General features: G+C 36.6%; 9 protein-coding genes, 2 long non-coding RNA genes and 1 other non-coding gene across 15 annotated transcripts in view; 8 read left to right on the top strand and 4 right to left on the bottom strand.

Moving 5' to 3' along the window:
- Positions 1 to 3,353, top strand: part of LOC140671787 (uncharacterized) — a 51,656-nt gene extending 48,303 nt beyond the window's left edge. The window contains exon 3 of the mRNA XM_072903395.1: positions 2,556 to 3,353. Coding sequence (XP_072759496.1) covers positions 2,556 to 2,631 — 76 coding nt within the window. The 3' untranslated portion in view covers positions 2,632 to 3,353. The remainder of the gene's footprint in view (positions 1 to 2,555) is intronic.
- Positions 3,354 to 17,109: 13,756 nt separating this feature from the next.
- Positions 17,110 to 91,632, top strand: Chi (LIM domain-binding protein 2 Chi). Of its 3 annotated transcripts, none has more exons than XM_072903392.1 (9): positions 17,110 to 21,071; positions 69,065 to 69,164; positions 86,691 to 86,793; positions 87,736 to 87,908; positions 88,573 to 88,776; positions 89,705 to 89,828; positions 90,713 to 90,837; positions 90,946 to 91,188; positions 91,341 to 91,632. In XM_072903392.1, the coding sequence occupies exons 1-9, from the start codon at positions 20,191 to 20,193 to the stop codon at positions 91,440 to 91,442; spliced, it is 2,055 nt and encodes a 684-aa protein (XP_072759493.1). In that variant the 5' UTR covers positions 17,110 to 20,190; the 3' UTR covers positions 91,443 to 91,632. The 3 variants fall into 3 exon arrangements, with proteins under 3 accessions (XP_072759493.1, XP_072759492.1, XP_072759494.1); XM_072903391.1 differs by having other exon boundaries at positions 89,705 to 89,837; XM_072903393.1 differs by having other exon boundaries at positions 17,111 to 21,071; positions 69,083 to 69,164; positions 89,705 to 89,837.
- LOC140671789 (uncharacterized) lies at positions 37,570 to 40,866 on the top strand. The gene is made up of 2 exons (XR_012047790.1): positions 37,570 to 38,164; positions 38,265 to 40,866. It is a non-coding gene; the product is annotated as an uncharacterized lncRNA (long non-coding RNA).
- A 22-nt stretch (positions 91,633 to 91,654) lies between the features above and the next one.
- Positions 91,655 to 97,055, top strand: LOC140671788 (uncharacterized). Its single transcript, XM_072903396.1, has one exon. The coding sequence runs from the start codon at positions 91,722 to 91,724 to the stop codon at positions 92,004 to 92,006; it is 285 nt and encodes a 94-aa protein (XP_072759497.1). The 5' UTR covers positions 91,655 to 91,721; the 3' UTR covers positions 92,007 to 97,055.
- A 3,550-nt stretch (positions 97,056 to 100,605) lies between these two features.
- On the top strand, positions 100,606 to 103,590 carry LOC140671786 (stAR-related lipid transfer protein 7, mitochondrial). The gene is made up of 6 exons (XM_072903394.1): positions 100,606 to 101,421; positions 101,511 to 101,665; positions 101,762 to 102,030; positions 102,107 to 102,234; positions 102,438 to 102,577; positions 102,672 to 103,590. Exons 1-6 carry the CDS (start codon positions 100,931 to 100,933, stop codon positions 103,046 to 103,048), a joined length of 1,560 nt encoding a protein of 519 aa, XP_072759495.1. The 5' UTR covers positions 100,606 to 100,930; the 3' UTR covers positions 103,049 to 103,590.
- A 611-nt stretch (positions 103,591 to 104,201) lies between these two features.
- On the bottom strand, positions 104,202 to 106,223 carry LOC140671664 (DNA-directed primase/polymerase protein). The gene is made up of 3 exons (XM_072903162.1): positions 105,772 to 106,223; positions 104,629 to 105,416; positions 104,202 to 104,524 (listed from the first exon to the last, which is right to left on the bottom strand). The coding sequence occupies exons 1-3, from the start codon at positions 106,120 to 106,122 to the stop codon at positions 104,311 to 104,313; spliced, it is 1,353 nt and encodes a 450-aa protein (XP_072759263.1). The 5' UTR covers positions 106,123 to 106,223; the 3' UTR covers positions 104,202 to 104,310.
- Positions 105,180 to 111,028, top strand: LOC140671667 (uncharacterized). Its single transcript, XR_012047781.1, has 5 exons — positions 105,180 to 105,288; positions 107,028 to 107,103; positions 107,538 to 107,621; positions 109,964 to 110,295; positions 110,743 to 111,028. It is a non-coding gene; the product is annotated as an uncharacterized lncRNA (long non-coding RNA).
- On the bottom strand, positions 108,145 to 110,065 carry LOC140671665 (uncharacterized). Its single transcript, XM_072903163.1, has 2 exons — positions 109,937 to 110,065; positions 108,145 to 109,469 (listed from the first exon to the last, which is right to left on the bottom strand). Exons 1-2 carry the CDS (start codon positions 109,946 to 109,948, stop codon positions 108,654 to 108,656), a joined length of 828 nt encoding a protein of 275 aa, XP_072759264.1. The 5' UTR covers positions 109,949 to 110,065; the 3' UTR covers positions 108,145 to 108,653.
- A 1,141-nt stretch (positions 111,029 to 112,169) lies between the features above and the next one.
- On the bottom strand, positions 112,170 to 112,251 carry Trnas-gcu (transfer RNA serine (anticodon GCU)). The gene has a single exon. It is a non-coding gene; the product is annotated as a tRNA-Ser (tRNA).
- A 1,092-nt stretch (positions 112,252 to 113,343) lies between these two features.
- Mal (molybdenum cofactor sulfurase) lies at positions 113,344 to 116,909 on the top strand. The gene is made up of 7 exons (XM_072903161.1): positions 113,344 to 113,482; positions 113,982 to 114,138; positions 114,202 to 114,861; positions 114,930 to 115,900; positions 115,995 to 116,189; positions 116,253 to 116,470; positions 116,530 to 116,909. Exons 1-7 carry the CDS (start codon positions 113,401 to 113,403, stop codon positions 116,713 to 116,715), a joined length of 2,469 nt encoding a protein of 822 aa, XP_072759262.1. The 5' UTR covers positions 113,344 to 113,400; the 3' UTR covers positions 116,716 to 116,909.
- Positions 114,735 to 117,708, bottom strand: LOC140671666 (migration and invasion enhancer 1-like). Of its 2 annotated transcripts, XM_072903165.1 has the most exons (4): positions 117,556 to 117,708; positions 117,183 to 117,280; positions 117,005 to 117,120; positions 114,735 to 114,821 (listed from the first exon to the last, which is right to left on the bottom strand). In XM_072903165.1, the coding sequence occupies exons 1-4, from the start codon at positions 117,594 to 117,596 to the stop codon at positions 114,816 to 114,818; spliced, it is 261 nt and encodes an 86-aa protein (XP_072759266.1). In that variant the 5' UTR covers positions 117,597 to 117,708; the 3' UTR covers positions 114,735 to 114,815. The 2 variants fall into 2 exon arrangements, with proteins under 2 accessions (XP_072759266.1, XP_072759265.1); XM_072903164.1 differs by lacking the exon at positions 114,735 to 114,821 and having other exon boundaries at positions 116,957 to 117,120.
- Positions 117,709 to 118,525: 817 nt separating this feature from the next.
- Rab27 (RAS oncogene family member Rab27) lies at positions 118,526 to 121,301 on the top strand. Its single transcript, XM_072903414.1, has 5 exons — positions 118,526 to 118,704; positions 118,961 to 119,031; positions 119,477 to 119,591; positions 120,595 to 120,707; positions 120,855 to 121,301. Exons 1-5 carry the CDS (start codon positions 118,561 to 118,563, stop codon positions 121,039 to 121,041), a joined length of 630 nt encoding a protein of 209 aa, XP_072759515.1. The 5' UTR covers positions 118,526 to 118,560; the 3' UTR covers positions 121,042 to 121,301.
- The last annotated feature ends 239 nt before the right edge of the window (positions 121,302 to 121,540 follow it).

The raw sequence follows: 121,540 nt of genomic DNA, 5'->3' as shown, positions 1-121,540 counted from the left end.
AATTTAATTGTCGCTAATTTCTAATTCCTTGCAAATCAAAATATCCGATATGCAAGACCTTGATGTCTACTTTATATAAATATTAATTTCAATCTTTATGAGGATCAGATTTTTTCGTTTTTCTATTTTTATTCTTTTACAATATTACCAGTTTAAAGCATATATTATCAGTTGGGAAATTTATGAAAAATTACGACAAAATTATATTGGGAAGTTTCGAGGATCGTTTCTCACTTGCTAATGTTCGGACGCTTACGCTCGACACCGGTAGCAGATTACAGGCTAACGACGGGGGCAGCGCGCTTCATTAGTTTCGAAGATGATAATAAACGGCATTATCACTTGGCACACAGGGTCACGCGGAAACTGCCTAGCGCGCAGCGTGTCGATAGTGCAAATACGTGCGTTAGACAACAAAAACCATATCGTTGGTCAGTAATTAACATCGCCGCTCGCGCCGCTGCTGCCGCTCATTGAAATGCTAATACTTAGCACACATTGTTTATACTTGATTTATGCCTCCGAATGAGTAGGCCGCGGCCTGTGCACGCGTTTACACGCGTTGCTGCGCACTCGCGTGGCAGTAAAACGGTAAAACGCGAACCACACGCAACACTTCCTTTCTCCTCACGCGGCGCAAAAGAAAAAAAAAAAAAAAATGCAGAGCAGGGCAGAGCGATTTGTATCGGGAAGCGTTCGAGTCCAAACACGAGGACTCCTTATTCCTATATCTCGAGCGAGATCTGTCCCCGCCGATTCCATCCGTCGCGATTGTCCGCGGTTTCGGAACAGACAGAGAACGACGACGACGACGACGACGACGACGGTGTCTGACAACGCTGTAAATATGTTCACGCGCGTACATTTTTCCCGGCTTAGCATAACATTCGTGTTTTTCATCCGTCCGTTTCTCTAGGGCGGAAAATTCTGTTTGCCTCGTGTAGCATATTTTTGCTGCGCGATAAAAGTGCCCCGCGGCTCGCGCGAACGACAGCGAGGCGCAGCGCGGCGAGGCGAGGCGAGGCGAGGCGAGGCGAGACGCGGCGCGGCGCGGAGATTGTTTTTAAATCCGCGAACGAAAAAAAAAAAAGAAAGAAAGAAAAACGTCCACCCTACGGCTTTGCGGTTTTAATAGTAAGTCGAACCGATCGTATTTTAGGTAAATATTGCAGAGGATTTATGCGACATGAATAGATTGGTCGCGTTATTAGTAATCTATTCATGATGATATTTCCTTTTTTCTCATATTCTTATGATTTTGCACTTGCTTAGGTCGGTATTCATAGTCCGAACTTATATTTAAGATTCCGTTCAACCAATGAAGTAGCCGCATGTCATCATTTTAGCTCGGTTGAACGAGATCTTAAATATAAGATCGGACTATGAATACCGGCCTTAAAATTGGGGAAAAAATTTATATATTCATGTATTGAATATAATTATGATTAACATTGTTATATTAAACAGATCCAGGGTATCGTAAAATATATTTAAACTTTTGCGACTATTGCAAATATTTCTTTTAAAGTAATCCCTTTACAATCGAAGAATCCGGGAAAGTATTAAATTAATAGCTCTCGACGTAACGCGCAAAACGTGTACAGAGTTCGAGAAAACCACATCGGGGGTCGCGCTCGGTTTCGCTGCTTGCCTCAATTGGGATCTCAAAGAAGCTACGATGTAGTGATCCTTCGGGCCAGAACCAGTATCGTCCCTAGGGATCCCTTTCATTCCTCGCAACCCTGCGCAGCTTACAACTAAATTAGCGCCTAATAGCGAACTGTCGAGCCGTCGACCCGACACGCATAACCGATTATTTTCAGATGCCGGGCTTCATCTCATGTTATTTCAGACTATTATTGCAATCTCGGTGAGCGCAATTTTCGACATTATACGCGCGGAAAAATCTAGCTTACGTTAAGTCTAGCGTTTTTCCTATTCGCATAATATGAAAAAAAAATTTCATTTTTGCGCGATTATTGCATTGTAATTCTAGTTTCAAACTAAAACTATTGAAATCATATGATATGGAAATTCTTTTTTTTATGCGCTTTTTTAATTCATATTAACTTTAATTTTTTCCAGAAAAATATGTGAAACAATCAGTTTAGCAAAAACCAGAACAAACTCTATTTCTTTTAACGCATCGATTTAGATGTAAGAGGCGGATCGTATAGTTCTCTCTCTGGCGAGGTAATAATGTGCCTCGACGCGTACTGTTCTTAGTTTTTCTTCTTTTTTTTTTTTTTTTTTTTTCGCTACAACGGCAAAGGATTCGTTCACGATCGGTGTTGCAAAATGCTCCCCGGGGGGGACGTTGTCCTTGTACGGTTGTACGAGGAGGTCTCGCGGGAAAACGTGAGATCGGAATGCGGAGGAAAAGGGGGTTTTCGGTGCACACACGTACGTCCAAGTTACGTACGGCACCCACTACCGTCTCTGTTTCTCTCTCTCTCTCTCTCTCTCTCTCTCTCTCTCTCTCTCTCTCTCTCTCTCTCTCACTCACTCACTCACTCACTCACTCACTCTTTCTCTTCTCCGTTTACCCCTTTCAGGTCGGTGGTGCGGCAAATCAGTCGTTCTTACAGGAACACGATGGTCGACGACGTTGAAAGCGGTGGTAGCTGTTAAAGAGGAGGGTTGTACGTTAGAGGGAAAGAGGCGGTGGATAGGGTGCACGGAGGGAGGAGGGGGTGGTTTGATCGTATGGTACCACGATGTATTTAATCTGCAGGCCGCTATATGGTCTTGGTTATTCATGGTGGTCGGGTGATGGGGTTCTGGTGGGGGCATGGTGTACCGCTACGAAGGGTAGTGGTATGGTGGTGTGGGGTGGGGGCGAGATATTGATCAAAACCTACCCTGGCACCAACCCCTGCCGCCTCTCCCTCTCACCCCCTCGCTTCATCCAACCCCACGGCACCCCCTCTCTTCTCTGCACCTCCCTTGCCTCCTCCCTCGACTGAGCCGAGCGCAGCCAGTGACTCTCATGCAAGAATATTTCGACCGATATTTTGTTTATTATAAATTACATTAGCTACATAAAATTTTGTATATTTCACAAAATAGTCGCTCCGATACAATGCTCTTGAAAAATCATACCTATGTATTAAGGTGTTTATCTAAATCTTAAAGATGTAAATTGTATAGCGGGAAGATTAGTTTTTATGAAAAATTTGTGTGAAATATTAATATTAAAATATTAATATTAATACTAACTTTTACAATAATAATAAAATCAATATAAATAACAAAATATTAAAATATGCAGGTATAAAATAGTTGCATATGTATAAGCTACACACAACACAAACGTAAATCAATTTATATCGATATATTGACGTGATGCTGGGAGGACAGACACATTATATACATATATATATATATATATATATATATATATATATATATATATGTGTGTATATATATAAATTAAACGCTAAGATATTAATTTGTTTATTAATTTTTTGAAAATGTCGACTTTTATTTAGCAGAATCGACACTAGCATAGTAAATTGTTATTAATTTGTGAAAACCCGGCTATATCCCGAGAACGCAGTTTGATTTCGCTTGAATTTTTCATAACTATTTTACGTTCTATAACGACTGCGTTAATTTACCATTAACGCGTTCGAACACGGTTTTAGGTGATGTTAGTGTGTGAATCCGCGAACTACATTTACATTGGTTTCGTTGCGGCCTTCGAGAGGGTGCTCATATTTACATAAGTTTAACTTTAATTACGTCTACGAGTTCTAATAACTTTCATCCAAATGCTATAAAAGAGAGAGTTACGTACTTTCCTAGTATCATAATCATATCATTTATGTACAATATTTTAGACAGAAAAAAAAAATTATAAAAGATTTTTTAACGGCAAAATGCAGTAGTGCTTTTACTCAAAATTTTCAACTTTTTATTAACATTTTTACATATAATTACAAATATGCATTATATTCTGTGTAATTACATGCACATATAATACAGTTGAATAAGAAATTTAGACCTTTTAGTCTTTCAAAAATAATTTAAAAAATTGTTTTATACACACACACACACACACACACACACACACACACACACACTTATGCTTCTCTCAAGACAAGCTAATTCTTTCAACCAAAAAATACGAAAATATATTGCCACGTAATTCGTGCGTTATATCGAGCGTCGAAACTTTTCGAAATAACGAACATAAGAATTCGAGACATTGATCTCCGGCCGACAAATTTTAACTCGGTTCGCAGTTGCTCGCGCAAAACCTCGAAATTACAGGCGAGTTCACGTATCGTGTACACTTGTGTGTGTGTGGGCGGATATTCGAGTGGATTTACCGGCGCAATGGCGGGATTTTTTTCATCCGCGGAACGATTTTTAAAGGCTGAGCAAAAAGAGATACGAAGTGCGGAGCGAAAAGAGGGAGAGATGTGCGGCGTGCGGGGTAGAACGGACGAAATAAAAGAGATAGGCGTGATTTCGGCGTGATATCCCGGCCGACGCGACGTGCTGGTTTTAATCCGACCTTATTCGCTCCGCTACGAAGATGTATCCGTTGACTATAAAATTTCATGTACGTTCCAACTTCTCTCTCTATCTAGTACCGTCTATCCGACGTCTTGGGAATTCCGACGATATGATCGTGATCTAGAATTCAACGGCAAAATGTGTCAGTACATTGAAAAATTTCAATCCTTTAGTTAAAAATGTCGCACAAGTAAATTCAATGCTTGGTTTTCTGATTCAAAAAAATGATCTGAATGTCATTGAGAGAAAAAAAAAAGAAAATTGCCATTTTTCTACTTAATATATTTAAAAATAATGTCTTATTTTTTTTTTTCAATTTTTAGGAAATCAACTTTTAGCTTTAGTTAATCAAATATCTCTCTGTGATATAAAATTAGTCGTATTTAATGCTAATACGAATATAGATCTTATTGTTAGAGTTTTTGTAGACTGTCATTTTATGTTTCCGAAAAAGATGTGGAGTTGAATTAGCATTTCGCGAAATCGAAATATATACAGTAATCTATCTCTGTCCTTGAGGCGATGCGGTGTTACAAAGCGCGCAAACGTTACCTTTGTCGCTCGTCGGCGACAATTGATCGTGCCGATGGACATCGGCCGCGCGCTAATGGCCGGGAATGTTAATTACGATTCCGGGACGCGCGTATTTGATTTCGCGGTTCGAGATTCGCGCGATTCCGGAAACGCTTTCGTGAGGGTGAGCGAAGCGTCGCCGTTACGTGTGAAGACCATACGTGACCTAGCATCCCCAAGGAGATGAAGGGTGGGTGGGCAATCGCGACCCCAAATCTTCCAAAAGAGACGTCTTCGTGTCGTTCGTCGTGTTTGCGTCAAAGTAATCTATGTCGTTTAGGGAATTCGTCCCGTGGAAAATTAAAATAAATGTATTGCTTCTCTGTAAAACTTGCTGTCGTTCCTGCGTATCGTTTTTTTTTCCTGATTCCTAGATTATCGCGATGTAATACGCAAAATTATCGTGAGATTTTTTTATTGCTTTATGGAGACGGCAATAAACAAGTTATAAAAAAATTCCATGCTCTATATAATTGCTCTCACTAAGAAAGATAATTTCTTTTAAAGCCGTTCGCAGTTTTTTATCTCATAAAAATTCTTTGATTTTTTCACTTGTGAACCCTTCGTCATATATTTCATTGACGTGCAGCGTTTAAAATTTTTTTGCGTTTGTGTTTCTTATTGTAGTTTTGACATTGTAGACAGATTGATACTTCAAGGAATTTTATCGCAATATAAAAATGACATCATTTTATATTATATATATATTAATTCTTCCAATTACATATAATTTTCGTATAGAATACATCTTTCTAGTTGAAAAAGTTTGTAAATTAAGATTAGAGATTCAAGCTTTTAAGATGATTAATTTGCAATAATGCACGCCGAGAGTATCTATCTAGTTTAAATTGTATCGCTTTGAATATCATTCGCATCTGGCAAAGATGAAGAAGAATGAAGAAAAAGGTATCTGTTGCGGAAAAGGACAATTCACGGGACGGTGCTATAAGATTACCGAGAAGATGATATAATTCTCGTTGAGAGACATCGTTTATGGTATAGCTGATGGTTAGACGCTAATAAATTCACGTGGCAAGTGCCGTGAAATTTCTTCGTATGATCTGTGCCAACGATTCTCGTTTCTGTTAGCCTTGCCAGACCGTAATGTTCTTCTACACATTTAGTAAATTTATTTTAGTACATGTTTCTTGAATAGGAAGGTTCACACATTATTTATCTTTTGCACATGTAGAGAAAAAATTTATGAAGAATTTTAATATTTATAGAGTAATATAACTGTCGAACATTTATGTCATTAAAAGATATTTGTCGGTTGTCAAAATCATTGTAAATATCGAAAAATGGTAATTAATCGCGTCGATTGAAAGAATTAGCTTTAAAGTATGTACGCGTGCTAATCACAATTGTAAAGAGAATTTCAAGCTAATTTTAATAAAAAGATGAACGGTTACAATGTAGGAATATTCATATTGCTCTGTGCGAAGAGCTCGCAACGAAGCCCCAATTACGCTCACTATGCATTCCGAAAGGAACGTGTGCATGCATTTTCAGTTGGTCAGTTATTGCCAGAAATTCTTGGTGCATCTATACACACACATTCCACGTGTAACAGTTTCTCATAGAAAACATCTTGATTAAGTATGCAAAGTAGAAAAACAAATATAGAAAAATAGAAAAAAAGAAATAAAATTATAAGTATGTTGTTGCAGATAACATTATTACAAATTTATTATATTTTACAATCAAGAATTTATATTACATATCATGCATTAAGTTTATTATACTATATTACACAAATACTTGATGTATTTTTTTTTTTCTATAAAAAGTAATATATATTTAAAAAAATATATATCTAAACTACTTGTAAATATAATATAAATTAATATCGGATATATATGATAAAAAGAAAGAGTGTTAGTTGATTCCAAATATGAATAAAAATCTATCGATATATGCGCGCGCGTATATCTTGTTTTCTTGTAATTTTAGCAAATATTTATTTTGTATTCGTATTTACAATTAGATACATAAAAGTTTCAATGCAGAACATTCTTGTTAATATAAACATAATTCTTGTCTGGTAAAGTCTATAAAATTGTTCTGCGGGACCGAGAACAAAGTTGGCAGGCATAGTTCTGGGTCTGTCGGCCGCGAGCGAATTGCGTCCTTGTAGCAGCCGGTGAGTAGAACGGCGTGGTAAATAAGATTCATAACGCCAGTCGCATCTATTATTTCCGGAATTTCCGGCGAGAAGCAGAAGCAGAAGCGGAGGCGCGTGTTGTATAGGAAGTTGGTCGGAGGGAAGTTTTTCATCCGTTTCTCGCCACGCCGTTGACTGTGACTAATTGGACCACGCCGTGCGGATAAGGATGAGACCTATTCCGCGCGAGCGTGCGCGCACGTGTGTACGCGTATTGTGTGTGTGTGTGTGCGCGCGCGCGCGTATCGACATTGGCTTAACGGTGCGCGATTTTGGTTCGATGCTGATGATGATATTTGCGCCAAAATTATGCGGCGTACCGAAGAGATTCGACGCATGTGATTACGCGTTTAGCAATTTTGGAGTGCATTTCCCTGGTACGCACTGCATGCGCGCGTTGCACGCACGTCCCGAATGCGTGTTTCGAATTCAGAACTCTTGAAGTCTGGAGCGATGAGAGTTTTGCAGTAACAGTTGTCCGTATGTATCCGTTTGCGTGAGTGATTGGCGGTATATATCTTTGAAATTATTACGTAACGTTTTTGCATTCATTTTTCGTTCGAAATAAGGTGGAAATCAAATATTTTATACGCGTTGCACAATTATAGTACTTTTTTTTTTTTTTAATGTACATGTATTATTATTATTTATAAAGAGCAAACAAAAAAATTAAGAAATGAGAGAAATCAAAGGTACTTGTAAAAATGTTTACGTAATTTTCTTGGTAAAATGGAATTCTTATTATTATTTTCATTAACTTATTGTAATTGGAAATTTTTATCGTAACATTTGCCTGATATTTTTAACGTTTAAATATTTTTAAATACCTAATATCCGAATATTTGCGGATTCTCACATTTTTTTTTCCCCTTGCAAGATTTAAATTCTACTACGGATTAGTGTCACAAATTCTTTGAAGTACCCGGTCAAGTGACTTCTTCCCCCTGTGCCACTCTGCGGGTTTTAATTACGCGCCAATTAATTAACACTGCTCTCTCTCGTTCTCTCTCTCTTTTTTTTTTACATACCCACCCACTGGGCACTCGGACCATGCGGAGCCATTAGAGACTCTAACGCAACCGCGGCACGACGTTCCCCTCCCTTCCCTTCTTTTCCCTTCTTTTAGTTTAGCGACGTTATTTCGTTAAAAAATTAACCGCGAATTAACGCCGTTTCACCGCATAATTAGATGACTTGTAAAGATTACGAGGTTTTAAGTTAATTTCTTGATAGCTTGTGTTGCCTTCGGTCATAAGATTACTCTTTATCACTTTATTGCCTATGTTATTGGCTTGTCAATTTTTTTTCTTATACTTTAATAGCTGAAATAAGAATGTAATGTCTCGAGTTTCTTAAAAGTGTTCAAATTATAGAGAAATTCGATATGGTAGATGTATATAATAATGCTAATATAATATATAGAGCATATATATATATATATATATTATATATATAAATTATTATCGTAGTGTTCTTTTTTCGATAGTTTAAACGAGAAATAAGATTGATAATATTGCCGTTATTTAAATGTTATACGTTGCGACGGTATGATCAAGTTGAAATGAGTCAAGGTAACGGGATATCTCCAGGAGTCTCACTCGTCAAAGTAACCTAATGGATTAAGTAGCTTCCACCGTCGACAGATGTCCGCAATTAATTTATGTGGAAAGAAACGTCATCGCGGGATACTAATCGCGGACAGAGGATAAGCGCGAATTTTTCATTCTGTCAGATATTCATTTTAATCCTTTGATACTCTTTAAAACTTTTATTTCTGATATTACGTGCATTTTACTCTAAGGATAGATGCGAGCTTAAAGTAGATGAAAGATAAAATGTAAAAAATAGTCAAATGTTTTGTACTATCGAATCCTTTTTATTGCATGTAACGTAATGTAAATATTCGTTTGTAATGCAAATTTCGCGTATTAAGTATTATACACATATATTACATATATAAACATATATTACTATTATTCGAATTTACAAAAGTCAAAGTGGATAGGTGCTAATCAGTCTGCCGGAAACAAGCCGAATCGTCGATTAGAAGATATCTATTACAGATCCGATGAATGAACAAAACACGCGCGCCTGGAATTCGATCACATTTAACGAAATTTAATCCGACCTACAGATCGATCAGCTAATTGGCATTTGTTGTTATAGAAATCCGGGTCGAGATACTATCGCGTAACTATCATCGATAATATCATTGTGTCGCTGACTGTAGATGTGCAATTTCATTCATCGATGTCGGTGCGTGTCAATTTTGCGTTGCACGGATCCGTTTGCGATCGAAGATGTGCGTGTGAGCGATCTGTCGCCTGAAACACAGTTGTCAGGTGAGAACAAAGGTAGTGGTCGAGATCACGTGTCGCGATAATCCGATCGCTTGGCGATCGGTCGTGCACGTTAACGTGACTCTGATCAATTATTTCATCGGGTTCATTAATTGGGATCCCGGTAAGACTACGAGATACGATTCCGCGTTCCACAGTCGAATTGTGCGTTTAATAAATAATTCGAGAGTCGAAAGAGAGAGTGCGGGTGCAGATGATAAAGGAAATCGAAATGAGACATTCTGGGCCATTTAAATGAGCAACGTTATATAAATTAATTAGCAAAGCGCTTGATATACTTCTACAAGAGAGCGCGCGTATCTTTGGTCAGGCGCGCACGGAATGCTCTATTAGTTAGTAACGTTTATTCGCTCGCGAGAACGAAGATGAAGTTGTTTATCCTTTGATAGTAGTGAGCAAAATGGCTCGTATAATGTTGGAACATCTATATTGTGTATAAAAAGCTATCAGCTTTCCGCAAATTATTTTTTTATTTCAGCTAGTTTTTATTATATAGAATCTTTTTAATCTTTGATTTAAAGACGATATTTCCTTGGCGTAAAATTTATATTTTATATATATATATATATTAATATCTTTAATTATGTTTATAAACATATTTAATTACATAATTAATTAATGTGTACTTAAATATTTTGATTTTTAATTCTTTGAGTATCCTATTAAAGATGTAATCAGTTATATTTCCATTTGTAAAGTTTTACTCTGATATTAAATGACTATTAATAATCGCATGTGGCTTTAAAAAAATTTTTGCACAAATTCAAGTTGAATTGAAAATTTACAAATACTATATAAAACAATATAAAAATAAATAATATAAAAAAATAACGTATACGATATACATCTTTCATTTAATGAAAAATATAACGCGATGTGTCACTTACTCTTTGCGTCTCGATATGCGGTTTTAAAGTCGTTGCGATATGAAAAACCAACCGCTCGTTCGTTTCTCGCAAAGAAGCAAGTTGGAATCTGTAATGAGATCACTTTCAGCACCGCGACCATGAACTCAAAGTTCGGTTGTATCCTTCATGGATACACCCGACGCACCGCGTACGACAGTGTCACCAAGGAGTTAGTAGATAGTTGCGGGTTAGATTGAGGGTGATTGGGTAACCGCTAAGTATATCGAACTTAGAGTACTTCTCGGTCCTTTGGACAAGGACGATGGCACTTGTTTGCTCAATGACAATGCGCCACAGAAATGTGGAATTTACTATTGAGATAGACGAGAATGCTTTCCAATTGTGTATGTAAGTTAAATTATTTTACAAATTATAACTTAAATATAAGATGTTGAAATGTGTGAAATAATTATAAAATTATTGCTTATAAAAAATGAATTTCAAACGAATACGCGATTGATTAAAAAGAGTATGTAGGATTTTTTTTCACACTTCAAACTACGGTGTTTATTGGAATATACACACACACATATATATATATATATATATATATATATATATATATATATATATATATATAAGATCCGTTTAAAAGTGAAAAGTTGACAATAACTCAAAGTATATTGTACATTGTTGTTTTGTAACTTTTACACTCGGTCTTGTCGGTATTTGAACAATTTTCTCGCGAGTTTGGTGCGTGGAAACATGATGCACGAAAAGCGATATTTTTTGTTTTATTTAACTCGAATCGACTGTCAAGTTTTGTTATACGTCACACATCATTGTAAATTAATATCAATAAAGGTGTGTACCTTGTCAAAAGTGTACAGTTTTAGTTTGATTTGTCCGGTCATGTAGATGCAAACGATAAAAACATAATTTTGCATTTTAGCAAAGAAACAGCGCTTATGTTAATAAAAGGATGATTACACTTAAACGATATTTAAAAGATTTACGTCCGTATTTTTAATATCGCGTTTTCTTTGCGAGAGTAACCGATCTCGCAGCGAGCACGCAAAGACCTTCTGAAGGTAAACGGAGCGAACCGCGATGTCTTGATAAAGGAAATATCGCCTTTTCGTACGTTGACTCGGCATCGATGCGTGTAATCGTTCGGTAATGCCGCAAGCCGCGTACCGGTCTGCTTCTTATGACGATGCCATGTTGCGGTCTCGCATTCTTCTTCGCTGCTTCATCAATGATGATGCAATGCAATTTTCTAATGCGCAATTTATACAATATCTGGTAAAAATTATCAATTTATTAGAAAGAAATTCTATCGCGCACATTATCGTATTTATGTAGGATTTTCATATTGACGTTATTATTATTTCTTGTTTTGATAATTTATTATTAAATAATGATTATAAGGTATACGAGTATATTAGAAAAAATTACTAATAATTCCCTCGTGTTTTGAAAAAGATTGATTTACAAGTAAGTAAGCTGTCAACTGTTACATTGTTGTGGTATTGATTCTTTTCAACGTGCTACAAGGCTGTAACCTATTTACGAAAATGATTGTCGCCATACGTTATTCTAGTTCTCGTAAAGGAATATTACTATCAGCGACACGATAGCTGTGCAATCTTGCTAAGTATGCGGCCCATTTTCCGAGAGGATGCTCTTTCAGCTTAAATTTCATTTGCTCCGTGATTCCCGCGTAATTCGTCTTCGCGTAAATAATCTTGGCCATCCGTGGTATATTATTTTTCAACGTCGCGTCGGCGCGATGCGGCCAGAGCGACCGCTTTTCCGGCATCGGCAACAAAGTTTCTCCGGCTGTTCACGGGTGTACATCATCGAACACGGAGAATGAGTCTCTCTCTCGCTCTCTCGCTCTCTCGCTCTCTCGCTCTCTCGCTCTCTCGCTCTCTCGCTCTTTCTTTCCTTACCTGCGTATACACAGAGGCCTGTGTATGCCGGTTGCTGCTCCGTCTCTCGAAGAGTGAGTTTTCAGCCTCTTGCACGTATCTCTGTCTCGCTTATGCCGTACTCTTTCTTTCTCGCGATATTTCCTTCTCTCTCTTTCCCGTTGGCTCGCTGTCTCTTCGTCTTTCTCCTTGAATGTGTCTACGCTCCGTCTTCTTTCCTCGGTCTGTCTCTCCGGTGATGGCAACGAGCGAGTTCGAATCGAGGCGAGTCGAAGGGCTCTCTCACATCAGTCGGGAGAAGGAAGGAACGAACGCTGAGTAAATGCTATCCTCTCTCGGTTCCTCCGTGCCTCTTTCCCGCCTCTCTTTCTCTCTTGTTTCGTCTCTTTTCCGCCTGCTTCTCCTCGGATCTCTCTCTGTTCCTCCTGTCGAGCGGAGGTCAACGTACAGGCGCACGGCGTGACCGAAATCACACACACGCTCATTGCGAATCCACTCGACTGTGACTCTCCTCGTCTTTATTTGGCCTCTAATTGTTCCTTCTTCTTTAGCGACGCCCGTTGGTCTACTTGATGGCCCCGATACTCTCGTGTGTGTGCGTGTGTGTGTGCGTGTGCGCGCGCGCTGTCCCGAACAACGAACTTTCGCGTAAGGATTCATTTCAACGAATCCTTCGATGGCTCCGATGAAATTTGGCGCGTGGCATTTTGATGGATTCAAGGCGAAATAGAGGCGTATAGTCCCCGCTGGAGATCCATTCTTTTAAAACCAACTTGTAAAGTAACTGATCTTTTCGATTTTGCATTTACAGATGCTGTAAATAACTTTGAAAATTGCATTTAAATTTTGCAACATATTAAATGTATACTTATCTATCACTTTTTTTTTTTTTAGTTTTTTCCAATTAAAAAAAAATGATAAAAAAAGAATTTTTACTTCAGATGCACTGTTGTGTAAATTTGTTATATAAATAATAAATATATAAATATATGTTAAATATTGTAAGAAATAAAACGAATAAAATAAATAGAATTTTGTCAATCCGTTAGCCATCAGTTGACGTTACTATTTGAGCCATCATCATCATCATCATGTTATTATTATTATTCTTTATTAATGAGAGCGATTAATTATTTCAAAATTTAAATAATTTTACATGTTGAAATTGTGCATTATTATTTTTTAATATAATACAATACAATTCTTTCGCATGTATCAATTAACGAGGGTGATTTTCTTCCAAAGTTTTTTCTAATCATGTCGTGGAATTTTTTTTCAAGCGCGTATACATTCGCGCAGCTGACGAAGAAGCCGTCAGGCATTAACTCGCTGCGAAGCGCAAAGGTAAATACACGCCGTACGTCATGTATAGACGTGATACGTGAGCGGTTCGCTCCTCGAAGGGAGAGATAATCGACTCCCACCGCTTGCTCGGCCAACCTGCGTGCGGGGTGCAAACCACAAATCAGCGTGAAAGAGGCACAAAGTACCACATCGCTCTTACGCAGGCGCTCGCCCGCTGTCCGCGATCAATTATGCCGGGATATAGATCCACCGACTTCGATCCGTCCTAGAGGAAAAAGTAGTCTCTCTCGTTCGAGATGTAACCCGTTTTTGTTGCGTCTAATGAAACAGGTGGATCCACCGGAAATCAATACGATCGACGACACGTATGTTTTCTCTTGTCGCAATTTGTCATCATTTTCGTTGGCATTTCCTTCGTTTTTGCTTCTCGAACGAAGCGATGAGTGAATAATAATAATGCTTGACCACTGGCTTGGTCGAATCAAAGCTGCTTAGTCTATTACATCTGGTTCTTTGGACAATGCTTCGGTTTTCTCGGATCAAGTTGGGCCTGAGTAGGTAGGTAGGCAGATATGCCTACCTGCATCGAATACGCCTAGGACCGTGAGCGGGGGTGCGAGGGATCTCGAAAGGACAAAAGGGAAAGTGGAGGGAGAGGGGACCTCGGTTGTCACACGAAACAGATTAATGGTCCCGGAGAATTCCTGGTAGTCCATCCCCAGACCAGACCAGCTCTTTCTTCCAGCCTCGAGCTAGAGGATGGCAGAAGGCTGTACGTGAGGTGTAGACCAGAAACACCACCCACGTTCAGAAAATTTCATTCGGATCCCGCGAGCGTCGCCACGCTCACTCGCGCGCGCGAGACTCTCAAAATGGTAGGGCGGGGCAAAAAAGGCATCTGGGATCGAAATTGAAGAGTTAAAGGCCGCGTGGAGATTTTTTTATTTATTGCCGAAACGATGGCAACCGTTAATTGCCGTTGGAGATCGCGTAGCAATTTGTAACAAACGAAAGGAAGTCAGCGGGAGAACGCAAGAGTTCGATGAACTCGAGATCAAGAGAAGTAGAATGTTATTATGGTAACAGGTTCTCTACTAGGCTGGCACGATTCCGATTCTGAAAAACGTCCGTGATGATCGCGTTTTATGCCCGAGTGTGTCGAGTCATTCTATTTTCGACTCTGGTACGTTTGGCGAAGTTATGAGTTAAATATACGTTAAATATGTCGGAGACATTGCTCTTTCTCTCTCTCTCTCTCTCTCTCTCTCTCTCTCTCTCTCTCTCTCTCTCTCTCTCTCTCTCTCTCTCTCTCTCTCTCTCTCTCTCTCTCTCTCTCTCTCTCTCTCTCTCTTTCTTGCTTTTTTTTATTCGGCAAACATATGAACAAACTTTTCGTACCACGAGTCAGAAAGGTAAAATTCAGAAAGAACAAACGGCAAAAGATACCTAGAAATTCTCTAGCGCTTTGTAAACGATCGACTTGCAACTTATTCTTTGCACGCGGACAATGATATCTCTTGTCTCAAACTGCATCTACATAGTTAGGCATTGAGTTACCTGAGTTTTGTTTTATAATAGGATTGCCTTTGGTTACGTTTGGTTGAAGTTTCGTGTTAACTTTATATCGTTTCGAATTTATTTTCTCTTTAGTTTCGATATAGGCTATATATTATCTTGCAGAATCTTGAGGCTTGCACATCTCGAGAGATGTTTATTAGATATATTTTTAAAAGTGAGAACACTATTATAATTATTTTAATTATTTTAATTATAGCGACCACTTGTTGATTGATAATTTTTTTCTCATCAAATATGCCAATTGATGATAAATACTAATCGTGCGGTTTTGGCTAATAATATAAACGTAACGAATAAATGAAATTGAATAAATCTGATAGCGAATTTGAATTTTCACGAATTTTTATATTTTTCGTCTTTCCTAGCTTTTTCATTTTTATATCTTAATTTGCTATTTGCCCGATGATTCGCAAACTATTTGCGCTTAATCGAACTTGCAATGGACGCGAGTCAATTACGTTTTAATCCGCATTTATTTCGATGATAATCTGGTTAGTTAATAAACTACAAGAAAAAATGGCGTACAGAAGTTATATCACGAGTAAGACTTTACACATCGAAATTGCCCGAACTCGCTGAACTTTGAATCCACTGATATGTTTTTTTGCGACTATTAATTAATTTTTATCAATTCTGAATCTGTGCGTATATACGATGTACCGCAAAATGGACTGCGCAAACTTCGAATATCGTCGATTGTAACACACAATATTGCATATCTTGTGATTTTGTTATCCGTCCGCGATGATTTTTTTATGCTGTATAATTTCAATTTCTTTTCATTTAATAATACCTCAGCTTTTGCACAAGAATATTTTTGAATAATTAAATGCATAATTTTCTAATAAAAATTTGTAGAAAACTTAAAAAAATATTTTGAAAAATTTAAGTTGCGTGCGTGTGTGTGTGTGTGTGTGTGTGTGTGTGTGTGTGTTTGCATTGTCGAAAGAGAAAATTTAAAATTGCTGCAAAAATTACATAAAAGAAAAACATTAAATTTTTTTCCTTCGTCTATATATAATTAACAAAAATTATAACATGTACATTTCTCTTATAACTTATAAAAATAAATTTTTTATTATTTATCATTATTAATACTATGAATATATATATATATATATATGAAACTACTGCTATACTATACGCACAATATGTATACTAAATTAACGTTTTATTTTGGTTAAAATATCATTGTGATTATAGGCTGAGATAAATATATAGATGTGTCAATAACTTTTGTGCTACAAGTATTGAAAATTATTTAGTTTAGCAACTACATTGCGTGTACAGATTAGTAACTTTGATATTTGTAAACTTTACCCCGTCGTAACTGCGGGAAAAAATCGAGATTATACACAAAAATTAACTCGAGAAAACGATCTTCTCGCTTAGAGATAATATGGCAATAGCTACGAGAATTTTCATTATTTAGAGAGAAATATCCGGTTACTGTTCTAAAATAAGATTTTTCTAATTAGCAGATTAGTATCGATATTTCCGCATGAAATTTTTATTTCATGCATCAAATGCAGAACGGTATGTATTTTATAAGATTAACTTTGATTCAGTGTGTTTCTCTTATCTTTATTTTTCCAAAATTAATTTACAAATATTTGTGCGACTTTTATTCTAAACTAAAGGATAAATTGATTATTATTTAAACAATTAAGTAAAAATGTAGATTTAATTATGAATATACTTTACATAATTATTTTATATATGAATTGAGGAAAAATATGTGAGATATAGATACATAGAAATGTAAGTAGATTTGAGAAAAATTAATTATATACTTAAAATTTTTTATAACTTTATTTTTTCTTTGTATTTTAATATCAACAAAATAATATCGCGTTGTGACGAATTGCTGGAGATATGTACAGTTGCGTGCGTGTTTGCGTTTGCGGATCGATTGGTCAATACGACACGTCGATGCACGTCAAGCGACGAAGGATCATTCTTCTTCCTCACGTCGTACAAATACGTTCAACTTGACCCCGATTACGATGAATCGGATTTCCAGAGTACGGTGATCCTAGCGGACACTCTCGAATCAATCCTTACCGTGGAGGTAGAAAGCAGGGGAAGGTGGTCGAGTGATTCGAATCGCACGGAAAGTGAAACTTCGTATCCTCACCGACTTTAGCCATATAGATACGGAGCTCTTCCTCCTTCACGAGCAGTAATTTACCAAACTGAATCGGACACCAGTGTTTCCGGATCTAGTTACTCGGGTACATCCCGTGTGTACGTTCGAATTTCCTAAACACGACCGCCTTAAATCGCCACTCGTAACGTGCTTTGGAAAACGCTTGATATGCTTTTGCAACGATTTCTATATCCATCCAAAACAGTTTGAAGAAGAGAAAAAAAAAAAAAAAGATTACACCTGTCAAATATTTGTTGACATACATCAGTGAAAGAAATCAGAACACGATACGCGGAAAGATCGATTAGACGTGTTGAGACATACGCCATATATATCGGATTAAATAACAGTCCAGCTACAAGCGAAAAGGAGAAAAATTGCACGATTTTTCCTTGTAGATAACAAAAACGCCATGCAATTTCAACTAAATTCATCAGCCGTCTTTAGATTAATTCCGAACACGAACTCATATAGGGCACGATATTTCCCAGATATTCTCTACTTGGAAATTTCATATCTGCGTTATCACACTCTATACTCGCGTTCTCGAAATCCTGGCGGGGGGGGGGGGGGGGGGAAGGAAGGGGTAACTCGAAAAGGTTCGTCGGGAGAACGACATGTGAGGTTAGGACCGTGTCCATTGCGTGGACGTCGCGCGCTCACGTGGCACCCCTCCGCCCTCCGCCCTCCGTCCTCCGCCTCTTTCATTCTCGCGAGTATCGTGTATGAGGTTTTCTCGTCGCCCGGCATCCCTCCCCTCTTCCCTCGCCTCCCCACCGACGATCTCACGATCTTCTCCCCCCTCCACTCGTTTGCTCGACGCTGCCGCGCGTCGCTTCCCTCTCTTCTCTCTTCGCCTCCCTAGCCCCCAGCCGCCAGCCGCCAGCCGCCAGTCGCCAGTCTTCGCCGCGCAGCGTCCTCGACAGGAGAGGCGATTACAGCGCCGTCGTACTTGCCGTTTCCTCAGTAACGCGAGCGCTATCGTGGAGTTTGGTACTCGGATTCTTGTCGCTCGTGTCGCGTGTTCGTCGCTCTGTGTGACACGCAGCGCGGCGGCAACGCGCGTATATTATACGTCGTGTGAATACGTTTCAGTGCTGCGTCGCAAGTGTTTTAAACGTTTCCGCGTCCTCTGTGAAGTAAACATCGAGACGGAGTGTGTCGAGTGATTTCGAAAGCCTCAGTACTACACGCGACGCCGTTTACATCGCAACGTCCTTGTGAATCGCGCGTACAGTGCCGGTAAACAAAAAGTCTCGAACGAATCGAATTCTCAGCATTTCGGAGTGCGTTGTGACCCAAGTTTCGACAAAGCGCGCGAAGAGAATGCCGAGACGCGTAACATCGTCGGTCGAGCAGCAGGAGCAGGAGCAGCAGCAGCAACAGCAGCAGCAGCAGCGGCGTGCTCGTGCCGGCTTGGTTTTCGGGTCGCCGAGTGGCGACTGAGGGGGGGGCTGGGCGGGAGAAGGGATGCGAGAGATCCCGCGGGAGCAGCAGCCGGCGCGGAGTGTAGGTAGCGGCGTGTCGTGTAGGTGTTAGAGGAAGTGAGTAGTAGGAGGAGGAGGAGAAGGGTGATTTCGGTGGCGCGAGGATGGCCGGCTGGCGACGAGTAGCGCTGATCCGCGACGTAGGTGCTGCTGCGCGTCGCGACGTCGACCGACACGACGTGACGGCCACGTGCCGCAGCGGACGCGTCGTTGTTGGCCAGTGGCATTAACTCTCTCCCCCTCTTCGTGTGCCGGGTGATTGCGTGCCGAGTATGTCGTAACCGCAGCGTCGTGGAACACGCGATCGGTGTGTATACTGGCCGTCTATATTTCAAATTTTTTTTTTTTTTCATGTATAAACATAACGGAGACACGCGCGTACGCACGTAGATTAGAAACGAGAGCCGAATCTACGAGGAAAGTGAATATATTATATACGTATACTTTGCGCGCTGTGACGAATCGTTGTTGATGAATCGAGTCGATCGTATGCGATTGCGATAGAGGGCACTCGTGAAAGAAGAGAGAGGATTCGTCAAGTTTTCCACAGTTTATCGCGGAAAGACGCGAACAGGTGGCCGTCATTTCTTTACACGTAGGCTAACACGCGAAAGATTTTTTCGCGCGACTGAAAAGGGATCTGTGCGATCGAAGGGATCGTTCGCGAGTTTGATGCGAAGCGAATACTTGGATAATAAAGGTGATTACGCGATAAAAAAAAAAAAAAAAAAAAAAAAAAAAAAAAATCCGAAACGTCCGCCAAGATACCTTCCGTCCGATATGTAACGCGGGAAAAACACGTGCTTCGTTTCCCTCGTTCGTGTCGAAATATAACTTGTTCCTCTAATGTGCAGTGATACGTAACGTCCCTTCGCAGTGATCACTTGTGACAGGAGAATCAAGCAACGTTGTCGGTTTGACAGTGAAAATTTGAAAAGTGCGATCAGTTCTTCAACGCTATCTCAAAACTCAAGAATTTGATAGATGTTTCGAAGAATTGCGGGATAGCGACTGTAGCACGCGGTACGGTTGACAAAGATCACGATTCAAACTTTGTCGTTGAAAGTTGAAAAGGAGAAGGATATATTATATGACTATACCAAAAGCGAGGCAGAAAGAAAGGAGAAAGAGAAAGCAAAATAGAAGGAAGAAGGGCGAAGAGGAAGGAAGACGAAGACGAAGACGAAGACGCTCTTGGCAGTCTGATCTAAATCCCAGCGGAAGTTGGCGGCGAGGGTGAAGAGCGTTGAGCCGTGGAGGGGGGAGTGATGCCGGCGGTGAGCGTGGCACAGCGCCCTCCAGGTGGAATCCCACTCCACGCCGGCGTGCCGGTAGCACCCAGCAGCGTAACCGCCCCCGGTCCGTCGGGCCGGTGCCTCGGGGGCCCGGCAGCGCCCCCCGCCGGCTCGCCACCGCTGCCACCGTCCCTGCAATCCCTCGGTGGCGGCGTCGCCGTTAACAGCAACGTCAACCCCAACAATCTCAACCACGCTAACAGCAACAATAACACGCCGCTCGGTGCCGGCAATCCCAATAATACTGTCAACAGTAACCATCATCTCGGCAACAACGCCTTAGGCATCAACACGGCGAGCGGCGCCACGAATCCTCTTCAGGCGATGGCGTCGGCGGCGGCATCGCTCACGCAACTCAACAACATGGCGAACGGCCCGTTGCCGCCGCTCGCGGGCACAGGCCCAGGGGGCCCGCCGAGTCTGCCGCCGCCGCAGCCAGCGACTACGCCGACACACGGCGGCCCGCCGACCCCTCATGGCGGTGTAAACGCCGCACCCCATCTCAACGGCGCTTCGCCGAGTCCCCATCCGATGCCCCCTCATGGCATGATGAGCGGCTCACCCCATACTCCTCACCCCCATATGGGGGGCGGTGGACCCTCGCCCCATCCCCATCACCCGGGACCGCACATGGTCAGTTCGCCGCATCATCCAGCGGCGCCCCATCCCATGGGCCCGGCTGGTATGATGGGTCCGGTCGGTATGCAGCCTCAAGGCGCGCCCGGTATGTGCGGCCCGGGGCCTAGCGGTCCGATGGGACCGCACGCGCATCCTCAGGGACCAGGGGTACCTGGACAGCCACACATGCACAACGACCCGTTCTTCTGTTCGCCCTTTGGATCGCATTACTTCAGGTAAATTCATTCAACTACACGTTTCGTACGTTTATCTCTCGGAGAGAAAAACGTACGGGCGGGGGGGGGGGGGGCTAGAGCGACAATTATTGACGAATAATTTTATTGATTTTTACTGACCATCAGCTCGCAGAGTTTTGAGAGGCAATGAAAATTGTTGTAAATATAATCACGATTTGTCATAATTTTTATTTGTTTGTTACAAATATGCTTATTGTATCTTTAAATTTAAAATTAATATAAAAAGAGATTCTTTATTTGTTTTTTCTTCCTTCGAGTGACTTTTTTTGCTCTTAAAATTTTTGATATTTATATATTTGACATAATCAAGAACGTTATATCGAATTGCAACACTTTATTCATTTTCTCTCTTGGACGAAAACTTGACAAGTGCTAGTGGACACATATTTTGAAACGTAACTACATTTAACGTGATGAAAAAATGTTCTCTGTTACGTGCAGAGATTTTGATGGTTTGAAATTTGGAGTCATTGGACAATGATTATTTCATGATTCATACACATCATTCGGAGTACATAAGATTTTATGACGCCTGATTTGGTAAAATGGTCCAATAGTTAATTTTATATTTATACATTACAATCTTTTCTTGTAATGTTTTATTAGCAAATATTATATACATATATCTATATATACGCATACATGAAAATTTTCTGTTACGTTGGATAGGACCGATTTTTATATAAGATCAATACTGGTTAAGTGCTTCCTTGTCGTGCGTAATGAACATACCATAAGATAAAAATTACTATAAGAAGAATAATTTACAAACATACATATATTTGATTATACATGAAAATAAGTACATACATTGTTGATATCTCGCTCAGTATATCGAGAAAGCTGCGTGTGTCTCCGTTTATTTTTAAAGAAAGCATCTTTGCACATTTGAAAGCAATTCCACAAATTACAGCAGAAGATGATGGAATTATATAGGCTAGGCTTTAAAATTGCATTTTTTTCACGAATTTGTGCCCTCTTTTTTCTTTAGGGAATTAATAAAAATTATTACTTAACAATATTATATTTTTCCAGATATTTTTAATTTTTTATATTAAATATTTAAATATTCTTTAAATTAAGATTTTGTTAAAGGAAATATTTAAATACTACAAACACAAAACTTTATTATTTTTATTTCTATAAATTAGAATTGATTCACAGGATCGCTTTAAAAAAAATATATTTGTCGTCGAGAAACTTTCCATATAAATTCTATATAATTTCTTAAAAATATTGATTCTCTTTTTCTTTCTTTTATGTTGACGAACAGTGCAAAATTTCTGAGATACTCTGCATGGTGATATAAATGAGTAATTTGTCGTTATAGCAGTCATAATAATTCGCCGTCACGCGAAAGAACACTCGCACGTGCATCTCACGAATCGGGGTGGAACTTTGTGTGAAGGCGTATGTAAACTTTTTTTCTCGGATCTGCGCGTGGAAGGGTAGCTGGAGGAGAAAAAGGGAGAAGGATTCTTGCAGTCACGCGAGGTTTTACGAAAAACTGTATCGCGTGGCCGAAGGAATCTCTCGCGACGCTCGCCTCTTGCCGCCATTTAAACTTTACTGTACTATTTATGCTTCGTGTCGCTGATAATCGCGATATATCCCGCTATTTGTACAAAATGCTTTTCTAATCAAAATTCTAAATCCTCACGTTTCATTCGTGTGACGTTTTTTGTCCTCAATCTTTTGCAATATGCGCCTGACGTATGATTATTAATCGAGAACGGTGTCGCGTATTAATTGACCATTCACTTTTTTTTACCTTTTTCTCGATCAATTCAGAATCTGTAATTTTATGTGAAATTACAAGACAAGGAACGGACAAATTACAGGATCATTTGCGCAAGATTATTATTGACAATGGGAATTATTTATCAATGATAAAATTGATAGTTAAACTTGATGCTTTTATATAATATCGATTGTTGAATGAAATTTTATGCATACATATTTCGTGATTCCATAATGTCTATTAATTTCTTCGCGTTGTAAAAGATTCTGATCAAGAGTATTGTCTTCGACTTGGTTCGGGATTATTCCATGACTGGATCCACGGACTGACGAGCTTTTTTTTCCGCCGCGGATATTTTTAGACAATTGTTTTACGGTTCGATACTTCGTTCCGTGCCAATCGTCCGGTAGTCGCTCACTAGTACGTTCTCTCAGGCGTAGTAACAGTATACTTCGAGAATCCGTTATCGTGCCTCACAACCAGGATCTTCCTGGTCACCGTTGCACAGTTGGCTTCGTCAATGCGTAGAATAGTATAATGTAGATAGGTTTTCCAAAAATGTACAAAATTGCCTGAATAATTTAATTACTAATCGCCAATTTCAATGCGTGTTTGCCGATACTAGATTTATAGTAGCGGTTAAAAAAATAGAGCGATTCAAATTGATTGTTTAATGTGCCAAAAATTCCGTAATTTATACAAGCACAATGAGACGTATAATAAAACAATTTCGTCGTTGTAAAAATCGCATTAGCCTTGATTCGAGAGGAATAATTATCGGTCGCACCGGATAGATAGACGCTATCTGTCTGTCAGGTGCGTCGAAAGTCATCGTCTTGGCGGTATCTTCAGATGCAGATATAGAGGTGCTCGTGTCCTTGGTATACAGATATGCGTGCGTTTGTTCGCGATTTCCTTCTTTGCCAGAGCTCACCTCTCGAGGAAAGCAGTCAGGGGTTAAGAACGTCGATAGTCGGTATGTGCCATGACGACGATTATCCGGTACTTCTCCTCTTTGGCCTTCTTCGTATCCGGTCTGGATGTCTCTATCGCTACGGCATCATCTCCACGCTCGCTGTCCTTGTCTGATAATCGTGTGGGCTCATTAACATAAGCGTTCCACCCTGCTACATATGTCCGAATGACGATGCTACTTTGCTCGCCTACAATTGGCATCGTGTGGCAAAAGCTTTCTTTTTTAACGTACTCGACAATTTCATTTAACGTTTGCAGAACATTTGACTCGATTGTTGTTTTTCATTTTTGATTAACTGTCACGTCAACAAGAATGTCAACGGAAGTCTTGTCATGTATACCTAGGAAATGTTAAATATTAAAAGATTACGACGTGTTATGATTAAAATATTTTTCGACTGCTCCAAGATATATCTCCTATGTAAACGTTTTGAGCTAATTTGTTTTTAGATGAACTACGCTTCGGCTAATATCATCTCGCAAGATTACAGACGCGATATGTTACGCAGATAAGAAAACCCGCGTTTACGTATCGTCGCTGAATTGTTTTGACTAGTTTGCACTTGACTAAGCTTCTCCGAATATATATATATATATTTATTAATATTATAACTCTTGAGAAAATCTAGTACACATCATCACAATAAAGAATATTGCTTTTCAATATCGTAGAATCCTCTTTGATTATTTTTTTATTTTTTTTTTTTTTAAATGAGTTTTAACTTGTCGATTTTTTTGTCGTAATTCTGCCTTTGAAAATTTTCTAGAACTAAAATTGTTATATTACATTTACGATATGATTACGGTTGAAAAACAATATGTGATGGTTTCTAAAATAGAATATAGTTACACAAGTATGCAGGCGTCATTGTTATATAAACTCTTGTATATATATATATATATATATATATATATATATATACATATATATATATGTGTGTGTATGTGTGTGTGTGTGTGTGTGAATAACGCTACATTATTTCCTGCATAAAGATAAGTTTTCGTTTGTCGTTCGTTAGAGAGCGAGAAGAGAGAACAGCTTCGATAATCTCCGTAAAATGTAACCTTGACGTTCTTTTTCTAAAATCCACCGTCACAACGTATATGTTACATCATTCAAATATTTGTACCGGCTACATACTGAGATTACGCATACATGCACGTGAAAGATGTTTCAAATTCTCTCGGAAAAAAAAGAACACGACGTTATCGCGAGACGAGCAATGACGAATCAGATAGTCTAACTGCGTTCTGTAAATTTATAATCATTACAGAACGTTTCGAGCACGTGTATAAACGTATTCTAGGATGGCGAAGGTGATAATCAGCGTGAGTTGTCGTGACAATTTCGTGCGTCATGTGCGCGATCGCGCCATTAATACCGCCATAAAATATTTTATCGCGTTGAATTGACAGACGATGCGTATATGACAATTAGAGAAAAAAAGAAAATAAAGAAAAATAAAAAAGTACGAGAATATAATCATACAAATCGCCATGCAAAATAAGTAAAATTAATTACCCGGTCACAAATATAAGAAAATACCGAAGCGGGCGAAGCGTTTAAAGCACGATCGGAAGTACGAGCACCGTCAGTGGCCTTATCTTATCGCGGGCCTCTCGGTAGGATAAGAAGGACCTTGATCGCTTCGCCACAAAGCGAATCGGCACCTTGCCTCGCTTCGAGAAACATCGATTTTCTTCATACTATACGATTTTTCGAAGTGCATGAAATGTTTGTATATCTCTTGTCAAACTGTAAATCTTTCCTTTGTAGAAATTTAAATCAAATCTTGATTACGCAACAATTTAACGTTATAGATTAAATAAGTCTTGTTTCTTTTATTTTTAAATTTATTTGAAAAATTTTAATTAGAAAAAATTATAAATTTTTGTATTTATTTAATTTTACAAAATTTTAAGTGAGAAAAATGGTGTTTAATCGAATTTTCATACACAGAGAGAGAGAGAGAGAGAGAGAGAGAGAGAGAGAGAGAGAGAGAGAGAGAGAGAGAGAGAGAAAAGAGATTATCTTCAACTTTATCGAAACATCTATTTTTCCAATTTTATTCAAATTTTACAATATAGTTGTAACATTTGGAATCGTGTTATAAATATAATTGAATATAGAATTCATTATAGATACGCACAAAATTGTTATTCGACATGTTCTTAACAATGACATAATTCTAGTGATTAAAATATGCTTTGTATAATTAAGCGGGTACAATAATACATAACATCTCTATTCTTCGATGCAAGGTGATTCATCTTTTGTTTTTGCGATACAATCATTTCACGCGAGACATCGTTGACTGTCGTCTTTCCATCAGCAGCTAGCATAATTAGAATGGGATTAACGTGCGGCACGTACTATATTTCTAGTTAGTTACAGGGTGTTGTAAAGTAAATGTTAGTGCGATGTAACTGGCGCACGTATAAATCAGGGACTATCCGAGAAGTCTCTAAAATCATAATTTACTTTTGCAAAGCGTCGAATAACTATTATTTGGAGCGTGAATTTTTATCATTATTGAAAGAATTATGCTATATCATGTTTCTCAATATAACTATATGATATTAAATATTAAAACTACCTTTGAACTAGTCTATTAAAAAGAAATTATTAACCGAATATGTCTGTGCTGTACTTTCTAAATCTTTTATTTTGTGTCTTACTGCATATAACAATTACGAATGAATTTTCAATCTCTGTCTAGACAATAGGATATTTTCGTTGAACCTTCTACATTCTAGTGGTCGGTTTAACTACCGCAGTCAGCTAAAAGGTTAAAACACAGGAAGCATCGATATGCATATCTTCACTTATTGCTTTCCGAAGAATAAGGATTCTTCTTTTTTTTTTGTATTTCACTTTCTTGTACACGAAACGCACGTGTGCGTGAGAATTTCTCAAATTATATAATATTTATTATTGTAAAATCAAACATTAAATACGTTTTTACAAATGCGATTTTTTCACGATATAACACGATACATTTGATTTTCCGAACAAAAACTCCATTATCGCGTCGGTTAGGTTCTGCAAGGTGAGAAGAAAAATTGAGTAACTTTTTTTTAGCGGTCGATTCGGATCGCGGGCATCAGGGACGGGATAAGAATTGTGGGAAAAAAAAAGAAAAAAAAAGAAAAAAAAAGTTTGTTCCGCCAGAGAAATGCATCGGTCGTGTCGTAGTTGTGCATAGAGTCATGCGCAGAGAGCGTATCAGGCCATATCGTCGGTCGGTTCCAGTTTCACGTGAAACTTCTTCGCGCGGCCCGACAGGTTCAAGGCGAGCATTCGCGGGCATCTCCGCCGTCTGACGAGGGGAGCGTGCATGCACATGCACGTGCATGATGCATATGGATCGCGCGCCGGAAGTTGCCGGAGCGGCGAAAGAGTTATCGAGTCCGGTGAAATGATTTTGTTCCTACGTTACATCGCGTACAATGTTTCTTCTCCCTTGGGCGAAACTGATTTCCATGCAATCAACAATTCGTATCAGTTACATTGATGTTAATTTTTTTTAATAAACAGTCCGTCACACAGGAGGCACGTTCGATCTCTGTGTAATTGGACAGCCAATTATGGATGAGAAACATGTACAAAAACTTGTATGAAAGGCGTATGTAAATTCTTGAATCGCGTGTTATATTATGATGGAAAAAGGTTGCAATTTTAGGCTAAATTCTGGCTTGAAAGTCTGCTATAAAAAGTTATGTATTTTATATTTTTTTTCGTCTTTCTCACCGCATGTGACACGAATGTATTATAGATAGACAATATGCATAAATAACATCTTTTTTTATTACACAATAATAGCAACATTGATACAATGTTAATACAACAAAATTTTCTGGGGATATTATTCGAGATGACGGTCTTTTCCGAAGAAATAAATTTCATATTTATAAATTCGAAATCTCATTGGACACTCAGTGACGAACAGTATGATTAGCGCAGAGAATTATCGAAAGAGGGAAAGGTGACAGGAAAAAGTGCAGATACGGCAATCGCGTCGTATAATAAAGAGGAGAAAGGCCTCTCTGAGTCACGGTTTACCTAGAAACATCGATGCAGGTGTCTCTTGGGACAGGTGTAATTTGGCAAACGTCTCCCCCGATTGTCAAGCTTTCCTTCTCACAGGGCCGCATTCGTCCTAACGCTACGCGTTGAACTTAGCAAACGAAGCTATGTTTATTTTAATTAGAAACCTCGGTGTAATAGCACACCAAATGTAAATTACTAGGGTTTGCTGGGTAATTAGTTTTAATTTAATTAACATAGCCGTATTCAAAATTTCTGCCAGCGTTATGAATTTCTTAAATGTATCAAAAATTAAAAAGCTACGTTAATTAAACGAAATGTTTTATAATCTATTTTTGTGTGAATATTGATCGTTTCATAATTCATTTTATATCATCTTCATTTTCTACGATTTTCTAAAAAATTAATAGAGTAATTTTGGCAAAAGTTTTAGTATAAATACTTTGGACAAAATTAATAGGCATAGCTATTCAGGCGGCTATAAAATTTGCGATCGCAATGCACAGTCTTTTACGAATCGATACTTGCCGAGCGATCATAATTTCAACGTGCATAATCACTTGGTGTGAAAGGACGAATAGGCTGCTCTCACGTGCGCGCCGAGATCAATGGCGTTACGAGAGAGATTCCTTTGATTTACTCGACCCGCTAATTTACTCCCTTATCTGGCTCGATACTCGATAGTCAATCTATACGCACGTATATCGGGCCCGTTAAGTTTTATGGGTCAGGTTGCCTTGAGAGGTTCCTCGATTACACCCACTTAAAGAAGATCTCTCACGAATCACTGCAGCGGCGGCGCGTGTTTACACGTAGGCTGGATTTCTCGGAAGTCAGTGTAAACATCCCTTATCTCCAAGCGTTCAGGGATCTGCTATCGGATGTCGTCGCGGCAAAGGAACCTTTCCCTCGAGCTGTACGATCGGCATGGCTGTAAAGTCTGCTAGAATCTCGTGCACGTGCTGGATGACGCATACTTACTGATATTTGATATTATTTGCTGGAATATTTTTGAAATTATTTTTCGACCTGTATCCTGTATTATAATTATTATATTATAATTATATATATTGTGTCATCTTCTTTCCATCATTTTAATTATTCCAATTAATTCGAAAAAGAATACAATATTTTTATTAATTTAATGTTAATCGTAACGCCTCTATATATCTATAGAAGTAAACACGTTGGTCATTTGTCTTCTTTCAGTGAAATTTAGTTACAAAGTGTAGGCCTTAGATAAAACAGCCAAAGAATATATTCCCGCGTCGAGAAATACTTTTGGACGAGTTTGACACAGTTTGTACGGGATGGCGATGTTGCGAAAATGTTGGCATCTCTTTGACACGCGGGAGTTTGACAATTGGGCCAGAAACTAAACATTGATTAACTCGGCGTGACAGCTTCTCTTTTGTCTCGCTCTTAACGGCAGCGGTCGCGCTTATTTATAAAATGCCGCGCGGCGTTGACGGCGCGTGCGCGCGTCATGAGCAGCTTCGTTAGCTCGCACACGAAACGTTACGACAAAGCGCCGTTTATTCATTCGCTCGTTCATTCAGCGTTTCGGCAACAGCGTTTATCCCGGTCGCGCGAATGCGCCTAACGACCTGTCTCCGGCTCCGGCTCCGGCTCCGGCTCGCGCGCGATTAATATCGTCACCTCGTCGTCGCGGTGCGATGGTACGAAAGAAACGACAAACAAGCTCGTGACTGTTTAACGACGGACACTGTCACGACAATTTGAACGGCTTATTTTTATACACATCGCTATTTCGAGCTCCCCATAAGTAAGGAAGTACTTGTACTCGCTTTCATCTCCTCAGCATATATGTATATATATATATTTTGAACATATCCGCTATTCTCACATTACGAATACAGAAAGAAGTTTTTTTTTTTTTTTTTTTTTATTTAATGAATAGAAAGAAAACATTCCTCGCCAGAGAAAAAGTTGCACAGTCAACTTTGAAGTATAAATAAATGCAGCTATTACTCTCTTGTGAGTCCTCTCGTTCTTCTCATGTCAGAGTCGGAGATTACTCAAGTATCTTACGTTATATCGATCAGCGCAACATTTGAAATAATTATATCAAAACTTTCAAAACATATTGTCGAGCTTTCTTTGCTTCAAAATGCATTTTGAAGATGATGTAAATTTTGACGATTATGAATCGAGATTGGAGGCGCCTCGTCAGGCGTCAAGTTACGTGGGTGTAGTTGATGTCGTCGCGCGGAAATAACGGACGATCGGCAAATCAAACAGCGAGCTATAAATAATGAGATTAGCGCTGCCTATCCAAATGCAGCGCACGCGACCTCGCGAACCTTGCCAAGCGTCTGTATATTCCGTAGAGAGCTGTGGGTTCAAGCGACCTACCTGCGTCGAGAAGCGCGCGCTCTGTTACGTTCCAGAGGTTCTCATCGTGAAAATACAGAGTCGATGCACGACGCACAGTCGAACGCAGAGGCATCTTTTTTGTGACAGAGAGAGAGAGAGAGAGAGAGAGAGAGAGAGAGAGAGAGAGAGAGAGAGAGAGAGAGAGAGAGAGAGAGAGAAAAGAACCAACAGTCTTAATTATAGTTTTGTTAACTCTTTATTTTTTTCTTATAATTCTATAATTATATGAAGAGACAAAAGAGATGTGAATTAAGATAGCGTTGAATTTAATCGACGTTGGCAAAATGAGCGTTAAATCTGTCTGATATAATTTGTAACCTATCGCATACCACACGCCTGCCTGTTGGCTGTCCGACAAATTTGCTATATAATGCAAGAGATATCAGTCTAAATCGTCGTCGTTTCTCGCGCATTCAACAAGATGCACATCGACTTGCATCGAGGCGCGTTTGCCTTGTCGTCATTCTTGCATCATCGTGATTGCATAACGTGTCCCGCGCTTTACATCGATGTACGTGAGATTTTAAAATGTCAGGAATCTGCTGGGGCACGTCCAGATCGACGGAGTATCCAAGCGTATCGTCCGTCACATCTGATTCGATCCCATCCCTTCGTGGTACTCGCAGGGGGAAAGAGATACGCCAAACATCGCGGGACGCCCTGTAGATCTCGAAACGGCATGACTCGATGATTTCGGCGATGACTCCTCGGATTTCTCCGTTTCGTTCCCATCTCGCAGCTCAATTTCGAAAAGAATCGTGACGCGAGATTGAGAACCGCGAATGATTTGCCAGTGAAGCAGTTCGTTCGCGTTGAAGTTGGCTCGGCTGGTCTCTCCCATCTCTGATTCTCTCTCTCTCTCTCTCTCTCTCTCTCTCTCTCTCTCTCTCTCTCTCTCTCTCTCTCTGTTTCTTTCTCTGTCTTCCCTTCTTCTCCCTCTCGCACTTTGCCTCCGCATTGGTCTCTCCGTGGTCCGTGTTCTCAAGGCCGCCTCCTCAGATGTTCCTCTCTCGCCTCTCGTCTTCTCTTCACGTTCTCGTCTTCTCCTCCTCGTCCTCCACACCTCCAACTCGGCTTCTTCCTCCTCCGCTCTCTCGTCGCTTCCATCTCACCTCAACTTACCTCCATCCTTCGACGTTGCCGTCTCTCTCGCTCTCGCTCTCTCTCTCTCTCTCTCTCTCTCTCTTTTCTTCAGGAGCATCTTCTCTCTCGACTTCTGTGAGACAACTTAGCTACGCGCGCTACACGGCGCATCGAAGTTTCGAGCGAACTCAAAGTCAATCGTAGTTTGAGTTTACCGCCGAAGCATCGGCGGGATGCATCTTCTCCGGTAGAAATTGCAGGCACCTTGCAACGTGGAAAATGTCGTTTGACCAGTTCGCGCTCTACGACCGGGTTGCTCGCGTTGGATCTGGTCCGGTTGCGAATCTCTTCCGAACGGCTTCGAAAGTTGCTTCGATCGTTTTTTTTTTTTTTTTTTTTTTTTTTTTTTTTGTTTTCTTTACTTTTATTTTCTCCCTCATTTTTCCTTTTGAGCACGACGCTGGAGATAATCGTTTTGATATTTACGATCCACTCGCACCTTTTCGCGGACTTTGTAATTAATTTCGAGCTGGGCAAATGTGTCATGGATAATCGTGGAAATTATTTATTCTCTTCTTTTCAATAGTTTATGAAGTAATTTTAAAATCTTTTAAAATATATATATATATATATATACATGTCGTACCACACACACATAGATACACACACACGCACACACACAGAATCATTGAATTTATTATTATATTCCAAATGAAATTTACGATATAACGATTATTAACCATTTAATTAGAAGGTTGTAATTATATTTTCAAATATATATAGTACAGTTTGTATAATTAGGAAACGAGATATAAGTGAAGGAAGTTAGTTAAATAATTGTTTTCATTTCATAGAGAGACGCACATAACACGCACATGTATTTGTATATGCGTCTCTTATTGTTCTTCGCTTTTACGTGTAACAACGAAACGGAGGCAGGTATCTCCCCTTCTTCCTGTCTACACACATATCATTTTAACATATCACAATTCACAATTGCTGCACCGTGAAAGACTTGGCGGCAGGTTCTCGAAGAACTTTTTCTTTTTACCGGACGGGCGATCTCGACCGTCGAGATAACAGCTGTCGCATTAACAATGCAATCAGAACGTTAAATCGCATTGCGCGGCGTTGTATTTCAGCCGAAATTAAATCAGGAATTAAGTGTAAAATTATGAAATCTGAAATGATGTGAGCCATAACTATCGAAGTGAAAATTAACAGTAGTATCGTCGTGTGAAATCAATTTTTCTCTGTTCTCCGTTTATCGAGAGATGGCTTTTTTTCAGTAGCATACGTAGTCGTAAAAAATTATTTATCGCACGATGCAAAAATCTCTACACTTTGCGCGATGATAAAAACTTTGTACGCGTCGACGTTCGGGCTACATGAAGCACACAGACGGGAAGAGAGTGAGAGACCTCCGCCGGTCCATTCGTCGATGTTTTTTTTCGGAAGACGAATCCCGCTCACCTTGAAAGGTACGTCGCGTGGCTCGTCGTTCAGGCCGTTCGTCGGATAAGCCCTTCGAGCGACGCGCGTAGGGAACTTTGAAAAGTCAGCCTCGGGTTTCGTGTTTGGATGCACTTTTCCTCGGAGCGAGACGAGGACGCGCGCATGCATTTTCAAGGCGATCGTGAGCGGCCGTCGCCATCACTGTTTGTATGCATCTTTGCGCATAAATTTCAGAGACACTGACTCCGGTATAAATTATGTGAACCCACAATTATTTTTGCAAAAGATTGGCGGGCATGAGAAAGAGTGTTTTTCGATGCGTTACCGCTTCCCTTGAACTTGGATCGAATACTGTTTTCAATTGTAAGCAGCACGTTATATTCGATCGTAATTTTCCTCGGGTCCTGTTTTTTTCCGTTCCAGACTATTAATGGCGATACCGTTATTCGGTAGGCGAGCGTATTTGATCTGAAACTTTGCGCGGTTATTAACCGAGATCTGTTTTTTTTTTTTTATACTACTGGTTCATATATCACGACCAGGAAAAAGTCACTCGATTGAAATTTCTATAAAAAGAAGCGATTCGATTGGAAAAATGATCCAGTCATTGCTGAATATAAAAGTACAGTCGTATCGTGTTTCACTCACAAGTCATCATTATACAATCATAATTTGAAGACAAAGATTTTTAATAAACAAAATTTGTAAAATAAATATGTTATATATATATATGTTTTTGTCACGCTATTGCGAGTTCAGGGGCCGTGAAGTAATCGATATTCCGTTACAACAACGCGGGGTCCGGTAACGTCGTTTCCGCTCTATAAGCCGGATTTATTCGGCGTGTCTTATTCGCGAAATTATGGCGGGCGATGGACATACGAGTCACGTACCGATTCGGCGGCTAGGCCTAAGACGGAGGGACCTCTTTCTTGGCGCGCGAGAACGACCGTCGCGTCATCGCGAGACGGTCCTCGTCGCTACGTTGTGTGGGTCGAGCCGGGATCATTTCGGAAACCAGTTTCCGAGCGGGTCGAAGCGCCTCGTTGTTGGGTCCGGGGTCCGGGGTCCCGTGTCCCGCGTGCCGTGTGTGCGATCATCCAGCGAGGATTAATCCTTCCAGCGTGCTCGGGGTCACGGCGGAGCGATTCACGAGGCTCTACATCTTCATTCTGCTTTTTCGCCTCCGATCGTCGACAAGAGCGCGAAGCTTTCCGCTTTGGAATCCGCTCGACTTGCGAAATATTATTATGAAAAGCCGCTTTCTCGCCGGCGAGAATAATATCATCTCGCAGTCGAGGGCTTATGACTGTTTTTTTTTTTTTGAAAAATAGAATATTATAAGCTAGATATATTTGAAAATGATTGTTACTCGCATCGACAAATGATTTTTAATTTGCCAATATGACAGCCAAATTTCTCGTTTAATGATATTTTATGATTACCGAAAAGTCTTATTTTATAATAGCGATTTAAAATAAAAAAGAAGAAATTAAAGATACAGGAGAATATTTGTAAAATATATATTTTATGAGATAAATACAATATATAATAATAGTAAATTAATTATATCTTTATTAGAGAATCTATTTTATTGTAAATAAAAAAAAAAAAAAAGTCTACTGTATTTACATTTGTAATATGCCTCTCTTTTTCATTGTGAATAATCACGAGTAAGGGAATGCAGCATAATTGAAAATACTCTCTGGAAATTAATATAGGCAGCGCGGACGCGGAAAGTTTATAAACTTCATGACAGCCGAGTCTATCCTATTGTACCAATTAGAACGTATTTCCATTGGAAGCGTGTAACGTGATTGGCTCACCGATGGAATAAACCTATCGAGAGATGGAGCGACCCGATTCTAGTCATGCAAATTTATTCCAATAATTACGTTTGTAGCTAACTCGCGGAATACCGCGGTACACAATTTTGATATTATTGACAGGTCGATGAGCGTCAGTCGTTTCTATTAAATATGCGCGGATCGACGATACGTCTACGCGAAAATGCAAGACGAACGGGCGGGAGTTAATTGGCGTCCGTTAAATGCCGACGGATTCTCTCCTCATTACGAAGTAATCGAGAATCTCGGGTCAATTGCGTTCATTCCGCTTACGTTCTTGACAAATGGCGGAACTTGGGCGATCATTTGTCTTTCCCTGACCAGTTTTGCTTGCGCTCACGCCTACAACTTCAGGAATTGCATTGAAATTAGCTTATTAGCAATTATAAACGCACTGGATAATGTCTTGTTCGTATAATCATATGGACACGGCGGCACATAATGGCATAATATATCGTATGACATGCATGTCGATGAAGCTCGTTTGATATGGATTCAACGCCGCTGCTTAAGCGGTCACAATCGTGCATATATATCTCGATTCTCGATTATATACTTATAATTTGGTTTTGCAATCTCTAGAGAAAAATTGGCAGAGGAAACAGATTTTACGAGTATTTTTTTTAATTTTTTTTAATTTTTTTTTTTTTTTTTTTTTTTTTTTTTAGTATGCTACATTTGCTCAAAGTATGCTCAGTTTTTTGAAGCACTTTGTATATTGTATGTTTATTATACTTTAGCACGTATAATAAACAGGGCTTTGTTAATGCTCTGTAATATTTGTTTATTTTCACGTTATTTACTGTGTATTTTTGTTTATATATAATATGCATTTTGTTTAAATATTCTTTATCAAAGAACGCAAGGCTGTTTTTCTCTCCAGTTTTGCAACAACTTCAATGAAATATCTCGAAATTATTTTTTTTTATCCTTGTCTCTCGCACGAATGTTCGTTACAAGATCATTTATCTCAAGTATTAAACTAAACTAAACTTGTTGAGATAATTCTCGCGCGCGCACCACGATTACTGTATAACAATAAGATTTTAACTGAGCGCTTATGCTAGCCGCATTTTTCTTCCGGCGCGTTGCGTCTCGATGTAGAACACGCTAAGAGCACAGGATCGTTTCAAGTGCTCCACGAGTTCCGCACGTGTACTAAAGTCTTTCCTCCATCTCCTACGTTATAAGGGATTAAAGCTTCTAGCGTGGAGGAGGTGGAGGCCACATGGAAGAACTAGCGCGCGGAATAGTTGTCTAAGTGCGGCCAGCTTTTCAAACTTTCATATCCTTGAAGCTCCAGTCATTTCGCTCTCGGAATATTTTCTGGAAAAGGCGAATCGTATAAATTATGCGCGTGGCCGTTTGTGTCACGTTAACATTGATCATTCTCGTTATCGCAAGTGGAAAAAAATATAGTAAGCAGTATTAGATCGCTCACAAATTCAATTATCATCATAAATTATAATTTCTTATTTCTCGTAATAATTTACGTTATCGATGGATAAAAAATATTATATAATATTAAAAGGAAACAGAATACAACTTGCAATTAGGCACAATGTTACTTTTGCTCAATTTTTAATGCGAATGATTTTATAATATTTTATAATATTGTTCTCCGTAGATTAACTTCTTGCCAATTTTGTAGTTATTAAATCCCAAAAATTCCCATTTTTTCCAAATCGATATTTTTATTTTGATTTTTTTTTCTGTACCATTGAAAACACAGCACATTGTGCGCCCTATTATTCTTTTTATTCTTACTTTGATACTGTCGGACATGTTTCAAAAAGTCCCATGTAAAAGTCCAAACTGCCTCTCTGGCGTAAGCTAGTTTTCCAACTAAAGTCCGGAGTTATCGCGAGCGATCAATGCTGGCAGAGGCATAACAATTTTTCGCATTTTTGTGTAAAACCGACGTTCTCGTTGACGAATTAAGAAAAACAAGAAAGGATTTATCGATACGTTTTCGGAACATGTGGAACACTCATTCTTTTTTCTTCGCCAACACTATTCTACATGAAATTTTACACGTGAGCAATCGGTCTGATAAGACAATTCTTACATGTAATGGGACAATATTTAGGAACCCCGAAAGAATTCGTTGCCGATTGAAAATTCCAGAGACGTTATTAGAATTGCGAGCAACCGATCAAAGAAGTCTCCGTAGGGAAGGCGATATTTTTCACGTTAGCTCGTAAAACGGGCGGCCCCGTGCGGCACAGTGAAAAAAAAAAACCGTTTGGGATTTATCGAAGCCTCCGCGGACGTGTCTATCGCTTCTCTGCAACCTACTTACACTGTTTCAAGCGATTGCAAAGCTTGTTTTTTATGCAACAGCAATAACAACAAGCTGCCGCGTAAGGTTTATTCTGAATTTAGAAGGTTTGTACCTGTTTGGAATCGGCCACCAGATATCTTCGATCGAGCGACAGTGACACTGACTCACGGATTTGTTTGCATCGTTTTTTTTAATTCAAAAGAAACAATATATATATATATATATCGACCGTGAGAGAAAAAAAAAAATATTTTAAATCGGAATTTTTTTAGAATTTAAAATATAAATCTCTTAAAATAGTTGTATAGTCTTTTAAAAAAAGAATGTTACGATTGAGTAGAAAACGGTCTCATATAATCAATATGTGAATCATTATTGTCACGATAAAGAATTCAGATTGTCAGCTATTGTACATATGCATATTTTATATCCTTATATTAATCTTTAGATAAATATTTTAATACGCGGTATTGTGTTTATCTTGAAAAAGGTATTTAATATTTAAATATAATTCACAAATATATATGAGAAAATAATAATATAATCATGTATAAAGCCATTTTTTGTAATATATTGATAATGAAATACACTATTCATTATTAATATATATATATATATATATATATATATATATATATATATATATATATATATATATATATATATATATATATTTATTTATTTATTTATTTATTTTTCATTATTAATACATTATTTTCTATAGTATATTAATTATGAATATGTAAAATATAAATACATAGCATTACACATTATTTTGAAAAAGCAATTTTACCGACAAATTTTGCTGCAATTAAAATCCTGCGACAAAGTTTAATTCCCGTGGCATAAAACGATCGATGGAGAATTCACGATCGAAGGACGACGATTTCCGCATAGCATCCCAAAACGGCGTCCCCAGGGCAGCGTAGGAGGAAAAACACGGAAGACGGGATTTATCGGAAAGACCGCTCGCACCGCAGTCGGGAGGGATCGCTTTTGTGTAGCTCTCTCTCTCTCTCTCTCTCTCTCTCTCTCTCTCTTTCTCTCTTTTTCTCTCTTTCTCTTTCGCTTGCGCAGGGGTATGGATTCCCACGGGACGTTGCACACATACCACGCAACGCCGACACGTATGCACGCGCGCGCACACGGGTTGATACGTACAAAGGAACAGAGGAGGCTCCTCTCCCTCGGGTTCCCACGTGTTTCCGACCGCAAGCCGCAGTTATAACGGCGCAGTCGCGAGTCGTCGACCAGCAGGACGACGAGCGACGGCGGCGATGCAACGCGCTCGACGGTGCAACGCCAACCCGCCAGCCAGCTTGCCATTGCTGTCGCTCCGGAGTTCGTCGTCCTGTGCCAGCGAGGCAGTCTTCTCTTGCTATGCGCCGTGCCTTCCACCGTGCGCTGCACTCCCGGAAGCGACGTGGAACGTCGGCCACGACCTCGAGGTCGACAAAGTGAAGAGATGCCGATAGTTCTCTTCTTATTCTTCTTCTTCTTTATTCTTTTCTCTCTCTTTAACGTTTCGTCTCGCTTTCGTTTTTCCTCAATTCAGTCTTTTCCTCTTTTTTTCTAAAGAGAATCCTTAATTGTCATTAGAACGCGCGATGTACATTTTCTTTTATCTATATTTATTTTTAAAAATAATTTTTTTTTTAGTTTGAAAATATAACGGGGAGAATAATATCGAAAAATTAAGAAATTTCTATTTGTTTCTCACTGTTTTGTCACTTTATAAAAATCTTTCAATTGAATTAAGCTTGTAAATATATAATCAGAATATTGAAGTCTTCTTAAAGACTGTTATGTATGAAAAAAAAGGGAAGAGAGTTAAAATGTAATTTCTTAGATTTACACACGCCGTTTAATATGATTAATTGATGTTTAATTTGATCCTTGTAATCTCGCAATATACTTTGCATGTTTGACAAATGGTTTTCTAACTCATTAATTAAATGCGCACACATAAATATCTTACATTTTTTGTTTTTCATATACTTTCGAATCTATGCAAAATGCGCCTGTTCATCGGGGAATATTTCCAGGACAAATTACTTTCTTTCTCTTCGCACACTTTTGCGCATACCAGCGCACATACATTATCCACTCTCTTATTCTCAACGAAGTGGCTTGAAATGACTCACCCTGCCTCACATGGGTGAGTTCGCATGTACCGCGTGCCGAGCAAGGCCGCGTTTTTACTCTCTTTCGCGAAAGCGCGCGCGCGAGAGAGAGAGAGAGAGAGAGAGAGAGAGAGAGAGAGAGAGAGAGAGAGAGAGAGAGAGAGAGAGAGAGAGAGAGAGGATTGGTAACATAGCGGCTTACACTTAGGGCACTTTTGCACGGGCATTCTATTTTTATTGTCGCGTCCGTGTGTGCCGTGCGCGGAACATCTCGATTTTCGTGTCGACCACGCGGTACGAGAGGGATGCGAGTTTGCGTGAAATAAACGTCATGCCGTTGCTCGCTCAGTCCCGAATTTATGACAATCGAGCGATTCTCTCTGTGTTCAATCGTGTTTGAAACATTCCCTCGCTAGCTAGATTAATCCTAAAAACAGCTAACCGTAGCAAAAACTGTTTGCGCTTTGGAAAAAAAATAATCTCAAAAAATGTGTATACTCGATAAATTTGGATACTACCGCGTGTGATCGCTAAATATATATTCCTTACGCAAATAGTAGTTTAAGTGTAATAAACAAAAATCAGATTTAAAATAGCAGCTTGTTAAAAATAGATAAGAGCTTAATATAATCCAGTTCCGTATTCAGCGCGTTCTTACGCATCGTGCGTGCGATCAATTTGCTGCAATATACTTAATGGAACGAGTCTTGCGAGGCGATCTTATCAGCGTGTTACACGGCTGCCGATATCGCGTGGTAATATCACGACGAAGGAAATATCACACGGGACACTTTGACTCGCGAAGTAACGGAACATCCGGTCCGATCGGGCCGTCAGATTGAAAGCGAGTAGTCCGCCTTTCCGATCTTGACATTATTACGGTCGCTTGTCTGGAAATCAGGCATGACGAATAAGTTGTCTCTCGTGACAGCCAGCAGAACCGATGTCATACCGAATTATCGTGGCGTAGGTATTTTAACATTTTAACACGCGAGGGATGACACACTTCCTTTCTCTCATCCTTACCCTTCGGTCTTATTTCTTTTCCCTTTTTTTTTTCTTCTTCTTTCTTTTTTTAGAGACTACTCGTTATCTTTGGTTGTTGAACGACCGGAAACGCTGTGATAGGTCACTGAAATCACACAGGGACCGCGATAACGGAGCATTGATTACGGCTTGGACGACACACTTTAGCATCTCATGCGTATATCGATGACCCCCTACGTTGTAATAATATCGTTTTACTCTGTAATTTCTTCTTCGTCTAAATCATTGTCGGACGATCCCTCACGAGTCGCTGCGAGCGATGGCAATTAGACGTCCGTAATTATCCTCATCCTCTGACACTGAATGTTATCGACGAATATAAAAGGAGACACGTTGTTCGAGTGCTATTAATGAGGTGAAAAATGTCAATGTAAAATGTTGATGTTATATTATTACGACGCGCTTTATTTTTTGCGTATATCATACGTCGAGTGTTGTTGAAATTTGATAAAAGATTTCAAGATTGATGTCATCTACGACACATGCAAATACAATCGCAAATAATTTTTTTTCTCTTTATTTATTCGATGAATGTAAAATAAGATCAATGGAAAGAGATTTGTTTCAATCCACGCCTCAAAACTTTGTGCATCTAATCCAAAATTAAAGTGTCGAGACGGTCGGGCATGCAGACAAGGTTGAGGCAGATGAAACGTCGCGAAGAATTCGAAGAACGTAACCATCCTGGTTGCAGCGATGATTCGTTGTAGTTTTACGTTATACTCCACAAAAACAAATGTCAATGTTATTCTTATTATATTATATTAATACTAAAATTATAAAATAAAAATTACAAAAAAAGAGATAAAAAATTTTTTAAATTGCAAGTTTCTTTTATATTTAACATAAATTATATAAACATATTTTATCATTTACTGTAATTATGGGAAGCTGTCAATATATGATATAAGATCGAACTGTTATACTTTATTAAACAATTTTATCGACGATAGTGATAGAAACGTGTAATTAATGTGTTTGCGTTTAGATGTGGGGAGAAGAGGGAGGGAGGGCAAAGGTGAAATCACATACATATATTACATCATAAATACATAGGAGTGATAAATAATGCGCGATGAATAAATGAATGGCGATATCTCTCGACGTAGAATACTACGATCTCTCGTCGTACTGAACAGAGTATGTAGCACAGTACAGTATTGCTATTCGAGCAACACCTGGCCACCCACCAGGCTGCTAGATATTTCCTAGAAGGTCGCATTCCCGGTTTCCTCGAGACCATAGATTTTGCCTCGACATAAACCTTCAATATCTTGATTACTTGTAGGAGGAATTTTTGATAACAAAAAGTGAATGAATATTATATACACGAGCCGTGTTCATATTGGAATATTAAAAGAAGGATTAATATTTTTATTTCAAGATTATTACTGGATGTACGATATAATCTGAAATTTATTGTTTTGAATTATATACTCTTATAGATTATTTGTGTAAAAATATATCAACGAGTAAATATTAAAATTTGTTTTATTTGTAATATATACGCTGCATAATTTAACTAAATTAAACAATTTATAAAATGATCTTATTTACAAATGAAAATAAAATGTTATTAAAAAATATATTGGCGAATTATTAAATTGGAATAATTTAGAATTTATTTTTAAAGATTATTATTTAACAAATTTAATATATAATTTTGTGCAATTCTTTTTGCAAAATATGAAATGAGAATTCCTACAGTCGTATTTTAGCGTTACACGCGTGTAGCGATATTCAGAAAGCAATATGTGGTGCCAAAGCGAGTATGAATGTCGGTGCGTTGTAGAGAAAGAGGGAACACGTTGGTAGAACACAGGAGTTTTTACACGAATCTGTGTCGACCAGTGACGGTGGTGGAGAGCTTTACTCCGCACTGTGTGCGCGCCTGCCGGGTGATTCGCCCTCGAATCGAATTCAAATTACATTCCCTCCATCTCCCTCTGCGGAAGCTCTTTGCGGTCATGGGACACCGCCCTATGGTAGTACGATTATATTGTACGGTCCGCTAAAAGCGGCTAGAACCTTTCGTCCGAAAAATCTGGCCGCGTTATCGCCACAATACAAACGATTGGTGTAAACAACGGCTAGCGCTATCAACAAAGCACGATGCAGTAATAGTCGGTACATCAGAATCCGATCGAAACGGTTTATTTAAGCTTATACACTTTAATATGTGCTTCTAATATTGTACAATACACCACTACAAACATATTCTACATTTTTCAAACGTTCACGAAATGTCATCTGATCCGTAGTGAATTATGTCACTACGGATTCATGCCGTTTGAATTTCATCGTACAAAACAAATTTGTTGTAATCTCAATGATTTATTACATTTATTTCAATTTGGACGCGAGAAGTTTTGTGATATTTTTTTCGGATACTCATTTAAAGATACAATAATTGCTGTATCCATTTCTCAATAAAGATCGCGTAAACTCGTTTTATCGATACATGCCTTTCGCGTCAATTTCTCATGATAAATACGAAGGTCTCGAGAATGATTTAAACGTTATTAAAAGCTTACGTTTTGCAATTGAGACACCTAACCACGACTGCCTCGAAGAATCAATGGTACGTAAATACCATTGATCACAACTACCGCGATAACGCGACCCCGTGAGAGTCTCGTTTATACGGTATTAATCAAGAGTTCTCGCCCACCTCTTTTTCCGCGTAAGTTCCTTTGCGGTCGCGGGACACCCCAGGGTACCTGGAGAGGAGTCTGTCAGTTACGCAGTGCGGCCCGTTAACGAGTAGTTACGCCCCGAACCCTCTCTCTCTCTCTCTCTCTCTCTCTCTCTCTCGTGGATCTTCTCGGCACACCGGAGCAGCGGCGCTGGTATGGCGTTCCGTATAGGAGGTTTACCTATATTTAGCCCGATAAAAATACCATCGCGCCTCCCGCATGACGGCCTCCCGGCCCGCCATTCCCGATTTAAACTTATACCGACGACTGCGAGATCGCGAGAGAAAGAGAGAACCGAGTTTCAGCTCCTTGGCTCGTGCCTCGTCGACCGTAAATCCACGAAACAAATCGGTGCAGCCGTGACAAAAGGCCTAAACGTCCGTGGCGACTGGTCGATGGGTGTTTAAACCTTTCCCGGGGCAGGTTCGCCAGCAGGCTAAAAAATTTATGTTTGCCGGAAGAAGCTTTGCGATCGAGTTGTAATTGCGATAGAAAATTGTCTAATTTTTCTACATACCTTTAGTCTCTCGAATTTTATTCTTTCAATTATTTATGTGTAATTGTATGAATTATTATATAATTCTAACTTGAGAGAAATAATTAATTAGTGCAAATATTTTTTCTTGTACATTAAAACTTTTGATTTTTATGAAAAATATATTTTATATATAATTTTTACGTGCAAGCAGAAGCAGAGATAAAAATTTATTTATTTCTATCCATTTATTTCGACGTGAGTCACAGGGCAATAAACTGGCTTTTAGATGGACTTGGTTGCCACGCCGGAAAAGATATATAAGACGCCATTATATTCAGGAATATTATGACAGATTATTATTTATCGTTTTTTTATTTACATAATTGGATATAATATCGATTTAGATTGCACGCTCAAATTGACTTGTGCATCGACATTATAAATTTTGCAAAGAAAGATATTTAACATAATTATTGTAATAGAAAAACCGAAAAGATCGTGACGTCTAACAAATATGATTAATCTTTCGTACAAAATCAAAAACGTTGTATTCTCACGGCAGAAAATTATCAAGTATTATCAATCTTACATTCACTTTTCCGTTCGTGTCTAAACGTTGAATCACAGTTTTGCTATATCGATAATTTTAACAGCGTGAGGAATAAATGTAACTCGTGGTTGAGTGACGTTTCTGTCAGAAACAATCACTACGTGTCAGTTATGCGTTTCGCGCTATTGATCGGTGTATTCTGAAATTAGACGTTGACTTCGGACATTGATCGTCCTAGACTTCTCTCTGAGACAACTCTAAATCCGTAAAACAAATCGGCGTGAGATTAACTCCATCTTCTATCTAATCCGATGAAACGGCGTGATTTTGTCAATTTGTCGCGCGACATCTTTGTAAATATTTATTTGCAAATGTGTATATTTTCTACACGTATTTTATTAGTTGTCGGCGGGAAGATTGATGGTTACTTATTAAATCTGTACAAATCGGTCGCCATTTCGTTAGTTTGAATTTAAGCAAGACGCTTGCGGAATAAGCTGTGCTTCTTGGCACGTGCTGCGTCCACCGTAAATCCACAAAATAAATCGGTGTTTCTACAACAGACTTAGAGATCTGCGCGACACATGATAGTAAGTGAATGATTTCCGGTTTTTCATCAGGAAAAAAAGCATAATATATGACAGAAATAATTTATTTCTTGTTGTAAGGATATACAAATTCTTTCAATACACATAAAAACAGATAAGAGATAACGAAGAATCTATATTGATAAGAAAAAATTTAATTATTAAATAAATATAATTAAGTAAATAAATTATTAGTTACACACACACACACACACACACACACACACACACATAATGAATCAATGTTTTCATAAGCGCTAAAGAAAAAGGGAGAAAGAGAGAAAAAGAAAGAAAAGAGAGACTTTAATTGGCGAACGTCGATCTGTGGTTTGATCGCAGCTACGAAATGATAATGTATTTTATGTCATTATCTAGAAATAATTACACGTCGGTAACTTCTATTAGCGAAATTAATGGAACAATTGGCGTATTCTGCGGCCACTATCGCATCAGAAATCGATTATACTAAAGTATTTCGTATCAATTATAATTAAAACGAAGCTATTTATGGCTCCCACCTCGTAGCTTGAATAAATGAGAGCATTACTATCTACTGAACGTTGCTCATGTAGAAATATGTGATTTTTTTCAATTTATATGTATGTGTGTATTATAACGTAAAAGTATTTTCATATTTTTTAGTTATTTTATAATAGATGCATTCTTATCAGTTGGAATAATTTGTCGAGTTTTTATTATTATATTGAAAAAGATCCCTTTTATATTATATATTAATATTATATTTGCTGTTATTTTTTTCAAACGCAACTTTTTGCTTAATTAATTAACGCAAAAGCTGGTTTTTCGACAAAGTTACGCGAACTGGTCTTACTCGCGTTGAGATTGACGCGCCGTTGTGACGATTACGCGCGAATGCGTCCTCGGTGGTCTCAGTTGCGCAATGATAAGGATGACAAAGGCTCTAGCGGGAGACAACAGCACGATAATAACGACGGTAACGAGCGCTGTTTTTTTGTGGAACAAACTAAGATTGCATAGTCCCGTCTTTGACGTTTAGGCTTTATTACTCGAGTGATCTTTCACTTGTATTGATTCAACGTGAATTTTTCATCATTTTCAATTTAATCGAATAAATATCAATCTGTCATTTCGTATTTATTCCATCATATTTGTGTTGGAATTTTGTGCATGCAATTTTTTTTGCCCGTCTCTCGAAAGCCTCTTCCGCGACGCTACATGGGAAAAGAGAAATTTCTCACGTACACGCAACAACGTCGCGTGTAACGCGTTGCGCGCCGCTACTCCGATCTGCGCTGTCGTGCATTGCGTAAACGAGTGATTGACGTGCCGCTGTTTACGCCGTCCGCACCTATGCTACCATATGACAGACGTAATGAGCCGCTGTGCTCGCAACCGAGAACCGATCACGGAACACGATCGAGATTTGTAGCAATCACACGGGCCGAATCTTCTGTCCTTCACGATGTAACATATCGTAAGAAAAATACACACGGTATAAATTCGAAAAATTTCTCTTTTTTTTCCGTCAACTATTTGTATCCGACACGTTTTTTTATATCTCATATTAAAGGTCAAATCAATACTATACCAAATAAATATTAAAAAAAACTTTTGAAATATTGCGAGGAAAATTATAATGGTCCATAATGATTTTCATATCGCATAACTAGCGCGTTTATATTTACGCTCGCAGCCATACATGCAGAATACATGCGAGAGCGAAGCGTGTGTGCGTAGCCGACACGTTCGAATATACAACGGAGCTCGAGATTTCTGGTCGAAGATTGCGTAAACGATTGACTGACGTTCTAAGAACGGTGTTTTCTAAAGCTGTCGGACCACGGAGAACGTCTGCTCGTATATAGCTTCGTACATAACTTTACTCGCGCGCGCTCATACTTACATATGTGAGCGTGTGTGTACATGTGCTATTCACGCACTTGTATATACCGACGCGTCATCAGTACCCCGATAAGCGTAACGTTCGAAACTTTATCTATTTTTCAACGCGGCGCGCGCGCTTTGGAGCTGGATTCACTTGGTTCGATTCGTTTAAGTATGATTTTATCGTGCGAGTTCCGTCAAGCGTATATTCTCATGTCGGCCGAATCAGCTGGAATTGAATTAATTCATAACTTCTAACCGTCTGTGATTCGATTACATACATCTCTTGGTTGCGTCACATTTTGATTTGTCGAGATCATATGTCATCGAGTACAAGACGCAGTACAGGACACAGATAATATGTAGTTTACAAAATTTAAGCATTTGTAAAAATATATTGAAAATAAGAATGTTTTGCTTTTCAAATATTAAAATAAATATTAAATATTAGGTTTTTCATGGAATTTTTAATAGAGACTAATGTCTGAATCTCTTTGCTATTATTTAGAATTATTATATTTTTAAAGAAACTTTATATTGATTTTCTACACATTTTTATAATATATATAATTTTTTAATAATTTGCGTCAATTAAAATTATATAAAAAATTTTTAATAAATCTGAAAATTTGTTATTGAAAGACTTTCAAGACCTTTTCTGGGAGACTTTACCGAAAATTATTTTCACGCTCAATTTGAAATTGATTCCAAAGCATTCGCATGACTTTACTATGGCCGCGTGAGGAAAATCTGCTGCTCAATAACGATTACGTATAACTCTCGCGACTCTCGGGATTCAATCGAGGGAAGAAATCCGTGACGTTTGGGAATGTGAAAGTATCATTTACACAAACGATTGCGAGCAAATTATTAATCGACTACTGCCGAAATAAAATTTTTCAAGCATTTGTCATAATTGATCCATTTCATGGCACAAATTACGGAGAAATGGAGCTTCGAGGAAAGAGAGAGAAAGAGAGAGAGAGAGAGAGAACATACAAAGCTTATCTTAGCATCGTACGCACCAGCGTCTCATACATATATCAAAGATTATGCGTGTATGAGTGGAGTAGCAGCGAAACGCAACCGCGTATATAGGGATTATTTTTAGATCCACCCCGGCCCAGCCGACGATTATTCTTCGCTAAATCATAACTTTCGTGGCGCGATCTCGTATAAGCTCGCGCGAGCTGGTCCAAATAAATCGCTCCGCAAACTCGGCTCTTGAAGGCGCTTCCAGGGGCAGTGTCCCCTTCGCTTCGGCTGTTAATTGGCGGCTGTTAAACAAGCAAAAGTAAATAGCAGTTCCTTAAGTAAAAACTAATTTATCTGCTTTATATGAAAAATTTTAATTAAGCATCTTACAAATTGGAGATTTAATTAAAAAATATCAGGGTGTTAATATATACATATAAGTTGTCGAATAAAAATTAATTTTTAATTAAAGATCCAATTTCATTTAATGCAGTGATTGGCGAACAAATCATCGACAGAATCTGTCAACTCGATAGTATGTAACGCTGAAAATTATTTACCTGCATGTTATTTATCTTATCGAATCTTTCTCAATTTGTCTCGTGGATATCTGACCTTGCGCTTTTTATCGAACATGATAACGTACTTGAACCGCGAATGAAATGTACGTCGCGAGTCTTTTTTTTTTCCGCGCATTTCCTGAGTCACGACATCATTTCCGCATACGTACCACGACGGGATAACCGAAAGAGAAAAAGAGAGAGAAGCCGAGGTGTCACACCTGCTGTATGTACACGTGTACGTGAAAGGCACGTGCCTCTTGGCGCGACGTCTCGGCCGCGTCTCATGTTCCAATGGTGTCAGGTGAAGCGGCGTTCTTGTTCACTTTATCATTCGGATCTCGATGGAATTAATCGCAAGACATGATTATTCGATCACAATCATACACGATCATAAATTATATTAGTTTACGTTGCAATATCGTGTGTATACATTTTCAAAATGTTTAATTTCAATTAACAATAAGATGATATATATTTTGTTGTACTTATAAAGCAAATTTAATAATTGATTTCAAACTAAAAGGTATGCCTAAATAACAAGGAAGGACATGAATAAAAAAAATTAAATAAATTTTTGAAAACGATAGATTTAGTCAGGCGGGGAGATATTTTTTATTAATATTTAAAAGTATCTGTAGAGTGTGTTTTTTTTTTGCATATTAAACAATTTAATTATAATGAAACAAATATGAATAAAATTAACACAGTGAGAACATTTTTTTAAAATTATACGAATAATTCTTTTAAAAAGAAAAATTTTTATATTTTATATCGTTAATAAGTACGTGCTGGTGTGTGATTGAGCAGGTGAAAAAGGAAGGCGTGGCAGCTATCGAGAAAAAAATTATATCCTTTCGTTATATTACATTAGATAAATCTTTAAAATTTAATTTAAGTGAAATACATTTATATTTGTGTATTCGCAATAACATATCAACCGTAAAATTTTACATGTGCCGTAGTTAATCGCGCAACATGTAGTAAATTATCGTTGATATGCATCGCATCATGCGAATGTCCCATTAAAAAAGTTATTAAATCCCTCGGTACAAAATCCCTACATGACATGGTCGGATCGAATCATATTTCACAGATTCTCGCATCTTTCATCGGCGTTCGTTTCTGGCTAATTCTAGCGATCATGAGCCGCGATCGATAAATTAACCACGACGACATTTATAAGTCCAGCGTGAAATCTCTCCGCTATTGATATCTCGCCTGCATTCCCACGCCGCGCACGTGGCACGCGCCGTAGCCACGTGGCACGCGTACACGATGCACTCGTGCGCGCATGATATCGCGACGCGTTCGTCTCGTCTTTCTAGAAGACGACACTCTGTCTTTCGCCTTAACGGCGCGGATCGCGCTTCTTCACGCCTGTCAGGTCGTGCTACGGCATGGATAATGTAAAGCAGCCACCTTCGGTCGGATGATGGTACGTTTTTCAGGCTCCGATCACGCTCGCGATCGTTAAGAAATGGTGTGGCGGCGAGACACCGACTCTCTTTCTTCTTTTCTCCCTTATTTGTGAGTGCCGCCTCCGGCTAGATTCCGCTCTCATCCTTCGTTCTTTTTCTCGCGCGTCTTCTTGCCTTGCCTCGCCTCGCGGCCGTTCCTACTACCTGAAGACACGTGTCGACCGATCTTCTGGACGGCATGGCGACGCGCATGGAATAAGGAAGGCTTTCTTGCGAAACCGAGAAGATAATGAGGCGCGACGAGCCCTCAATCGGCCGACGTGAGTTTGCCCGAGGTATGTGTGTGTATATGCGATGATTGTGAAATCACCTTGAATCCGTGTGTTTTCATTGTACGTTTATCATTGAATATGAAAACTGTTTTTGACGTCATGTCAACATGTAAAACATAATTTTAATATTACGTGCGAACAAAATTTGGGAATTATAGACAATCGTAATCGGTAAACGTGTGATACTTCCGCTTTTATCGCGTATTATTATTCGTTTTATTCTTTTCGACAATTTTAAGGAATATTTATTTGAAATTATTAGAAATCTCTAAAAAAATATATTTCGCGTTTAAGTGAAAAAAAGTTTCATACATTCAGATCGTAAGAGAATTACGTTCTGTAAAACATTGTAAATACAAAGAGAAATATATTAAGAGAAAGATTAAAACTTAAGTCAAAAAATATTGTATAACGAGATGCAAAAAGAAATGTATTTTAATTTTTTCTTCTGTTTAATATTTGTTGCGATCCAATGCAATCAAGACGATCTCTCTGCAAAGATATATAATCTTTCTAAAAAGTAATATGGAGGGGAGATACAATGGAGATCAGGTAGAAGCAGCGACGTTGTATTCTGAATTTTAGGCCGACTCTACTAATACCCTTTGTATTGTATCCCAGAAGGGACAGATATCTATAAAAGGAAAGGAAGAATTTTGGAGCCCTTGCAACGTCGCAGTCTGGGGAGAAAGATACTAATATCTAACATTTAACACGGCGGCGCCAAAAATCGAGATGGTCAAAGTTTAGAATGAAAAACTGTTAAAAGTTATTTTTCCGTCTCTAATCGTTATTTTAATATTTAATCAATTTTTTGCGAATAAGCAAATTTTAGGCGCGCGCGAACTTATGTGAAAAATAATTAAAAATACTAACAATAAGCCATAATCCATAAATATATAGAATGAATAGAATTCTGCTGTACGAGAAAATGTAGATTATATTGAACTTTTTTATGAATACATTTGTATTTCTTAAGAAATTTTTCAGCACATTAGGTGATTGTTATGCAAAGTAGTAGGAAGTTCTTCCTTTGTATTTTTCAGCAAGTCGTATATGTCGTAACTGTCGCTGTGTTATATTTAACGTTCAGATACAACAGTATACGCTTTCGATGAATAATAAATGTAAGATACATGTAAGATATGTACCTAAAAAATTCTTGTTTATTAGAATTAAATATAAGATTCTTCTTAGAATTTATCTCGATATAGATTTATCTCGCAAGTAATCGCATTTTTCAAAGACCTTCAATAATCGCGTTTTAAAAGTACAATTTTCTAGATACTTTTTTGTTGAAATGTCTATAAAATTGTTTTAAATAAATCCTCCCTTATATTTATTTATTCTATTGTATACAATATATACAGTATTCATCGAAATTGAAATTAAAAGTTTGCACATTGTAGATTACTCGAATTATGGTTTTCATCGCGATAAAGCGAGATATTAAATAAAAACTAAATGATATAGGTATCATCCTCTCGTTTCAGGATTAAGAACTGTAATAAATTTCTTTAGACAACTCTTTTAAACTCGCAATCTTTTTTTTACAACGGAAATTCCCAATAATTGCACGTCAAAGCGATGCTATATAGAATTGTTAGAATTAATGGAGCGCACCCCACGCGGAGAAACGGAATCGGTAACAGCTGCGACGGAAATTATTCTCTCTCTTTCTCTCCCCCCTGTTCCCTCTTAACCTTTTTTTTTTTTTGTTTATCTACACCCCCGATTTTCACCCTCGAAGTTTCCGGCAGACGATTGATAGAGACATCGGTCTTAGGCCGCGCGAGACAAAACGTCGTTTCTAAAATTGGCCGCATGCGCGCCATGCACGACCTATGTTTACACGCATCATCAGGAGAGGAGGGGGGATAGCAGAGGCAGGGTTAGAGGGAATATATGAGGAAAACGGCGACTTTCACAGCCTGGAAGCGGTTCGGGAAACCGGCGAAAAAGGAAAGAGTGGAATGAAGAGGAGCGAGATGGGGAAGGGGAGGGGGGGGGGAGAGGGTGTCGGCTAATTTCATCCTCGCACGTGCAAGGCGACGCCAGTAGCGGAGCCAGCGAGCAAAAGCATCTTACGCAATGCGCACGCACGCGCACGGGTGATCCCAAAATTCACGCGCGGCGACACGCGTTTGATATGCATTTTGCCCGGTGGAAAGCGCGATGTTTAACCGATCATCATTAATAATAGAACTAACCCAAGTCATATTCGCATTGCAGCACGTCGTGTTTCAAGTTTTTCTAGCCTCCGCAAACGTGTTTACCTTCGTGATCGATCGGTGCAGTTGCAGAATTGATCTCATTGAATCGAGACGTTACTTTGCACAATTATGATATCTGAGAAATATCTTTCTTTTTGAAAATTTAATCTTGTCTAAATTAATTTTTATAGGTGGATCTACATTGAATGTTCTTTTTTTTCATAACAATTACCTTCCATTATTTCGAATATTTTATTTATATTAAAATAATTTAATTATTATATGAATTATTAAGTAATTATTAAATAATGAAATTTATAGTGCATAAATATTATTGCATAGCTATATATAATAATTATTATCAACTTATTTTAACTTTATCTGAATAATAAGTTAAGTTAAAATGTCACTCCCATTTTCATTGTGTTAGTATGTCTTATCAATTGAGAGACATTACGTTTGTCATTATTTACGAATAATGTAAAAATCAAGTACAATAACGTAAATCTCACATTTTCTGTGCTGATCGAAAGAAATATATTACGTATGTCTCGTTTTGTCTGTTTTGTAATCTAAGATGATACACGAGATTATCATCATGGTCGAGATGAGCACCTCATTAATTTTGCATTGATCTTCGCGATAACGAGTGGGCGAATATATATATATATATATATATATATATATATATATATATATATATATATATATATTTATGTATATAAAATATATAGAAAGCAAAGATGTGAAGATAGAAATGGAAAGATCTCGGCAGATCGGTTAATGGCATTGCCGTTGTTATTGGCAAAGAGGGCGGCTCTTGTTTGAGACGAAGACAGAAGTACCTCTTGACAATACATCGAACATGAGAGTGAATGAAGAAGGTCCGTCGGATGCGGAGGAAGCTGCACTTATGAAACGCATATACGTGGACGGAATGATGCGCGGGGCAAAGAGAACGAACGTGTAAGAACGAAGTTATAGAAGCACCCGGAGGCGTATTGCGCGGGAATAGACGAAGGGCTGGTGACACGTAACAGAGAAAGAAGAGAGAAGTGCCGTCCTCTCTCTCTCTCTCTCTCTCTCTCTCTCTCTCTATATATATATATATATATATATATATATATATATATATATATATATATATCTTTCTCGTAATGCATGCGGGAAAATCTCGTGTCGTGAGCATTGAATTGTCGACGACGTCGTGTCGTGTAACGAAACCCTCGAATGATAATCGGTTCTTGGCATTGATGATCCTCCATCGAACGAATGGATCTATTCTGGCATAAATTAAAGATCATTAAATGAAAAATTATTGAAATTCAATCTAAGACCTATAATTATTGAAATATAATTTTCTCATTTGTTTAATCATTTTTAGTCAAGTCATTTTTTGAGCTATTGTAAAATTTAATGAATTAAATTAAATTAAATTAAATTAAATTAATTTTTTGTTTCTTTTATTCGGTTTATTAGATTTTTCCGCTATTCGATTTATTAGATTTTTTCAATATGCTTAAAAAAATTTAACTTCTCGTATTGTGAGCTTTAAAACGCGCATTGTTTTATCCCAATAATAATCGAATTTCAACGATATCGGCCGTATTGCATCGCTGATCGTGGCGAATGTTTTCGATTTCTAGTTTCATCGCTTGTTGGATTGTTGATCTTGGCTGCGTATCCTGCGTCGTTGAAGCGCGAGTTTGTGTTGCGACCGTTCCGCGATTTGTTTATCTATCCTTGAGTAATGTGTGTAACCGCGAGCGATAACGAATAGCGAGTTATCTAATGGTGCCATCGCAAGAGATGGACGAAGTCGCGGGAACTCCGTGTTGCGTATGGATGAAACAAATATAGACATGGTAAAATAATAGTACTTGTCAGCCTTATGCATTTACTGAATTGTCACCGTTTTTGCGTCCAACCATAGTTTTTGTTCTTTCGAATTACGTCGCCCTCCCCCCTTCCCTCCTCTCTCGCCCTCCTCCAGAGAGACAGTCATTAATCTCTTCCGTCTTCTGATTGTATTGGAAAACAATAAAGATTTGAAATTTATGCGACATCGTGGTATTAAATTATTTTTTGTGCACAAATACATTGACGCATATCTTTTTTATACACATTTATCGTAATAATCGTAAATATAATATAAATGTAATTTATTAGTCTTCCATATAAAATATCCGTCTAATAATGAAGTAATAATGAAGAAAATTTAATCGATCGATTAAATTGTTGTGAATGTTGCGTTAGCGCCAACACACAATTCACGCATGCGAGAAAAGATATTTTGTAATTTCACGAAAATACACGGTGGTGATATTTTATTTTGCAAACTAGCTTTATTAACGACATTTCTGAATGTCTATTAAGTGTCTTGAAAAAGAGAAATAAAAATGTTGTACTTATTGCGCGTTATGAGCCTTTTTAATGCGACATTAATTTTCTTTAAACATTGCGCGATGCATCCGCTTTGCGTCAATATATCCGAGATGCAGTCTACTCTGGAAACGGCGCGGCTTTGCACTTTAGTGCCGTAAAGGCAAGGCCTTGCCCTCTTTAAGGCAATTAACGACTCAATCGGGATCAGACTGATTGAGCCTTTATAAGGGCCTGTTGGGGTAAGCTCGCGGCGCGTGGCCGGACTTGGCGATGCGCAGAATGCACTTGCCTGGTTGCGTTTATTAACGCGGCAGAGGCGGCATGAACCCAATTAAGGACGACGGACAGCGTGGTTCGGTTGAGGAAACTGAGGATGTGTTTGGTCGTCGCGTGCTGCTACTCGCTCGTCTACTTGTTTAACAATCCCGAGTGCGATATGGAAACGCGCGCGATTTTCTTGCAATCGTGTCGAAAGTTACGAATCGTACGCGCGGTCAAAACGATAAGTTTTTGATGCCAACCTTCCCGTTCTTCGTATCGAATTACCACTACGCTAAGAATAGCGGGCACAATAGTGAACGCGCTTATAATCCGTGTGCGTGCGAGATTTCAACTTTATTATTTGCACGTTGGCGGATTAACATTAGACTTGTGCCGCAACAGTCGGCGCGGATCAAATTTGCATGTATATTAAGACGAGTGTTTTCATATATAACGTGTAAAGGTCGCCGATGTGCTGCCCCATAGCGATCATATTTTCACATTAATTTAAATCATAGAGCTTTAGTAAATTCTACAAATCCAACGAAGGTGACGATCCACAACGCAATTTCTAAACATAGACGTACGAGGAGCTAAAGCCAAAAATTGAAACCGGATTTAATTTCGAGTTACAAGTTTACATATTTCGATGCTCTATAATGAATTTTCAACAACATCAACGCCAATCAGATCTTAAAATTTATTTCCTCCCTACTTCATGTAAAGTTCTTTTTTTAACAGTCAATGAGAGTCAGATATTTTCAATACCGCGTGTATTATGCTTGGCGATAATTTTCGAAGCACGTTTCGATGACGGAAGACGCGTTTGGCTGTATCACCGCGGCACAGACGATAGATTAAAACGGCGATGGTATGATTCATTTCGTGCTCGTTGGGACATTGTATCGTGTCTTACGTGTCACCGTCTCTGGCACGAACGCAGGAAGGTCTTTCCTCGATTAGATCAAAATTTCACGTGTCGCTCGCTGGCGCGAGACACATGCTAAGATGCATACGCGCGGTTTCCCTACCCCTGGCATAGTCGCTCGCTCACAGGCCACAGCCGAGTGACGTTAATGTGCAATAAATTAGCAGCCTCCCACGTGGCGCGACTCTCGTCGAGAGATCGGAGCGTTCGCGGCGACTTGCCGCGCGTGTCTCTCGCTGCGTGTTTTGCAGCTTCGTGGAAAAAAAGTCACGAGGGGGATTCTATCCTTCTCTGCTTCTTTATGCCGTCGACGTTCGTTTTATCGTTCCCTTGTGTCGAAGAGACGGCGTCTTGGCTCTCTGTTAAATTGCGAGACGCATCTTTAATGTGACCGCTCTGTTCTCGAATCGATCTGTCCCTTTCAACGCGATATTTTGCATATTGGAATTTCCGATAAATGTCTTAACGGGAGAAGGCGGATGTTTAATGACGGGAAGAAATTATTTTTACTCAGTGCGTGTGATTTGAATTATCTAATAACGGTACATTATTGCATTGCGACGTCATTCTGCACGATTGTCATCGGATTGAGTCAGAAATGTATAACGTTGCATATAAATCTCACGATATTAATGCGACAAATTTCTCTGTTTGAATTAGAAGCAAACTATATTTAATTATGTTCAACGTGTTTTATACATTAATCATATACATATATTTTGAATATATATATATATATATATATATATATATATATATATATATATATATTTTTTTTTTTTATATGGAAAAATAAGTAGCAGAATTTTGCAAAGTAGAAGGAATATTTCAGCAACGCACGATTGTTAAGATAATAAATTTTCAAATTACTTGGTTCTCTGGAGAAAAATTATAGTATTATATTACCGCCACCGTGGCAATGTCGTTTGCATTTAAAATGAAAATTTCTCTCTCAATTGTCGTTGAACACCAAGTTCGACGCCGCGTTAACGCTAATCCCTCATACACGATGTCGTCGACCGATAATTATTTTATCAATAATAGAGCGATACACACACACACACACACAAACGGCGTGCAATTATCGCGCGCGTGCGTGGCACGCGTGAGTTTATACGCAAAATCAATTCCAGCGGTTGATCTCGGGGGTCCGTCTAAATCGCCGAGGATCGCCGAATAAACGTCGGAGGAAGTGGTTTATCGGCGTAAAGCCATCGTACTCGCCTCTCGTAAACCGGTATTAAGGCTTTCCAGTCCTGCGTGGACAACGATGGACCGTGACACCACGGATTTATCGCGTCGTGTCATTTCCGTGTAAACAGCGCTAACGCGCCGGTAATATCGCCGCGAGACGGCCTTTCGTTTTGCGTTTCCTTTGTCGTACGGTCGGCGATAAATTATCGTCGCCGTTTTAATCGCGCGATATGTCGCGTGCATGCATACCAAATGGTTCCGCATCGGGTAATCGTGTTGTTCCGTTAGAAACGCGATGAGCCGAATTTAAACCGTTTGCGACACGCGTTATTTTGTTCATTCCACAAGTGACGAGCTGTTCATCTCGGACACAGATATTTATATAATAGTCAAAAGAAGACATACGTGGGAGATATGTATAAAGTGTTTTCTATATACATAATTGAAAAAAAATTGCACTCTTATATCGCGGATACCCATAGATTAAATAAAAGAACCTCGCAATCAGTGAGAACTCGAGATCGATCGATAGTATAATAATGATATGTTTGCATTGATGAAATGTGATATTGTGATTACATCGTTGATCTCCGTTTCCTTCGTGAATTGTGGAGATCATCGTGATGTTGTGCCATATACATATATAAACCATCGTTTATCTCAATTAAAGCATACGATTACACGCGAAACATTTTGCTAGAATTCCAATGTGATAATCATTTATCATCATACGTTTTACGTTAACATGAATTTTTTAACTTTGAGCCGCTTGCATACAGAGATTTTATTCGCATCTGGACGGAAACGAAGACGAAAACGAAACTTGAAACGGAAGGTTGACACGAAAGGCATGGGGGGGGGGGGGGGGGAGGGGAAGTAAATGATCGGCGGGGTTTTTTTTTTTTTTTTTTTTTTTCTTTTTTTTTTTCGTTTGTACGATCCGAACCGGTTTCTCAGGATCTTCAAACCCGGTAATCCCACGGCAATTTAGCTCAAACAGATGTGTCACCGTTTTTTGAAACCGCTTTGTTCCAACGCGTAAAGATCATACCTATTGTATGTACGGGTGTGCGTGTTCCTTCTTCCTTAATTTACTGCAAAGAGAGACGCGTACGATCGTATTATTATAAACAATTTACAAATGGATTATTTTGTTATAAGCTTGTTTCATTTGCTTGGAGTCAGGAAAATATATACCGATTTCTGGTATTACGCGGCATCCTACAAACCGAATTTTTAAATGTGTCATCGTGGCGGAGTTAAAAGGCACCGTCCGGCAATTCCGCGGAGCAAAAGCGGTAATGCAGTTTCCGATGTACGTCGCGAAAATCTCATTAGCGGCAAAAATTTAATCTAACACGCTCGCCAAACACTACTTGTGTTCTGTGTATATTTACTACAGTTAAAATATATCGCGTCTACCAATTTTCCCGGAGCAAAGCAAGCGATAATGCGATTTTCAATGTGCGCTGGTAAAACCTCGTTACTAGCAGCAGAAATTTAATCTAATATTTTCATTAAACTACTTATATACGATATATATGTATATCTGTGCATCTATATTGTTTTGTATGTCGGCCGTGATTATAATGTGCCATCTGCCAATTTTACGAGGCGACGCAGGCGATAAATCAATTTTCGACACTCGTCTCTCTCTCTCTCTCTCTCTCTCTCTCACACACACACACACACACACACACACAAAGATTTTGTTAGAATTAAAATTATTAAAAAATTGCTATTTATATCATATACTTTACTATTAACACAGCGATTTAAAAATGCAGATTTTAACATAATTTGTCTTAACAATAAGATATATAAAAATATGAATAAATTGGTACGCGAATTTGATAAAAATAGTTAAATTATTGTTATCTATGTTGATATTATAATATATTTAAGTGCAGTGGATGTAACGGATGGTTTATTCATTATTTGCATAGATATTCGATCACGAGAAGTTTTTTGTTAAAGTGCCGAACCGCTCTTATCTTTTTTATTGTTCGGTTAATTATCAATTTTGTGACTTGTGACTTTTGGACTTTCGTTAAAAAGTGGGCGATGTTGCTAATTGATACCTAATCGTCGAGGGTCAAGGGGCAGAGCAAGACTGCCGAATAAACTGCGAAGTTTATTTCTTTACTGTTTGTTAGTCACATGTTGCATCGAAAAACGTTTGCTTTATCGAATCGTCTTAATAATAAATTAAAGGTCGATTGTTTATATCTTTTAACTTTTTTTTTCATTGAATCACACTCGCATGTGGATTATTTGTGACAATAATAATGACTGTAAAATATGATTATTTTTAAAGAAAGAGGTCTAGCTTTTTAATTTCGTGCTTCTTTCATCGTTTGATAATAATGTGAAACAATGACGAAATATAATAACGATGATTGTGACGATTGTGAAATTTGTGTTTGCATTAAAATTATAAAATGCCGAACTAATTGTGCGAACGTTTCTTTATACATATTTCGCTGTAAATGACTGTTTTAAGAGTGTGATGCGTTACGATAAAAATGCAGCAATCATTTCTAAAGCAGCTTGTAATAAACTCACATCTAGTACATCCTACATATATGACGAAATAAGAGAGAGAAAGAGAGAAGAATCCTTCATTTCTATCCTAATGGTGTTTCGCCTCCTTCGTAATTTCGACATGGTATATGACGAAATATCTTGTAAATGTGCCGGTAAAGTACTTTGCGCCACTGAATAACTCGTACGTACAGCGTTGATAACGATCACGATATAGTTGAATATTTTTTCACATTTTTTTATTACTATTTTTAATCAATTATTCGTAAAATATTTTTTTTATATAATAATTATTCTATTTTTCTTTCTTTTCTATATTTCGTTAAATGAGAAAAATAACAGATATAAATTTTGACGTATCGTAAAAATTATTTCCTGATTAATTTAAAAAAAAAAAAAAAAACATGTGGTTTCAATCTTTTTATATAAAACAGTATGTGCGCGCGTGTGTATGTGATATTCGGAGCTTACATTTCTTATTGAAGAAATATCAATAATTATAGCATTGTCAACAATCCATCACATCTTGTATCTTGTATATTTTTCTCACATATTACAATATTACAACAGTATTATTACAAATCAAGCACAATTGTTATAAATCATGCTAAAGACACGAGACTTTTCTAGAGGAAAAATTCTAAAAATAATATAATGAATAAAGATGAAAAATCATTTTCCATGTGACCGTACATATTGAAAAAAAAAAAAACAGGATATTTTCTTTCTTTTCATTTCTTAGTGTAAAATGTCGGTCGCCGAATTCAGAGTAAAATTTCTTCCCGCTTGATATCGCAACTCCATAATCCGCTGCTGCCCGCGCGTTATTTCGTCACGGAGAGGTTCACGCCGTTCACTTTTCCAGCAATGGCCAGCCCGAGTGCCCGAGTTTGAAACGAGCCTCGATTATTGCTCTTTTATGGCTGCGGCGAAGCAGCGGTGCGGCATGATTCTCTCTCCCAGTCGACCGATCGCTTTTCGTCCGTTCCCACGACACGTCTGTCCGTCATGCGGGGAACCCAAGTTGCACCGACTATACGACCTCTCTGGCTCTCGAGGATTATACGCAGTCAAATTGCGGCGGTTGGTTTAGCTATCGAGTCTAGAAACATGCTAACAAAATATGCCCGGGAGAAATCGTCATCCGCGTAGGAAGGGGGAAAAAAAAAGCAGGAAGAAAAGGAGGAAGAAGAGCGAGAGATCGGACGGGTCTCTTGGTCCAGGTGAATTATCCGGCGGGTCTGAGGGTGGAAAAAAGAAGGAATATCGCCGATAAAACGCCGTCACAGGCAGCGATAAATTGCTGGCGCGGCGGCACGATTACTGCTGCGCCAGCGACGGAAAGTCCTCGGGAAAGTGTAAGGTGGTGGTTCCAACAGCCGTCGCCGCCGCTGCTGCTGCTACTGCTACTGCTACTGCTGCTGTGGCGGCGTCGGCGGCGTCGGCGGCGGCGCCGCCAGAGCTGAGTCGGCTATTATTCCGAATCTGGCCCGGCGAGCGAATTTCTGCGTGTAATTAAGAGGAGCGAGCCCACGCGCGCTTCCGTTATCTGCGATTCGACCGATTTTATTTATCATGCTTGCTCACGGTAGTGTTCAAAATATCTAGTAGCTTGAAAGGATTATTCTGGTCGTATTCGTTCCTAAAATATGATGATGATGATGATTCTTTAATTTTATATGTATATACATAAAATTCCATTATATAAAAAGTATGTGACTTTAATCAGGAAATTAAAAAGATATTTAATTTGATAGACATGATACAAAATATAGGATTTGACAATTGTTTTCTATAACAATTCTATATTATATTATTCAATACTCGACTTTTATTTATATCGCATATAAGTAAAAGTCGACGATAGCTCGATTCTCGATATACTAAGAGACCAAATGTTATCGTTTATGTTTCAACGAAACGGATTCTCTCCCGAATAATCGCTATGTTGGTGACGCGATTTCAGATTTGGCAGAACTGTCCCTTCGATCAATACGAAAGGTTCGTTAATAGCGAATGCTGCGTCGCGCCGTCCTTCGACAGTTAGGCCACCACCGTATTGCATCGCGCGTGTGAACGGGCTAAAGCTCGTGATAATGTCCCTGCACGAGCTTGCTCGTACCTTTCGCCATTATTATCCTTATGACATGCAGATTGCGCATTACACGCGGTGCATCACTTTGAGATACATAATGCGCCGTGTATACGTCGAATATCCAACACAGCAGTGTGTTTGCGAAAGTCTCTCCCCTCTTCAATCTAACGTTTCATCTACAACAGTTAGTTAGCCATCCCTTTTCTTAAAAAGATAAAAGAGATAAAAGAGAAAAGAAACTATCAAAAAATTGTACATCTTGTACTATTTTCTCTTTGCTATATTAATACATTACGGATGAAAATTGTTACTTTTTTTTTAAATTTTTAATATTTTTATTAAATTATTATTAAAGATTAGAAATTTTAAAAAAATTTCGCGGATTATGCGCTAGGAGTGTAAATAAGCAAGTAAACTTTAGTTAATTACTTTCCTAGTCGTCGATTAGTTTGAAGCTGAATTCTACTTCAACCAACTAATCCTACTTTACTTGTTTAAAGTTCAATAATCGTCGAAGTGAGATACGGAGGCGATTTGCACGCGTGGAATATTATCGCGAGACGATTATTAATGGCGAACAATTCGCCGGGTCCGCGCGTATAATCAATGGGACCGATGTCGTCGTCGTCGTGGTCGTCGTTAGTAACTTGCTGCCGAACTGGTGAATAACACGCGGAAAACACGTCGCGTGCGGAGGATAATGCCCCGAAGTCCGCCAGAGTTGAAAATATCCGTTCACACACGTGCGTTTACGCGCTTCGCGCGTTTCATTCTTCTTCCTTCCTCGTCTATCCCTTTTATCTCTCTCTCTCTCTCTCTCTCCCCCCCCTCTCTTCCTTTTCTCTCTCTCTCCCCCCCTCTCTTCCTTTTCTCTCTTCTCTAGCATAGATTAACTCTGTGTGTATCGGTACATACGAACAGAGCGCGACGCTTTCGACACACTCACTCGTCTACGCGCCAACTTCCATACATGTGTGTACTCGCGCGCTATATATAGACTTCGGGGGAGGGGTTTGGGGACTAGCATGACTCCCTGGCATTGATCGTACTGCCACCCCATGAGCAACCCCTAATAACACCCTCCTGCTGCCCCCCTTTCCGCGTGTCCCCCTCGAGTTTCCCTTCTCTCTCTCTCTTTCTCTTTCTCGCTCTCTCCCTCGGCACCGCCGCCGCCGCCGCCGCCGCCGCCGTCGCCCCCTCGCTCCAAACTGCGCCCTTTGCTAACCCAATCTGAGACCCCTGCAGACGACGGCTCTCAACCGGCGGTTCCGCGCACGCAGCGTCGCGATGCAACGCGACGCGACGCGACGCGTCGAGCTGAGCCACGCGGGCCAGCTGGCCGGTCAGCTGATTCCCAGCGGCGCGGTGCGGCGCGTCGGGACGCCCATTAGCCACGCGAACTAAACTAAAGCCATTAACTCCCGTGGCTTAATAACGGGCGAAGCCACCCACGGCGACCTGTTTGCAAATCCCGCGGACCCCGACGGGTTGCGACGAGATATCGGCCGTGCTGATGCCGCTTCCGGTACGAGCACGTGGCGCGTACAAAGTCGACCGAAGTAATCTGACTCGCGGCTGATCGTTCACCTTAACCCTTTCGAGGATGCGGTGGGGTCGGTGCGATCGGTGAACGACGTGCGTCGTGCATCGGCAAAATTAGGAAAATATAGAGAAATGTAATCGCATTTGGGAAATGTCATCTTTCGAATCTTGATTCAGAGATTAGAAAGTATCTCGGTTTTATTCTGATTACACATGTATGCATGCATGTATGTTTATTTGCTTATACACGATAAAAAAATATTATTTCGTAAGAATTGTCTTTTCGAATGACGAAGGAGAAACGATCGATTGTTTCATAGGTTACAATTTATTATATCGTTACACATTCAGAGAAGTAACAGATTCTCGAAATGTTCGAATTTTTAGAAAAGCTGCACATATATATATATAACCGTCCGATGCCATAATCGAGTATCGATGGGAACGAGTTGTCGAGCAAGATAACCGCATGGCGATCGATACTTGCCGCCAATGTTATTTTAGTAACTAACGATGAATTATGTCCGTCTATGCGGACACAATCAAGAAGAGTATATATTATCTCTACGAAGACGTGAAGTTAATGTAAAATCTATAATGTAGTAACATGTATACTCAAGTTCTGTAGTTGCCAACTTTATAAAACTTATCTTTTCTGATGAATTTATTAGATTTGTGCAAAAAAAAACTCATTACTTTTGCCGTGAGAAAAGAAAAATAATTTGCAGGTTCTTACGTTAAGTTGACTATTATTACTCTCGAAATCGATCAGTTTTCCGCAGTTTATGGTAGCCCAGCAATATGGAGTTAATAAAGAAATTGAAGTGAATATATAAAACATTTTTATTTATTAAATTACAATAATTTTTTTTAGTTCCACTAATGTATTATTGACAAAATTTATTCATATTTTATATAAAGAATGCACAAGGGGTATCAGCAAGTATGAAAATATTGTAAGAATATTATAATTTGCGAAAGATAGAAATGATGAGCGAGGATTAATGAATTGTCCTTAAATGTATACTTGAATGCGCAGCCTTGAAAGATTCCGGGCTGCATGCCGACAACGCGCGCGTGCGAGGCGCTAGTTTTTCATTCAGCGGATTAGTTCCGTATCGGCGAAATGATCTGTCACGATCCTTTCCGGATTCGGTGAAGAACAGGGATGTAGGAAAAAGGCGGGTAAAAATCGTAGCGGGCTCGCGCGGCGACCTGCCTGCCGTGCGACGAATTAATTAGTTCGATCGGTGCGGCACGTCTTGAATGAAAAGCCGGGCGTTACATGCACGCATGCTGTGGGGGTTATTGCACGACGCTCTCTACGGCCTCTACGTGCCTCGCGTGAAATTACGTTATCGGACTAAATATTAGCGCGATTCAATTCCGTCTTACACGCTCGATTCCTCAAGTGTGTCCGACACGTCCGGAAATAATCGCGTCCCTTACGTTCTATGGATCAATTCTTGCATGACTGCTATTCGATGCGAGAAATTGCAAGTCAAATAAATTGTTAGTACGACTAGGCTTTAAAGTATTCTTTAAGAAGATATAGGGATTTCTATTTTTAAATAAGTCTTTTTTTGAATTTTATGAATAATTAATTTTTAGAATAAAAATAATTTGTAAAAATGTAGAATCAGAATTATTAAGTACAGGTTGAAAAAAAATCTCAACTTATCATCATGTTTCATTTAGTGCAGTTTTCTTTTCAGTAATTTTTACTATTACAATTCGTTGTGAATTTATTTTCAATCAAGGTATCACGAATGAGACGAAAGGCTTGCACGCGTCTCGTCACTCCCTAGTAAACCGTAAGCGACACTGGGTTACCCTTGCAACCCTTAAGTTCTCGAACCTACCCCTGCTAAATTTGCTTGACGCACGTACACACGTACCCGTACGTATACACGTGTACGATATAGTGACGTGTCATCGAGCTCCCATGGCGTCGATTCTCTAGAGACGAGAAGGTCCAAGTTTTCTTTCCCAATCGATCTTGGGATGACGTATTTTTTCGCACATGAAATAGGAGAATTGCGCTGAATTTTTTCTTTAATCTCGATCCTCCCGCAATCTATCTGCTATTCATAATGATTTATTTTATTAATTAACATTATATTTATCAGAGTTTTATTAATAAGATATTTTTGAATTTACTCTTAATCGCGCTTAAATTTTATTTTAAATGTAAGTAGGTAAATGTACATTTATATATTTATTTATCATGTAGATTGTAAGATTAGACAAAGTTATCATCTAACATTTGATTTGTGATTTTTAATATTTTTTCATGACATGGATTTAAAAAAATTTTTAAACGAGTTATCTTATCGATCGCAAATTGAACAAAAAGTTAAAGGAACTGTCTTATCATTGGTAAAGATTATTTTTCTGAAATTACACATGATTTCTATTATATATAAAGCTCGTTTAAGCGTGCGTAGAGTTATTTTATTTGCATTCTAATTCTGATTAACTTAACTTTGATTGTAAAAAGAAAAAATGTTAATGTCTTCGTAATTATTATACCGGATATTTATCAATGATCACAAGTAACGTCACAAGTCCAATGGAAAATTACAGATGTGTTTCTGCGACATTCCAGGATTTAAATAAAACGTTAATGTACACTTTTGCAATGTCAGTTACGGAACAAGTCCGTCTTCGATCTCTAAGACAAACGCGTACACACTAATAGTCCGCGTAATTATTATTCTCGCATCATCGCAGCGCTAATGTTTACTTTGTTTATCTCTCTTTCCTTCTCTCTTATAACCTCGTACAACTATGCGCGATATAATTAGCATAGCGATTTTACAAGGCCGGTTAACAAAACGGAAAAAAACTGCGACACGTGTATTACCAAGGTCGAGAGCACGAGAGAATTCGGGAGAAACTCTTGTTGTAATCTTTCTGTTTTTTTTTTTTATAATTTTTAATAAATTAGGATTTGCAATTTTTTTTTCGATATTTTTTCCTTCCTTTCCTTCAGCATGTATAAATCGGGGATTACGAGGTTCGTATATATCATGCGAAACATAGTATCGCAAAAGAACATAACATGCTAAATATAGTATCGATCGAACGATGTCGATGTCGAAATTCGTTACCGGAAATTCGGCGCGCTGAACTCTCTGTTACCGGAATATTCTGCGTATACTCTTGTTATTAATCACCGGGCCGCGCTGCTTCTTAATGATCGTTCGTCCGGCCTCGGGGCGTGAGTACCCTCGCGCGCGATGTACACCAGTCCGGACATTTCGAGCACTAAATATTATCAATGCGACGTTAATTACTCGCCGGTTAACCAACTGTTATTCCACGACCGATCGGGAGCCGAGAACCTGATCCTCGATGATTTATAAGCGCCGGTTAAAGCGCGTTCAATAACATCGCCTTTTTCTTATATCAAAAATATTTAGGATTAAAAAAAAATATTTATAGTATGCTTCTTTTAAACAAATTATTTCCAACATTTTTAAACATTTAATAAGGGAATATAGAAAGTTTTTATTTCAACATTCGATCCGCCGCGCGATGAATTGTTTCTTTAAAGTGAATAATTCACGGACGACGTCGTGCACTCAAATTGAATTGAAGAAAAATATCGTGGTATTGTAGTGCACGGAAATTAATTCGCATTTATGTTTGCCATTACAAAATTATTATAATCAGCTCATCGTTGTACTATGATTCGTGAAAATTGAATATGCCCCTCGCGTATAATATATTGATAATCGGCATCAAATTATTAGTGTCTGAATGATCGTTGACAATCGGACTGACAGCATAAATACGACGACCTTTGTGTTATTGATTTAGATATGGTGTTATTTCATCAAACAACTGAACTTTTTATATATATATGATGATGATGATACGTTCATACACGAACGCTATTAAAGGTCGATTTTAAAAGTTTTCACTACACTCGCAGTTAATTTTATTCGCTAAGCTTCTAAATCGAAATGCCATTAAAATACGTTTCTCTTTGCTTTAGAGAATATCTAAACGATCAGCTTAACGAGAATGTGCTCGAAAAGTATATCTTTAGCGATGATTTCAAGTAGGAAAGCGATAATTTCGAGAATATTTATAGGTTACTATAATTTACAAGAGATTCCAATATATTAGTATTATTTTCTAATAATTTATATCAAATCAAAGATCTGAAAACAAATGTATATAAATATACGTAATGTTTCGTATATATTAAAAAAGTGTGTAAATAAGATTTAGCTTCACAATTGTTTTGGAAGTAAATTTAATATATAAAAATAACAAGAATTTCTCTTCATCTTATTTTTGAGTGACAAGATTATGTTTTGATAATTTATTCTCATAAATTGGTTAAAAGCTGAAACGTAATTTATTTTTACTTTTTCGTATTTATAACGTTATTTTGTAATATTACTTTGTAACGTAAATTTATTCTACTTTATTTGTTCGTACTCTGCGTATAATCTTACTGATTATTTGTAAATATCTTTCTCATGTTTGACGCGAATCTTTCTCTTCAGTCTGTCATGTTGATCGTAGCAGTGCGTATCGAAAATTGTACAATAAAATATTATACATATATATAAAGTGAAATAATATTGTATCTTTTATAATAAATTTATTCATTATATATACATGTACATTCGAAGAAGGTCAGATATGCATTCATTATCTAACTCGGAGTTATTAAAGTTGAAGTAACATAGCCAACAGGAAACACACATTTTATATATGACTTTATTAATTGCTGATTTAATAAGATGCAAGCAGCATTTTTCCAATAGACATTTGTCAAATTAAAAAATATTTTTGTTATTAAGCTTCTATTACTTTTCTTCGGAAATTTGGCGAGTTTCATCTTATAATTAGCAACCGTGATAAATTTAGCATTAGTGTTAGACTCGATATTTGTGAACCTCCCAATTTTAAGGCTAGTAGAGCTGTATAGGTATCTAGCACTAGATTTATCTAGGCATGTGTGTTTGGATGTTGAAACAAAAACCGCTGTTCTGCAGAAACACAAAAATAAAATTCAGATAGAATTATTTATTTTGTTACATATAATTAGTTTTCGTATTAGAATTGAAACTCTTCGACTGTATTACACACACACACACACATATTATTTGTTATATGGAACATGCTCACATAATATACACATGAGCACGCGACAGTATCCTAAATTCAAAATTTCAAGGTATTATTATAATAAATATGTATTATTATAATGTATTATTATAATATATAATAAAATGTTAATTAACAATAATAATATCTCGATACTTTAATTATTCAGATATTTTTAATTATATAATTTTTTGTAAGATATTAGAATATGTTGGGGATTAATTAATGCGATGCCGTGAAAAAAGGCAATGAAATACGGTGCAATAAAAAAGGGAAGAGGAAAATAATACTTGTCTTAGGATTATTCTTGGCCAATGTTTCGTATTCGCGATAAGAAAAAAAAAGGTTAATGACATTTTAATTATTCATTTCATGGCGAGACAACAGCAATTGTCGTGACTTAGCGTTTCTCTTTCGGTTTAGTATTGATAGCGCTCGTTACATTTCGCTTCTCTGTAAGGAAATGTGCTGAACTTTCTGAAAAAAGTACGAGTTACATCATATATAAGAAGTAATTTTCGCGTGTCTATAGCAGCGAAATCTGAGCTTGCTAAAATTATAACAAATCTCCACTGGAGAATTGACATTTACATTATTAAGAAAACTCAAGAGTGTCAATCTCATATAGATATATTCACGTAAACAGTGATGTGTTAGTTAAGAAACTTTTACAGCGTTTAAATCAATACTTATTAAAATTACACAAATGAAAAATTAACTGTAATAGTAATCTCGGCTATCTTTTTTAGGACTTGAAAAAAATTAATCTTAATATTGAGGAACATAATTTCAGTTAATTTTTCAAAGTTCTTTTTCGATAAACTGCATTAGAAAGTAGACGTTGCATCGAGCCCTTTAACACTGTGCCGTTTACAAATCCTCGCTTTTGTAATGGTGCGTAAAAAAAAAAAAAAAAAAAAAAAAAAAAAAAAAAAAATGGAAAACGGCACAATGTGGTGAAAGTCTCGTAGGCTACATTTCGCAAATCTGTGCCATGTCTGAGGACATTTTGCGCGTTCGTGCTCGAGAGAGTCAGGTAGCCAATCGGTATCCCTTGGGATACCTTACGAAAATTCGCGAGCGGCTCGACGAGGGGGCTCGATGCAACGCAATGATCGCTGGTGTTGTTGTATGCATGAAACATTGGCGCACACACGCGAGAATACACGCTGTACATAGCACACCTAACATTGACCGATCGGTCTGATCTGACAGATCGTTGCCTGTCCCCAGGAGGCATACTCCAGCCTATGGCTACAGCCAGCCGGACTACAGGCTCCACGAGCTGAACAAGAGGTTATCGCAGCGCGCCGAGGTGAGTACGCTTACGAATTCATTTCTCTTTTCTTTTACATATGTACGACTGACGAATCCTAATCATCCTTTGTCGATCCTTCTCATTCGCCCAATGTAATTGAAATCCTCGTCTTCGTCTACGCGAATTCATCGCTCGATATGTTTCGTATTATCATTTTAGACCAAATCAGTTTCAATAGTAAAATTCATATTCTCTTGAAAGAATCGAATTAATTGGAGATAATTGGAGGTGTCGGAGTTCATATTATTCTGAGTTATAAATTGCGTGAAGCTCTTCTCATCACTCGTCGAAATATTACTAATTCTTAATAAACTACAATTACACAATGATTTTATCAATTCTCCGATTATCCCGTGAATAAAGGGAATATCTTTTTTTCAGTGAAATCAGGAAAAATAAATATCTCTTTGAAACGATAAAAAAATATTTGCGGTAACCAAAATAGTCAGCTCGACGGAATTTACGGTGGTATGCTTAATCGAATACGCTATTTATCGCAATTCGAGATATCGTTATTTTGATAAAAGTTATATTGCCCACCGTTTTGTTTAATCGTATACGTTAAATTGTTTTACAATTTTTATTTGTTTCTGTTGGCTGTGTTACGCGCACAGAAAAGTTTATACATAAAACAAGCTTAGATCATAAGCCATCGTCAATTTTTGTGTTTCTCTATCGTCTCTATGTAAAGAATACACACACAGATAAAAATCACTTTTACCTTGTATTAGCATATCTTAATTTTTAATTTCAAGATTGTGTATCGAACTTTTAACTCAACATTGTAATTATCGTGATTTCGCTGGAAAACTCGTAATATTACGTATTATATCTAAATAATATATTTTTTAATAATATTTAATGTATACATATGTATATTTTGGATTTTATAAATCATAATTTTAACAATGTTTTAATTGATAATTCTTAAATTGGATTGTTAATAAATAATATAATTTTACATATATTAATAAATAAAAATATTTTCCACAAAAGTTGGGAACTTTCTTTCTCGGAATGTTTTACGACTTTACTTGTAAAAGAAAACATAATATATAGAAAAATTAATAAATCAAAAAAGGGCAGCGTTTTGATTATTGTAAATTTTATAATTCTTTTGTCGGCAATAAAACGCGGGAGTGATAAGCTATTTACGCTATTTAATTTATATGTTATAAGAGCCTGTATTTATATACAGGCTCTTTTCCTTTAAAATTACATACTTTCAGTTTTGCTATATTATAAAATTATCTGCAATCCATATACCACTGCCAGATAAACCAGCCTCTTCTGAGTGATCCACGATAATAATGATAAGATATGATCCAGGGAAACCATTATTGTTGCATGCACACATGTCGTGCAGACTATCGATAGTTAAGCAGGGATTTTGCACAAAATGCTGCATTCTTATGTATTACTTTCATCGTGTGTCATAGCTGACTTGTAATATTTGAAAATTAAAAATTAATAATAAATTGTAGTTAAAATGATTATTTAATTGATTCATTTATTTAATGATTTTTTATTAAGTTTTCTAGAGTGGTATAATTAAAAATCAATACACACACATGTGACTTATAATAACAGTCTTTAATTGAATTCAGCTTTTAAAAGTTATAATATGAGTAATATTTAAAATAGAAAAGATAGTTTAAAATAAAATTTTAAAAAATTTTACACGCAATACTTTACAATAGATTTGAAAATTGGATTAGAGAATAATTTTCTACACTTGTTTTTACATTTTTTAATAAAACAAAGGATATGATTTAGAATTCTGATTCTAAATACAAGTCATTAAAATCAATAATTTTGTAACTATTTGCATATGTGTACGTATTTATAAGACAGTCTGTCGAAAAGATTATTGCCTGCCAACGATGTGCAATTTACGGCAGGCAATAACAGTTATATTTTTTTCGAGGTTGATATTTTGTGCCGAGTAGTGGTCAATATGTCATCGGGGTAGAGTAGCGCGAGAAAAAAAAACGAATGTGCTCCAAGTTAATGCGTTCTAATGAGCCTCCGCTTCTAGTACACTGTTCATTAATCTTCGGATGGACAACCGGTCTTCTTCCCTGGGAGGTCTCGATAAGCGGTCCTAATAATTCTTCGGTTTCTGTCGCACGTTAGTATCGCATAGAAGGAGCAAGAGGCGAAGAAACAGCGGGCTGTCAACACTTCTAGCGAGAAGTATACGTGCCAACGCGGAAAATCTTTCCGCATACTTACTACTTATACGAACAAGTTTTCAAACAGATTTCGAACACATTTTCGCGACGAATATTTGTGCGATGTTTTTTTTTCTTACTTTTTTGAATTATTTATGAATTATTTTTGAATTACTTTCAAACCATAAATACTGTAGGTATTATTATTGCAGCAAGATAATTAATATATGTCGATGTTTTTATCTTATATTATTATCTTTTGACATTTTCTAATATCATTAGTTTCGCGAAATCATAAATTGTACGTTCTACGAAAAAAAAAAAATTGCACAATCTTTTTCATGCATCTTTTATTATGTTTAAGTAATATATAAAATTCTAGAAGAAGGGGGCAAAAAATTTTTTCGATATTTTTGAAATATTGTAATCAAAAAAATACTTGTGTTTTTCTAAATTTATTTGTATACCACAACAATCATGTCGGTAAACGCCAAAGCTCGGGAAATTTTGTTTTTATCTTTTTGTGGTTATTCTCGCGCATAGGATTGGGCGTGTGCAAATTATATTTCACTGGTACAAGCATATATACGAAAGAGTGAGAGAGTGCACGTATCAATATATGCATGTATATATGTGTATATATATATATATATATATATATATATATATATATATATATATAATGTAAACCGCATCGATTGTTGCAACGAGAGAAAGAAAAGGTCGAATCGAACCGACATATTGCAATTGCTTTTACTTATGCATACATACAGGCTGTTCTGCGTATTTATGAATCCTGCAAATGACCCAAATTTTTGCGTGCTGACATGAATGATTTGCCGTGATTATTCTTTCTTTTCTTTTTTTATATTTACAAAACCAAATACTGATCTTTACTTGAATGATTTTATCGCAAGATTATGCAATCAATGGTTAAAATTTGGGGGCGATTCGACAGCGTTTAACAAATGGAACGAAATAATCATGCGCTTCAATTGATTTAATGAAATAAACGAAACATAAATAAAATAAACTTTTTGTTAAAAAAAATTTGCATTTACTATCACGATTAGCGCATGCGTGAAAATGGTGATTTTCGATGAAATTGTAGTGTCGTGTAGCGATTAAAATAAAATGAACGCAAAGAAATTTAACACGCCCACTTACAGGTGCGCATTTATGTCGCTTTTTAATGTCGTAGCATGGTGACGATAAGACACCTGATACTCGCGTGGCTCCAGTTTTATTTTATGAATCGCGTCGGCGGTAGCTTCGAATGAGTAGTGTAAAAACGCCCTTTCATCGCAGCGATGTAACTGAAGCGCCATTACGCCGCGACAAAATTGCAAGTTCTATGCAATCTCAAACGTGCAACGATATCGATTGTTTCTACAGTAAATGTGTTGTTTAATTGTTAAACAGGAGACTGCGATTAAATGCGCGCTGCCGGAAAAAATTGTAGGAAAATATAGCTGACAACAGAATGTTAAAACACGGAAACTAGAGCAAATTTTGCCGTAAAAATATTTCAAAAAAATTTATTAATGCGTTAAAAAATGTTTTGCAGTTAAATTTAATAAAATAAACAAAGGGTATAACTCTTTTGATTTTCAGCAAGCATGTAAAATATAAAGCCAAAAGGACAAATAAATATGTATGAATTTCTCGGAAATATCGCGGCCTTTTTGCGTTTGATTCAGCATGCGATCTCGACGAACAGCCTCGTAAACTGCAGTTATAATGACCGTGCACGCGGATCATGCGTAGTACGTTTAACCCTGCGCGTATCACGGTGACAGGTGCGTGTATACAAGGCGCGCTTTTAAACGCGGTCGCGTAAAGTCGTCCGAGCTAACGAGGCGTGGAACCTTGCAAGGCAGCGATCCAAATTTCAATGTTACAATCCTTTCGAACATCATAATAGTCCACCATCTTCCTCTTTCTCCTTCCATCTCGATCGCACGCAAACGATCTGCATGTACTTATGTAAAAATTTCATTTTTCTTTCAATTTTAATTCAATATCGCAATTTTCGGCAAAATTTTTTTCTTTTAACTTAAATTTATAAATAATATATACACACTTACATGTGTTAATAAAAATTGGATTCCAATTTATTCTCTGTGTAACTATTTTATTTTTGTACGCAGTTGATTTATATAATTCGATATTCTTAATTCGCTATTTGATTACGACTCACTTTTTTCATTTTATTCTCTTGTATTACGTGTAGTTATCTATTTTTTCTGTTTTTGTAGATTTTTCTTTGTATTTACTATATGTCGTGTATATATATATATATATATATATATATATATATATATATATATATAGAGTCTCATATATCATGTATAGTGTTCAGAGAGAGCTTACTACGCTTTCTCTCTAGAACACGAAATAAATTCTACTCTAGTTTGCTCGCTGCTCTCCATTTCGCCTCGTTCTCTCCCTGCTCTTCATGTTTTTCGTCCACTCTCTACTCCCCCGCGCACGTGGACACGCGCATACACGCACATACCCACGCACACGTCCGCGTAGCCGTTCGCGAAGTTTAGCAAACGACATGGCGTGTCCCACGGTCATAAATCATCTTTCCTCGCGCTATCGTCGCATCTCGTGCGTTGTCAGCATGCGTTTGCAAGGTTCACCGCCGTTTCTTCCGCTACTTCCGTCAGGTCCGTGCTAACACCGCCGCAGAAAAACATCTTGTTATACGTAAAAGAATATTCCAGTCGAGTCGCTATTAACCACTTTTCGATTTTTAATAATGAGCAATAAATTAATAATTAAGCGATTAAAATCTAATACAATTGAAAAATGACAAATATTTAGTGTGCTTTGTAAATGTTAAGACGTAAAAAAATACATATATATATATATATATCTACAAATATAGCAAATAATTATTAGTTAATTATATCAAAATTAAATCAATGATTAAATATATGCACTGTAACCGTTACTCCACTGAATACGTAGAAATATATCTACGAATGATTGATGGAGGTTAAATAAAGAATGAAAAAGTGAAGAAGTAGGAAGTAAGAATAGAAAGAAAAAAAAACGCTGCGTTAAAGATTATTTAAAATTGTTGTACTTTACGCGAAAATTCCTTTTATTAAATAAAAAAAAAAAAAAAAAAAACAAAATAAAACGATAAATGACAGACAAAGAAGGAATAGAAGACGAATGACATTTTGATACGAAAAAATAAAAAAAAATCGCAAAATATGGAATATGCAAACCGCATATTTTATCTATAAATAAGGAAATTTACATGATGCGAAGCACCACGATGCAACATGTAACTTGCATAGTAAACAAACTATTTTGCTTTGCTGGTAGTTTCAAGTCTCTCTATTGCTATTCGATGCTTACCCATATGTAATTAGTACATCGCAAAATATGCGCAGATAAAATTTCATGCATTTTAATTTAATCAGTGATCGGTGGCGCGTAAAATGTCATCGAGTCAAGGGATCATTGACAGTTTGTCTTGAATCGCTTACGAAACGAATCGGTGCTGATTCAACACTTGACTTTAACTCGGCCGTATTGACCCCAAGGCTGAACTGTATGCGTAGTATACTAATAATAATAACATATTATAAATACGCCATAAAATACTAATAATATAATATTAATAATAAAGATAAAATTATATTATTATAATCATAGGCGCGTGTAGTATTATAGATTATTTTTGGATATTATCTTTGATAGTCGGACAGACAGAAGAGAAATATTAATTTCAATGCCGTAAGAGGATTGCTAGCGATTCTCGAAATACTATTCGTGGCAGATCTTTGTGCTGCGGTCGGTAGAAAGAGCAGAGAGAAAGAGAGAAAGAGAGATGGTTGGAGAGCTGCTAAGTGTACCGTTACTACAAAGTTTGGCGTAGTTCTACCTACCTACAGCGGGAGTTACCTAGACGAAGACGAAGAGGAGCGAAAGAGAAAAGCAAAGAGAGAGAGAGAGAGAGAGAGAGAGAGAGAGAGAGAGAGAGAGAGAGAGAGAGAAAAGAAAAGGAGTGATTTAGTCGAATGCGAGAAAGCTGCCGAGAACAAAACGATGAAAAAGATTAAGATGACATGTATAGAAAAAAAAAGTAACGAGTATAGTCAAAAACAGAGAGAACGACCACTTTTATACGATTCATTGTCGCGAATTACGCGCCTAAGAAATTTACATTTTTCTCTGTTCGTTTTCACGGAGAAAAGCATCTCCGTTAATCTAGCAGTCTGGCGAAATCGCGCGATCGAGTCAAATATTTAGTTCAAATCACAGTAACAATCAGAATTGAACTAAGCCTAGCTTAACGCGATTACTTGCTTTTATTCAGATATATAGTTCTTTGTAATCCTACATATGATGTGAACAAGGGAGGAAAAAAAAATCGAAGCTCACATCGTTGATTTTAACCAAAGCGAACGCTAAACCATGTTACCTGGTAACTGGACTTTAAACTTGCGAGTCTTGATGTTCTAATTTCAAAGTATTGGTGAATCTCAAGTCGACTTTACTTTAACGGAAATTTCATTTGAAACTCACTTGCCAAGAAAGTTAAATACATACGGAGAAGTTGCGAAATACATTGCACGTGCAAAGAAGACATGGCAACTTTAAATTTTCGTCAAAAAAGATATTTTTAAAATGTATTTTTCAATATAGATTTCGACAATTATCGTGATATTTGAAATTTATTTTGCGTACAATATGTTCAATGTATGTACATGTTATTGATGATAATCTTAATTAAAAAGTTCGATAACAGGCCGCATTTAAAGCAAAGAAGAGCATCATCAACGACAGAGACAATAGCAATAAAATACAATAGAAGTATTCGAGGAAAGACTAAGAAATCTGCAGAAAGGAAGCGAATATGTACGAGATCGATGAAATTTGAATCAAAGTGAATGAATCTACTGTTCCGGATAAATGCGATAGTACGTAAGAGGAAGATTTTGGCTCTATCTTCCCTCTCTCCGTTTCTATTCGTCATCGGTTAGAACTAAATCGATTTCCAAACGTGCTGCTTCGAATCGACAGGATCTAAGCTTGAAAGAAGCTTATAGTACAATCGAATAGAATGTGGCACATTACTATGAAGGGCTGCAGATACGGCGGGTGGTTGCGACGATGGTTCAGATTGGAATTAACGCATCCGCGTCGCGTTAATTCGAATTTGAATAGTCAAGAACGCGGAAATAGTCATGTGAGCCGTACATAATAGTTTTAGTTACGAATAAAGTTTTAGCCGTGTTATGTGTGGTGGGGAAAAAAAAAAAGTTTTACGTCACGAAAAATCGCGCGATCGATCGATCGAACGAATTAAATTAAAATTTCGTATTCGCGAGGTCGAATCTCGAGGAATTTTCATGCGTTTTCCATTCGCTGGATTATATTAAGATCGGAATGAAGCTCTGGATCGGTGACGACGAACCAAGTTTCGAAGTATGACTCGGAAGTAAGAATATCTAATAATAAAATCACGGAAGGAAGAAGCGGATGGAACGAAGCCTCAAAGCGATATAATGACTTACTACTAGAGAAGCTTCGTATGCACAGCACGCCGTGGAACTCGGGTTCAATAGGAAACACTATCTCTATGATAAAGCCGATCTCGAGATGTATATTACATCGATTTTATCTTAGGAAAAAGAGATTTAATAGACAGGAATGAGAACCAAATGCGCATAATGTCTTAATAGAGAATGCGTCGTTCGGGAAATTGGGACCAAGTAATTTCGATATCTGAGCATACAAAAGCGCACGTACAGCGTCGGTGTGTGTATGCTATAAATTTCGTATTTTCAATATATATTAAAATAATTATTATATATTCTCATGAATCTAAGATTAATTGATATAAAGAATTCATTATTTCTCGAAACAGTAGATAAATGTGTATATAAGTATCTTGTGATAAAAGATTTCGTTATTATCTATAGATAAAGTGATATTGATAAACTGATATCTGCGATTAGTACATAGAATAGAATTGTAAGTTTTATTAAGTTGCATTAAAATTAGATTTAGTAGCATTCGGTTTCAGTTTAAATTAGAGCGAAGAAAAAAGAAATGTCAAATCAAGATCCATGATGGACAAAAGTGGTAGATTTCGCATCATAATTCGCTGAAATTAATTTAGACGAAGCGCAAACCGCAATAAATGTGCCGAGAGATACGTTGCCGAATCTTTAAATAAATGAATTCGGCAATAAATAATTATATATTTTCTACTCAATTTCTCAGGAAAGAATTTTTTCTCTTTTTACATTTATGCCTCGTTGATTGCGTTATCTAAAATGTTTCGAGCGTCGCATTTGCCTCTTCGAAGTCAATATTACGCAGAGAATGTGTAACAATACGAAGTCGATAGAGTCTTAATGGACGGGAGGGCAGATATCGAAGGGGACTTCCGACGATGGTCAGGCCTGAAAAGAAAGAAACAGCTTCGAACACGCGTGCTCTCTCCGTTCTCTTTGCGTTCTAGAACCGAAACGAACCGAAGCGAACGGAACTTCACGTGCTTTCTCTTCGATACTTTCTCGGGGTCGCCGCCAGCCTCTTCTCTTTTCTTCGCGGCACGACGTGCCGCCTTTCCCGATCAACCATACACGCGAGCTATCCTCGTGCATCTCGTAGCTAATAGCAACTACATTTTTTTATTTTATTTTTTGAAATATTTGCAAACGGCATCGTATATAAATAGTAGATAAATGTTCATACTTTTCCATTTATATCATATGATAGAAATGAGTTTTGAGCCTAACTATGAAATTGGTAATCTTCTGGACTTCGCTTCGGATATCAATTAATAATAGCTAATTTGCTAGTAAACCAGGCCGTGAAGCGATAAAATGATAAACGTTTATCCGACATGGCCGAGATCTTGGCGTTGCGTTACGTTAGTGACCAGTTTGCGTAAAACCGAGGCGATAAATGTAAATAAAAGTAAGCTATGGGTAGTAGGAGGAAGGAAAAAAGAGGACAGAAGATAATAAAGGAAAGACAGAGGAACGTATTATCTCGTCTCGGGAATGATACGAGCGAGTGTATACGTAACGGTGGGTAAAAATGAAAAAACGAGAGAGAAAAATGGACTACGCGTAAAGAAGACACGTTACAAAAACCGGAGATGATGACTATAGTTGTGAGACAAAAAACGAAACTTGCCATCTAACAATGTAAATGTTTAAAACGGGTTCCAATACACTTCGAAGATAGGCACATCTGGATATCGAACGGTAATTAACGATATCAGAAGAAGTTTATATATATCTATATTAACCGGTTCGTCGCCAATATGAAAACGAGTTTTTCAGGAGTCGATTATGTATTTTCTCTACGTAACTTTCTATATACTGTTTATTGAAACCTATTATGCGGTCTAGTCGTGCATTTTTTATGCCACATCGAATTAAATGAAACGATCTGAGATATTTATGTATTTTCAATCGTCATAAATTTTGCCGTTGGAACTAATCTTGTTGCTATATTAATTGCAATATATCTGTGATCTTATGATATAATATATCGACGTCTTGAAACGATAACAATCTGCAAATGTTTTGCGACTTTCTTCAAACGTTTTATATCTGAGTTTTACATCTGTCACATCTTTCTTCTTCCAAAGGCCAAAGAACCTTATTTTTGAGATTGTAAATTACAAAGACATTTGTACCTATATTCCACGTGATATATATTTCTAAATTAGAATGAAATCAGTTCGCGACTAATCTAAAATATCTGAAATCTGTGTTTTCACACGATTCTATTAAAAATAATCTATAAGATAGAGATGACAAACAGAAGACAGCAAATAAATCTTTTGACTGACAAAGGGTCAGGGCGCATATCAATATTACATATTGCCATAAAGATGGCTACGCGATTAAACTTTTCTCACCACTCAATGACAACCAATACTGATTCATTGTAAGTTATATCAAGTATTTTGTGTCGACGGGCACAGTTGTAGATTCTTTATTACATTAAAAAATTAATAAAATATAATGTATATTTTATAAATGAAAGAGAAATCTTATATTATACAAGCGAAGGTAAAAATATATTTTATCTAGATCTAGAGTTTCACATTTTACATAGGACATGCAAACTTGGAATAAGAAATTTATTATCAATGTGGATAAATGTATATTGATGAAAAACATAAAATTAATTGTTCTAAATAGATTTTCAAATATTTCAAAAAAATATAACAGAATAAACGAGGAATATGTGTAATATATATATATATATATATATATATTTTATTATTTTTTAAGAAACATGATACCCGGAATAGTTTTTAAAACGTGTTGTCCATTATGCTTTTCTCTATCTTGTAATTTAGATTTTTCAGAACAATATTTTCACGCATAGTTTAATCATCGACTATTTCGCGACGTATCAGGATGAATTAAAATCAGAGAGAGAAAGAGAGAGGGAGAGAGAGCAGTAATTTTTTCTCGCGTGATTGCGGACATTCCGTTTCGGCATTCGTTACTCAGCGAAAGAAAGTACATTAATTTCCATCATTGGACTTTGACGTACGCGAGAGAGATCCACTCCCGACTATGACGTGGAGCATTTTGACTGTGACTGATGGCGCCTCATTTACCCTTCGTGTGTTTCCTACACGCTTGCTATGCGATTCTACATGCGCACGCGTTTCTTTTGTGCCAACTCGTCCTTTTTTCTTCCGTTTCTTCATTCGCAACTTTTGCATCTTGTTACGCAGGCACGATAATTTCACAATTACGATAAAATATGTAATTGGAATAGCATTGTGACTTTGAACGATTTATAAAGTATGACATATTAATGATTTATAAAGTAAAAGATTTATAAAGAGATTTAAATCCATTTTATTGTTTCATACATGTGTGATTCTCTTGTCGGCTCTTCTGATATTTGGAATTTGTTGTCTCAAGTTTATATATTTATAATATTATATTATATATCTTAATTTTTGTATCAAACTTTTTTTTAAAGCTATCATGCTTGTTAATATTACGTGAAAATATAATTACATTTGAACAAGTAACTTTTAATGAGAGAGCAGAGAGAAATTAATTTGGATTTTCCTGTATTTACGATTGAAAATGAAAACTCATATGATCAGAATATGCATTTATACAGAAGATGAATGATGCAGGCGATGTTGTTGTAAACAGCATATACAAAATGTTTTGCGTTTGCATCGAGAAATCTTTTATCGACAGATTTTTTGACAAATTTAAACTTGTATTATATAAAGTAAAAATATCTATCGAACAACTATTGTTTCTTGCAATGTTTTTTTCAATATTAATTTTGAATTTACAAATTAGTTTTTCGAATAAAAATTTTAAACAAAAAAAAAAAGATATTTCTAAAAGTAAAATCAACTTAAAATTACCCAAGTACCTAGAGACTTCTTCGTAGTTTATTTCTCTCCTTGCAACTTCAAGTCTGAATTGGGGCAATCGTTCCTGAAAATTTTCTCTTAAGAAAATTCAGCAAATAATCTGGATTGTAAAATATTGTTCAGTACAGCTGAAATATCCGCTGTATGAACCGTATAGCGTATAACCGTTATGAACTAATAAGCACTATTAATATTTTAATGCATTGCATATTATACGACATGGCGAAATGTTCTGTAGAAATGGCGAATTTCTGGGAAAAATTGGTTTTTTCCGCGAGGAAACTTGAGATCCCTCGGGAGCGAGCGAGTTCGGAGCGCGCTCCAGCTCGGAGCTGTGAGCGGCGGGTGTCGGCGCGGTGACGTCGTTGCGCGAGATGACGTTATCGAATGCAAAAGCCTCCGTTACACGGTTATCGAACACTTTTCACATTTTCCATCGCGCACATCCGTCACATCGCCCTCGCTCGCTCACGCTACTATATTCTCGCGTCGGATAAAAATAGAAGCAAATATTTTCGCGGTTGTTCTTCCGTTCCCGAGTTCGCATACTTAGGTTCAAAGGGTGTAAACGTGCGCGCAGTTCGATACCTTCTCGATCTAGCGAGACCACGGGTGAGTACAGAGAACAGCGGTCTCGCGCGAATATGTGTTTACGCAAAACTTTGGCGCGAGATGAAACGTGCGAGCTACCGCGCGAGAGGATCAAGTTTGGCCAAGGTTGAGAACCGTCATGGGAGCCTGGGTAATAAAATGAGGGCCCCTGCTCTCCCCTGGGGGTGGGGCCCCCTCGATAACCCATATTGTACCCCCCATCCCCTCGTTCTCTCCCTCCCCCCTCACGTTCGTCCCTCGCGCCGCCGCCCCTGGCCGTATATACTCCGATCGGCCGGAAGAGTTTTGTCCGGGCTCGTCGCGTCAGAGAGAAATCTTACCAAATATATCTACGGGTGAACCGCATGTTCGAAATTTTTCAAAAATGATGGTCGTGTAGCGGGGAATTTTTGCAAATTTTCGATATAGCGCGCAGCCACTTAGCCCACCGATTTCCCTACGAAAAGGATTTTCGCGAGAAAATCGAGAGGTGGAGCGCGCCGACAATACTTTTGCGGCGGCGTATATACACGATCATATACCACCCCTAGTCTCCCCACACCCCCCTAACAACAGTGGGGTGGTACAGTCCCGACGAAGAACCGACGGCAACCCCGGCGTATAGTCCGCGCTGCCAGTCGGGACGCGCGAAAAATCACAAAAGTGAAGAATGGACGGATAGGATGAAAAAGGGACGGATTTCACCGGTCGAGTTCGCGAGGAATGGATTGAAAAAAATTAGGATTTCCAGCTGATATAATTCCACCGTGTTCGGATATTGCCAACACGTGAGAATATTCTCAGCGTTTATTCAGACTATGGAAATGCAACGGTAAACGGCAATATACCAAAATTCATTCACCAAACTTCATACTTTTCGAAATAATACTAAATTCAATTGAATATGCATACTTTTATATATCGCCTAATCAATTGTACGTTATCATTTCTTTCTCTTTTTCATAATTTTGTAAATTTATTTTTGTATAACACACTTTACGTCTAACATCGAACGCATTTTTCAGATATATAGAATTCAAACTTAAACCGATCTAAATTATAAAAATTAGTTTCTATTCTCAGAGCGAAATTATATAGCGAGAACTAATAACTTTTTACCAAAAACAAAATGAAGCTTTTTCTCTCTGCGTATTTAGCGCTAAATGCAATCTGTCTGATTTTGAGTTTTATCGATCTGACGTGAATATAAAAGAGTTTCAGTATTAAAGATGATAATCCACAATAAATGAAATAGCAATAAGTACAAGTATATACTTAACATTAAATAAAAGTGTACAGCTGAGAATTCGGGGACAAGGGCGAGAATTTTGGGAGTCACCCGAGGACAGAGGAGGGGGGGAGGGGGCAAAGAACGCATCGGTCGCGGGCAGTCTCGAGAACGGTCGACGCGGCCGAATCGATGAAAAGAAATTTATTCGTCGCGAGCGCCGGCGGCGGGTTTAAAATACGGCGTCGACGTCGAGACGCCGCCGCCGCCGCCGCCACTGCCACTGCCACCGCCACCGTCGCCGTCGCCGTCGCCGTCGTCGTCGTCGTCGTCGTCGTCGTCGTGGTCGTCGTCGTGGTCGTGGTCGTCGTCGTCGTCGTGGTCGTCGTCGTCGTCGTCGTCGTCGTCGTCATCATCGTCGCGTCCTGGGAGTAACGCCATGTCGCGCTATCACCTGGTAACACGCTGGAATTACATCGGATTCTTTCTCGTCGCGCGTCCGGTATGTCGGAATCGGACTGGAATTCGGGACGACTCGATGCCGGACATTTTTTCGGCGGCCCAGCCGGGTCGAAACGCGGCGTCGCGCCGCCACCCGGTTATTACGACGCGCATTCGGGGCGACTCGATTCGTGGAGTTTTGCATTTTTTTTTTTTTTTTTTTTCCTCCGCACTCTTTTCGATCCTGGACAAATTACATTTAACTTTACCGCTAATACGGACGCGGCAAAAAATGCGCATGAAAAAAATCACGCCGCGATTTACGTCCGCGCCCTTTTCCTTAACTCGTCGCCTATTGAGAGATCTTTGTCGGATCGCTTTGAACGCGATATTATAGACGTTGTAGTGCGCTATAATATCGGAGTTCATTTTAATGAAAATAATAAAGGCGTTGCATATATAATCTCTCTCTTTCTCTCTCTCTCTCTCTCTCTCTCTCTCTCTCTCTCTCTTTCTCTCTTCCTCTTTCTCTAAAATCTTTAATCTTGATTGAAGATTGCCGCACACGTGAAATGCAAAGTGCGACGTAAAATTTTATGCAATTTGTCAATAATGCTTTTAATATTAAAAACGTGTATTGCAGTACCTTTGTCGAGCGTTTTTGTCAGTATAAATATATAAAATTCGAGTCCCTATACTTTTCGTACGTTGCATCGCGACCATCGCAATTTTCGCTGTTATTAACTTGGACGAATTGAAAATATACATATACATATATATATATATATATATATATATATATATATATATATATGAATGTCGTTTTATGTTATTTCCTTGTCATTCGCGCAATATATACATAGTTTATAACGGAGAGAATCAATTTTTATTTTGCGGGAATAATATTGAATTTTGACAATCCTCCCCCGCAGCGAGGACGATGCGAATGCGAATTTCTTGCGCGCTGTCGGAGGGTTGGTTTTGTTCAAGGCGAGAGAATTATCGGATCGAATATGTAAAATGGAATAGAATGGCCAAAATATGGATCGAATTGCAAACACGGTATTATTTCCGAGATATATTATTCACTCTTATTGTTAGATTCTGTTCATTAACTAGTATCTAAAGAACATATAAGTTAGAAAACTCGTCCAACGGAGTAAAATAAGCTACAAAAAGAAAAACATGTTCTATTGATTTTTTTATACATGTTATTTACTGAATTGATATATTCTGCAAATATATATGGAGAATGTTATATTTGATATTTGTGCAAAGTCTTTTATCATAAATGAATAATATCGATTGACGAGAAGGTGTATAATAATCATTATCGTAAAAGTGATATGACGACTGGATGTTTTTAATTCATGCTAATGTTAAGATATTTTGTTCTAACAGCCTGCATATAATCTAATATATCGTCTGCGTTTTAAAAGTAAAAATATAATGAACTTTAACAGTATCTGGCTCGTCACTTATGTTTCTTATTTATTTATTTAAAAGGCTAATTATAAATATTTATTTAAAAGTAATCAGTGTACGCGTTATTGAAAATATATAAATTATATATTGTCATATTTATATATATAATATGAGTGTTGGAAAAAAATACATGTACCTATATTATAAATATAGTACAAACTAAGTTTTTACATTAAAATATATTATGTGTGATATAATTCGAAAATTAATCACATTGCTACTTGATCTAAACATATATTACATATATGTCAGACACATATATGTGTCGAAACAAATTACACGTATTAAACATGTATCGAAACACATGTCGTGTTACATTAGTAGGCGTATGACAAAACATACACGTATATTACATATTGCGCGACTGCTGATTTCTCATCGCATCACTCGAATGATTTTCCGAACTTGTAGCGATCGAGCTTCGAGAGAGAAATATTTTTCTCTCTCGGTCTCTCACATTATTGAATATCGTTCTATTTGTCGAGCAACGTCTTCTTGATCGTTCAGTTACACTTATCGTGTCACTGTTTCGCCTTCTACTCTATCTCGAGGTTCTTCCATCCGGGCCGAGGTGCGCTTGCCAGAAATATCAATTTGCGCGGGAGTGGTAACAGTTTGCTTGATTTGGCACGGTGCAGCTTACGTCCGAAATAAATCTTCGCGAGTGCAGTGTCGATGCCCGCACCGGAAACCGATTGTCTATGCGGATTTGACACGAGTAGTGTACTCTCGTCCCAACTCCCCCGGCTTCGCCGACGATATCTCATTCTCGCAACTCGATTTGCGTCTTATTTATTTATTTCTGATCGGATAGTTCGATCAGAAACACGTCTTTCTACGGGCGAGGAAAACCGTTATTCACCTCTATTTAATTCTTCTCTTTAAACGCACTCATGTCGTCATATATAGTGCGTTTCTACTATTGCGGTAAAGCTGAGTTTACTTTCCGATGTACAAAATTAAAAGGTGCCTATTGACAAGCGTAGTGGCGGAAACGCATAATAAATTACAATGGCAAACATGATAATTGTTGTTCCGACAATGAGCGTTTTGTCACGAAAATAAATCTATTCAGAAAACAATCCATCAAAGTGTATTGGTATTTTTCGGAATGCATTTCGCATACCATCGGTTGTTGCATTTCATATGAGAATTTTTCTATCGCTCGTAATGTACACTGCTCCTTAAATTTTTAAATTGGTAATTTAATTTTATATATATATATATATATATATATATATATATATATATATTGTGTATATTAATTTTTTGAAAAATTACAAATTTTTAATATTTATTGACTTTTATCGACGCTATACACACTTGAAAATAAACGTAGCAGTATAAAAAACAAGTAAAGTAAATGTAATTTTATAGTAAAATAATTATTAAACTTAATGTAACATTAATATAAAATATGATGAAGCATTTTTTAATTATAGTTTTCTTATAAACCATAAAATTGAAAATATAAACAAAATATAAAATATAATTGAAAATATAAATTATCAAATAAATGTGTTATGCGTTCAAAAGATTTAACGCGTTACTTGTAAGATTCGCAAAGATTCGCAAAAATTCTTGGCTGAATGATTCGCGATGTCTCCGGCTTTTCGAATCGGGATCGTTATAGAAATCATCGACGACAGCAATTTTTCGCGCGCGAGAAAAGCCGATGAGCGACCGAGCTGCATGCGGGAAAATAATAATAAGGGAAGCGCCCGCGGGGGTAGGTGGACTTGGCAGAAGGGCTCTAGGAGGATAGTGGAGGTGGAGATGCATAATTGAATGAAAGCGTGGTGAACAGCAGAGCCAAGGGGTAGTTCCTACGACTGAGAGGGGGCGGAATGCTATAATTTCAAGCCAGACAGTCATGCGTTATTCAGCGCCGAGGTACAGGCTCTCTCTTTCTCCTCTCCTCAACCTTTTCTGCGCCCTTCGCATTTTTGAAGGGGGAGGGAGAAAGGTGTCACCTCTTTATTATCTCTTCTTCTTTTCATCTCGCTGTATTTCTCTATTCTAACTAACCCTTCGTTTCCGATTGTTCCCGACTTTCAGCTCGTAAAATAAATATCATTGATGCGCAATAATCATTGTCATGCGACAGTATATGCGTTGAATTTTTAATACAAAATTTATATAACAGGACGTAAGCTAATCCTTTCTGTATTTCTTTCTGTTCTATTTAGGATAGTGAAAACCTTTGGTGGGAGTCCTTCGCGACCGAGTTTTTCGAGGAGGACGCCACCCTTACCCTGCACGTCTGCTTGGAAGACGGACCGAAGAGATATTGTGAGTATCGTTGATTACTTGAGCAGATTTATATATTTTGTCAGTTTTTGATGATGATTCAAGTCGAAAAAGCATTGAAAAATTTATAATAAAATCAATAAAATATCTAATTAATCAAAGAAACGATATAGAGTATATAAAAGTAAGACATTTTTAATTTATAAAATTGATAGAAGCACACGTGGAAAAAATTGAGTCGCGATAGAGACATCTTTCGAGAAGCAAGGTGACATTCTGAAATAAAGTTTCTCCGATATCTAATACTTTCTGCGTTATCTGCGTTAATGCAATCGATTTCTGTGCTAGATAATTTTTTACACCTTGACGATATCGCGATCCATTACTGCTGCTTAATCGTTGGCAAGTTCCTCGTACGATACCGCCTGTGTTCTAAATAATGACGTGCCACCACGCGGCAATTTTGCAGTTGGTGGATTTTAATGTCAGTTCTCACACACACCGCCACGATATACGGCGACAACGTGATTACATGTCTTGCGGATGCATATCGTTGTCGCCCGGATATAAACGACAAGTTCGCCGTAAGACAAGATGCGGTAACACGGGATACATTACTTTGCAATTAGAAGAGAACAAGAAATTTTCTTCCTCATTATTGTTATATAACGATTTGCATATATTAGTTTTTGTGTTTTATCCATACATTTTTGTTTATTATTTTCGCGATAGATTATAAAGTCAAGATTTGTGGAATTTAAACGCGTTAATTTTGTTTTTATTTCTTTTTATTAGATATATTTATATAATTTTTCATAAAGATGCTACACCGTATTTATTGAAGGAGATTTTGTATCTAACACGTAACAACGCATCGATCGACCTAAGATAGATAGAGCTGTCCATCTTAATAATCGCTTCGTCTTTTTCTCGCAACACGTTTCTTGTATTTATTTCTAATTGTTTCTACTTTTATCTTTTCAGCGATAGGAAGGACGTTAATACCTAGGTACTTCCGCTCGATATTCGATGGCGGTGTTACAGAACTTTACTATACTTTGAAGAATCAGAAGGAGTCGTTTCATAACACCACTATAACCCTGGATTGTGATCAGTGCACGATGGTCACGCAATACGGGAAACCGATGTACACCAAGGTACGAATAGTCCTGTCCCCAGCAGAATTTATATTACACCTAATAAAAAGATATAACGTTCGTAGAATTGAAATTTAGTTATCGACGAATATTAAATTCAAATTTTTTTCTAAAAAAATATCGAGATACAAAAAGTATGTTCGTATATATCTAAGAAATATATTTATATTTCTGACCGAGAGACGAATATTATATTAGGCGAGGCGGAGACTGCTCCGCCTCGCCGCCTCGGCTCCGACACTCGACATGTTCGTAAAATACATATTTTAAGTATCTCGTCGTTCCGTTTTTCGCAAATTTCCAATCTAAACGTTAACTTTATTCTTTCAATTTATTTTTTCCGCTCATCTCCTTTTCTATAAATGTACTATATATTTTTAACAAAGATACATGTATATTAGATACAAATATGCATCTTGTTTTAATTTTAATTTAGCATAATTGGAAAAATTAATCGTTCTTTTTTCCTTTAAAAGAAGAAAAATATAGAGATAAAAAGAGATTAAAGTTTAATTGGATTTCCGTAGTTTCTGCAAAACTGTTTCCTAGCTCAAGTTCTACGAACTCTCTTGTCTTTCTCCCTTTCTTGACAGTGACGCGCGAAATCGAATACTCTCGAAATAATAAGACAAGGCAGATATTGTTATTCGAATTTCTGATTTAGGTGTTAACGGAGGGTAGGTTAATATTGGAGTTTACTTTCGACGACCTCATGAGGATAAAGTCGTGGCATATGTCGGTGAGAACACATCGAGAACTGGTGCCGAGATCTGTTGTTAGTATGCAGCAGGACCCGACGATGCTCGAGCAGATCAGCAAAAATATCACCAGGCAGGGCATGTCAAACTTCACCCTCAATTACCTTAGAGTATGTATCTTTCGTAATGCTTATCTTAATTATATATTAATGCACCTAGTATTAAATTGATTAAGTTGAAATTAAATTGAAAATTTATTTACGAATTAAATAGCTTTCTTTTTATGATTTTGGCGTAAACGAATGAATGGAGAAACTTTTGAAATAGATTTTTATTCTGCAAGTTCAAAATTAAGAAAGATAATACGATTATTTTTAATATTTATATGCACATATTTTTACGAATGTGTATTAATTTAAAATGAGCGAATATAAAAAGTCATTAATGAGTATAATAATTATATATAATCACAAGCAAAGAGTTAGAAGATGATAATTTCAGTATGGTGTGTCAATCTGGAGTCAAGTCGAAACACGGTTGCCTTCTCGAAAATATCTCCGGTTATCCGGGTTACTACAATCTACCTTCTTTCCGCGCTCGAAAGCGCTTTCACCGGGGGCGCCCGCGCATTTCGTTGTGTATTCGAGTCCAAGTTGAAAAGCCTATCGATTGTTATGATCACGAGAATGTCCTCGCTCATTGTTGAATTGAAATACACAATGTTACGGAAACGCGTGACTACAGCCGCTTTTCGAATAATTTCTTCTTGCGAATGAAAAATCATCGACGACGAAAGCGGATTGATTTGAAAACGAAGCGTGTTGTTGTCGCATGAAATTCCAGTCGTTCGTCAAGTATTATTTAGTCATTTTACATTCACTGTATAATGGAAATAAAATATTGTATTATACAAATATTGCGTGGAATTACAATATATCGCATATACTATTTAATAGATTTTTTGCTATATACAATATATATATAATACCCAATTCGGCTAAAAGTATAGAGAAATTTTACATATATTTTAAAAGTTAAAAAATGAAAGACATTACAACTTTTCACTATGGTTGAGTACATGTAATGATTTTGTTACAGTTATGCGTAATTCTGGAGCCGATGCAGGAACTGATGTCGAGGCACAAGGCGTATGCGTTGTCCCCTCGCGATTGCTTGAAGACAACCTTGTTCCAGAAATGGCAGAGGATAGTTGCCCCGCCGGGTAAGAGAGGTAGACGAACAGTTGCTTTACATGAGAAGCACCAGCCAGTGGAGCCGAACGACCATCGATCCTGATAGACAACGAGATCGGTCTTTGCCATTCGCGGAACGACGTACTGTTGTTGTCGTCGGTTTTCTTTGCCACTCTGTCGCGATTCTTGGTTCTATCGGTTTTCTTCTCATCGAGCTTTGCCGATCATGAGATTTGCCGATTTCATATCATCCAACGATTAAATTTGTTTCTTCTTGTCAACTTTATTAGGGTTTGCTAACGCAACGTTGCTTTGCTTTATTGATAATCACATTTAACGAATGTTTAAGTCATTATCGAATTAAGCTAAAGCTTGTAAAAACAGTAAACTGTTACATTAAAATGGCAATTATTTTTTATTCTGCAAATATACATATTAATGTCATTCAGTTACTTTTCGTTACTTGCTTGACGTTGCGTATTATTGTTGGCGCCCATCTTATCGCGCTTACACGTGCATCGCGTTTCTTATTTCACTTGCAATATTTCGCAACTCGAAATATATACATACTCATCATTTCCTCCCGGTATCTTTTTAAAATTAATCAAACCATGGAACCAAGCAGCTACGACACTATGTATTATCATGCCAAGCATGTCTCTCTGTAAAGATCGCTTTTGAGAGTGCAAAGTATTTAGTAGCGCGTGAAAGAAATAGACCTGACAATATGTCTATGTATTTGTTCGTCTATCAATGCATGCTTGTGCTTGTGCGTGTCAGAGACCTTTGATGATGAGAAAGGTCCACAGCTGGGTAGCGCTCTTAAGTTTATCAGTGTGTAGCTACACACGTGGCCAAGCATTGGCGATCGAGTACGCGCAGCGTCGTGTTCACGATAAACCTATTTTTTCAGAGTCCCAGCGGCCGGCTAGTAAAAGAAGAAAGCGAAAGGGTAGTACATCGGGACCGGGCAACAATGCACCACCCGCCCCGAGTAAAAAGCGTTCACCAGGTCCAAATTTTTCTCTAGCGTCGCAGGTAAATTTCTTCTTTCGTAAAATTCGTTTTCTCAAGAAGATTAATCATTGATTATATACGTTTCAAGAAGCAAGGATTAACTAGAGATGTTCTTTTACTATGATTCAGGATGTAATGGTCGTGGGTGAGCCATCTTTGATGGGTGGTGAGTTTGGAGACGAGGATGAACGACTAATAACGAGGCTGGAGAACACGCAATATGATGCCGCGAACAATTTGGATCCTCATAGTCATGACGCGACCGGTGGCCCACCGCCACATCCTCATCAGTTCCATTCGGAACCGACACCTGGCAATTCCTGGCCACCAGATCGCGGTCCTGGTCCGCCACAGGGTGGTCCTGGTAGTCAGGTAGGTAATGTGTACAATTTATTTATATAGAATATTCAGCAAAGTTGATGTTGAAAGATTCAACATCAAGAGTGCTCGGTTTATTTCAAAAAATTAAAGAGAAATAAATTTAAGCGCAACATGTTTTTAACACTAAATATGTACTGTTTTAGGGAGTCCAGGGTGGTCAAGCGGGTGCAGCCGCGGGTGTACAGGGAACGCAGGACGCCAGTCAGCAGCAGCAAGACAAAAAGAGCCCCGCGGTGAGCCAGTGAGGCCAGGAGTCCCCGCGCCCCCCCACCAGGGGGCGACGGGGGCGCAGGCCCAAGAACGTGGCTCCCTAGCGGGGCGAGAATCCTAGCCTCCCCACTGCCGCCGCCTATCTAGCTTCTGCGGCCGGCTCCACGGCTGGCAGATTGTCGTCACATGTTGGCGTATTTCCGGCGTTGGGCTGTCAACCTGGTCTGCCAGCAACAGCAGCGGGCCAGCATCATCCGGAGCAGTTGGGTCACGTGGCCGCCGCCGCCGCCGCCGCCGCCGCTGCCGCCGCCTCGATGGGCATGGAGTCCTCGGAGCTGATGGCGATGGCTCATTATCAAGCACAGCAGCTGCAGCGGCAGTTGCTTGCCGAGCAATCGGGTCCGGGCACCACGATGCTGCCACCTACGTCTGCTCAGTCTACTGGTGGAGGCTTGACGCAGTCGCAAGGACTCCAGGGGCAGCAGCAGCAGCAACAGGGTCAATTGCAACCGGGTCAGGATCCACTACAGAGCCTGGTACAGCAACTGCTCTGTTTACAGCAGATTGAGTATTTTCTCGCGCAGCGCGGTCACAAGTAATTACATTTTGGAGAACGTACGGATCGTCTCACGCAAGGTGATTGGACCAGAAACTCGTAACGTACGGAACTCGTTGTAAGCGAGAAATGCGTTTGTGCTAAAGTGCTCTGGTTCATCGATAGATAAATTCCGTGCCGAGTTGTCGAGCGACCCTGCAGTGCTGCTGCAGTCAATGTTGTGACACTATCGAGGATGAAGACGAAAACGAACTTACATGCAGTGGCAGTTTGCTCGAGTTCGTAATGTTTTTCTAATTCTTGGACGGATGGGGGAGGGGGAGAGGTGGCGCGGTATCTTCGAGTCCGTCACGATCATACGGGAAGATTATAAGAAGAGAGATCGAGAGAAGAGAGCGATAGATAAATAAAGGAGAATTTGGCCCGTTTACTCGTGAATTATTGTATCGTTTCGAAATACCGTGCGGATAGACAATGATTTCCGAAATAGAGGAGGTCAAGTGTTTTAGCGTGTGATAAAAACTTTATGTCAAAAATTATATTAAATATGAAAGGTGGAACACACAATATGACTGAACAATGAAAGATCGCTTTTGGACAAAAAAAGAAAGCGAGAAAAAAAGGAACGTTAATGCCACACGCATCAGAGACGATTATCCGCTCTAGTGCGAGCTGTGAATGAATCTCTATCCGTCAACAGTATTGATATAATTAATAGAATAAATGAATATAAAATATTGTAAGAACTATATCGTAAGTACGTATTTGTGCAAATGTCAGTGTGCAAGTTAGGTAGAATGCGCAGTATGATAGTGGGAGAGAATATATGCTCGGGGTATATGAGAGAGAAAGAGAGGGAAAAATGAGCACGCGAGAATGTGAGTGAACAAGTCAGAAAGAAAAAAATGTGTGTGTGTGTGTGTGTGTTGTGTGTGTGTGTGTGTGTGTGTGAGAGAGAGAGAAAGAAAGAGAGTAAGCAAGAGAGAGCGAGAGAGTTAACAGAGTCACTTTCGATTCGAAGATGTTTTTAAATGCGGGGATTGACCGAACGTCAATGCACACACAAATCTCGCTAATTATCCCGAGGGCTCGTTATAAAAGTTCATCTTTTATTATTATAATTATTTGACGAACCACGGAAAGTGTGAGATTTTGCATGTTAAACATGTACGAGGGATCTCGTTTCTAAACGTTCGACATTATTGGTACGTGTAAACATAAGTGTAAAATATTCTTGGAACCGAGACGACACGGTATCAATCTCCACAGTGCAGGAAAAAAAAATGTAAAAGCGTTTTTTAACAAAATGCTTCGCGTTTTATATTTATGTTACATCGCGTTATGATACGTAGCACAGCACGCGTATCCACGTCTTAGGAATTATATGTGTCTTTTAACTTTATATATGGGATATATTCAGGTGAATACTTTACGTTCACTGATCTGATCAAGTTTTTACTTTTAACCAGAGCTTTTTTAACGAAAACATTAGGATTTTTATAATATTATTTAACGTATTAGTAATGTGTGTGCGCGTGGTGATTCGATACAATGCACACAATGTACGTCAAATGAAAAAAACATACACAAAACACATACGATACAGACACATGTAAATCTTTGAATAAAGTTCCTTGCGCGTTACATTTTAAACATCAAGTATGTTCCTCGTTATATGTTTTAGACGCGTCGCATTTGTTCCTATTTTTTACATTTGTGTGATTTGTTACGTGTTCCTTCTTTTAAAAATCATTCAAATGATTTTATTAAAGTAACAATTAATCATTCATTTTTTTTAAATCATCAATATAATACTTGGTTAATGTGATCTTTGATTCTCGTGAATTTTTTTCATGTACGATGATTACGATTACTTAACGACAATATGCATTGATGAGATTCAGAGTTACACATTATCACGCGTCAAAATGTAAGAAAGGGGAACATTGTTTTAGTTAGTATAATAATAATACATCACAATTATAATACATCACACGATATCTGCGATTTCTTTGGCGTTTTCCAGCATGGCTAACGTCATCATTCGAATACGATCCTGGTACGAACTCTGCTTCGATTCGGAATTTATGTTTTTCGAATATACATATATAAATACATACATTTACGGACATAGGCACGTATATTTGAGCACATAAACAATTCACGTGTCACGAATAGCGCTATTGTTGCAATTATTGCCTCTAATTGTAGATCATGAAACGCACTCGTAAATATCATTCGCGCGAAGTTCTCACGTTGGGTTAATTAATCGAATAACAAGTTCGCGTCATCGTAACGAGACAAAAATTTTCTGCGAAATTTAATATCCAATTTTCTTCCATACTATTTGTTCAATTTTAATTGTAATCCAAAGAGAGCGATATTACTTACGGGAGAACAAAAGCGATGTATCACACCTTCGGGATCTTTGAATCGGATCATTTTCAGGTATCTACGAGTGAATGAATCGAATCCGACTATTTGTCGAATTTTTATGCAAAGAAGCAGTGTGGAAGAAACGGAGCGCATATACATATAAAAATCCATAGAGTTTATATCCTTAGAGAGTAAAACATTTTCTGCATTTTTGGCATGTCGAAGTCACACAAGAATATATTTTGAAATATGTACAAAGACTAACATATATCAGACATACTCATGTGTATCACACGGGTATCAATCATTTTTGTAATTTTCTTTTTTCTCCGAGAGATCGCCATTGTGTTCTCATCATTTCGCTTGTTTTGAATGCGTGTATTGCCACACATTGATCTTGTATCTTTTTCTTTTATCTGTTTCTTTTTTTAGATTGAAATAAAGTAGGCTATCCCAGATATGAGAGCGAATGTGGCTTATACGTAGAATGTACCAAGAGCGAAAGACGAATCGTGTGTGACAAAAAAAAGACACGCACGCGTGTCATTGAGCACGCATTTACACATACCTACACAATTACATACATATACACTTGCTCCAGAACACAAAAAGAGTCGTGAATTAGTTAGATAAGCCACGCGTGAAGCCAGTACAGTCCCACGGCGTGAGAGTGTGCGAAAGTAGGGGAAAGGTGTATTTCGTAAAATATACTTGTGCATATATAGAGAGAGAGAAAGAGAGAGAGAGAGAGAGAGAGAGAGAGAGAGAGAGAGAGAGAGAGAGAGAGAGAGAGAGAGAGAGAGAGAGAGAGAGAGAGAATGAGAGAAAGCAAAGCGAAATCGCAGAGCGTAAGAAAGAGAAAACGCACGTATATTAGGAGCGCGTGTGTATATGCGTGCATGTGCGGGAGAGTACGTGAGAGAATGTACGAATGATTTCGACACGAGCATGCAGTGGGTTTTAGTATAAATGATCTATTGACAAATGTTGTATATTATTACGAATTATAATGACACTATTATAATTAATTAATTAATTAATTATTATACCCTAATAATGTGAATTGAATTTAAACGACAAAAAATACACGAAATGATAAGTAATAGGCGAACAAATTTTTAATTGTTAGCGAAACACGCACGAAAGCCGAAATTATAATGCCCCACGGGCATCCCTAGGCCGAAACTCGAAAGTAGCAGCAAATCGCATCCGCGCGACATGGTCGAAAATACAACAAGATGCATTACACCGAGTAAACGACAAAGTCGCGCGGAGGCGAAACGGTACGGAACTTGAGATCCTTGCCGGGAGAAAGTGCATCGCCCAGGCCTCGAGCGGCACGATTTGCCCTCCGTATAAGGAAAGGACTGTGATCTTCGTTATAGTAGTCCGATCCGTAACGCGCGGTTCATGACGCTTCGCTGCAAATAAACAAGATCTCGACATTCCGCGGTATCGCACTAGTCATACATTCACAGGCAAGCGCAATGTGGTAAAGTCGACCGGCGAATATTTACGAGCTGGCTTTACCGATGATGATTAACTTTTAACCGCGGTATTTTTATCGATTCTTCACCTTTTTCTACCTCGAATCTTATAGAAGGAGATGAAGAACCGCTCGAATCAAACATTCATAACAGGTTGATAAAGATTTAGCAAATATCATGGATATCGTCGCACACGTTATTGCGTTAAATATTTTTTTTTTTTTTTTTTCAAAACTATATGTTACATTTGCGTTAAATTATCTTTCTCTTTCTGGAGTGCATATGATTTTAATGTCTACCCGAAGATAAATCCCGTGTGTTCCGTTCGAATAGTCGGCGATGCACTTCGAAACAGCGTTGAGAATAGCTACGAGATGCGAGACGAGACACGCAAACGCTTGGCCGCATCTTCATTCAGAAGCTATTTTAATTTCAAACAATGGTTCGACGAGTTGTCGCGCTATGGGGAACGTCTCGAGCGATACTCCTCGTGATTGTTCATCGCCATATGGGGTCATACTTGTACGAGTCAAGTTTTTTTTTTTTTTTTTTTTTTTTTTTTTTTTAATTATGCGCAGGAAGGAAAGCGGAGGGACAACGGGCTCGGCGGGCTCAGTGAAAGTATCGATCATAATAGAGTGACAGGTCGCACACAAGGCGGATGACCTAGGGTCGTGCATTAATAATCTGCGAGAAAGCGGCTTTTCGTTTCGAACACATTTCGTCCTTTTCTTTCCTTGTATTTCTTCGAATATGCAAAATGTGGAATTACGCATTCATATTTTCTCATACGAGAAAGGATATATATATATATATATATATATATATATATATATGTGTGTGTGTGTGTGTGTATATATATATATATATAAATGCTGAATCTCTTTCGCTGTATGGCGATCAGAAGAGATTGCCGGGATAAAATTTAAACGCTTTGCCTTTGAAGTCATGCTTCTCGTTTCCGCGTGAAATGTACAAAAAGGATGCTGATAAAGGACGAATGCGAAAGACAATGCAAAATTTATTATGAATAATCCTTAACATGATGATGCGTCGTATTATTTCTTAATTAAAGTAATTTTGCGTTAATTACAAAATGAATCTTGTGTTTTTATCTAATTTGGCTGAAATTATTCTTCGATTCTTACGCTATGTATTGTAATGCAGATTTGATAGATCGAAGAATGCGATTTACTTGTACACGAGTAAAAGTTTCAACACACTTTGCATTTTAGAAATTTTGATTCTGAACCTGAAATTTTCGAACTATATAATTATTGTTCTTTAATCTTGAACATGTATCTTTTCTTTTTTTCATAGACTACTGATTTAGAATTGCAGAATAAATTTGCAAATTTTAGCATATCAACGAAAATCATCAAATTTTCTACAAGCAAGTAGAAATGGCAATCAAACTAAAAATTATGTACTTGCAATTATAAATTTTTTAAAAATATAAATTACTTTAATATATTAATGTGAGATTGATCAGCGTCTATAAAGTCTATTTTTACTGATTTTATCTAGTGATTGAAACTTTCATTTGCAGTTGATGAGATATTGCATAGTCACACATGCCAGAGAAATTGAATAAATTCGCGCCGAATTCTTGTCGCAAGCTGTATTATTAAACATATTAAAATGATGACCTTTAATTAAATCTTTCGCGATTGTGCAAATCGTGCGTGATTCACGAAGCCATCGACTGATAAACAGCAAGCGTTCGATTAGCTTAATTTCTATTCATCAACAAGATTTAGCACGAATGACATTTGCCGGCCGCGATGTCGTAATTCATGATTAATATTTAATAGACTGTTAATAAACGAATTGTTCATCCAGCGTCCCTGTGAATAGAGAGTATCGTGTTCATTCAATTGACTCATTCACCCAGACATTAGTACATTCTGTTTGATTAGTCTACACGATAACGATTCGTATTTCGTCGCACGAAAAATGGAAAATTAGAAAAGAGAACAAAGTTATCTGTTAAATCTAAAAAGATTTTAGAAGATTATTTATTTCCCTATCGAAATATTATTTCCCTACTCGAAACGTCTTTGATTTAAATATAATTCGATAATTAAATATATTCTGACACGGTTAACGTTTGAAAGCATGATCGATCGAATTATATAAACGCGATGCTGCTAATTTTGTGTACGAGATTCTTCGCTGCATGATGGTTTGATTCTGAGTCGAAAAGATCTCGAATACATTTTGACTCAAGAAAAGGAAGAATATGTCGTATTCGAAAACGGTACTTGTGAACTTTGGATTAAATGGCCGAATGATGACTGCGATTATTATCGCGATCACTTTCTTCTCGTCGATCAAGCGATTCTTTAAATCGAAGGACTGATTTTTGCAGTCAAAGTTCCTTATTAGCTCATTTAGTGATATAACAATTCTGCTCGAAATATTTTTATGTATCCTCCAATATATTAATTATCTTTACTGATATCCGGGATTTTTTAATAGTTTATTTTTAATTTCTGTTAATAGAAAAAGCAAAAAAAGAGAATATGAAAATTGAGATATGTGCAATATATTCAAATCTTATTTATCTCGATAAAAAAAAAACGTTTTTAATTATCTCGTTTGTTTAAAATAACCGCGTATGTACATTTTGTAAAATTCTCGATCATCAATACTGGATATAATTTATATACGACTCAAAAAATATATACATATACCAAAATCTCACTGATTATTATGCCGTGATCTACGCAGAACTTTACAATTATCTTGGAATCAAATTGCATATCACCGACCGAATCTCAGGAGAAGCTGATTAGTATTACGGAAGCGATGCGGAAAGTCAAATATTACAATAACCGCGATCTTAGACCGATTAGCGTCTCCCTGTTGTCCACTCGATGCTGTTTACCTTAAAGGATGATATTCCAAATAATTGTTGATAAATGGTCAGTCCTGTATATAATGCTAAGGAGGGAAAGAAAAACGTGTGCCATTCGTCGCTGCACGACGAACACAAGTGAAGGCAATACATACATTGTTGTTCCAAGTTCAGAGGACTTTTTTCCATTTTTATTTTTCAATTTTTAAACCTTTTCCTCGTGCTCGTATATAATTAGAATATCCGATTCTATAATTAGATATTCTAATTACTCGAATCATTGAATCGTATGCAATTCTATCCAAATGGGCGCTTTTGAGAGGACGATATTTGTCAAATAATTATAACGATTATTTTTTTCGATCAAAAATATCGACAGAATTAATGTTAATTTTTGTTAAAAAGTTGCACTGTAGTTAGCTGTCTATTAATTTAAAAAATTCTTTTTTTATTTAAAGCTGTGCTTATAGAAAAGAAGATTTAAGCACGAATTATAAATAATTATATAATTAAGATATTACGATTTTTCAAACTGTTTAAGAGTCAAAAATACATCGAAATTTTGCAGAAATCCTTTGTATGTGATTCGGTTTTTCTGATAAATCAAACATAAAAAAGATGTATTTTATTGTTGATAAAAATATAATATTACTCACTATACGTTGCCGTCGATTGCTATTCAGTATTTTTGTAAATATTTGTCCTTTGAATTTGGCACACTGAAAGCTCCAAGAAGCCTCTCTATGTGGTCGATGTGAGAAACACAATCCTGAGATCGGCGGGTCGATCAGATCTTTAACACCGGACATCAGTCTTGAGCGACGATTGCGCACCTGTTAGTGTGTAAAATATTAGCGAATTAGGGACGATTTAATTGCGATCAAGGATATTACCTACCTACCTACCTACCCACTTAGTGGACATGGGCCAAACTCGGTATATTATATTAATATACGTTCAAAGTTGGCCCATCGCCATGACCAATGAAGTAATAAGAAAAGAAAAAAAAAAGAAAATAAAAACAAAAATAAATTGTCATCTAATTACATTTTTACGCACTCCAAATTTTTATCCTCGTCATTTGTATCATAGCAACCATGTGTTTAAAGAAGGATCCACATTATATGTATGTAATCAAAATTGTAACTGATAAAACGTTAATAAAAAAACGATATTCGAAACTTGCCTGTATATCCCACCGTTGCCGATCTTTTTATTTTCACAATGACCTTTTTAATGAACAATAACATTTTTATTTAATCTATATATATTAGTCGTATATGATTTTCGTTAATATATTAAATTTACTTCCGCGAGACCCTAGCAGCATCGTTAAAAGAAATAGGATCGATTACGTGCAAAATATATGCAATTAACAAACACTGATCACTACTGTTATCGTAATTCGTTTTAAAAAACTCACAACGCGCCATATCGTCGATATACTTGGTTTAAAAATTTATATAGATCGCACACGTGTCTTGTCAAAATCTCCTCTAGCGACTAGATAGGATACTAAGACCCGTTCTACAATAGAGTCGTAAGAAATTAACCAATCACAGTTGAATTTAAAGAAGAATATGATTGGTTTATTTTTTACGATTGACGACTAACGACTGATTGTAAAACGGGTCTAAAAGTCCCTACTCAATGACAAATTGTCGCGCTACGGTACATATCGGGTTGCAATCGGCGATAATCGGCGGTCATCAATTGAATGTAAATTAGCCATGTGATGTATAGAATTAACTACGTAAATTCATAGAATTAGAAAATTCAAATAAAATATTGCAATTGCTCCTTCACCTTTTACCTTTTTTTTCTTCGAAACAAAAAAAATCAAATTTGACATGTCCTTGAAAATTCGAAATCTAAACCTTCCCCCCCCCTCCCCCCCGCCCCGCCTCTTGCCGCTGTACGATGCGTACATTCATCTCCGCGCAACTCCTCTTCGTCCGTCGACAATCGATGGTTATGTATGCGCGGCTGTTATGTATGCGAGCAGTGATTTCTTCTTATAATTAATTTAATTACGATCTATCAAGTATACGTGCGTAACTTTAGGAAAAAAAAAAAAAAAAAAAAGGGATGCGTTTCATATACACGTATAACCTTCACGCGGTTTTTTCGATAGGGTGAACGAAAAAAAGCAGGACCGACAACACAAAGTGTTACGTATAGTGTCACCACGCGATACTCGCGATCACGCGGTTATTTGTGTAGGAAGATTTCGTATATATGTAAATGAGAGTAAATAGATTAATTAATCGTACTCTCCGCGCGGAAAGTGTTCACAACATAACGCAGCACCGAGATCGAATGATGTACACGTGGAAACTGACCGGTCATGCTTTCAAACGGTTCAATGCCAGTTGCAACAGTCACAATAGTAACAGATTAGCCATCATTTTGCAACATTGCGGCTCGAAAACGCAAAATCGCGGTAAATTTGGCAGCTACCGCAAGAGAATAAGTTTGTGGTTCCGCGAACAGAGCACGCAGGTTGCCCAAGTTTGCAAGAAACAATTCGAGTTTGTGGCCGCTCAACGAATCAGGCGATACATACAGATTTTTCATCTCTATACGAAAATATGGGACGAAGTAGCGTTGAGAGAATTCATGCGATCATGGAGATTGAGACTCGCCAAAAACGCCAAGAATTTTTTGATAAGCGCGACGGGGGTAGCTGTGTACAATTGGGATCGCGATAGAATAAGCGATGAGGAAATTAATAGGTAATTGTGACACACGTTTATAATGATAAAATGTATGTATAATATTTCTAGAATAATATTTTTCTAATAATACTTTATATTTCTTGCAGGTATAATTGTGAGATTGAAGGAATTTATAAATTGCGAGACTCCACAGTGGTCTGTGCTAAATGTCATTTGCGAATTGTCATTGATGTTGTACAGCCCAATGTGAAATATTGTAAATGTAATGGAGTTCAATCTTCTGTTTCCTGTAATCAAGATTGTAAGTTTTTCTTATATCAATTATTCAATATAATATAAGTTGTTATAGTTTCTATTTTTATATGTTTTGCTATTTAATTTATAAAATGTACAACAGTAGATAGTTGGCAGCCTTTTATCGAGCGTCAAGATATGTTGATATGGAGAAAAAAAGAGCCTAATTCTGGAGGATTATTTGCATACAAAGTATATGGTTCATTCTCTGATGTTACTGCCGATGATTTTCTGCAAGTACAAATTGATGTAGATTATAGAAAACAATGGGATCCCACTGCTCAGGAATTAACGATTATTGAAACCGATCCAAAATTAGAATCATCCGTTAGTCATAGTACTGACATTATTCATTGGGAGATGATTTGGCCTGTAAGTTTGAAATCTACTATCTCTTATTGTGAAATAAATCTTCTTATTTGATAATTGATTAATTTGCATTGCGTAGAAATTATTTTCTAACAGAGATTATGTATATCAACGACGATGGATCGTGGATAGAGACAAGGGACTTGTGATTATTGTGAGTCGAGTAACAGAACATCCTGATGTGCCTGAAAGAAGGGGAATTTATAGGTATGTAAAAAGATTCAAGAGATCGCATAAATATTGTATGTATATATCAAATATTCTTAATTGATCACTTCTGTTTACTTGTACATTTCATTAACTGACAGAAATAATTTAGTTGAATAATTGAGTATACAGAATTAAATATCAAATAAATTTTGAACTTTTTGTTAATGGATCAATTTCAATCTGAAATTTGTATGTAACAGAGTCAAGACATACTGGTCGTACATGGTAATAAAGCCTTATACAGAATTCCATGAGCCAGGCATCGAATTTGGTCTCACTTACTTTGATGATCCTGGTGTCGCTGTACCAACTGCTGTTACTGCATGGGTAGCATTGAGAGGTCTGTTTTCTTACTACAAAGTGAATGATAAGATCTTTTTCTTAATGTATTGTGAAAATAATTATAATATATATACACGTACATATATTTCTAGGTTTACCAGACTTTTTAGTTCGCATGAGACAGGCCTCAAAGGATTATCACAAATATAAACTGATGAAACAAAATGCATCTGAATCTAAAAACACACATCTTACGTTGTCTGAGGAGAACGTTTCTAAAGAGCAAATTAAAGTTGATGTAGAAAATAATTCGGACGACGATAAAAAAACGATGAGAGATTATCAAGATGACCACAAGATCCCACAAGATGATTCTACTAATGATACTAATAAATTGGATGAAACACGTGATGTACAGGGAGAAAATGATAAAACAGAAACTGAAAATAAGGATTCTTCACCCAAAGAAGAGCAAGGTTTATTGCATTATTTTTATCTTACAAAATTATTTGCATTTTTGGATTTTTGACAATTGGATTTAATGGAGTAACTTTTGACTAGTAGATGTTTTAATGTAATTTCATATGGGAAGAATAATCTACTATGATATAAAGAATAGAAGAAATAGAGCAGGTTCACAATGAACAAGCAATATTTCATTAAAATATATACAAATAGTATGTGCTTTTGTGTATAGCGATATAAAATTGTGAATATGACAAATCCCATCCATTTAATCAGTGATTTTCATCTTTTATAAAAAGAATAAATAAGCAAGTAATAAGTAATAAGACTGATTAAGTGTCATTGTAATTTTAGTTTATTCGCCGAAATTTTATTCACGTATTGTAAACAGAGAGTAATTAATTGAAACAAACATAAAATATCTGTTTAATGAACAAATAATAATTCGAGCTATTTTGGTTTAATAATTTATATCTATATGATATATAGATTTCAATACAAAAGTAAATCAAATTTCATTGTATCTCTCTAAACATAATATAAAACAAGTAAGATATACTTGTAAATTATTTAACTTGCTACATGCATATATTAAGTGCAAATTTCCATTAAAAAAATTTCAGTTTTTTTTTCAATATAGTACTTTTTAAATTAATTAAAAATTTTTGCTATTATTGAATTCTTTTGTATCTCAAGGAATTATATGATAATTGTAAAATTATCACATTTACATTTAATCAATTTCCTCTTTCTAAAATTATACATTCATATATACAAAATATCTTGATTGTTTTATATTGTGTATATATATATATATATATATATATATATATATATATATATACATATACATATATAATATATACATATTTGCACAGAAAATGTAAATACATATGGAATACATAAGTATAAGAATATATATTCATATATTATTATGCCTAAGAATAAGAAAATAAAGAGAATAAAAAATATTATATAAATATTCTTCAAGTATACATAATATATATTATCGTATAAGGAAATCTTATAGAAAATGCAATTGTAATAATTTTCAATAGAATAATCATTATGTAAATAAATCGTATGTGCTAATTATACGTATGTCATGTCAATATATCTGGCGTTTATTTTGTAATGCTCTATTTCTACTAAATATAAAACATATAATTTGTAGATTTAAATTAAAGGGCATTATTATTCTTGAAAAAAGATATGCCACAAAATAGATTTATTAAGAAAATAAAAATGTACAGTTTCATATAAAAAATTATGTTTATATACAAATAGTATATTTAAGTTTTTAAAATAATTTTTAAATTTTTCATGCTATACAATATTTTCATCTATCATTGCATGAGATATAAGAGTATCACCTTCTATATCAAGCTTGAAAGCAATTTCTTCTGGCAAACTTTTTGGTGCAGACAAAAAACCTGAGCAGTCTTCATCATGACATTTCTGGTACATTTTTTTCTTATTTAAATCCACAATCCAATATATATTGTTGCTTTTATGACACCTGCCAATGTTTTCACAGTATCTATAAAACAATGTAGAAAGATATGTTTTTTATATTATTTCTTTTATATATAGAGAAGTAGATATATAGAAAAGAATATTAATAACTGATTATCATTGTATTACCTGTTACCATAAATTTCGTATCTCAATATTTTGAGCTTATCAGAATATTTAACGATACGTATTTTGCCGGGATCAACAACACTGTTAATATATTTGTCTATTTCAGGATATGGTGAGATTTGATTATCATCTTCGTGACTGTATTGCGTTGATATCTTGGAGTAAAGTTGAGCTTTTATATTACTCCGATTAAAAAACTCGAGCAAAATTAAGTTTTGTTTGTTTGGAAAATACGATATCAAGGAATCCAAAAAGATTCCTAACTCCTTTTCTCTGCATTTATTTATGGGATTGTGCGTACAATCTGCAGAAACCGTTAAATATGATTGTTTTCCCCATTTGGTGGAAAGATATATTCTAAACTGTCTATTTTTTGTGTAAACGCTATTGTCAACAAACAATTTTTTGCCATGGTTTGTTTCTACAAGTAGTTCCTCGATATCTGCTTTATTAAACTGATTTAAAATTCCATGCACCTGTGTATCTGATTTTAGGTAGAGCATAATATCATTGTATATGGTTTTGATGAACTTTCCAACATGTGAATTATCCTTAAAGGCCATGTCTTTCATAGTGAAAATCACATGTCTGCTGAATTTTGTACTGGATGTAGAGTCCAGTATTAAAAAGTTGTTTCTATCACACAACAATTGATAATAGGTAAGTAAATATACACGTATAATATCTATTAACGTCCTAGTCATGCGTGAGCCATTGCATAGTGGATTTAATTCCACCAGGTATTCTAAATCCAGGTACAACCAACATGGTGAATCTTTTGGTATTACCTGTTGAAAATTTATAACAATTTTTGAAAACTTTATGTAACAAGAGAGAGAGAAGTACATTAAAAATTTTATATAATTATGAAAAAATATATGAATAATGTATGCGTAGATTCTATAGATTATTACAATGTAGCAATAAAGTTGACACTCAAATGTATCAATTTACATAATTGACAGATAATAATGATAATAATGAAAAAAAGTAATGCGAAACAATGTTTATTATGTTTATTTTTGTTTTCAAACTATATATTGTATATACTTTTCTATCTTGAAATTCAAGAGAGAAATATTTAACTGTTTTAATAATTTTTAATATGTATTAAAATAAATATATTCAGGTTCAGATATTCACCTCGTATGAACATCTTTCTTCTTGCGGTTTTGCCTTGTAATGCCACCAATAGACCTCTGGGTGAGCAACGATGAATCTGCGACTACCATCGCTGGGCCGTTGATACGCAAATGTGCAAAGCGTGTCTGTTTTAGTGCTATTTTTGACAGCTGCTGTCAGGGCATCGACTTGTCTGTGAAATTCTCGCCAATACTGCGTCGGACCTAATATATGCGATGGCATAACCCGATGTGTTTTTACCCAACTAACATTAGACTTGAATTTGCGCTTCCGTATTTTGGTGCCGTAAAACTTTTCCGTGCAAATCGTATCCATCGTACTCATCACTTTACATATGAATGAACAATTCATACAATTCCCTTATCACAATTTTAGAGATGAAAGATATATCTCTCGCAAACAAACATGTTGTAGAGTCGGAACAGCTGATCTAAACGAACCGTTTCCCGCCAATTTTGTGACAGCTGTTACCTGCTCTTACGTGATATGTCATTCGTGTAATGCAGATAAAGATGCGTTTCGAAATTCTACTCGTAGGGTAAATTAGCATTTAATAGCGATCAATCAAGAGAAAAAAGCAAAGATTTCTTTGTCCTGAATCATAAATTCAATGCTATATTCTACAACAACTATAAAGCATATATATGTTATTTTCTCTTCTTGTTTACTTAAGCCTTGTACTATATATTAAAACATTACGAAATATGAGGAATGCTCGATCTATTTATATATGTCTATGATTGGAATATATCATTAGAAATAGATGGTGTGTGTGGCACGATGCAATCATTCCAATTAAAGGCCGATATTTATAGTTTGTTTTTATATTTAAGCTCATTTTAAGTCGTGTTTTAGATTGTCTTAAGACTCGTTCAGCCAATCAGATAGAATTTTAAGACGATCTTAAATATATAAGAATAAATTATGAATACTGGCCAAAGAATGATTCTAAATGTAAATAAAATTAAAAATATATGATATGTATGAAATTAATTAGATAGGTAAATACATTTCTAATATATATATTTATGAGATGTATTATAATACGAGATAAAAAAATAATATATATTTTATTTTTCTAAGAAATTCTGGAAAATAAACTATAAAGCTATATGCTTTTCAAGATTATAATCACGCGAAATATTCTAATATTGTATATATGTATTGGTTAAATAAATCGTAGTAGCACAAGTATTATTTCAATAAAAAATTAGATCTTGCATCGTTTCATCATCGCAACTGTTCCAAATTTACAGGAAACCGGTCGTATGTGAAAGTGACTTGTTGTCGTATATTCAACTGGATTCGTGCAATGACATCGTAACATGATCGGTACGTTTTGATTATCCATTGTATGCAAATTTTTTTTCGTATTTCAATTAGAAATTAGGTGACACATATTCATTCATCCACATAGTACATCGCAACATTTTTTATTAGTCATTGTGTCCTGATCTTTTGTGTTTGTTATTATTGTTCATCAATTATACATGTGATTTTATTCTCGTGTATAACTATCCTAAATTAATGACATTTATGCTTATAAGTGCAAATAAAGATGAAAATACATGTTGACTTTAAAAAGAACTAAAATAGAAATTTCGATATAATATTTTGATAAAATTCTATTGTTTAAATTTTCATAGCATATACTTATTGTGTATAAAAAATGTACTATACTTATTATTATATTTGGTATAAAATTGTATAAAAATTCAAAATATGTTCTATATATTTTATTAAAAATTGCGTGAAAAATATTGCAGAATGTGTGACTCTGACAATTTGAGAGAAAGAGGAAGAAGAGGAAAAAGTCGAGAGAAGAGGCCATCGAGCGAAGTAAACCTGAGGTGAGTTTTATCATTTGTATATTAATTGTTATATAAATAACATACATTGCATTAATTTGATCATTTATTTGAACAATTTAAACAAGAGAACATTAGAGAAAAATACTATTATATAATATAATAATTATATAAATTCTGTAAAAATTCTATTAAAAAAAATAGTCTAAAAATTTATAAAATTATTCTACATATATTATATATCTGTTTTATTGTTGTATAAATGAAAAATTCGACACACAATATAATAAGTTTTTTTTTGAATATCAATGATTTTGTGTGAGCGGATGTGTTCTGGACAAATTTTAATTTTATTTTAAGAAATAACAGATTTGTAGAGATTATAGGTAAATTATAGATTGTATATTGTGTTTTCAAATGGATAGATCAGAATAAATTAGGAACTAGTATAATTTTTAATAGAGCCTTTTTTAATATATACTGCAAGAGTAAATTAGAGTATAAATAAATTAAAAGAGGCTAGAAAATATATTTAAAAAATTATAATAAGTTGTAACAATACGCCGATTCTATCCTAATTTTTTATAGCTGATCCGTCTATATTCACAAAATCAAAAAAATATTATTTAAAAACTTTGCTTTAACTAATGTAAAGCCAAGTTTTCAATTAATTGAATTACACATAATGTGACAATAAATCGTATAAATATTTATTTTATTATTAATATAAATTATTAATGTAACTATTATAAATATTTATCAAAGTAAATTTTTCAAAGAAAAATTAAATATGTGATGACAGTTGCTCACAGTGCAAGAGCCACTCGCTATCACGAAAAAGAAGTAACAATAATAAATTTTGAGACTTTCCAGAAGATTTTCATACATTCCAGTTTACCGATTTATCATGCTTTTTTAAAGAAAGGGATACGTGAAAAAAATCTTGCGCATGTTTCAGACGGAATGCAATAACATTGGAAAACTTGCTGATGCGAAGTAGTTACAATTTTTGTAATTATCATTATGGCAAATCGCTTACGCGAGAATTAATTATTAATATATGTCCCAATCCGTTTACCAGGAATAGCTAGTGCCGAAGCCGCTGAAAGCGGCGTGCACCACGGGTGCGGCCGTTTCATACGAGTAAGGGGCAGCGTAAGTCTTGGCAACCACCGGAGCGGCATGAGCGGTGTACGCAAGAGCCGGCGCCAATCCGGCGATCGGGGCTTTAGCCAAAATCGGAGCAGCAGCAACAGGTGCATAGGCGGTCTTGGCGATGAGGGGAGCAGCAGCGGGTGCGTACGCGTAAGCGGTCTTGGCGATCAAGGGGGCTGCCGGGGGTGCTGCGTAAGCGGCGTACGCGGCGGTCTTGGTGATGAACGGAGCGGCATAAGTCTTCGTCAGCAGGGGGCTCGCATAAGCGGCAGGGGCTGCATAGGTCGCCTTGGCGAGGATCGGTGCGGCTGCGGCGTATCCGTAAGCGGACTCGGCGGCGTATCCGTAAGCGGTCTTGGCAAGCACCGGAGCAGGGTGAGCGGCGTACGCGGGCAGGGCCGGTGCGTAAGCGGCTTTGGCGATGACCGGTTGCGCGGCAATCAAAGGCTTGGCCAAGGCCGGCGCGGCGTACGCCTTGGCGATCACCGGAGCGGCGTAGCCGACATGGTGCTCGAGCAGATCGTTGCTTATATGACTGTTGCTCACGCGCACCGACGAGTGCGCGGAGTCCTCGGACCGGCTGTACGAAGACACTACGTTCTGGCCAGCGTAGCCCTTCTGCGTGGACTCCTGGCTGTAACCGATGCTGCTGTGATCAGCGGACAGTGTGCCGATGTCGTAGGCTGCCGGTCCGCCGGCGTTCGCCGCTGCCACAAGGACTGCCAGTATCACGAACTGCGATAAAGAATATTATTATGAATAATATATTAATAATAAATGAATATGACACTTTGTATATCAATACTTAAGATAATTTTCAGATTTTAAATTTAATAAGTAAATTAAAGTATTTATGTAATGTACTTGGATTTCATAAATTTATAGCTTTTGACAATAGAGCAGTAATGTTTCCAGTTTTAGGATAATCGATTTTATATTTAAAATGCAATCTCAATTTTTTTACTTGATTTATTAAAATATGAATATATAAATTTTGATAAACAGCAAGATGTATATAAAACTAATGATCGATTATATCTATATAATTGAAAGTATTTGATTATATAAAATATCATTCTATTTTTATTTCAATTGTATTTCAAAATTTGCATCCTCTATAATTTTTCATTGTTTATTAATGAGCATATGATAAGAAAAAATACTGATATAAGTTCTCGAGAGATTGATGTATGTCTGCTTACCTTAAATGCCATTTTGCTTGTTTGAAGTGGAACAACTACTGGATTCTGCTGCGAAATGGTATCTGCTGGCCACTATTTATATGCGGGTGAGATTGTAGGGGGTTCAATTGAATTTTGGGCACAAGCTTGTTCAAAGTGATTGGGCATGGCCAATGAGAGAGGGAAACGTATATGAAACTTCTTTGTGAGAAATCATTAAGAAAGGAACATACAAAGATGCAAAGGAGAGGAGGTAGAATAGTCGTTCAAGGAGGAACATGGACAAATTTCGGGCGTGGTCCCTAAGAAATTAAGATCATGCACCTGGTACAGAATTTGGCTTGTTAGGAAACAAAATCGAGAGCACGACAATTATGATGGTAATAATTACTTTTCATTCTAGTTTCACTTCTGGCGTTCGATTGCTTAACACACGAGAATATTTAAATATTTTTCTTGCATCCGAAAAGATATAAAGACACATTTAATTAATTATAATCAATAACATTTCCTTTCTGTACAGAAGAAATACAAAATTTAAAAAACATAATGTTCCTCACGAGTAACGCGACTTTTATAATAAAATACGATTAGTCATAATATTTTAAAGATGAATGTAATTAGAAAATTATTATCTTTTGATACTTTCTTTGTTTTTGTATATTTTAATTGCAAATATACAAATATACAATTATAAAATACTTGCTCTCAAAATTTACATATTTTATCTGCACAGTAAAAGAAATTTAGATGATGCGATTTTCGTATTTTAATCAGTCTTATTATGTAATATGAAATGTTTATATAAATTTACCATGATATTATAGAACTCGCCAAGGACATACTTTCTCCAAATTCTCGCACTGACATAAGCGCTGTCATATGTGTAACAGTGAGGAGATACGTAACACTTACTGCTCTCGTTATTAGATATAAAAAAATGGGTGTGTAATCGCTTATATATAATTATTTCATAAGCTCAAGGATTAAATTTAAAATCGAATTATTTAGGATTCTTTAATTCGAACTTTTAATTCGAATTATCGTGTAGAGATTTCGAAAGAAACAAAGATTACTTTAGAGAAACAAAAACATCGATTAAAATTAATCAAAATGACAATCAATTTCCCATTTTATAAATTTGTTTCTCATCTCGTCAATTTTAAAATTACAAGCAATAACATAGACGCAAATATATCAGAACGAATTAAATCAGTAATCAAATGTGATAAATAGAACGATAACAGATAAGAAACTGAATGATTATGTCATCAGCTTCGATGTTTAATTTACAAATTAATTTAAATTTTATTAATTATAATCTCATTTTTATCCTGGGTTTTATAATTATTTGAATTACTTGCAGATAATTTATACATTATCATACAAATCAGAAATCTTGGAACACGAGATTTTTGTTTCTCTCTTTCAATATTGAAATAATATATATTAATTAAAATTATATTAGATTTAATCGAAATTGAGCGCTCTTTTTCAATTAGATCTTTTTAACAAAATTGTCTTAATAAAATATATATTAGGACCTTTAGGGCCTCAGTTAAATATTATATATAAATAACTAATAAAAAAACAAATAAAACGCGTTTATACAATATGCATTTTCACTAAAAAACATCGATGCGGCCCTTTGTTATAAAGTTGATCACCGCTGCTTTAGGATGGTGCTAGGTCACGGACAGGCGTACCCCTTCACATAAGTCGTTGAATTTTCTCCTTTGTAAAAGTATGCTTTATGCGGAGATTACCTTCATCTCTGTCCGTGACCTAATATCACCCTAAACCCTTTATTTTACAATCGATAAATATAACACTGGCAGTTTTTCGACTTTTATAAGAACACGCAAGTATACGTCATGTATTTGAGAACATCTAATATTTTGACCGTTATACTAATATTTAATATTTTTCCTATTTTATCGCGAACACATGAATAAAAAAAATTTACATTTAATAATAAGTTAATAATTTTATCATAAAATCGTATAAATTTATAACTTATCATTGACAATTTTTCAAAACAAATATAAAAAGACTAGTATATAATCTAGTATATAACTAGTATATAATCTATATGTAACTGCCTCTTAATATGTTTCTATATATAATTATTTTAAAATAACTAATAATATTAATATTTAGATTTTCTTAATTATATAAAATTTATATTGCAGGTGGAAATTATAAATTTAATAGTTCTATAATATTTATACAAAAGAATTATCAAAAAAAAGGACGACGAGGATGGGATTCGAACCCACGCGTGCAGAGCACATTGGATTAGCAGTCCAACGCCTTAACCACTCGGCCACCTCGTCACGCGTAAGTTCCTGTTCAAAATGTTTATAATAAGGAATAATATATTGCTGTGAACGTAAATGTATTACTTAGCAACTTTCGTAGATTGCATAAGATCTAAGGAAACAGCTGCCTTAAAAATATATATAAACGACTGCGTTCTAAATTCACTGTTAGTACTAGAAATCGCTAATATACACGCAACGTAAACTATAGATTTCCATTACTAGCAATGAACATGGTCAGTATTAGTCTATAGCAAATATATATATTGACAAGTATCTCTACAATGCAGTTTATGTATGTATATATTTTATTTTGTGAGCACTGAAAAACGACTAGCAATAAATAGCTAGTGAATAACGCACATGTGCGTTATATGTTGTGTATGTGCATTGCATTTTTATATGTCAAACAAATTTGCCGATATTATTTTATTAGTATTTGCGAATGTTATGTAATGCCAGTGAATCTCTGATAAGAATAGAGATTGATTTACTTTAATTTTACAAAATACAATAACATATGTCAAATGCTAAGTATCAACTGAGCAATCAAGCTATTTTATTGTGCAATTATAATGTAGTTATGTTAATGTCTGAATATATTGAAAATATTTAAAGAATTTTATGTTAAAATATTTATATATGTATCAAATAATTTCGCAATGATCTATTTTGTGATGCAACAAATTGCAATAAAATCTATCGATAATTCTTTATCGTTTACTCTGTTTATCTTTAATTTCTCGCATCGATATTGTAATAGAAAATACGATAAAAGAATGTACATACATATATATATATATAAAAGATTCTTCTACATCATATCTACAGCAAATATTATTATCCTACTTATACAGTTGCATCATTTGATAATGACATCTATTCCACACGGATTTTCTTAATTCGTGTCATTCGTTACGATATACTCAGCAATGTCGTTATTGTTGTTGTGATTGTCACGCAATTGTGTTGACTCTTTTTCTTTTTCTCTGAAAAGTTTCTTCTATCAAACTTTCTTGCATTAATTCTCGAGCAGCAGCAATGATTGTGGATAAACTCGGTTGAGAAATCGTTTGTGTATCTCTGCAACCTCCTCCAACGATAATAGAGCTCTTGAAGTTGGTGTATGCAGTATAGTAAGATTGAGTGTAAGAATTGATCACCATGACAGAAACGTTGGAGTTTACGCCGGTATACGACGATATCACTACGAAATTCCTGCAGAATGAATTTACAAGACTTAAAGGTAATGACGAATGTATCTTGCACAAATATATTTTTATAAGATTTTACTTATTATTATTTTACAAAATATCTATGTATTGCATTAATAATTTCGTAATCTGTTATTCACGCGACACGTGATGGACTTAACTCTGCTATGATGTGATTAAAAGACATGATGATATCGTTTTAATATTGACGTAATAGATTTTGTTATTAGTTTTTTTTTACAAGATATTCCAAAATTATCAAATGTTTTATTAAGCAACTTTTATAAGTATTTTTTAATTCTTTCTTTCATTTTAATTCTCGCCGCGGATTAATAAAATCAATATTATGCTGTCGAGTTATTATTATAATAAAATATAATAATAAAAGATAAAATTATTTAATAACAAAATATTATATTTATTATTCGTGCGCGTATTTAATTAAATGTGAAAGAAATAGGTGAGAAAGAAATATGAATAATGTTACATAAAATTCTCATTGTTATCTTATTTACATCTTTTTTACCTCAGGCGAATGTTACGTGGATCATGCGGGTGCAACTTTGTATTCGGATAGTCAGATTAGGAAGGTCGGTGCCGATCTGCAAGGTTCTCTCTATGCTAATCCACACTCTATCGGTATCGGGAGTTCTTCGACACAGGATATCATCGAGCGTATGAGATATCGGTGAGACATCACATAATTAAAAAAAATGTGCGTGATTACAAATTGATTTAAATTGTTATTTAGGATTTTAAGCCACTTCAATACGACTCCCGATGAATACAGCGTTATTTTCACTTCGGGCGCCACAGCAAGTCTAAAAATAATCGCGGAAGGATTTCGTTTCAAGGCGAATGAAAATAAGACAACTCGGCATACAGGAAATTTTGTTTACATGCAAGACAATCATACATCAGTTCTCGGGATGCGAGATGTAGTCGCTGCTAAAGGTGCCGAGGTCATTTGTCTCGATCATAATCGGACGTTTCGCGTTTTCAGTCAGCATGCAACTACTCGCGATCCCGATGAAAGACCGAGCAGCAATTCTCTTTTTGTGTATTCTGCACAATGCAATTTTTCCGGAATGAAATATCCCCTTAAATGGATAAGAGATGCGCATACCGGAGCGCTTTCCATTGTTGTTAGTGAACCATCGACTAGGTGGTACGTTCTACTCGACGCGGCTGGCTTCGTTCCAACGAATAATTTGGATTTATCTATTTTCAAACCAGACTTTGTGTGCGTATCTTTTTATAAAATGTTTGGCTATCCCACCGGCATTGGCGCCTTGCTAGTTAAGAATTCCAGTTCGGATATTTTGGGCAAGATTTATTACGGTGGTGGGACCGTGGACGTCGCCCTCAGTTCTGAAATATTTCATAAAAAACGTCAAACATTACATCAAAGGTAAATAAAAATCTCATCATTTGTCTAAGAAATAAAATAAAATATTTAAAACATTTCGATTTTTGCAGATTCGAAGATGGAACTGTATCATTTTTATCTATCGCATCATTACAGTATGGCTTTGAAATACTTTCAAAACTTACTATGGATCAAATATCAAGGCACGTTTTCTCTCTCGCCAAAACTTTGCATCATTCTTTACTAACATTACATCATAGTAATGATAAACCAGTTGTAAAACTGTATTCCGATTCTGATTATGAAAATCGCAGCAAACAAGGAGGTATCGTTACATTTAATCTCATCCGATCAAATGGTGAATATGTAGGATACATGGAAGTTGTAAATATGGCAGCACTATTCAAAATACATCTCAGAACAGGCTGTTTTTGTAATCCTGGTGCATGTCAGAGACATTTATCCCTTTCTACGGAAGAAATTCTTCGAAATTATGAAGCAGGATATACATGCGGTGGTACTGCAGATTTAATAAATGGAAAACCGACTGGAGCAGTAAGAATCTCTTTTGGATACATGTCTACAATTAAAGACGTTCAGACAGTTTTACTTATGATCACAAAATGTTTCATCGACAAACCATGCATTAAAAAATTTCCACAGTGGTGGGAAGATCATAAAATCAGAGTTAATCAAAAAGACAAGCACTTTTATAATTCTAATATCTTAGATTATTCTATTCCATGTATTACAAATACTGAGAAAAATATTGCAAACAATAATCTGCAAAATAATTACCATAATAAAAGTGAAAACAATTATGTTATAAACCCTGACAAAATAATTACACAAGTAAACAAATGTATTTTGCAACAGTTATTTATATATCCTATCAAATCATGTGGTGCATATGAGATAATAGATTCATGGAATTTGAATTCAAAGGGTCTAGAATACGATAGAGAATGGATGATAATAACATCATCTGGAACTTGTTTAACGCAAAAACACCATGTGAATTTATGTTTGCTTAAACCTATTATTTTTAAAAAACAGGGGATTATGAAATTAACATATCCAGGTAATATTTAACTTTTAGAAATTTGACACTTATTGTTAATATAGTTTAATGTATTATCATTACTTTAATATAAATAATAATATAATGTTTTAAGGAATGCCAACAATTGAAATACCTTTAGAAAATACTTATGAAAAATCAATAGATCATCCTATATGTCAGAGCAGAGTATGTGAGAGTAGAGTACAAGGTATTGATTGTGGATCAGAAGTTTCCGAGTGGTTAAGCTTGACATTGGGCAAACCAAATCTTAGACTAATTCGACAAAGTCATGAGAGACAAAAAAAAGGTATAATAAAAATATAAATGTATTACTTGTATTAATTGAACTTAACATCTTTTCTCTTTACAGGAATAAACAAAACAAAACTATCATTTTCTAGTCAAGCACAGTATTTGTTAATAAATGAAGCAAGTGTGTCATGGCTTGTTGACAAAGTATCTGATGATATGGATTTTGAAAAAGATACAACTGTGCATAGATTTCGAGGAAACATTATTGCAAAAGGCTGCAATGCTTTTGACGAAATACAATGGGAATATATTCGTATTGGAAATAATAATTTTAAAGTATGAATCGATCAATTTTTTAATATCAAAATATGTTGCTATATATTTAATTACCACAGGTCAATGGCCCTTGTACAAGATGTCAAATGATATGCATTGATCAAACAACTGGGAAAAAAACTATTGAGCCATTAAGAACATTAGCGGAAGAATTTCATGGAAAGCTGAGATTTGGAATTTACTTAACCAGATTGGAGAACACACAAGGTACACTTAAAATTGGTGATCATATTTATTATTCCTAAATGAATAATTATATGAAATAATTGCTAAATGAGTAATTATATTGTGTAACTAAACTTTATATATACACATACTGAAATTTAATATAAACTCTAAAAGAATCTCTAAATGTGTTCTATCAAACCATTTATAATAAGTAATAGTTTCTCTTTACACATAAAAATGTTGTAAAATAAACTTATTTTATATACCTGATTTGTAATAAAAAGTATTTGTACTATATACTTATTATAAATAATGTATTTATAATAATACACAGTCTATAGGCTGTTGTTGGTCAATTTTTCTCACCGGTTCACCTGCGGATACATCTTTGATCATAACTGCAACTGCAGTAAAATCGGGAAAGGCTAGTGTTTGAAGTTTTGAATATACCAGTTCGTCATTGACTTGCACTTCAAAAGATGCTAAAGAATAATGATTATGAGATTTGTAAGTTTCTAATGATGTGCTATATTTGTAAACTTGCCTTGTCTTCCTGATACACCAGCCACAGTGGCATTGGGGACATTTTTTTTTATTTCTTCTGCCAACTGAAGAAATTGTTTTTTGTGTCCGCATGAGCCACTGCAAAATTACAGTAATATTTATTACATATAATATAAATTTAAAATTTATAATATAAATTTATCCATAAAAATTACAATATATTGCTTGTAAAAATTATGAAATAATGATGGTTTTTTATGGAAAAATATGCTGTATATATAATAGATCAATTTTGAAATTGTGTATCTACAGCAGAAGATTTAAATCGTCTGTTTTCATTCTATAATCTAGCCTAGAATAGAAAATCCTGTTAAATAACCAAAAAATCTAAATAAGCTTACTAAATAATTTACCAATATTCTATATCAACTTTTACGTGTGTTTCTTCTGCCATTTTATGTAAAATAGATATTTTATGTAAAATAGATAATCGTACTTATGTACTTTCAATTCTCAACTTATCAGTTATTGTTAAATTCTTGGCCGCTATAAACCATAAACATATAAAACACATAGATGGAGTATTTGCAGCTGATATGGACAAGAAGGAAGATAAATGTATCGGAATGCGATATGCGACATGTGATTTTGTTCGGCTCGAAGACTAATCTTCTTCGGTTTTTTTCGGATAGACTCGGTTCGGCTTACGTACTTGCGATTGGTGGATAATATTCCGAGTTGCGCCGAACTATTCGAAGCTGTACCCCCCTCCCTTTCTGCAAATCCTACTCTCATCGCGGAACAGAAATAGAACTCCGTCTATGTATTTTATATGTCTATGATAAAAACAGAGCTTTATTTATAGAACAAATATTTCATTCGCGAAAGATGAATATATATATTTTTTTTCCGTCCCCTGTTTGTCGCGCGATTTCGAATTCTTGTCGCTTATTGTTTATTTCGACGCTTGTGGTAGCCCTGCAATTGTAAGCGCCATTTTTTGCGCCATTTTTTGTTGCGGTTTGTTACGAGCTGTGCCGATTTAATACGCGCGTACATATATGCGTACGTTGAATTCGCCGCGGAGCTTGAAATCGAGTACGTTTTCGGGCTGCAATTGTTAAATGATAATCAAACAGTTTCGCCGATTGTAATCTAGCGGTATATTTCGCGTTTAGGGGGGACGCGGATCTTTTGAAAGTAGCACACGTAGGCAACAGGTGTCCAAAGTAAATGTCACGCGCTTGACAGTTGACGAGACAGTTGTTCGCGACGACGAGGCACGGAGCGCGCGGTTACTGGACGCGATAATTTTATTCGCTCTGCTAAAACGAAATTGTTTATTTCTCTCGCCAACAGTATACTGGTAAGTGTCAGATCGAGTTCCTCGCCGAAGGATTTACGAGATTTTTACCGAGATGAATTACGATTACTTGGTAAAGTTCCTGGCGCTCGGAAACTCTGGTGTCGGGAAAACGAGCTTCCTTTACCAGTATACCGATGGTACTTTTAACTCTCGATTCATATCGACTGTTGGGATTGATTTCAAGGAGAAACGAGTGGTAAGAAAATATGTTTTATATTTACATGTATATATAAATTCATATGGCAATATTATACAAAGTCTGTGTATATTTTTGAATAAGATATTTGTATATATTAAAAATAATATAACGATAACACGGACTTTAAGTGATAAGTAAAGTGTAAGCGTTAAATTTTACACATGTGTATATCAAGTATGGCAATGATAAATGATATAAGAATTGTGTACTCCCAATGCTGACGTTCTGTGGTAAAAGCCATTTATTATTGCAGATATATCAAACAGCGAATGGCAGAAGTCAGCGAGTACATTTGCAGCTTTGGGACACAGCTGGCCAGGAACGGTAAGCACATATACATAAGTTTGTAATTGGAACATGTAGTTTTTAGTAGCATTAGTTATTGATCGCTAATCTAGTAGATACGCATTTATTGCATTTTCTGGCAAATTGGCATTAAATTTTAACAAATATAACACTCATACATTTATATCATATTTATGATTATTCATTTATTCATAATAAAGATAATAATATTATGATACTATGTTGCAAATATCTTTTGCATTAATAATTTTCAAATGATAATTTAAATATATTACTGTAAAAGCTTGCATATGCCAAAGCGCATGTTGCAAAGATTCAAATATATATCAAATATATATATAAGCATTATCAAAACATATTCTAGTTAATATGTATGATGCATTCTTCATATTCGTAAACAGAGGTTTAAGACTTCCACTCTAATATTCCACACGAGTAGTTTAACATCCAGGTTAATATCCAGGTTCAGAAGTCTAACCACAGCCTTTTACCGGGATTCCATGGGTTTTCTACTAATTTTTGACCTGACCAATGAGTTGTCGTTTCTTGAAGTTAGAAACTGGCTGGAACAGCTTAGGGTATTCATCATTTATTATTGTAAATATTATACAAGGTTGAAGGGTTGGGCTGTTAGCCAAACAATTCTTTGAATCAATTTTTTTAGTTGATTTTTTCTTTTCTAAATTGCTGTATATATATTTTAATATTTCTATTGTATGATGCATGAAAATAATTATTTTGATTTTATTGTTGTTTATGCGACATTGGTTCTAGAAATAAAATAAAGCATGGGTGATTGACAGGGTGAATGATTGCAGAGTACAAAACTAATGTACAAAACTCTAAATTTAAACAAATATATTGACACAAGTTATCTTAACTATTTTAAAAAGTCTGCATTTGTTATATTTGAGTATAACGCTTGCTTGGATTGGGAGCGCTATAATTTTTGAAAGACTTGGCATGATCCAATATACATAATTGGAAAAACTAACAATAAGTAACACTATTTTGCATTTATCTGCATCGATTAACATATTTAATATAATAGATAAATATAAGAATATAAAAATACAAAGATAACACTGTATTTTTATATTAATATGGACATAATTGGAAAAATCCTGTTAAATGCATCTAAGAGCTTTTGCCAAAAAAAAGAATGCTATTTTTTTTCATGTATTATCTTATATATTTATTTTGAATCTTGTATTTTTTTACATAATGAAAAATTTAAAAAAATTAAGTGTCTGCAAATTTTTGAACTTATGCAATGTTTTAATTACATTAATCGATATTATTACTTGCTCTTGCTTAAGCTAAGATTTTATTTAAAAATTAATAAATATTTAATAAATAAGATAGTGACTATTTAAGAAATTTAATTATTGGATGAAGAAATTCGTTTTTTTAACCCGAAACGGTATGTATATTTAAATTTCAAAATTGGATAATCCAATTATAAATTTAGTTTGCACGAAATTTTTTTTGTAATTTTAGTATGCTTGTAATTTAGTACTTGTCAAATTTTTACGTTTATTGAATTAATAATTAACATGATATTTTTATAAATGCGCGCAGACCCACGCATACTGTGATGATCCAGACATAATTCTTTGTGGCAATAAATCCGATCTTGAAGACAAACGCGTCGTCAGCGAATATAAAGCACGAGATCTTGCCGAAAGGCACGGGTAAGTTATATCAGAAATAGTAAAACGCATATGTAACACTATTAAAAAAAATTGTATTATAGATACATTTTTCAAGTTTTGTTATACATATATCACGTAATATATTAATATATATTCGCTCAAGTGAAAATATATTTTCTCTTTCAGCTTGGTTTATCTGGAGACGAGTGCCGCGACTGGCCAGAATGTCGAGCGCGCTGTGGAAATATTATTAGACCGCGTAATGCGCAGGATGGAGGCTACGGTGGACAAGTCGTTGTTACCGCATCAAAAAGTTTTAAGATGCCACGAACGCGATACTCCACCGCCACCCAGTAGTTCCTGTTATTGCTGACAATGCCGGTACATGTAGTTATCCAAACTACTGTACCAAAATCAAAGAAAAGAGTATATTATAAAACTGGCACTTTACATTTGTGAAACAAATGTAAATTTCATCATAAACTTTTTCAATTAGCATGTTCATTGCGAGTCATCAGAAAATAATTTTATTGATTATTTATTATATATATGTAGCATTTGTAAAAATTTGCAAAAATTTCAATTGATATAAATTTAGAAAATTGTGAAAAATTTTTTTAACGAAAAAAATCGATCGAATTGAAAATTAAATGAGTTGAAGAAAAAACTTATTGATAGTATATTGTTTAATTGATAATTTTCATTGACAATAATAGACGTTTCAGTATTATATGAATCTCATTATGAATAAGTAAATATACTAATAAAATGAATTATTTTCTGTTATATATTATATTATTCTTTATTTTTACTTATTTATTGAATATTATGTAAAATCAATTATTGTTTTTGTGATAATATCCAGGCTCAAT

The sequence above is a fragment of the Anoplolepis gracilipes genome, chromosome 12 (assembly GCF_047496725.1).
Source record: "Anoplolepis gracilipes chromosome 12, ASM4749672v1, whole genome shotgun sequence".
Lineage (NCBI taxonomy): Eukaryota > Metazoa > Arthropoda > Insecta > Hymenoptera > Formicidae > Anoplolepis > Anoplolepis gracilipes.
The sequence above is the reverse complement of the archived record's forward strand: the minus strand, read 5'-3'. Positions and strand labels throughout refer to the sequence as shown.

Bases quoted from the DNA above. Each gene is read 5' to 3' on its own strand.
- LOC140671666 (XM_072903164.1), bottom strand. From the start codon at position 117,596: ATGGCAGAAGAAACACACGTAAAAGTTGATATAGAATATTG. The intron at 117,281-117,555 runs GTAAATTATTTA...GTAATTTTGCAG, and splicing joins AAAGTTGATATAGAATATTG to TGGCTCATGCGGACACAAAA. The intron at 117,121-117,182 runs GCAAGTTTACAA...ATTATTCTTTAG, and splicing joins TGGTGTATCAGGAAGACAAG to CATCTTTTGAAGTGCAAGTC.
- LOC140671788 (XM_072903396.1), top strand. From the start codon at position 91,722: ATGGGCATGGAGTCCTCGGAGCTGATGGCGATGGCTCATTATCAAGCA.
- LOC140671664 (XM_072903162.1), bottom strand. From the start codon at position 106,122: ATGAATTGTTCATTCATATGTAAAGTGATGAGTACGATGGATACGATT. The intron at 105,417-105,771 runs GTGAATATCTGA...AATTTTCAACAG, and splicing joins AAGAAAGATGTTCATACGAG to GTAATACCAAAAGATTCACC. The intron at 104,525-104,628 runs GTAATACAATGA...ATTGTTTTATAG, and splicing joins TACGAAATTTATGGTAACAG to ATACTGTGAAAACATTGGCA.
- LOC140671786 (XM_072903394.1), top strand. From the start codon at position 100,931: ATGAGAGTAAATAGATTAATTAATCGTACTCTCCGCGCGGAAAGTGTT. The intron at 102,235-102,437 runs GTATGTAAAAAG...TGTATGTAACAG, and splicing joins GAAAGAAGGGGAATTTATAG to AGTCAAGACATACTGGTCGT. The intron at 102,578-102,671 runs GTCTGTTTTCTT...ATATATTTCTAG, and splicing joins TGCATGGGTAGCATTGAGAG to GTTTACCAGACTTTTTAGTT.
- Mal (XM_072903161.1), top strand. From the start codon at position 113,401: ATGACAGAAACGTTGGAGTTTACGCCGGTATACGACGATATCACTACG. The intron at 114,139-114,201 runs GTGAGACATCAC...ATTGTTATTTAG, and splicing joins ATCGAGCGTATGAGATATCG to GATTTTAAGCCACTTCAATA. The intron at 114,862-114,929 runs GTAAATAAAAAT...CGATTTTTGCAG, and splicing joins CGTCAAACATTACATCAAAG to ATTCGAAGATGGAACTGTAT.
- Rab27 (XM_072903414.1), top strand. From the start codon at position 118,561: ATGAATTACGATTACTTGGTAAAGTTCCTGGCGCTCGGAAACTCTGGT. The intron at 119,032-119,476 runs GTAAGCACATAT...GTTAATATCCAG, and splicing joins GACACAGCTGGCCAGGAACG to GTTCAGAAGTCTAACCACAG. The intron at 120,708-120,854 runs GTAAGTTATATC...TTTCTCTTTCAG, and splicing joins GATCTTGCCGAAAGGCACGG to CTTGGTTTATCTGGAGACGA.
- Chi (XM_072903391.1), top strand. From the start codon at position 20,191: ATGCCGGCGGTGAGCGTGGCACAGCGCCCTCCAGGTGGAATCCCACTC. The intron at 86,794-87,735 runs GTGAGTATCGTT...TTATCTTTTCAG, and splicing joins AGACGGACCGAAGAGATATT to CGATAGGAAGGACGTTAATA. The intron at 91,189-91,340 runs GTAGGTAATGTG...GTACTGTTTTAG, and splicing joins AGGGTGGTCCTGGTAGTCAG to GGAGTCCAGGGTGGTCAAGC.